We start from the raw sequence: 144,179 nt of genomic DNA on the forward strand, positions 1-144,179 counted from the left end.
TAAATTTATTTGGTGAAGTGAAAGATCCATTTGTTTTACCAAAAAAACTAACTACCTACTGTACATTGTTTAGAAGATTAAATTTTCACAGACAACTTCTTTCAAGGAGGACATATGCATATTCAAAGTGAAGTAAGAGGGAGGTTGGTTATTTATGTCTTGTTCCATCTCCCTACAAACTCACCCTGTTCATTTCCTTCACAGAACTAATCCAAGTTATTTATAATTTAACATTTTAAATAACTTAAAAAAACTATTTGATTAATATCTACAGTCCTTGTGAACATCATGAGGGAGCATGTCTTTTTTTTCTCTTATTGTATCTTCAGCAACTAGTGCAATGTCTGGCATACAGGGTTTTCAATAAATACTTGTTGATTGCATGGATGACTACTGAAGCATCAACTGAGTTTGAGGATTGATTAAGAATGGTTTCTTTTTGTTCTGCTATTTCATAGCAAATATCTTGTAATTACATTTTTAATGTCTATAATCAAGCATCTTGAACAGTCAAAGAGAAGTCCACTTAGAGATCCAAACCACTCATCTGTATGTCTACAAAATAATGGTGGACAATTGGAGTAAGCATTGGAGGACTAGTGCTCCTTTCTATCAGAAGCCTGTTATATGTGAACACATTTTGTGATGAAATGTTGTAAGTCAAAAATGCTGACCACTTTATAATATGCCTTTGGTATCATACAATTTAGCAGCCGTTTAGAGTTTATACAGCTTAGACATTTCATATTCCCAATTAGGAAAATCAAAAAATATAGTTTACCTTTTCAGTCATAATCACATAACTAGTTACCACAAAAATCTTAAATTCTTTTTGGAAAATAAACTAATTATTCACTTTGAGTAGATATAATCTAAGGCATTCCTTTGTCTCCTAATTTCTACCCTATTGCTCTGCCAAAATAATTGAAATTCTACCATGATAGAGTGGAGGCATTTAAAAATGCAATATATTTAAATATGCATCAATATCTTATTAGTTTGTTATCTTTTGCCTTGGAAAATAAAAACAGGAAACTAAGAGAATGGGTCACAGAACAGAGCAATTTTGATGGAGGACAGGAACAGAGATAGGTCCACAGCTAGAGATGCTGCTGAGGCTGGGTGGTACATAAAATAAACACACACACTTACTGGTAATGACTGAGTTGATCCCAGAAGACAAAACAGGAGAATCGCAGTCTTCATGTCTCAAATTGCTACCTATAACAACAAAACAGTGTTGGTCTTTCACTCGATTTTTTTTCTTTTGAGAGAAGATGATACTTAAACAAAAAATGGATTCTCTATTTGAAGCATGGCCAATTAATGTTACCTTTGACTCCACCAGGCAAAATGTATAGAAAGTTGATTTTTCCAGTTTACTCTGGAGAAAAATTTTACCCTTTGATGACTTATGAGTTTGTAGAAGGAATTTAAACTCAGCTCCAGGAGACTGGCAACTGAGACACCAATCAGGATTTAGCTGTCTGTGAAATCATTTGTTTTCTTTCATTTTCCAACACTTCATTAGGTGGGTTACTGGCTGCAGACATTATATTACCCAATGTCTACCATTTGAATAGAGGGTATTTCAGGGAGACATGCCTTGTGTAATTAAAAAAGTGCAGACAATAACAAAATTAAAATTCTTCTTCACCTCCATCTTCTTCCTGAATAATTTCCCAGATGTATCTGTTTTATCATCTAAGTATGAACATATAAATCTCACAGCAAAATATAGGACTCTGTGTATAGTTAAAAAAAGAAGTCTCTTGTGTGTATTACTCTGTAACTTACCTTGTTTACCTCACAAATAATGGACAACTTTATGTGTTAGTACACATAGATTTATTTCATTTATTTAATGGTTATATTATGTTACATTCTCTTTTCTTTTTGGTAGACATTAAATCCATTTCTATTTTGTAATTATAAAAGTGCTTCAGTTTATGAGCTCTCATATATGGGAGTATTTCTGTAGGTGGTATTCCTAGATATACCATATTAAAGGATGTATACATTTAAATTTCAATAAATATGGCCAAATGTTCCAGAAATGTTGAATTATTTTGCTTATTTTCAGGGCTCTGGGCTTCACCTGGAGATTCTGAGATATGCCACAGAGGGACAGAAGGAAGGTAGGATCTCTTGAACAATTTCTGAGACCAAATCAATGATGAATCTGTGTCATACCAGGATTTCACACAGAAGGCCACCTGAAGTTCAGCTTTTCTATTTATTTTTTTAACAGTAAAGTGTCTGTAAATGGAAAATTGACTGAGATGATGAAGCGTTCTCTAAAGTTTTTCTCTAACTATTCAATATCTGACAGCTATTCTGTTAGGAATGGGGAACACTGCCTAGGAGGGGAAACACAAAGGTTCACGAGCAGCCACATGTGTGGTACATGTAGCACAGGTGTGAAGGACAGCGGGGCTAATTTTGCTGGGTGGGGGGAAGGGCAGGGAAGGCTTAACAGAGGAGGCCACCCTTGAGCTGGGGTCTGAAGAATAGAAAGAAACTCACACAGAATGCAAATTATTAGGGCAGCAAACTATTCTACTCGGTACTACAATGGTGAATACATCACATTATGTACTGGTAAACCCCAGTACAGTACAGTACTGTACAGTACAAAGAGGAAACCCTAATGTGAAATTAAGTTAATAGGATATATCAATACTGTTCATAATTGTAATACAAGTACCACACTAATGTAACATGACAATAATAGGAGAAAGTGTGTATATGTGTGGGGAGGCTGTGGGAATGATCTGTACTTTCTGCTCAATTTCTCTGTAAAACTAAAACTGCTATGAAAATAAAGAGAAAAAAAAAAAAAAAAAGAATGTGAAGTGAGCTCCCAGCCAGATCACGGGTCTAGATCTGAAGGAGTGACGTTATTGTTCCCTGTCACAAGATGAGCAGTGGAAATAGGACTAGAGAGATACCTATTTTAACTACGTATGGCATTTTTTTTTTGTTTGTTTCAGTTACTCATTTTAGTATTTGGTAAGATACTATTTTATATAGCTCCTGTATTATTTTTGAATTTTTGTTTCTCTTGAACTAGATGGGGAGTTCCTGGGGAGTCTTATATTTCTTTAGTCTTCTATGTTTATAATATTTCAAAGCACCAGATGGTCACTGCATGTTGATGAATACGTAGTAGAGGTATATACTATAGCACCCAGAGCAAGGTTAAGCTGAGGAAAGAATTTAGAGAAGAGATGAGGTTTGAAGTGGATTTGGAGAATAAATGATTAATGAGACAGAGAATACCATGATAAAAGGGGTGATACTGAGAGGAACAATGGAGCGTAAATGCTGAAGGATGTCAAGAGGAAGCAACTTTATGTTCTCACAGGATTTCGTAGGCAAATTCACTCTTTCTTTTATTCATTCCATTTATTTTTCCAACCCATCATTTAATATATAGCACTCTGTCATTTAACACATATGAACTCTATCATTGTTTCAGTCTCTGTCCCATTGTTAAGACAGTGAATGGAACAGAAAAAATTTCCTGCCCTCATTCAAGTTTTAGTTTGGGGGACATTAAATATTCAAGCAAGCACATTGTATGGAAGGAAGCTCATGACACTGGGGAGTTTACTTCCCCTGGGCATTATTTTCAGTGAATGTGCAGAGTGAGGGGCTTCCTGTATTTTATTTTTTTTTCTTTTTGGTAGAGGCAGAGTTGAATTTTACACAGTGTTCTTCCTGGGCTCAGGTGAGGAGACCTGTGTTCTATTGCCAGTCTAGAGTATGGTTCTGGTGAATAGCTCATTCGGATTGAATCATTGTGACTGTCTGGGCATCAGGTGATTCAGGGACCTGACAGTGCGTTGATTGCCTGTTGCAGACATGCCTCCAACCCCAAGCTGGAATGGGACATGCCCTAGCCAGGAAACCAAACAGTCAGTGGGATTAGACCATAATAAACAAGCAAAATTAAGAAGACTGAGTAATTTCTTAGACAAGAAATTTTAAGTCTGAAAGCAGATATCTTGCAGTAATGTAATTAGGGAGTTGAGTATCAGGAAATAAATACTATAAAAGGGGGAAAATTCCCAAATCACTTCAAGTCAAGGAGGCATCAGCAAAAACAGTGAGATAATTTATGTTTCTGAAATGACTTAGGGTATCAGGATTCATTAAAGTGTTTTATGAACTACAGGTGACATCTCTTAGCCCTGAAGGTCTAGGCATTCCTTGATCTTTTTTGTTTTGGTTTTAATTTTGATTTTCTTCGGGTTATGGACCCTTTTGAGAACTTGATTGAATCTATGCACACATCTCCTCAAGAAAATGCATATATACTGATGAATACAACATTTATCAGGCAATTTCAGAGGTTTCATGAATCTCCTGAGAGCCAAACTATGAAGACCCAGGATAAGAATTTCCAGTTGATAGGAATCTTGGTGGAATTATCTAGTGATTTATATGATCCTGAATTTCTAGGATTTCTCAAGCCAAGAAATGTGCCCTCTCCCCAACTCAACCATACCCAATGGATATAGGATGATCTGTAATTACCCAGACCCAAGGCACTCTTTGTGAATCCCAGTCTAAGGGCATCTGTTTGGCCATGAAAGGATAATCCAGACTGGAAATCTTCTATCTTTCCTTTTTCCTCTTGATACTTCAATCCCAACATCAAAAGGATTTGAGACATATGATTGTAATTAATTATAGTGATAGCTTGGTTGAATAAATTAATAATTGGAAACAACATCCAGCATTTCCTGATGCATTGTAATTCCAATGATATTTATTAAACATATACTTAGGTGGCACTGGGCTAGGATTTGTACTTGGTGCTAGGTTACAAAAGTGAATAAGACAAAGTCCCTGCTTACATTCTGTGGGAAACCCAGCAAGTATCCACTCACCATATAATGTAGCACAGGTAAAATGGATGTATGCGCAAAAGGTCAGAAAAGAGCCAAAGTGCATTTTCATCTTGTTTTTCTGAGTTTGTCTATGGTATTCTCTCCACCTAAAATCCACCTTTTCATCTCTGGCTGTCAGTGTTCTACTCATTATTCAAGATCCTCCTTCCTTATGCTACAATCTTCATTAAGTATTTCTTTGTTCCTCTAATTTGAAGTCAGTCTTTTCCATCCCTGAAGCCCTTTTGGAATTTATGATTTTCTTATTTATTTTATTCTACGTTGACTGATGCTATTGTTATTTGTGTTATTGTTTTGAGATATTAGATTTCAGGGAAGATTCTCTGTGTTGCTCAACTTTTCCATTCTCTGTAAGCTCCCAGCATAGTACCTTGCATGTGACAGAGCAATAAATATGGGTTGAATTGAGTTAACATTTGTTTGTCTTTCTAAATTTACAAAAGGATTTAAAATTGTTGACCAATTTGTACTATCCCAGAGGAAACTAGGGCATATGCTTGGAGGCCTAATGCAGAGCTACTTTTCTATGGAGTAGTTTGGTAGATACCAAAGGACAGCCACTGAATTAAGTATACCTAAAATGCTACTAAATAGAATAAAACCATATAGGTTTTTACTAACCTTTCAAAGTTTTCTTTAGAAGGGGTATCAAGAAAATATGTCCAGACTTCTTGGCAGAGTGAGTTGGCCCTTGGTCATAAGTGATAAAGTTTACTATATAATGTCATCACAAATGTGCATATATTGTATAAAATTTCTGCATGCAATGGGGTTAAGCTTGATAGGGTGTTGTAACGTGTATTCTGTTTGTGTAGAAAAATTTCAACTCAACATTAAAAGTACACACATATTATGAGTTTTAAAAAAATAAGCTTGGGTGTGATTTTTCGAAATAGGGAGGAACATCCTACAAATGATCTACAAATGAGGATGCTGAAGGGAAGGGTAATAGATGCAGTACTAGTATAAGAAATTAATTCATGATTCCAGTGTTTGGATGATGGTATGACGCTTTAGATGAGTTTCTGGAATGGTGCTGAAAATATATGTAGTTTGAGTCAATATTGTCAATTGGGCAGTTACTTTCAGTTTCATAGAAGTAATCAGGAGAATAGGAAGTTTCAAAGCCAAGTGGAAGGTCAGTATGTGATTCTGTGATTTCAAAGTTGCAGTCAGTGTAAAGTTTGGTGTCATCATAGGGGGATTCTTTTGTTTCAAAGTCATTGTAGATTTCAGCTTCTGAAATGCTGTAGGATGCTGTGGTTTGTTTTATTGTTGTAGCAGATGCTAGCATGGGAATTATCGATAAAGCTAGAACTGCAAATGTGGTGCTGGTGGTGGAAGTCTCTTTAGGAATAGTAGTAGCAGGGACAGTGACAGTTATAGTAGTGATTTGGGTTTGAGGGTAAGAGCTTGGAAATAAGCATACTGGATCAGTATGTAGGTTTGTCTAAGGGACATAGGAGAAAAAAATTCATTTTGTAGATTCAGTTTGTTTAGGTCTTTTGCTGATTTGTGGATTTGGACAAAATTTGGTGTGATCAAATATTTTTAAAGGAGGTTTTGGTTAAGATTGAGATTTATGAGTTTTTTATGAATGAATAGCAGATTTTGGAAAATATTTTGATAGATGAAATTTTGATTGACTGCAGAGTTTTGTATGAGTTTTTAGAGAGCAAGCTCCTGTCTGAATAGCTGTTTTAAGAGTGGATTTGGACAGGACAATTGTTTGCTTAGTAGCTGCTCTTGGATGACCGTACAGAAAGGCAACACCTGATGAAACAACTGCTTTTGGATGCATTTTAGATGGTGTGGCTCTTTTCTTATCAGTTATTCTTGAGTGGCTGTGTGCTGATTTGGGTCTTAATTGAACATCTATTTTTGGACCAGCTTTTGGCAGAAAAGCATCTTTCTGATAAGTTAGTTTTAGCTGAGTTTGTTTAGAGGGAACTGTTTTTGGATGAGTTTTGAATGGTATAGCTCTTTGTATATTGACTTGTTTCACTGAGTTTGTTTAGAGGTGACTCCTTGCTGAATAGCGCTTTTGGACAAGAGAATTCTTTGCAGATCAGCTTGTTTTGCATGCATTTGTATAGATGTAGGTTCTGCCTGAACAGCTGCCTTTGGATGAGCTTTGAAAAAGGAAGCTCTTTTCTAATAAATTGATTTCAGATGAGTTTGTGTAGTGTTTGATCTTGAATAACAGCTGTTTTGGGATGAGTTCTGGATAGGGAAGTTCTTTGTTGATTAACTGGTCTCTGGTGATTTTGTATAGAGCCAAATATTGGCTAAACAAGTGTTCCGGATGAGTTTAGCATGGTGCTGCTCTTTGATATCAGCTGGTTTTGAAAAAAGTTGAATTTAACCAGAGTTATACTGAAATAAAATTGGCCTAACAACAGGTGAATTAGATCATACTGTTTGGTCCTGTCTTGTCTTTGCTGACTGACTGTCACTGAATTGATAAGAAGGAAGGGTAACACCAAAACCCATCACCGAATGTTAGAAGAGAATCAAGTAGGAAATCTGATGGTAGTGTCTTTGTTTGACCCTTGTTTTTCTGGGAGGTCTAAGCTAACTCTCATTTGTATATAATTTAGTTGTATGATTTTATTGATGGCAAATCCCTGGTTTAAGGGCTAAAATACTCCAAACAATTTCCAAGTTGTGTTTTAAAATAACCAGATGTCAAAGAAGTGCTCAAGTTTTTATTGTTAAGTTAATTCTTGATCAACTGTCCAGTCTAGGTAGTTTATGTTGATTGGTTTGAGAATTTGTTGATGTGGGGTGGGGAGAAATTGCTTGTCTTGGGGCTTGCTTTAGTGGCTAGTTTCACAATGTGTCCTCTTTCCCTTGCCCAATTGAGTTCTAGTCCTATAACTAATTAATTACTTAAACAAATATCTATTGACTACTGTTTTCCAGACACTACAGTATACATTGTGGATTGAACTAGGAGGCTGTCAGTTTGCTATCTTCAATGTAAAATGAGAATAGATGGGGCCCAAGGTTCAGTCCTGAGGAAGTCCAACGTTCTGAAGTGTGGAGGAAGGTGAAGTCAGTACAAGAGAGTGAGAAGGAGCAGCAACTGAGAAAAACTTAGAAAGGGTGGTTTTGCATGATGCAAAGACAGACAGTTTTTCAAGAACAACAAAGTAATCAGAGCATGGAAAGTTGCCGAGAGATCAAGTACAATAACAACTGAAGTGTACCCACTTAAATTAGCAACAAGTAGGTCCTTGGTGAACTGAAGAATGGGAATCATGGGAATGAAAGCTGGATTAGGGTGTGTAGAGTAGGAATGGGAGGTAAAGAATTGGATATAGGATGGTATAATGTCTGTAGACAGCTCAGCCTTTTGCAGACTTCAGCTGTGAGCTGGTGTGGAGAGATAGGGAGCTAACTAAAGAGGGATGTGGTAGTTTTTCCTTTTCTTTATTTCCCTTTCCTTCCACTCTCCTTCTCCTCTCCTCCCTCTCCCTTTTACTTTTCCTTCTTCTTCAAAATAAGGCTGCAGTACACATTCAAATAATTATGAGAAGCCTCCCAAAGACAAGGAGTGGCTGAAGATATAAAACAGGGGAATATCTGCAGGGATAATGGCCCTGGGAAGGAAGGATGTTTTGGATTTAGAACACAAATGGAGGGATTGGCCTTTGACTGGGCCATTGTAACAAGCATAAAGGAAATAGATGGGAACAGATGTGGGTAGATTTGTAGATATGCAGTAAATTGAAGGTCTCAATTTGATGACTTCTGTTTACTCAGAAATATTAGGCAAGTTCATTTGCTAAGAGTAGGGGGAGGGAGAAGAGAAAAAGAGATTGAGATTTTAAACTGAAGAACATATAATATACTCCTCTGGAGCGTGAGCGAGAACACTAACAAGAAACTAATCGTCTGGGACGAGCATTTTCAGTAGTTCTAGTTGTTCTGTTGTGTGATCATCTCCTGCAACCCTCAGCATGTTAGTTACAGTGATGTGGTACAGGTGGTTGTGTTTCTAGGGAAACACACTAGGGATGCACTGAGCCGTGGTGCCAAGGACAGTCATAGCTACAGGGCAAGTGTGGAACCATCTAGGGAGCCTTATTTGGGATTGTCCCTCCTCAGATCTCTTTCTCTTTCCCACTCCTTCCAGCTGATTTCCTCACCTCCCTTAACTGAAACAACACTGAGAAAATAAAAGCCATTGTAAGAGAACTTTCTTATCTTTTTAACATATCTGCTCCTGGACTCATCTTTTTCTCGTTACAATGGAAGAAATATCATTACTCTTACTGAAGTACAACTTTTCCACTTTGGTTCCCATTCTTTTCTTACTTTCTTAAGGACGTCACTTTTTCAGTTATCTTCCCATCTCCTTTTCTTGGATTATTTCCATCAGCATACCAACATATTCCACATTAGAAATGGTTCCTATATAAAATATCAATCAGATAATGTCTTGTCCTACTTAAAATCCTCAGTGGCTCTTTATTGAATTTTGAGTAAAATGCAAACTTGTTACTGTGGTCTATAAAATCTTAAAATAATTATGTTTCTATTAACCTCTTCTGGTACCAGTCTTCCTGTAGCTCACTGTGTTCTTGCCACATAGGACTCCTTTCTGTTCTCAAACATACCAGGGCCTTTGCCCTTTCTTTTCCCTCTGTCTGAAATTCTTGGCACTTAGATATTTGCCTGGCTGGTTTCTTTTCAGCTTTTAGGACTTGGCTTAAATGTCTTCTTCTCAAACAGCCTTTTCCAGAATACTCAGTGCCCAGGGATGTGCTTTCCCTCATTTTCCATTACATCACTCTGCTTATTTCCTTCGTAATACTAATCACCACCTTTAATTACCTTGTTGATGTATTATTTACTTGCATATTGTGTGACTCTCCTGGCTAGAATGAAAGTTTCATGAAAGTGGGGACAATGTCTTCTCCACTGCTCTCTTGGTGCCTGGCACATAATAGGTGTTGAGCAGATAAATATTTATTGAATAAATAAATTAATGAGGTAATTTACACAGTGGAAAGAGCACTGTCGTTAGAATCAGACACATTTGCATTTGAATCCTGACTTTGTTGCTTTCTGGCTGGATATTCTCAGGCAAAGTAAGGAACATTGCTAATCTTTAAGTTCTTCATCTGTAAATAGGCATTTTAGTCTTTACCTTATGGAGTGGAGGGTTTGTATAGCTATAAACACCTAGCACTATGCTTGGCACCTAGTAGATACTCAATATTAATTTTGTTTGGGGTCTGAGGCCCAAAGCTAAGCTGATAACAAATTGGTGTCTGTGGGAAGGACACGTTCATTGAGTCACTTTGCTTGTGGCTTGATCCTCTCCCTTTCAACCCCATCACTGCTTGGTTTCCCAGCTCTTGATTGCACGTATGTATTCTAAGCATCTGTCAGTTAAGGGTTGTCAGTGTCGTTAGTCAATTGTACAGGGGACTCCTGTATTCTCGGGGCTCAAAAATTCACTACAAAATATACACAGTTTAGATGAGGTTGGGAGCAACTCATAGCCTAAGTCTTGGCCCCCACACTCTCTCTCTCTTGGGCTATTGGCAGAAAATTCTAATGTTTCTGATATATTAATATGCAGGCGTATTTTGTCCTCTGTCTGCTCACATCACACTATCCAGATTAGCCTTTAATTCTGTCTTTGCAAATCCAAAGCAGTTAAATGAGGGAGTAGTTCTTTCCATAAATGGAATGCTACTCCTTCCAAGGCTCAAACTGTAGCCAGCAATACAAATAATATATCTTTCCCTTCTGCATGTATAATTCATCAGAGAAATAAAATTAATCATTAAATAAGGAGTACTGTTCCTAATCCTTGTATATGCTCAACGCTGATATAAAGTGAAAAATTTAGGCAAAATATCTAAGTGTTCTTTAAGCACTATTCTGGAAGTTACCTGACAAAGTTGTGGCATTTGTTCAGAGAAACTGGGTGTGAGGACTCTTCTTACTGTTCCTTGTTATCCATAGTTACATGTTAAGGTGAAGGACTATTTAACCCCTGAAAGTTCCCAGGATTGATCTGTTTGCCTTGGAAGATTAGAGGTCTGTGACCTGCTGCCTGTACTCTGGAAAAGAGACCTTTGCTGCTTCTTATGTAGTTGATCTTCAGAAATCATGTACAGATAATTTCTTTTCATTTTGCTTAAGACTCTTGCTGATGACTATGTTTTTCTATTTTAGCATGTCCACATTTTTCTGTATTCTTTTTACATGCTACTATGTATTAGTAATATAGTTAGCAAGTTAGGAAACAAGATTAAACTACATCCTGAGTTAAAGCAACATAAAATGTGAGGGAGCATGGCTTCTAAACTTCAGACTTTTAAATTTTTAAAGATTGTAACTTTTAAAGAGACTAATTCACCCCTCAAGCAAAAAAACCAAACAAATAAAATAACAAAGCAAGCACGCAAGCAAACACACCCAAACAAACTAATTACCAACCAAGATCAGAATCTGCACTTTGGCAAGGCTGCCTCCAGAGGGCACCTCTGTTAAGGCTGGGCTGTGAGACTTAACTATGGTGAGGTGGTTTTTCTGAAGTCCTAATACCCGTTCCTTTCTTGCCAAGGGTCAGAAATAAAATGCTCTATGAAAAGAGAAACAGAAACAATAGTGATAGTCATATTTATAAATTAAACAGAAGCCGAAGATACAATTTGGTCATCTTTTTTTTTTTTTTTTCCTTTTTGTCTTTTTTTCATGACGGGTAACAGGATCGCAACCCTCGGTGTTGCGCCCGCACCGTGCTCAACCAGTGAGCGGACTGGTCTCTATATGGGATCCGAACCCTCGGCGGGAGCGCCGCAGCGCTCCCAAGTGCCGCACTCTACCGAGTGCGCCACTGGGCCGGCCCAATCTTTTTAAAAATATTCTGTAATGATTTCTGACTTGCTCTAAATCAAATTTTCTGGAACTCCTTGATTAGAAACTTTACTTTTGACCAAGTGGAGGTGTGAAGGAGAAGAAAAACAGATAGGAAACATATTTCAGAGGTAGACTTGATGGTAGGTGGTGACAATTAGATTAATTAACTAACAATAAACTTATTGTGCTCTTGCTATGTGTCAGGCATTGTTTAGCCACTGGATATGCCCTAGTGAAGAAGAGAGGGGAATTTGGCATGACTTATTCTCCTTCTGGGCATGGCACTGCCATCTCCTTTAAATTTTCCCTGGGACCCCCATCCCTATGAATCTTTGTAGTGAACAGACTTGACTGTAAAAGTTTGTACCAGACAATTTACTAAAATATATGAGGGTAGGTTACTCAAATATATGTTAGGATTTCTTATTTGTTTAGGGACTTTCAAGTATAGATGGCTCTTTGTTTTGAAAGTTTACAAGCCACAAGAACAGCCTGCTTAACTTTACTTTACAATGTCCCATACAGGGAGGAGGCAGGGCAAGATATTGTACTAGAGATGCCCAACACAGGATCCTCCCACAGAAAGGGTCCAGAGCTAGGAAAGAACTGCTAAGTACATGGGAGAGCATTGGTGGGAGAGCATGGGAGGGAGCCAGGTGAGGACTCTGTGGAGCACAAAAACCAAGCAGGGTGGTGTAGAAGAGAAAGAGGCACATGGCTTCAGCTGCCGCCACATCTCACAAAACAGGACCAGCCAAGAGAAATTCTCCCTTGCATGGGAAAATATCTGCTTGGCCATGAGCACTTCCCAGTGGTACCTCTCCTCCTGTTCCTGGCCCAGCCTGTCCCCCCACCACTGGGGTTGCCTCTGCCATTGTCTAGTCCCAGAACTATGGCCCTTCTCCTTGCACAGGAGTTCATCCTGCACAGTGCACCCCACCGTGCAGTCCATGTTACTTGCATGGTGCTGGGTGCCTGTGCGGCTCCAGCCTTCCAGCTGCCTGTGTGGCCATGGCCACCCACATGACCCCAAAACCCAACCATCAGCTCAGCTCCACCCAACTTCATGGGACCATCCATTTGGCCCCCCTTGCAACCCCAACCACCTGGCTGCTGGTGTGGCTCTACCCGCCCACATGACCCCATATGCCCCACTGGTGTGGGCTCTGCCTGCACTGTCCCAGCTACCCTGACTGCCCCCACAACCCCTACCTATCTGCATGGGCCCAGCTTCTTGTGTAGCCCCAGCCACAGATGTAGCTGCCAGTGTACCGTGGAAGTACTAAGTCTATCCAGAACTGCTGAATCTACCCAGAACAAATGATTCTACCTGGAACTACTGAAACTACTGAGTCTACCCAGAACTAAATCTAAAATACCCCACCCAATGGGCAATATATAACAAATCTACAGCAGAAAGTCTTTCTCCTCAAAAGCCACCCCAGAGTAATAGAAGAAGGAACCACTAATGACTAGACATCAACATAAGGATACTAGAAATATGAAAAAACAAGGAAATATGACACCACTAAAGGAACACTCTAATTCTCAAATACCAGACTCCATATTACAGGAAACCCTTGATATGTCTGAAAGGGAATTCCAAGTAACAATCTCAAAAGTAACTCAGCGAGATACAAGAAAACTCAATTAAACAACATGATGAAATGAGAAAATCAATCCAGGACATGAAGGAGGAAATTTGCAAAAAGATACATGCCATAAAAAAGCATGTACAGAACTCCTGGAACTGACTTATTCAGTGAAATAAAAACTAAAATTGAGAGCATAAGCAGCAGGCTAGAACAAGCAGAAGAAAGAATTTCTGATCTTGAAGACAGTGTTTTTGAAATAATCCAAGCAGACAAAAAAAGAAAGAAGTATAAAAAAAGAAGAAAATCTAAGAGAGCTAGCAGACTACGTTAGCACACAAACATCCGAATCATGGGTGTTCTGGAAAGGGAGAAAAAAGGAAAAGGCATTGAAAACATATTCAATGAAATAATTGCAGAAAACTTCCCAGGTATTGGTAGAGATATGTACTTTCAGATCGAAGAGGCTCAAAGATCCCCAAAAAGACTCAGTCCAAAAAGGTCTTCTCTGAGACACAATGTCGTCAAATTGGCAACTTGAAGACAAGAGAGAATCCTAAAAACAGCAACAGAAAAGCATCAAGTCACCTTGGGTGTCCCCATCAGACTAATAGCAGACGTCTCAGCAGAAGCCCTATAGGCCAGAAAAGAATGGGATGGTATATTCAAAGTACTAAAAGAAAAAAAAACTACCAGCCAAGAATACTGCACCCGGCAAGAATATCCTTCAGAAATAAAGGGAAAATAGTGTATTTCCCAGACAAACAAAAACTGCAGGAGCTCACCACCACATGACCAGTTCTACAAGAAATCTTTAAGGGAGTCCTGCACCTGGCACCCCCCCAAAATGATAATCACTACTATGAGTACATGAGAAAGTACAAACACCACTGGTAAACAGATATGCAAATGAGAAAGAGAAAGAAACTACACCACACCACCTCAAAAAAACAATGGAAACTGAAGACAAACAATAAAATAGAAAGAAAGGAACAAAAGATATTTAAATCAGCCATACAAAAAGCAATTAAATGTCAGTAGTAATACAATACCTTTCAATAGCAACCCTAAATGTAAATGGATTAAATTCCCCACTGGCTGATTGGATTAAAAAACTAGACCCAACCATAGGCTGTCTACAAGAGACTCATCTCACCTGTAAAGGCACACAGTCTAAGAGTGAAGGGATGGAAAAAGATATACCACACAAATGGAAATGAGAAACGAACAGGAGTAACTATTCTTATATCAGATAAAATAGACTTTAAACCAAAAACCATAGAAAGAGACAAAGAAGGCCATTATATAATGCTAAAAGGATCTGAGAAGAAGACACAACAATTATAAATATATATGCATCCAACGCTAGAGCACCCAGATATGTAAAACAAACACTATAAGACCTAAAGAAAGAGATAGACCCAAATATGATAATAGTTGGGGAACTGAACCTCTCTTTCTCAACATTAGGCAGATCATCTAGGTAACAAGTCAATAGAGAAATGCAGGATTTAAACTATACTTTAGACCAATTGGAGTTGGCAGATATCTACAGTACATTTCATACAACCACCACAGAATATACATTCTTCTCATCAACACATGGAATATTCTCCAGGATAAACCACATGTTAGGTCACAAATCAAGTCTCAACAAATAAAAATATTGAAATTATTTCATGTATCTTTTCAGATCAAAATGGATTAAAACTCAAAATCAATAACAAATGAAACTCTAGAAACTATACAAACACAAGGAAATTAAACAACATGCTCCTGAATGATTATTGGGTCCAAGAAGAAATTAAATAGGAAATCAGAAAATTTCTTGAAATTAATGAAAATAAAGACAATCATACTGAAACCTGTGGGATACTGCAAAAACAGTACTATGATGGAATTTTATTGCAATAAATGCTCACATCAAAAGAATAGAAAGATTTCAAGTAACCTAACACTACACTTCAAAGAACTAGAAAAACAAGAACAATCCAAAACAAAATTAGTAGGAAAGAAATAATTATGATCAGAGCAGAACTAAATGAGATAAAGACCCCAAAATGATACAAAAAAATCGATAAAGGGCCACAAAAAATAGTAACATTGTGTAATATTGGATGTACAAATTATCCTGATTTGAGCATCATGTATTGCACATAGGTAATGATATGCAACTCTGTATCCCACAGACAGGTATAATCAATTATGTTTCAATAAAAAATAAAAAAAAGTTTCCATACAGAGCCAAATCTCCTTGGGGGTAGGAAATACATCTTAGGTGCCCATCATAATGCTAGTCTATGGGAAAGTGTGCAATGAATCTATGGTAATATCTTTCTCTTTTTAGCCATTAATTACTAATACCATGGGATGTTACCTAAAAAAATGGCTTCATAGTCAAACAAGTTTGGGAGAGGCTGCATAATGTAAGGCTTCTTGGAGATTCACAGTGCTTCTGAGCATGTTCAAGGCTCCTGGAAGTCCTAGAATAAATGAATGTGTTTCCTAAAACACACCTCAAACTTATTTGATTGGAGAACTTATTTTCATCCAACTGTTCATGTGGAAGCACAAAGCACATCATCACTTATAATTTATGTTTTTGTAAGTGTTGGGCTTAAATTGACTTTTTAGAGGGTTTTATTTTATTTTTACTTTAAATTACCTTAAATTGATAAAAATTGTACATATTTATGGTGTATCACATGATGTTTTGATATACGTATACATTGTGGAATGAGTACATCAAGCTAATTAACATATCTGTTATCTCACAGACATCATTTTTTAGTAGTGAGAATATTTGAAATCTCTCTTAGCAATTTCCTCATATACAATACATTTTATTAACTGTGGTCACCATGTTGTATAACAGATCTCCTGAAATTATTCCTCCTGTCTAACTGAATTTTTGTGTCCTTTGAGCAATATTTCTCCAATCTCTACCCTAGCCTCTAGTAACAACCATTGTACTCTCTGCTTCTATGAGTTTGACTTTTTAGATTCCATGTGTAAGTGAGATCATTCAGTATTTGTCTTTCTGTGCCTGGCTTATTTCATGTAACATAATGTCCTCCAGTTTCATCTATGTTGTTGCAAATGACAGGATTTCCTTCTTTTTAAGGCTGAATAGTATTCCATTTTGCATATATATGGTAGTCCTAATCTGCCAGAGCATAGTCTTGGAAACTGTGTCAGGGTGACTAAGCCCTGCTTCTGGCATGGGAAAGTTAAACTTATATTTAAAAATGGATGCTGACGCAACATAAAATTGTAAGCACTCACTACAATCTGCTATTATCTGGCCCATTAAACACGTAGTATCTGTTTTGTTTATCAGATCACCAGATCAAAAGTAGAAGAGGAAGGGTGAGTACAGTACAATACGATATTTTGAGAGAGTGAGTGTGAGAGAGAACACATTCATGTAACTTTTATTACAGCATATTGTTATAATTGTTCTATTTTATTATTATTTATTGTTCTTAGTCTCTTATTGTGCCTAATTTATAAACTAAACTTTGTGATAAATATGTATGTATAGAAAAAAGCATAGTACATATAGGTTTTGTACCATCTGTGATTTCAGGCATCCACTAGGGGTCTTGGAACATATCCTCCATGGATAAGGGGGGACTACTGTACCACATTTTCTGTATCCATTCATCCATTGGTGGACACTAAGGTTGATTCCATTTCTTGGCTATTGTGAAAAATGCTGCAATGAACATGGGAATGCAGGTATCTCTTCAACATACTGATTTTATTTCCTTTGGATATATATACCCAGAAGTGGAATTGTTGGATCCTATGGTAATTCTATTTTAATTTTTTGGAGGAACCTCCATATTGTTTTCCATAATGGCAGCACTAATTTACATTCCCACCAACAGTGTATAGTTTCCCTTTTCTGCACATCCTCATCAACACTTAATATTTCCTGTCTTTTTGATAATAGCCATCCTATCAGGTATAAGGATAATCAGCAGAAAGAGCAACAACTTTTGCTAAAAGTATAACCTTACCGGCCACTGTCAAAGAAAAATCGCACTGGACAGAGTTAAAGAGGCCAGAAAGACTATCATGATAAGCGAGATAGATTCAGCACAACTCCACAGAAACAAAAGGTAGGAGAGTTTTTAAGCCTTGAGGGGAGGGGAAGTTAGTCAATGTGATTAGACCATTTGTGTCTGCTAATTAGTTAGCCTCCTTAGGTAATTAGGCTTCTATGCTCCCACCGAGACTGTGAGATAGGGGTGCTGTCTTTCTTGATGATTACATTTCGAAAGGATGGCTCCTGGGCCTTCGAGCAAGACATTCCTTGAGTTGTAAGGCTGGCAAGAGGCTGGAAGAAGATTTATTTACATTTCAAAGGGGCAGAGAAAGGATTTACAAGATTCGAAAGTAAAGAAATGCTCTAAGAAAAGGGAGGTCAATGGCTGATAGGAAGAAACCTATTTAAAGTTTAGTCAAACTGAAGAGACATGTTAAGGTCATGTTGGTCACCACCCAGAGCTTCATGACAGGACCAAAATGTACAGATAATATATTGGTGAGTGAAAATCATATCTACTCTGGAAACTTAATCATCTCTCACTAGGCCCAGATTTATACACATACCTAATGTTAGAATAGTCCTACTTTTAGCTAGTGGGGATAAATGTCGGCGATCACCTTACCTAAACCAAGTATAGACCATCATACTCTAAAATATGCATGAATCAATGTGATTGCTAAAATATAATACATAGACCTTTAGAAATAACTAAACTTCTCATTTTCCTACCTCATCCTTTTCAGATTACACCACTTCATCCTAGTACATTTCTAAATTTAATTGCTATTGAATCAAAACAAGGATTCGTTTTTCTGATGTGTCCAAAAGTCATGATAACAAGCCCATTGAGTAGTTAAGGGGCTTATCCTGCAAAAGTGTAAAATAGTAAAGATCAATAATAATATTTACTGAGTTTCTTTATGATATTTTTATCATCATTATCATTATTATCCATTTCCTTTTCATCATCAAAAATATTTATTGATAATTCATACTGTCAGGCACAGAATAGATAAAAAGTTAAAGGAATCCTAGAGCTTCTGAGAGTGTGGCTCTCGGGCAGGTGTTCGTCTCTTCTCTCAGGCTGGCTCAGTTAGTTGATTTTTCAATTTGTCCTGAAAGAAGTGGTCTTTGTTAAAGGTAAGAAACAGCATTTTATCAAATTTTAATTATGAACTTACGATCTAGAAAATTGCATGGGAGGGATAAAGTGAAAGTAAAAGGTTGAATAGATTTTCTGGAAAAAGTGAAGCTTGAGACTTGGCTTTTGTGAGTCTATGTATGATTCCTTTTAGTCATAGATGAGCAAAAAAGAAGCCCCCTTTAGATGATTTTATTTTAAAATCCATTTTTATTATTAATTTTTTATTATAAAAATAGCACATGCTCATAGTTAATATTTTTAAAACAATCTAGATATTATAGCAGTACATAATGTTGTAGAAAATTAAAGTCCCCTATAAACACTTCACTTTTTCTCAGGATAATTTTTAACAATGTGGTATATATTCCTACATGTTTCAGAATTCTTTGAGAGCATTTATTATTAACATTTTAGCAAAATATAAGATTGTAGGACACATATTATTTTAAAACTTTTTTTCCCTCACTTAACATTTTGGACAATTTGAATACTTAACTATGTACCTGATTTTTTCTGAGTTACTTTCAAATTATTTTATGTGTATGACTTTTCTTTAATTTTATATTAAAGTCCATTAATAATAATAGCATTACCACTTTAATTTTATACAGCTAAAGGGAGCTAAAATTGAGTGAACATTTTCTATGTGCCTGTATGGTTCTAGGCTATTTAGATATTATTTTCCCTTTATTCTGCTAGAAAGAAACTGGTTCAAAGAAATCAAGTAATTTGTCAAAGTAATTAAATAATTAGTGGGCAATTCAAGCCCAGATCTTTGGGATCATAAAGACTTCGATTTTTCTGTTATGAAATATGTGTGGCTAGCTAATATGCAAACATGAATATTAGAAGGAAATAGCCATACAAAAAATACATGCAACTTAAGTATTAAGTATTTAAGTATTATTTTAAGTATTTAAGTGCTTATTTTAAATATGGTTTGTTTAAATAGGTATTTAAAATAGTGAATCATGATCCACTCAAATCTTTTAAAGTTTTCTCGGATAGAGACTCTACCATTTTGCAAAATCCCATCATGTTGCCTCCCATGGCTTGCTTGGACTCTCACTGGGGAGAAGAACACAGCTGATGATAGGGTCCACTACACACACTCACTAAGGGATTTTTTTTACTGGTGTTTCTTCCACCTTGTTAAAGCTTTGGGGATTAAAAGAGAACTCTTCTTTACTAAAAGTAGGAAATCCTTAATTTAATAATGTTGAGAAAAATTTTAAACCATTTCTATTTAAAGACATTACGAGTTGCTTAATCAAGGGAAAAATTCAAGATGGTATGCTGCTAATCCCTGTGTAGGTTAGATTTACAGTTACTAATTTGATTTGATGACAGTAATCTGATGTCTCTGAAATGTCTTAACTACAGGAGATCGCACAAATTACAAATTGAAAGCTGTAAAGATATATACAAATATAGATTTAATGATTGTGGGGAAAATAGGATAATTTAGTCAGGCTCCCTGGGCTCAGGTCTGGTTGGGGGTCAAGCAGCACATTCTTAATTCTTTGTAAACAAGTTGTTTGGGTGAGTTAGTGCCCATGTGAACCCATGTATCTTTCTAGTTAATTGCTATTGTCTGTTCTTCAGTTTGTGAAGCAGGCTGGCCAGCAGAGGGCTCCTATCTGAAAATAGAGCATGTTTATTCTGCTGGCAGCTGCTCAGTTTTTCTCCAGACTTTGCCTGTAGCAGTTGAGTTTCTTTTAGTTTTTGATCGGTAAGGGGATCGCAACCCTCAGCAGGGTGTGGTCTACATCACGCTCAGCCAGGGAGGGCACCAGCTATCCCTATATAGGATCCGAACCCATGGCCTCTGCACTACCAGCGCCGCACTCTTCCTAGTGAGCCACCGGGCTGGCCCAGCAGTTGAGTTTTTGAGTTTCTCTTTGGACTGCCTACGTATTAGTGTTGTGTGTGCTGAATAAAGACTATTCTTTCTTCAACCAAGGCTCTAAGGACCTTTTCCTGTTACCTAACTCATAGACCTGCGTGCGAAGGGTTTGTGAATGGGCTCGAGGGGTCTGTGAGCACCAGACCCTAGCCCTAGCTCTACACTGATGTTTAAAGCACGATCAACCTTTATCTTCAACAAAGCAGCTCTAATAGACTGGCAATGAACAATACTGGCATTTCAATCATTTTCTGTAAGTATATTAATAAAACAGTTAGACAAGCACCTTTATAGTAAATGACTCATTTATGATTTTCCATCTTTTCAGTCTATTAACCTTGCAACTGACACTAGTCTGCTTTTGTGTCAGGAAAGGAGATCTGAGTTTTATTTGCCCATGATAGGTTCTTTGGGATAAGGTGGTGAAGATCAAAGACAAAGTGTTCTTGATTTATTTTTTTTTAATTTTTAATTTTTTTTCTTTAAAAAGATCAACAAAATTTGCAGATCTTTATCTAGATTGACCAAGAAAAAAAGAGAAGACTAAAATTACTAAAATCTGAAATAAAGCAGGGGCATTATTACATTGTCATTATGGTTTTTTGTGGTGGTAAGATTTATTTTCTTTCTTATTTGCATTCTTGTTTTACCAGTGGGTTTTGTTCTTTTTTGTGCATTCATGGTAGTGATTATCTTTTTCAATTTCTAGATGCAGGACTCATTTGAGGATTTCTTGTAGGGATGGTTTTGTGGTAGTGAACTCCTGCAGTTTTTTGTTTGTCTGGAAAATACACTATTTTCCCCTTATTTCTGAAGGATAGCCTTGCTGGGTATGGTATTCATGGCTGGCAGTTTTTTTTCTTTTACTGTTTTGAATATATCATCCTATTTTCTTTGTTCTTGATATAAACCTTTAAGTGTTTCATTTTCTTTTTGCTTTTACAACAGTCTTAATTGTAAAGTAGATTCAAATATTACACTGGCAATTGAACTAGATTCAACAATAAACATGGGTCATTTGAAATATGTATTTTAATGTTCTTTAATCCTGGGAATCTGTGATTCTGTGAGGTCTGTTGATCCAAGATCACACAAACAGTCTGTCTTTAATATGAGGCTTTTGGTTTTCTGCCTTGCTTATTTGAGGTAGGTCTGTTGCTCTGGCACTGTGTCCAGAACACAGAAGGTACCAGGTTGTTGGTTTGATAACACCGAGATGGAGAAAATAGAATTGTTAGAGGAGAGAGAACCTTGACTTCAGGCAGGAAAATATAATATTTGTGGGAATAACCAAAGAAGATGGAGATTCAGATGATAGGGGAATAGAAGGAGTAACTGAGCCATTCATTCTTTTCCTACATTGGGGTCTACAATGTCCTGTCTCAATGTATCCTCATGGAAGATTTTATAAATCATCCTACCCTGGGAAGACTGAGAAGGAGGAATGGTCAGGTTAGATAGGTATTTATTTCAAAGCTGATTTTTCATTGCAAAGTTCAAAACTTAAATACTTTTTTTGAAGGGGGGATTAACCACAAAGCCTATTTTATTCATTTATCCATTCGTCTGTCCATCCCCTCATCCTTTTGTCTATCTACAAAAACTTTGTTGAGATTCTGTTGCTCCAGACTCTCTGTGTAGTCACTGAGGATATAATGGAGAGAAAAACAATCACATTCCTTGTTCTCTTAGAGGTTATAGACAGGTGAAGACAGACATGAGCAAGTAAACATACAGAAAATACCTGCTCAAATAAAACTAAAAGGCAAATTACAAGTGAAGAAAATTATTTATTATGTATGACACAAAGGCATAATGTATATAACCAGCTCTTGCAAATCAGTAAAAAAAAAAATACTGGAATGGGAAAATAACTGGAAGTTATACACTATAGTCAAAAAAGAGAGAGTCAAATAATGTATAGAAACATTTTCTTTTTCCTTTTAGTCTTTTTTCGTGTCCGGCAACGGATCGCAACCCTCAGTGTCACACCCGTACCGGACCGGGACCGGCAACGGGATCGCAACCCTCAGTGTCGCACCTGCACCTCACTCAGCCAGTGAGCGGGAACCGGTCTGTATGTGGGATCCGAACCCTCGGTGGGAGCGCCGCCGCACTCCCAAGCGGCGCACTGTAGCAGTGCGCCACCGGGCCGGCCCTAGAAACATTTTAATATCACTGGAAACCAAAGCAGTACACATTAAACTATAATGATAGAATTTACTTTTGTCATATGGTTAAAGATGAAAAAAGTGGTGATGATATAACAACAGATGTTAGTGAGAGTGTGGGGAAGGGAGTGTTCTCACTCAGGTGGGTGTGGGTATAAATTTACAATTTTCTTGGAGAGATATTTGACAATACGTGTCAAAGCTTTCGACCCAGCAATTCCACTTTTGCAACTTTATCCTGTCGCAGTAATAATGTGTTAAAAGATTTATTAAGGATATTCATAGAAGCATTGCTTCTTTTTAAAAAAATGAAAGCAAGCAACTTGATGCCTCTAAATAGGAAGCTACTTAATACATGGAATGTATACATGAATAAAATAAAATGCAACCATTACAGATTACATTGTAAAAGAAAATATAATGGCCATGGAAATTGTTGACTACATATTGATATATGGACAAAGCAAATTACAGACTCGGCTGTTGTAATCCCACTTTTATTAAAATATTTGTGTCCTCACAGAAAAAGCACTGAAAGTGCAGCCAACAAAATATTATCAGTGATTATCTCTGTGCCTCAAGATTTTCACATTTTCCTAATTTTTACAATGTCCCATGTGTTTGCTAGAACTCCCATAACAAAATGCCACAGACTGGTGGCTTAAACAGCAGAGATTTACTGTCATATAGTTCTGGAGACTGGAAGTCCAAGATGAAGGTGTGGGCAGGTTTGGCATCTGCTTTGGTTTCTTCTGAGACCACTCTGGCTTGGTCTTACCCACATTCCTAAGTGATGACTCATAAGTGAAGTTGTATTTTTGAAATTTAGCCCAATTGCTTTCCATCAGGGGACTGTATCTGGCTTTCTGGAAAGCAGTTATACAATTATGATTATAGGTGATATAGTTTTGGGTACAGAATCTATAGTAGATAAATATAGGAGCATTATTCTAAGTTCTAAGTGATTTTTGTTTTAGTAATTGTGAATTGTGATAGATAGACACTTAACTTTCATGGTTGGGTATGATAATAGTAGTAGAAATTGTAGTTTGTCCTTTGTACCTACAGATCATTTCTACTAAAATCTCAAAGCACTTTATGACTGTATATTTAACCTAGGAGTTTTAACAGTAATGCTTTAAGTTGGGAAAAAGAGTCTTGGAAACTGATATTCCACAGTTGCAGTGTGGTGCCCTTGTTCTGTACAGAGTTGCTGAAGAAGTAGTAGAGGTGATTGAAATAGTCAGAGCTTGAGATGTATTTGTTGTAGTAGAAGGAAATGTGGTTAGAGAAGTGGTTATGGCTACTTCAGTTGTGGTCGAGGTCACTGTAGTTAGAAGAATGAGTGATTCAGGTCCAGCACTGGTCAGTTTTGGTTTGACAGCAGTGGCTGGAACTGTTTTGTGTTCACTGATAGCTGTTGGAGTGACTTCAGTTACAGTGGTGTTCTCTGGGGTGATTTAAATAAGTACAGCAACGATGGCTGGGTGGTTTCAGCTCCAGCAGTTGTTAATGGGGTAGTTTTGGGTTCAGCAGAGGTTTCTTGGGTGATTTGAAGTTTGGTGGCTGTAACTGGGACGGTTTCAGATTCAGCAGTGATCTCTTCATCAAAATATCAAGTTTGATGGCAGTCTCTGAGGTGGTTTCAGATTCAGGAATAGTCTCTAGGGTGGCTTGGAGTTTGGTGGTGGTTGTTGGGGGTAGTTTCAGGTTCAGTGGTGGTCTCTGAGGGTGGTTTTGGGTTTGAGGATAGTTTTTGAGGTGGTTCCATGTTCAGAAGTTTTTCCTGGGGATTCATGTTCATCACTATTTTCGGTGGGGGGGGTGTTAAATTCATCAGCAGTTTCTGGGGTGGCTTCAAACTTGGTTGCAGTCTGTGGCTTGGTTTTGGTTTTAGTGGTGTTCTCTTGAGTAGATTCATGCTGATTAGTGGTTTCTGGGGCAATTTTGAGTTCAGCAGTGTTTGGTGGGGTGGTTTCAGTCTCTGGGGTAGCCTCCGTGGTGGTGGTTTTGGGTTCAGAAGTATTTTCCAGAGTAGTTTCATGTTCAGCACTGCTTTTTGGAATGGTTTCAGGTTTAGTGGTGGTTTCTGGGGGTAATTTCAGTTTCTAAAGTGATTTTGCATTCACTAGTGGTTCCTGGGGTATTTTGGAGTTTGGTGGTGGTCTCAAGAGTGGTTTTGTGTTCAGTAGATCTCTTTGATACTTTCATGTTCAGCAGAGCTTTCTGGTTGATCATTTCATGTTCTGCAGTGCTTTCTGGGAACTTTTGGATTCATCAGTAGTTTCTGAGGTGCTTTCAGGTTTAGTAGTGGTCTGCGGTTTGGTTACAATTTCAGGCATGGTCTCTGGGGTGTTTTGAGGCTTTCAGGTGGTGTTGGAGGGTAGTTTCATGCTCAGCAGTGCTTCAGGTGTGTTTTTAGGTTACATAGTGATTTTTGAGGTTATTTCAAGTTTAGTCGAGGTCTACTAAAACTGAGGTGGTTTTGAGCTCAGCAGTAATTTCTGAGGTGTTTTTGAGTTTAGGAACTGTATCTGGGGTGGTTTCTTGTTCACTAGTCTTTTCTGGGGTAGTTTCAGGTTCTGCAGTGTTTTCTGGGGTAGTTTCCATTTCAGCAGTGGTCTCTTAGGTGGTTTCAGGTTCAGTAGTGGTTTCTAGGGAGATTTTGTGTACAGCAGTGTGAGGAAAATGCAGTCAGTGTAGTCAGGCCCCCTCACCTCATATCCGGCTGGGTATGATCCAGCACGTCCATTGTAAACAAGTTATGTAAGAGTGGTGTAACTGCACATGCATGCCCACGTACTCCTTGGCTTGTTGCCACTGTTGTGTACTTTTGGTATAAAAGACAATGGCTCTGAACCGCTGGCTGGCAGAGCTCACATCAGAATAAAGCATGTCTATCTTGTTATCAGCCACCAGAATTGTTTTTCAACTACCTGACTGTGAGGAAAATGGAGTTAGTTTAGTCAGGCCCTCTCGCCTAATATCTGGCTGGGTATGATTCAACATATTCGTTGTAAACAAGTTATATAAGAGTGGCATAAGTGCGCATGAGTGCCCATGTATTCCTTGGTTCAGTGCCACTATTGTGTACTTTCGGTATAAAAGGCAGCGGCTCTGAACTGCTGGCAGTGGAGCTCGCATTTGAAATAAAGCATGTCAACTTTGCCAGTGGCTACCTGATTTTTCTTTCATTTACCTGACTCACGACCTGCACAGGATAGGGCAGAGGGGTCTGTGATCCAGCCCGACATGCAGTGTTTTCTAGTTCAGTAGTCATTTCATGTTTGATGGTGGTTTTAGGTATGATTTCATGCTCATCAGTGTTTTCTGGAGGTGGTTTTGGGTTGATTTGTGGTTGCTGAGGTTGTTTGGAGTTTGATGGTGGTCACTGGGGTGGTTTTGAGAAGGACGTTTTTTTTTGAGGTGGTTTTTGATCTAGAGGTGGTCTCTGGGATGGATTTGTATTCAGCAGTCCTTTCTGGGCTTCGGGTTCAGTGGTGGTTTTTGGAGTGATTTCTTGTTTGGTGCTGGATGCTATTGTGGTTTAAGTTTTGATGGTGGTCACTGGAGTGTTTTAAGCTTCAAAGGTTATTGCTGTGGTTATTTTGAATTCAGGTGTGATCTGTTCAGTGGAGGTTATTGGAATGGCTTCAGGTTCAGCAAATGTTACAAGACTGTTTTCAAGTTCAGTGGTAGCCATGGGGGTGAATTCAGGATAAAAGGTGGTTGCTTGGGTTGTGTTGTTTATTTATTTTTTATTGAAACAACTGATGATACATATTTGTGAGGTACAGAGAAGAATATCAATACCTGTGTACAATATGTAATAGTCAAATCAGGGTAATTAGTATATTCGTCTTTACAAAATGCTTCAAGTTTAGATGTGATCGTTGGTGTGGTTTCAGACACGTTAGTCATTGTTGAAGTTGTTTCGGGTTCAGATGCCATAAAATGGGTGGCTTCAGCTTCAGTGGTGATCACTGCTGATTTTAGTGTCAGTGGTTGGTGGAGTCATTTTCGGTTTTGAGGTGACTGATAAGGGTGTTAGGGGTTCAGGGATTGTTGAAAAAATGTCTATAGTAGATTCAGTAATAATGCCTTTAGGTTCATATAGAGTGCTAATAGCAACTTGGTTGGGCAGAAAAAAGGTGGTGGTTGCTTCTGAAAGGATTTTTGAAGGAATTGTTTTATACTGAATTTGAAAGACAGAGTAATCAAGACAGAGTGATCAAGACAAATTATGTGATGTAAAAATGGCATTAGAAATTGCATCTTACAAATTTTTCTACATAGATGATAATGTTTTGGTCTATATTCTTGCCTTCTTAGATTTGGTATTTTCACTTTATCTATGTGTCTGTGTGCTAAATGTGGCAATGTGTGAAGATGAACAGTGCTAGTTTTATGAACAGGATGGTATTTTGAGAAACAGGAAAAAGCAGTTGGCCCAATTTTTTGTGGGAGTATTTTTTTTTTAACTTTTACTAGGCTATAAAGAGAGAAGAGAATATTATTCACTAATAAAATAATTATTAAAATTTAGGTAAATCAAACATCATCTAAATTCAGAAGTGTCCTTTTACTATTTTATCTTTTGATGAAGTACAGCACACATACATAAAACAATATATAGTTCAATGAATTAAGAAGGCAAATACTTCTGTAACCACAACACAGATAAAGAAATAGAACATGTCATCACCCCATAAGACCACTTTGTCTCCTTCCCAACTTTATCCCTTCTTTCTCCTCAAAGTTAATGCCTCTCCTAGCTTCTAACATTTATGTAGACTTATTTTAAAATTCTTTTTTAAATTATTATTTTATTTTATTTTATTTTGTCAATATACAGTGTGGTTGATTATTGTGGTCAATTACTGCAACCTCCCTCCCTGCACCCTCTCTCCCCTCCCTCCCAACAATGTCCTTTCTGTTTGCTTGTATCAACTTCAAGGAATTGTAATTGATGTGTCTTCTTCCCTCCCCCCACTCTGGTTTTTTTTTGTGTTTACTTATTTTTAGCTCCCACAAATAAGTGAGAACGTGATATTTCTCTTTCTGTGCCTGACTTGTTTCACCTAATATAATTCTCTCTAGGTCCGTCCATGTTACTGCAAATGGCAGTATTTCATTCTTTTTATAGCTGAGTAGTATTCCATTGTGTAGATATGCCACATTTTCCATATCCACTCATCTGATGATGGACATTTGGGCTGGTTCCAACTCTTGGCTATTGTAAAGAGTGCTGCGATGAACATTGAGGAACAGGAATACCTTGGACTTGATGATTTCCATTCCTCTGGGTATATTCCCAGCAGTGGGATAGCTGGGTCATATGGCAGATCTATCTGCAACTGTTTAAGGAATCTCCATCATTTTCCATAGAGGCTGAACCATTTTGCAGTCCCACCAGCAATGTATGAGAGTTCCTTTTTCTCCGCAACCTCGCCAGCATTTATCGTTCATAGTCTTTTGGATACTAGCCATCCTAACTGGGGTGAGATGGTATCTCAGTGTGGTTTTGATTTGCATTTCCCGAATGCTGAGTAATGTTGAGCATTTTTTCATATGTCTGTTGGACATTCGTATATCTTCCTTTGAGAAATGCCTAGTTAGCTCTTTTGCCTCTTTTTTAATTGGGTTGCTTGTTTTTTTCTTGTTGTTTGAGTTCCTTGTATATTCTGGATATTAATCCTTTGTCAGATGTATATTTTGCAAATATTTTCTCCCACTCTGTTGGTTGTCTTTTAACTCTGTTAATTGTTTCTTTTGCTGTGCAGAAGCTTTTAATCTCATTTGTTTATTTTTCCTTTGGTTGCCCATGCTTTTGGTGTCATATTCACGAAGTCTGTGTCCAGTCGTACTTCCTGAAGTGTTTCTCTTATGTTTTCTTTGAGAAGTTTTATTGTTTCAGGGTGTATATTTAATTCTTTAATCCATTTTGAGTTGACTTTAGCATATGGTGAAAGGTATGGGTCTAGTTTCATTCTCCTGCATATTGATATCCATTGATATACCAACCTTCCTTCCTTCCAATTTTTTCTTTTTTTTTTTTCTGTGAAAGGCCATTGATACTTTAATTAATTAATTAATTAATTTTTTATTTTATTATCATTTTTTATTGAATCATAATTGATTATACATATTTTTTGGATTCAGTGTTGACATATGTTGATCAAATCAATATTACTAGTATGTATATTATTATAAATTGTACTTATTCTTTATGCCCTTTGTCCAATCTCTCCCTATCCCCCCTGTCGCTCCCCCTCCCACCAGTGATAACCTTAGATTTTTTCTCTCCCTCTGAAAGAGTAATGGTTACTCTGTTGATTTTTTGCGTAGATGATCTGTCCAATGCTGAAAGGTGTGTTCAGATCCCCCACTATTATCATAGAGCAGCTGCTTCTTCTGTCACTCTGGAATGGGCTTTGTGGAGAGAGAAATCCTATTCTTTTCTTTGGTCTCTGCTGGTGACTCTTCTTGTGTCAATGCACTCCAGTGGCTGGCGGAGCATCTGCGTGGTGGTTGTGATGTCTAGCCACTTTTGCAGCAGCTGTGGTTACTGTGGTGGCTGTGGTGAGCCACCCACATGGAGGTGATGTTTTTGGCATGCTGTTGGCACTGGTAGTGTGCCTGGTTGTGGGGGAAGTCTGGTCCCTAGCTCACTGCCTGGGTCTCCGGATGGGGCCTGAGGTGCTGGTGATGTGCCTTGGCTGGAACTAATTTTTTGTCCTTTGCTTACTTCTAAAATGGGGGAACTTCCTGTGGGAACCAGTATTTGAGCTGTGTTGTTGAGCTAAATTGCTGCTTTGCTGTTATTTCCCTAGGGAAGACTTTTTGTGCAGCTCATGATTGAATGGTTGACCTTACAGGTACTTGTGGCCCTCCAGATACCCGGTGCACCTGGGTTTTATAGAAACTCTGATCTTGGCCTGAATCTTTTCATCAAACTGCACCCCATGCAATTCTGCATTCCCAACCAGTCTCCTCTGAGTGATCCTGTGCTGATTGGGGGGAGGATCGGCTGTCCTTGCTGTGTCCCAGTGTTCTCCTGGTGGGCCCATCTCCCTCACTGCCTGTGCTCCGGACACTTCCCGTGGGATGGGCCCTGTGCTGGTCCCTTGTGATGACTCACCAGTCTTTGAATGGCTCTCCTTTTTCAGCTGTTCTGGCTCCTTGCTCTTGCGTGGGTCCGTGGGAATCCTATTAGTGGTCTTGCTGACTTGGGGGCTACCAAGGCCCTCTTTTCCCCTGTTGCCTCCAAGCAACTCCATCTGAAGGGCACAGTTATGGCTTCATGCTCCATGTGCTCAGCAGTTCCAGCCTTAAAGTGGCTGTGGCCCGATATGCTCAGAGCAGTTTTTTCTTTCTCTCATTGTGGCTTCTCCCCCTTCATGAATTCTGTAGGTCTCTCCTCTTCCCCTGAGCTCCAGCAGCCCTAGCTTGGCTGTTGTTACATTTTTATAGTTGTAGGTTAGCTGATTTGTGGGAAAGAGTGACACTGGGGACCATCTATTCTGCCACCTTGACTGGAACCTTCTTTCCTTCCTTCCTTCCTTCCTTCCTTCCTTCCTTCCTTCCTTCCTTCCTTCCTAAAAATGTGTTATATACGAGCACAATACATACATAAAAGGGGAAGTGTATACAAGGAAAAGTGCAATTTGTAATCACCTGTTGAGGTGGCATGAAGAAATTTTCTGAAATCCAGAATTAAAAACATAACACCTAAAAACAACTTAATGGAATACTCTTGGGAAGGTCTTACATGTTCTTCACAGCTCATGGTCAAATAGAGAGAGAAAGATGCAAAACGGAAGGGAAGAAGACCCTACTCAAAAAAGAAGACACATAGACAGCAATGATTTATTCATAATGAAAATATAAGTAATAAAGCTTCTAATAAGCCTGTTGAGCAGAAAGGAATCCTCAAATGGAATGAAAAACTAAAGGTTTAGCTGAAGTGACTTATTCCAAGCTTCAAGTTATTTACTGGAGAATTTAGCTAATGATCATTTAAAATTTATTTTTTCTTTCCTTCTCTTCCCTTCCCTCCCCTCCCCTCCCTCCCCTCCCTTCCCCTCCCCTTCTCTTCCCTTTCCTTCCCTTCCTTTCTTTTCCTTTCTTTCCTTCCTGTCTTGGCTGTTCTTAAACCTTTGCATTTCTATGTAAGTCTGATGATTGGTTCCCACAAAAAACATCTTGGGCTTTTGATTAATATTATATTTAATCTATAAATCAGTTTGGGAAGAATATTATCTTTATAATAGTGAGTCCTTCCATTCATAGACCTTATATGTTTGTGTACTTAGGTCTTTAATTCTTTCAGTGGTATTTTACAGTTTTTAATGTGGAGACCTTGCATATCTTTCATATATTTTTTTCCTTAGGTGCTTTTTTATTCTCATATCTTCTGGTAAAATCAGTAGAAAATATTTCACTATAATATAGGCAAACTGTTCATATCACCTACTCCTTAGAAATGAAGGTTTGGGTCACCCCCCCAGACAAAGAACTACCAGCTGAAGTCCTTGTTGAGTAAAGAGGAAATACAGGCTGGATATTTGAAGAAGGAATTTATATGTTTACCTCTCAGCAGTTTAATTTTTTTCTTTTTATCTTCAGTTTATGAAGTGTTTTGGTTTGGTTTCCTTTATATATACTCTGTTTACATTGTTAGGTCCTGACTTTTACAGAAAGGCCTGTTGTATCTTCCCATTGAATAAGATGCTGTCTCTGGGGTAAGTTATACATTATCATTTCAAGAAAATATTCACCAATTCCTATTTTATTTAGTGTTATTAACATAAACAGGAGTTAAACTATTTCAAAGCTATTTCTGTATTTTATCCCTGAATCTTCTCTAGTTTCTGATTTATGGAAGTTGTGATGTAAATACTAATAACTGTATGTTATGGCTTTTAGCATTTAAAGTGTTTTCTTTTGCTTCTCTAGATTGCTTTTTGGTTTCATTCTACCTCATTAGATAGAGATATTATGATTCCTTTTGTTTTATTTGCATTTATTTTGTATATCTTGGTCTATTCTTTTATATTTTAACTTTTCTGAAAGTTTTTTTTAGGCACCCATTGTTTATAGTTCTCTGATAGAGTTTGCTTTGTTAGCCAATCTAAAAATCTCTATCTTTTATAGGTTAGTTAAGCTCATTTACATTTATTGATACAATTGATATGTTTGGACTAAGTTCTGACATTTTATACACACACACACACACACACACACACACACACACACACACACCCCTCTGTGTTTATGTTCTCTCTTTTATTTGCTCTCTCTTTGCTGTATAAGTCTGTGTTTAGGAAGATTTAAATTTGATTCTAATAGTTACCTGTTACCTTTATACCAATACCTTGCATAACGACTGTCCTTATTTCTGCTTCTTTTAATTCTAAAAAGTTTTTTTTTAAAAAAAGAAACTGGACATTGTTTATTAATACACAAAAGCCCATATACTTGTGGCAGCTTGACCAAAACATTAACTTCTGTGGATATGACAAGCTGACTTACCAGTTGGTTGTTTGGTGAAAAAAGAAATGTTTTAAAAATCATATGCTTAAATGATACTGAATAACTTGATGAATTTATGTCAACAGTAAGAACACACCTACCAGAAGGACTAGATGTGAAGATGGCAGGTGCAAATGACATGTAGTTACTAACCCATTCAGTATTATAAATTGTAGACACCTTTACCAGATTCAATATAAATCAGTATAAATTATTTATAAATCTTTACTGAGAGATACATTCAGATTTGAACACCAAAGGGAAGGTTTTTGTCCAAATTATTATGACTCAAACTGTTTACTAAAATAAAGGCGAAGAAAATAAAAATTGCAACCATAATTTCATTTTAAAGAAGAATCACACTATGGGTCAGTGATTCTTTGTTGATGGCACTCAGGTAATAATCAACCCTTGATAATCTGAACCCTTGACAGAGCTCTGACCATGTCTGAGTTATGTGACTTTTTTTTTTTTTTTTTGGTCATACAGTATCATATAGAACTGGGTGCAATTTGATTCAGTAAGAGAGAAGGCATGGCATAGTGTCAAGCTGGCACCTAAGGAAGATGATTTTTTTTTTACTTGAACATCAATAGCTTTGCTTCTAAAAGAAAGAGAGTGGTCAGATGTATAAAAGTTTTACTCAAACAGCAGTATCAACTGGAAGGGTGACAAGTGAATAATTGAATGTATAGATATAATTCAGTCCTGTTAAATATGCTGCCCAAAATTATAGCACTTGGAAAGTTAAGAGAACACAAAAAAGGTTGAAAATTATCACTGTGAATTTGCAAAGATATTCTAACTAAAATAAGAAGGATGAAGGATTGTAACTGATAGGATTTACCTAGAAGCTGGAAGTCAGAACCCAAAGTCCAAGAAGCAGGAATAGTGTTTTCATCTTTTCCTGTTATGACCTGAAAATGGTCAATTGGTTATTTCTGTTAGCCACATTGATGAATATAGTGGTTATATTCAATTTATTCAATTGAGAAAAATGCAGTTTACATTTTTATATAATCTTCAAGGGAAATAGCCTTCTGGATAATGGTAATGAGAAAATGTTCAGGAGCTTTACATAGAGAAATTATCCATTTTTAAAATGATAAAGCCATGATATAAATAGCTAACTGTATTGTTTCTTTAAAAAATTGTAGTAGTGATTTTGCTAAATTTATGGTTAGGACATTTTTTATTTTTTCACATAGTGCATTTAAATCATAGTCTTTCCTAGGAACTTATGCATGAATAAAAAAAAGAAAATTATTGCCTTGCTTTCAGGTGATACAAGAACTTCTCTTTCTAAAATTTCGTGTTTATCGTCTCTTGAAAAGGCTTTTCTTATGTCATAAGAGTCTTACTAATTAAGGATTTAAAAAGCTTATACCAGTGTTAAAGCATTTTCAAGTTCTTCAGACCTCCCGTCTCTCAGAGGACAGTTACCCCTCACGTCCTCTCCTCTATGCATCAGACTGAACTCTTCACACACTAGACTATTTCTTTCGCTGCTTCTAGATGCTTTCTGTAAAACAATTAGATTGCCTCTCAAGACTTACGCAAGGAAACAGAAAAGGGGAAAGGGACATGGCCATTAAATATTATTTTTAAAAATTTGATTCTCGTATAAGTAGAGAGTAGAATAGGAGTTACCAGAAGCCAAAAAGGGAAGGAGACTGGGGGGAGGGGAAACAGATAGGTTAACAGTTACAAAGTTACAGGCAGAGGGGAAGAGTAAATTTTGGTGTTCTAGGCTGATTATAGCTTATAATGTTATACTGTAAATTTCTAAATAGCTAGAAAAGAGGATCTTGTACATCATCATCACAAAGAAAAGATAAATATTTAGGTGATAGATATGCTATCTACTGTAAGGGAATCAATGTACAATATATGCATGTACTGAAACAACATACTGTATCCCACAAATATATACAATTAAAAAAAAGTTTTGAATTGTGATTTTCAATGTTTTAAAGTATTTATTATATTCAAAAGTGGTCTCTGAAAAGTATGACCATAATAACATGCTATTCAACATGAGTGAAAGAATGTATATCCTACTAAAATAATATACAAGGTAGGTTATGCAAGATTTCATAGAAGGAAAGTGTGTTCTGAAGCTGAAGAGGACATTTTTGAAAGATCTGGTACTTTAGTTGGGAGAGCAAATATTCTCCTGGCAGCAAAAGGGAATTATCTTCTCTCACACCACTCCACTCCTCAGTGTGGGAGTCAGGTGAGGACCAAAGATGTTTCCTTGTATGTAAAAGGAAAAAATGGCATCTTTCTTGTGGAGTCACCATAAGAAGTAAATGACCTAATAATGTAAAAGCATTTTGAAAGCTGTAAAGTGATTTCCAATTGTGTGGGCCTTATGTGATTGCTGTAATTTCATATATCTCAATTCCCAAATCCTCAGCTTTTTAGATTGTTTAAGAAGTATTTGTTGCATGACTTCTCTATGCCAGGCTCTGTGCTGGGCATGGTAGAGGATACAGAAATTTCTAAAATAAGTTTCCTGTGGTGAGAAGGTCAATGTCTATAACAGGAGTCATGTGTAAGGTTATCTAATAAAAGCTGAAGGAAACATGATTATCGGAGAGGTGTAACAGAGGTTTCCATCACAGTTCTGGATCAGAGCAGCCTCAAATGTGTTCCATCTGCTGAGAGTTTAATCTTTATACAGTCTTCTTAGGTGACTAGGGTCTCTCTGAATCTCTTGAGTTTGTAGTTCTCCTTCTAGGAATCTTGTATCTCTGCAAAAAAAAAAAAAAATAGAAGAAGAAGAAAAGAAAGAAAAGTACTTTTAATCTCAGTTTCCTTACAAATGTGGTTTCTGTTCCAAATCTTTTTCCTCAGGATAAAACCTCCATATTTTCAAAATAAAATAATGAAAAGATAACATAGCGCTGCAAGATTTTTTATGCAAAAGAATCTGAGTAAAAGGAGAATTCAGAAGTTTCAAATTTAGAATTCCCAACACCTACCTTTATGGTGGGGGGAATGCTTCTCATGTATAGGTCAAAATGTTGGTGAAATTCGGTGGAGGCGAGTTGCTTTCTTATGACTCTCTGGATGGCTGCTGAATCAAATGCAAGAGCTTTTTAAGGAACATACAGTCTTCAATGTTTGTTGGTGATAGGAGAAAGTTTTGTTGGAAGGGAAGGTCACTTCTGGGTTGATAATCTTTATCCACAGAGAGAAATGGTAGTTATGATGTTTGGAAGCAGATCTTCTCATACCTATTCATTACTGAGGAACAGTGAGATTCTTTGAGTCACATTGTCCCAGTGAATGTTTTGTTCTGGGATTAAGCTATGCAAGTTCTTTTGGGCCTTTGAATTCCCACTGCCATTCGTATTAAGATGCCAAATTATTTAAGATAACTTTGTACCCATAAGATTTAATTTACTGTCTAGATAGCCTGCGACTTGGGCAAATATTTATTAAATCTTTTGAAAGTGCACAGAATAGTTCTATGCCCCACGGAAAGGAAAGATGTGAAAGACATTGGCTAGATGTTCACCAGACCCATTTTAAGTTCCTGGGAACACAGCTAAACTGAATTTCCCACGATCCTTGTATCTAGGGGCCTGTGTATGGTTGTGGTCAATGGAACATGAGCAGAAAAAAGTGTGTGAACTCCTAAGCTAGGCCATTAACATATGCCCCACTTTATCTTTCACTGTCTTTGATCGAAATATAAAGGAGGTAGAGTTGCCATCTGGCTGAAGGGAGAGAGCATAATCATGCACAGGCCTTAAGATCAGAGCTTAGTTTGAAGAACAACAGAGACCAGAAAGGCTCAGGTGAATTTTTCCTTCCTATCTTTGCTCAAATATCATCTTCTGTATGAGGCTTATCTTTACATCCTATTTAAAATTGCAGCATGTTCTCTTCAGCATTTTCTCTCCTTGCTCTTTCTTATGTGAAGGTATCACTTTTGACATACATGGTAGGCAAAATAATAGCTCCCCAAAGTGTGCACATTCTGATTTCCAGAGCCCATGAATATGTCGTTACACAACAAAAAGGGAATTAAGGTTGCAGGTGGAATTAAGATTATTAATCATCTGATTTTAAAATAGAGAACTATTCTGGATTACATGGTGGGTTTAATATAACCACAAGGGTCCTTAAAAGTGGAATGAAGTTGTAAAAAGAAGAGTGGAACAGGTAGGCAGAAGAGAATGAGGGGAGATGTGACTTTGGAGGAAAGGCATAGAAAGATGAAATATTGCTGGCTCTGAAGGTGGAGAAAGGGGCCTGTAGAAGATGGAAAAGGCAAGGGAATGATCTTCCTTAGAGGCCCCAGAAAGGATCTCAGTCCTGCCAACACCTTGATTTTAGTTCAGTGATACCCACGTAGAACTTCTAACCTACAGAACTATAAAGAATGCATTTGCTTTGTTTTAAGCCACTAAGTTTGTGGTAATTTGTTACAGCAGTAATAGAAAACTAGTACAATATACTACCTAACTTACAATATGATTTACATAGTTATTACATGTATTAGGGCTTTCCTGAGATACAGAACCAATAGCACATATATGTAAATATATGAGAGTGGATTTATTAGGGGAATTGGCTCACGTGATTGTGAAGGTTGAAGTGTCCCATGATAATCAGTCTGCAAACTGGATGCTCAAATAATTTTCTTTAATCTTAATTTTGAACTGCCTAATAAACTGTTCTTTTATATTTGTTGTTCCTTCACACTTACAATCATTTTACTATTTTTTTCTTAATTTTGTGTTTGAATGTTGTGTTCAATTTTTCTCTTCCTTGTGGTAACATTGTTTTTTTCCCTGGTGAATTTGCTTTATTCCCAAGAAATTGTGATTCTCTTTCTCTCTTTTTGTATCTCTGTAAGGATGCGCTACTTTTTTGCTAGCCATATTTTACTGATTTGGATTTTCCTGGACCACCTACTAACCAGGGTACCACATAGAGAGGATGAAAGGGATTAGGGAAGTTTTCACAGTTTATGAGTTCAAAAAGCACCTCTTCTGTTTCTACAGAGACACTTGGTTCTTTAACGATTATTGTGACTGAGCCTTTCTGCTTCTTAGATTCGTATTGTGTTTTATGAAGATGAAACACTGCTTCTTTCAGTCTCCACCTCTGCTGATGACCTTGTTCTCCAAGGTGATTCCCTTCTCACTGGAGTTGGTGGAATTTCTTTGAATGCTGAAATTTTGTGTTGTATAAAATATGATTCTGAAGAGCATTGGCATTAGGGATTTTTAATTATAAATAAAGTTCTAATAATTTTTAATAATTTAAACACATCTGCTGATTTAATTTATATTGACCAACTTTGTCAATTCTGTGACTATATCTCATGTGCTTGTGGGTGAGGTGAAATTTAAACACAACTAATCATTTATAAAATCACCTTGTCAGACATTATATATCTGGTATGCATTAAAAGAGCTGTATAACTTCCACTATCAGTGCTGTTGTTAAATTGAATGGCAAAAATCCATACCAGGTTATATCAGAATAATAAAGAATGTTTGTACATGTTATTAGTAAATGTTTGATGAGTAAATGCATTGTGGAGGACAGAATAATGGACCCTCGAAGACACCCATGTACAAATCTGTGAATATCTTACCTTACACAACAAAAAGAACTTTGAAGGTGTTATTAAATTAAGAATCTTGAGAGGGAGAGATGATCTTGTGTCATCCAGGTGGGACCAGTGTAATCACAAAGGTCCTATGAGGAAAAATAGGAGGCAAGAGAGTGAAAGTTTGAAAAAGTGATGTGCAGACAGAAGTGGAGAGAGAGATCAGAAGAGACTGTGCTGCTGGCTTTGAAAATGGAGGGTGGGGCCATGAGACAAGGAAAGCAGGTGGCTTTAAGAATCTGGAAGGAAGCAGTTTGTCCCCAGGAGCCTTGGGAAAGAATGCAGTCCTACAACACCTTGATTTTTAGGACTTCTGATGTTCAGAACTCTAAAACAATAAATGTGTGTTGCTTTAAGCCAGTACGGTTGTGGAAGTTTTTCACAGTAGCAATAGAATACTAATATATGTATTATTATTGAGTGGTCATTTTTAGCTGATTTATCTTTAAAAATCATAGGCACTATATCGATACAAACCAAAAGGAAAATTTTCTCAACATTTTTATAATCTAACTTTTTTACCACAATGTGCAAATAAATTAAATATATAAGCTGCTATGGTATGAATGTGTCCCCCAAATTCATATGTTAAAACTTAATTGCCAATGTGATAGTATTAAGAGGTGGGACTTTAGGAGGTGATTGAGTCATGAAGGCAGAGCCCTAATGGATGGAACTCGGGCCCTTACAAAAGGGCTTAAGGAAGTAGGTTTGTTCTCTTCTGCTCTTCTGCCATGTGAGGACACAGCATTCATTCCCCCACAGGATGCAGCTTTCAAAGCACCATCTTAGGAGCAGAGATAAGGACTTCACCAGACACTGAACCTGCTGGCACCTTGACCTTGGACTTCCTAGCCTCCAGAACTGTGAAAAATAAATAGCTGTTCTTTGTAAATTACCCAGTCTCAGGTATTTTGTTATAGCAGCACTAATGGACCAAGACATAAGCTCATTTCATTAACGATCATGGAAAACTAAGAAATTGTGTCCAAACTTACACTTTTCTTTCTCTGAGGCTTTTCAGTGAGTTTACTAAAAAATAATGTATGCTAGGTTCAATGTCTTCAAGACAATCTTTATGTCTTGAAGATTTTAAGCTTTAACTTTCAGGAATATCATTATGAACTTTATATTGTGTCTATCATTTTCATTAGGTTTTGCACACCTTACTTTCTTTCCTAGTGGGGCTCAACTTTTGGCTGAAGTCTGTTGATTAGAGTAAAAATTTTCCTCAAAGTTATCATCACTTATACTTCCAGATCTAGCAGGTGAACTTGGATCATGCCTCTGTATTTTTCGCTTCTTAATTCTTTCTTTTAATAAAAAAGTGAGCTATTTTAAGGGCAACTTATAAAGGTTCATTTAAAATGTTATAATTGTTACAAACTTTAAAAACGTTGATTTGTATATCCTCTTTTGCAAAAAATACCACGAAGTTTCTAGACACTTTTGTCAACAATGGATAGAATGGTCCCTCATTTTGCTTACTAACTAATCACAAGTTATGTTAGTAAAAAGAAACTGTACAACATTAATCCTCTTTTTACAGTGATGAAACAGATAATCAATCATGTGCCAGAAAAATTAGTACTAATAAGCAATAGACTAAATAACACATCTCTGATCAATGAATGGGTCGATCACTTCCCCTTCTCTGCCTTCATACTGCTTGAGGCAGTTGGGAATTGTGTTTGTTGTAACTGTGTTTGTACACAGTTCTTGCTGAGGATAATGTGATCTGTTCCATCCATCCTATTCCATTCCATTTCAGATGCTGAGCTACAATTTCAATTCATGTAAATGAAGTGTATACTGATTATGGTGAAGACTTCAGCCTCAAAAAAACATATCTTGGCCATTATAAAACCAGAAGTATCCCCAGGGAAAGGACTTGTTGTTGGATTATTTTAAAAAAACAATCCAAAAAGAAACAGAGCTGCTCCAGGATGAGCTTGGAAGGGACAGAATTAAGTGATAGGGATGAGATTTTTAATTATCAGACTGAGAGGCAAAGGGCAAGCACAGAATTTGGACTGGAAACATAGATTAATAAGATTAAGTTAATGTAAATAAATTAACCACTTTGTTTGAAGGATGAAAAAAACCTAAAAACTAAAGTGTAGAGATATCAAGTGCCCTACCCAGGTCACTTGGCTGATTAGTAACAGGACTGACAAGAATGTAAATCTTCATTTAGGCCTCTTTCACCAGTCTCAGAGTCCAAGAAAGGCAAGAAACTTCCAAATACACACTATGAAAATAGATTGCCATTTGAAGTATTTATTAGTTAGCAAAAAAACTAAATACAATCACCAGAATTATTTAGTAGTGACAGAAAAGAAATATACCTCCACATCCCAAATTAAAATCATCTTTATATACCAAGTGGATAAATTTTATTCTTCTACTAACTAAAGTCAGGGTTTTTCTTCAGTGATAATTTTGCAAACTTGACATTAGGGCAGAAGTTTGGTATGGCTTTAAAACACATTCCAATGTGTGACTAAAAGTTTTAGAAAATATTTTACTATTGAATACATTTCACATTGAATTAATGTAAATTAATTGAATTGACAGTAGAATATTATGAGTACCATGTGAACATACAAAAACATCTTCCTATGGTTCACAGAGGCTAGAATCAAGTACATTAGATGTAAAGTATCTCAGATATAATACAATGAATGTGAACCGTGAAGTTTAAACAATTACATGCTCTCAAAAATGTAGTGCCAGAGTCTTAGTTTGTGCTTGGCTGCCAGATTTTATTTTCATTCACTTCAAACCTTTACTTCCAACCAAATTTCCCCTTTCCTGGCTCACATTTTGAGAAATAGAATTTACTTTAAAGTTTAAGATGAATGTGTAAAGGATCTTGTCATTAATCAGCAGTATAATGACACGTCTATCTATAGATAGATATAGATAGATGATAGATAGATAGATAGATTATACATAGATATTCAGATGTTTTTGTTCCTCTGGAGAGACTAAATTTTATCCCTTTATGCTCATAGGATTAGATGAATCAGGTGGGTTCGTGACTGAGGGTACAATGGTGTAAACTTGTAGTTTCAAACATTTGGGAAAAAGTAAATGGTGATGACCCATACAATTCCCTCTCTTTATTTAATGATTTTCTCTCCCCTCAGTGGGCTATCTCTGTAAGTTTCAAAAAATGATTTTGAATCATGAACATGCACCTGGTTTGTGGGATAGAAGTGGTTTGTCTGGTTAATAGGTCATGTGGACTGAATAGTTTGATTCAAAGATTAGTGATAGTGCTTTGAATTTGAGTAATATAATTTTACTTTAGGATTGGTGGTAAAGATGATAGCTTTGCAGTCATAAATCACATCTTGTAAATGACAGAACACAATGTATGATGTACTATTATCTCACTATATAATCAAAAATTAGGTTCAGTAGATCTTTTAAACTTAGAAGAAGTTGGGAAATTTCTTCTTCTTCGGAAGACGAAGTCTGTTTAGTAGCTTGGGTTGTGGGTGCATCTGTTGTTTCAGGTGCAAGAGTGGTTGGGGAAGAATCAGGTGTGGTAATTGGGGCAGCTGTGGTCTCCGGTGGATCTGGAGAAGATGAAGGTAGGGCAGCTGTGGTCTCAGATGGAGCTGGGGAAGGTGCAGGTGGGGCAGCTGTGGTCTTCAGGGGAGGTACAGAAGAGCCTGTGGGGACATCGTTTCCTCTTGCAGGTGTTGTGGTAGCACTGTGAGCAAGAGCAGGTGTGGGATTCACAGATGGGGCTGGGGTGACAGCTCCTGAGGTGTTATTGCTGACCACGGTGTTATTTTTAACTGGACACTTATGTGGTCTGGGATATTGTGGGTGTTTGGGGGGTTTAATAGCTGAATGTGGAAGCTTATGTCTATAGGGTTTGCGTGGATCAACATGGAAAAACTTTTTAGCAAATGGACTTTGGTGAGGTGGTGATTCAAAACGACGTAATTTGTAGTGAAGTTGGGATTGATGGGGATAATTCCTTCTGTGCTGTAGTTCATGCTTCTTTCTTTGACCTTCACTGAACTATAGAAAAGAAAGAAAGTACAAGAAATGATAAATCCATTGATTTATCAAGTAAGGGGTCATTGCTGACCATGGGATGAACAGTATTTGTGGAGTTTTGGAATTGGAAACCAGATTGAAGTGGGCAGAGTGATTATCTTCTAATTTTACTAAATCTCAAGAAAGAATTGTTATTAGTGAGTTTTCTCTTGTCAGGTGTCTACTTTCCAGCTAGCTGGGATGGATATATTCCTGTGGGCTCTCACCTGGATGGTTAGGCAGATTTGCATTTTTGTGCCTGCAAAAAAAGTCTTTCTCTTCTTTCTCTTATAGAAAATGGTCAAGTAACTGCCTAAGGTCCCAGCAGAAGAGCTCCCTGCTTGCTACACCCTATTCATGAAACTTCAGTCAAAACCATTCAACTGAGGTCTAGAAACTCTTTCTGAATCATACCTCCCATATCTACCATTATCAATAAACAAAATAAAACAAACAACAAAAGCTCCAAAGTTTACCAAATAAACAAAATACCCCAACCCAGCTTCATACTCTTCATATATCAGGAAACAGTTTTTAACCTTTATAAGGTGGATAAAAAACTTTGGTAATTACCTTCTAACATTATTATTTAAAAATTAGAATTACAGACACTCAGAGGGTCCATGAATCATTTGATCTTGCAGAAAAAACAAAATGTGTTTTCGCATTTTGTCTGGAGAGGGCAGTCATTCTTGCATATAAAAAAAGCAGGTCAAATTATTCAAGGGAATCCTCTCCTGGAGATTCAATATGCAATCCAAATAATCACAAAACTGCTCTAATTGAAGTGGGATTGAGGCTTCATTTTCCACCAGCTCAGTCTCCACCTTTCCAGGTAGACTCTGAGGATGCTGTAAAACATGTCCAGATCTAGAGGAGTGTGTTTGAAACCTGTTGCAATAGACCAGTAGTGGAGGTTTGAATCTGCCCTACATTAAATAATTGAGTGATTTTGCGTAAGTCACTTAACATGAATGAATCTCAGATTACTTATTTATAAAGTTCTAGTTAGATTAAATTCCAGATCCAAAGTCTAATTCTATGACTTCTATGCTTCATAATAGTTATGAGGTTCATTCCCTTAATCAGATAATTAGCTTCATGAGGGCAAGGATTTTGTTTTGTTCACCTCTGTATGCCCGATACCTAGGACTATGCCTTGCACATGACAGGCACTCATTAGATATTTACTGAAGGAATGAATGCATGGAATTGATAATAACTAAGAAACAACCAATTTCTTACTGAATGAAATCTTAACATTTAAAAGTGTTTACTAGGATATAAAATAGTTTTAGCTATTTTACATTAGGTGACCAAAATAATAACTATGACATTTTTATCTGAAGGCAAATTAATTAAAATCCAATTAATTTTAATGTTAACATAGAAAATGTGTTAAATGACCACTTTGGCTGAATTACTTAATATGTATTGACTGATCATTATGATTGGCATTAGAGATGGCTATCACAGAACTTTTTGATTGAAATTGTGTTTGGGAGTCTCTAGAGCAGCGCCTTCCTCCTGCCAGTGTATGACCCAGGCAGTGCCTGTGGTGCTGCCTAAGGACACCCTGCCACAGGTGCCAGAGCCTGTGCCTTCCCACTCTGTGTGGCTGTTGCTGTTGTGGCCAGGGCCTCCTGGGAAACCCAGTGGGAAGCAGTGTGTTCTGTGCAGAGCATTAGCCCATCACCAGAACAAAAGGCAAGAGTATCTCCTGTGACAAGTGACCCAGGAGGAAGCCCCAAGCAGTCTTCCCACCACCTGAACAGAAGGCAAGAGTGTGCCATAAACACCACTTCTGCGTAGGTGGTCAAGCACAGCCACCATCACAGCTACTGACACTGCAAGGACAGCTCACTGCCACAGCAGCAACCAGGACCACCCTGCAGGCAGCTGGCTGCACACACTTGAATACCTTGACACTAGGAGAGGCACCAGTGGAGTCTGGAAAAACAAGGAAGTCTCTGTACCCAAAGCCCTCTCCAGAGTCATAGAGGAAACAACTGATCTACCAGATAACCAGACATCAACTTAGAAATACTAGAAATAAGATTAAACAAGTAAATATGACACCACCAAAGGAACACAGTAATACTCAAGTACCAGACCTCATATAGCAGGAAGCCCTTGAAATGACTGAAAAGGAATTCTGAGCAAAGATCTTAAGAAAACTCAAAGAGATAAGAAAAGACTCAATTAGAGCACACAGTGAAATGAGAAAAAAATGTCCAGTATATAAAGGAGGAAATTTACAAAGAAATTAATACCTTAAAAAAGAAATTGTGTTTAGGGAAGTTTGGGAGTGGATGAATTTGAAAGTTTATGCCCCTAAGGTTTTGAGTGTAGATAATTGAATAATGGAGGTGCTTATAATAAATACAGATACGCCAGGAAGAGCTCATTAAAGATATCAATCCTTGCCTGCCTGTCCACATCCATTATTTATTTGTATTAAAAAAGTTATTATATAGCATGTACTTTGTGTCAGGCCCTATTCCAAGTGGTTTACAAATACAAATTTATTTAATTCCTTAGAGACACCATAAGTGGGTACTATTATTATCCTTGTTATACAGAAGATAAAACTGAGTCACAGAGAAATTAAGCAACTTTTAGGAGAATGTGTCCCCATGTGCAAACCACACTTTTAAAGGGAGAGATGACATGAGGAATATGGAAAGAATGGGCTGGAGTCAAGAGAGAGGAGGGGAGAGTAAGCTGGAATTGGGGGAAGGAGGAGGTGAGACGGGTCTGGAGTCAAGGAAGGGAGAAGTGGGAGAGTGCGCTGGAGGCAAAGCGGGGGCAGAGAGGCTCATGCAAAGCAGAGCAGGGAAGGATGGGTGGGAAGAAGCAGAAGAGTCCTAAAATAACTAGAGGAATGCCAAATTCCTCTAAGGAAGGAAGAGGAGGAAAAAAAAAAGTCATGAAAGAAACAGAGAAAAAATCCAAAAGGGAGAGGAGTGGAAGAGTGCACTGTCAAAATCATACTTACTTAAAATTAGAAAGCACACTAACCTTCTGCATTTGAGGTTACTAGCCTATTTTTATGACCATTTGAAAACCTGTAACCCTTTTCTAAAGAGGAAGGAAGCAGTATGTTAAATAATGTTATGTTTAAAAGAGCTCCTTATCTGACCAGAATACATGCTCCTCAGTCTTTCTTTGAGACATCTGAAAAGAGGAACCAGACTATCTGCTTCCTGAAATCACTCCACCAAAGTAGGTTGTTGCTGGAACTCCATGGCTGGTCTCTGGCTGTGGGTTGGTGCCACTCTCTGGTCCATCCCTGTACTTTCTAAGGATCAGGTCCTTAGAAAATACAAAAAGTATTCTTGTATGTCTTCCTGAAAGTATTCCTGTGCTACCTTCTCATATTCACGTTCGTTGGAAACTCTTTCACTAGAAAGTTTTGGAGATTTGGGTGGTTTGAACAGTTTTATATATCCTGAGCATGTGGAAGAGATAATTCTTTAGGTTTCTGGATTTGTGGGAAGTACTATAAAGGGCTTCCTCAAAATAACAATCCAGATTTCATCATTCCAGGGTAGCATAATGATTTACATCAATTGGAATGTAAGTTCTATCTATTTACTAGTTAACAGTTATTATCACTGTGCACATTCAGACCTTAAAGCCTTTTCAACTGGATGTAAATAGCGTTCATAGCAGTTTTACAGTCATAATTGTTATATTTATACTGTGCTTTATAATTTATAAATGCGTGGATTCTCATTTACTCAACAGCCTTATGAAGCATACACTGTTATTACTATTTTACACATAGAGAAATTGGGGCCCTATAGATAGATTTTAAAATACTCAAAATTCATCTAGATATTCAGTGTTAGAGATGAGCTTAAGCTCACATCTTCTGAGCCCAACTTAAGTGCTCTTTCTGCTACACTCTCAGAAATCTTAGGTCCAGGGGAAAAGCCTAAGATGTCTTTTTTGGGGGGATATTATATGGTAAGTGGAAAATATGAAAATATCCAAGAGTAAATTCCATTCATTTTATCAGTTCCCCTGCCCCTCTATCTACTCTCTACAGTCATAATATTCTGAGGCTATCCAGCCTCATTCAGTAAATGCACATTCTTTTGAAAGAAGACTTTCAAATTTATTAACATAGAAATGTATAAATGTCTTACCTTAGAGACAACTATGGTTACTATTACAGCACGTATCACCTTTGATTATTATTAATTTTATTTTTGCTTTCCCAGTGCACACTAAATATCTTCAAGATCGGGTCCACTTTGTAATCTCTTGGTTTTGGAAACCTTACTTTCCTGTCCCCTTTTGTGGTTCCTCAGTTTTCTCTATCCATAACCAAACTTTTTACATCTTCTCCCAGATGATCTTGTAGGGTCTCATGGCTTCAAATATGTTCTAATTATAGACTTCATGCCTTTACTTCTTTCTAAACTCAAGACAATGTGTATCCAACTGCCTTCTTGACATCTCCACGTAGAACTCAAATAGTCATTTCAAACTGAACATGTCTAAAACAGAACTTTCTTGTTCATTTCTTTCTTTTACCACACAACAAATCCAGCAGAAGGTGTAGTAGATGCAATCACCAAAATATATCCTAAATCCACCCTCCTCTTTTGTTTTAACTGCTGACATTTAGTGCAGGTCACCATCATCTTTCATCTGGACCACTGTCAAAGCTTCCTGACTGGTTTCTTCATGTCAACTTTTGTCTCCTGCCATTGTTTTCTCCCCAGAATCCAGAGTCATGTATGACTCCGCTAGGTGCATGTATGACTCCCCTAGGTGCATCTTAAGGCTTCCTTACTTATAATTGAATTTATATTCCACATCAAAGACTAAAGGCCCTACAGGATCTGTTTTCTGCCTCTCCATTAGATCTCATTGGACTCCTTATAAGGTTGATGTTCTGTAGTTACTGACTAATTGAAATTAATCATTTCCTTGTGCTTCATCTATTTTCTTATGTTTTACAGAAAACAAAAGACATCAAGCTTCTTGGGAATAGGAATGGTCTGTTATACTTTGAAGTATCAATTAGCTTTATGCAATAAATGTCTGTTATTGATACATAAGGATAAAACTTACTGGGTGGATACTTACTGAGAAGCAAGCACTCAGTGCATAGATGCACACAAGCAGTGGCAGAGTTTTCATCTTTTAGCTGGCTCCTGGGAAAAGCAAAAAAATGGCTTATTGTTTGTTATGATATTGTGGGAGAGGGGTTCGTTTTGGTAAATGTCTTATTTTTGTTAGAAAGTACAGTTTAAAAGAGGCCAGTGGTTTCAGAAAATTATATATATATGTGTATATATATGTGTGTGTGTGTGTGTGTGTGTGTGTTTGTGTGTATGTATATATGTGTGTGTGTGTGTATTACTCCATAGCAGTGAGGCAAAAATGCTTTAAACCTAAAACATATTCTTTCAGAGAGGAAGCAATGGAGGAGAGTCCAGAATTATTCTTGTTATAATTTGTTTGCAATATGAATTTTCTATTGATACTAAAGATTGCCTAGGAAAGGCAGATCTTAGGAAGTTTAGCAATGAGAGAAAGAAATAATTTTCTTCTTATTTCTATTCTAATTCAAGAAGCCTCCCTGTTTGTTGACCTATCATGTAGACTACCTGGTACTTACCGAACATGGTTTTGTAAATGTTCCTTGAGATTCTTTTAGGCAAAGATGTTCCTTGTCTTTGTTATGAGGCTATTAGGACAAAGAACCATATCAAATGGACTCTTCCCCAAATTACTTTTACTGAAGATTTTGCCATTTGATGCCCTTTTTCTAAATCCCTAAATGGCAGGAATTATGTTTTATTCATTTTTATATCATCATGCCTGGTATATAGTACAGGCTTAAATGTTTTTTTGAATGGCTACTTCCAAAGGATAATTGCACTTTTTTTTTTTTTTCCTTTTTTGTCTTTTTTCGTGACTGGCAACGGATCGCAACCCTCAGTGTCGCGCCCGTACCGGACCAGGACCGGCTACGGGATCGCAACCCTCAGCGTTGCTCCCGCACCTCACTCAGCCAGTGAGCTGCCGGTCTGTATGTGGGATCCGAACCCTCGGCGGGAGCGCCACCGCACTTCCCAAGCGGCGCACTGTAGCAGTGCGCCACCAGGCCGGCCCGATAATTGCACTTTTGGCTACAAGTTGTAGGAGGGGAGAGTAAGGGAAGGATGTGGCCTTTTATTTTTCTTATTTTGATTATTTATAAAATATGTGCATGTCAGCTTATCAGCTTTAGGAAACAAAATAAAGGTTAAATCATTATATAGACAGATTTCATATCAGGGCAAGTAAGTTAGTGTGCATGTCAATGTGATGTGTTGTTACAACAGACACACTTCACAATACAGACCTGTGGTTTACCGAACTGGTGCTAGAGGCAGTCAAACTTGTTTTAAATCCCAGCTCTGCCACTTACTATGTGACTTTGAGTGCGTTGCAATCTTACATCGTGAAATTGTCTGAGGATTGACTGGAATAATATGTATTACTAGTGATCATGCCTGATCCATGATAAAGATTCAGTGGTAATTATCATTATAGTGCCCTAAGAAGAAAATAATCTGGCTCAACTGGAGAAAGGAATTGTTACTTATTATTTTATCAGGTTCCTAATATACTGTCAGATTTTCTTTATTTTCAAGATAAAAAAATATTCCAACTGATCATACTTTCTTCTAATAACATACGAGTTCAGTTGAGTCTGTTAATACATAGTTTAGCAGTTTGCAAGAAGAGAGGTGAATAACTATATTAGAACAACTACTGCTATTACTTAATATATGTATATATCTTGAAAACTGGTTTACAAGAGAATGTATCTAAAGTATCCACATACCTGGCGTGGTGTGAATCTTTTTAGGATGTTTAACCCAACTGCTTGCCTTCAGCCGATCCTTTCAGGATGGTAACTGGACGCAAAGGATGAGAAAGCACAAGAGAATTTTCAGGTTTTATAACTCTCCAGGTGAGCTTTTTGGAAGTAGGAAATGTATTGATGTGTTTGTCACTGTCACATGTGGCGACTATAAATAAGGCCTTTTGGAAACCTCTTATGTTAAGTGAATGTAAGGTCACTTCTGTTGAGGAATTTACTTTCAAAGACAAAGAAAGGATAGTTGTAGTTCACTGAGGTTGACAGCAGTCTTTTGTGCATCAATTTCTTCCAGATGAACACGGTGACAATCAGGGGTTCTCAATGAGTAATTTACTTGATTGATAAGAAAAGCGTGACCGTGCTTGTTGACACTTATGGAGATGTGAACAATCATGGCTCAGGTCCTCCAAACAGGAACAGATTTTCCACCCCTTCCTGTTGGCCTCTCAAAGAAAGCAGAGAGATTTCTCTCTGACAATTAATGTGATGGATTGCCTATTTTCCTCTGTCAATAAGTAAAATTTAGCAAAGAACAGGGGATTAAAAAAAAATAACATAATGCCAAATACTGGTGAAGGACAAATGCTGTACAGCTGAAAAATAAACACTGGATTTTTAAATATGAATAATTAAAAATTTTTGACTTTTTATTTTGAAAAAAATCAAACATCCAGAAAAGTAAGGAGAGTAGTATAATGTACAACTATGGATGCATTCCCTAGATTTCACAATTGTTAACATTTTGCTATATGTTTAATTGATTTTTTTTTGCTGAAATATTTTAAGGTAAATTACAGGAATCATGAGAGCTAATTTCTAAGTATTTCAGCGTTTATCTTCAAAAAACTTTTCTTTTATAACACACCTTCAATCTCAATGTTAATTCACGTATATAATCTAAAACTTAGTTCATATTCAAACTTTCCCATTTTTGCCAAAAGTATTTTGTCATTTTGTTCTAACCAGGACCCACTGACCGTGTGTTACATTTACTTGTTTTATTATTATTATTATTATTAATTTTGCAGCTGGCTAGTACAGGGAACTGAACCCTTGACCTTGGTGTTCCAACACTGCACTGTAATCAGCCAGCTCTTAAATTTACTTGTTAAAGTCTCTAGTTCCTTTTATTCTAGAAATTTCCTTCCCTTTCCCCCCCATGTTATTTTTGGGGAAAAACATAATAATAAAAAATAGCACAACAGTAAAAATAGTGCAAATAAAAAATACAGTATAACAACTATTTTCATAACATTTACATTGTATTAAGTATTATAAGTAATCAAGAGATGATTTAAATTATACAGGAGGATGTGCATAAGTTATATGCAAATACTATGCCATTTTGCGCAAGAGACTTGAGCATCCAAGGATTTTTTGATGTCCACAAGGTTGGGATGGGAGCCTGTAACCGATCCCCCGTGGATATGGAGGGACAACAGTGTGAAAAATTTGGAAATAATATGTGAAAATGACTAACATGTAGACTATAAGCCACCATTATGCCATATTTTAAATTAGCATTGGGTGTTGTGACATGGGACATGACATAATAGCCTCATAATATACTGCCCATTGAGTTCTGCTCTTCTGGAACAGAAAAGCTATAACTGTTTTTTTGGTCCTCACTCACCTCTACACCAAAAAGCTTCATAGTTGGGGCGGGGGGTAGGGAGGGGCAGGGAAAAAAAAGCAGCAGCAGCAGCTTCTTATTTGATTCAGTCACTACCAGACCTTGGTTGGTTACTCAGAAAGTTCACTAAAGTAGAATTTATAGTAGAAGGCTTTTGCTAAGCTGCTTTCTACCCTGATTCCCAGCCCTATAGATTTTTAAAGACTATTTTATGCTTTTTAGTTTTTCTGTAAAACATAAAGAGAATATGGAGAACATCAATTATTTCAATCAGTTAATCATAACAGCCTTTACTGTATCAATATTATTTTAGGATTTGTTTCTGTAGTTTGACATGTATTTTCTGTTGTTACTAAAGTTATGAGTTGACTTCCACTGGAGTTTAGACAAGGTCTTTGCAGGATGGAAGAGTCTATGGAATCCACTTCCTGGTTTAGAGAAATAATCTGAAGTTAAGAGCAAGAGAATTTGGCAGTGGTACCAACAGAAAATTGGCCTGGAAAAGTCATAGAGAACAATATCTCAGCTTTGACTAGTCTTGTCAGGGACTATACAAATATAATCTAAATTATGTCTATATATGCAAGAAAAAAGAAAAGGAATGATATTCATCTTCTTTGGCTTTTGATTTCCTTCTATGATGTTTTATCTACATTATCAGTCCTAATGTCTTAAATGTGCTTAATTCATTTTCATTTTCAAAATATTTTTATATTCAGATGTTTTCTTTCTTTTTTTAAAAAAATCGAATTATAACTGATTATACATATTTTTTGGGTTCAATGTTGACGTATGTTGGTCAAATCAATATTATTAGTATATACATTATTACAAATCATACTTACTCTTTATGCCCCTTATCCAATTTCTCCCCACCCCTCTGTCCCTCCCTTCTCCCCCGTCTGGTAACCCTAGATTTCTTCTCTCCTTCTGAAAGAGTAATGGTTTCTCTGTTGTTTTGTTGCCTAGATGATCTCTCCAGTGCTGAGAGAGGTGTGTTCAGGTCTCCCACTATTATCATAGAGCAGATGCTTCTTCTGTCACTCTGGAATGGGCTTTGTGAAGAGAGACATCTTCTTCTTTTCTTTATCTCTGCTGGTGACTCTCCTTGTGTCAATACACTCAAGTGCCTGGAAGGCCATCTGCATAGTGGTTGTGGTGTCTAGCCACTTTTGCAGCAGCTGTGGCTATTGTGGTGGCTGTGCTGGGCCACCCACATGGAACTGGTGTTTTTGGCATGCTCCTTGCCTGGATGTGGGAGGAGGGATCAACCCCAGATTCATGCCTCAGGACCCTGGGTGGGCCCCATGGCAGCAGCGGCATGTCTGGAGACAGGAGGAGGGGTCAGTCCCTAGCTCCATCTGTTTATACATTCTAAGATGCTGTTACAGAGCAGTTGGGTGAGAGGGGGAGAGAGAAAGGGGGAGGGAAATAGGGTGGGAAAAGGAGGAAGGAGGAGGGGCATGGTTGAGGCCTACGGCACCCCCCTCATTCCTGAAGGGCAGACCATGGGGCTTCCAGTGGTGTCTTGGTCATTGTTGGGCTGAATGCAGTTGTCAGGAGGGTGTGGCTAGAGCCCTCGGCTCTCCACTGCCCTGGCTTGGGAGACTAGGGGGCTTTCAGCAGTGGTTTGGTGGTCATGGCTGGGCTGGGTGCCAGTGCTGGGGGGGGTTGGCCAAGGCCCCCGGCCCTTCCCACTCCCTGGCTTGGCAGTCCAGGGGGCTTCTGATCCTTCTAAGTTTTATAGGTGTTCTTTGGTGAAGTGAGACCTTTACTAGTTAATATCAAACTTTGTCTCTGGTCTGTGGGTATTTTGTTTTTTCTTTTAGTTCTGTGTTGGATTATTTGCTATTCCCACCACTTAAACTCTACATTGAAACTAATTTTTTGTCCTTTGCTTACTTCTAAGATAGGGGAACTTCCTGTGGGGACCAGCACTTGAGCTCTGTGGTTGAGCTAAATTGTTGCTTTGCTGCTGATTCCCTGGGGAAGGCTTTTTGTGCAGCTCAGGTTTTAATGCTTGTTTTTGTAGGTACTTCCAGGTCTTGTGAGATCCAGTACACCTGGGTTGTGTAGAAACTCTGGTCTGGGCCTGAGTCTTTTCAGCAAACTGCATCCCCTGCAGTTCCTGGTCAGAGTGGTCCTGTTCTGATTGGAGGGCAGATCAGGTCTGTCCTTGCTGTGCCCCAGTGTTCCCCTGGTGGCCCGTCTCCCCCACCATCCGTGTTCCAAACACTTCCCATGGGGCGGGCTGTGTGCCGGTCCCTTGAGATGACACACCAGCTTCTGAGTGGCTCCTTTTTTCAGTTGTTGTGGCTGCTCATTCCTATGTGGGTCCATGGGAACCTTATTAGTGGTCTTGCTGGCCCGGGGGACATAAAGGCCCTCTTCTACCTTGCTGCCTCCAAGCAACTTCATACAAAGGGCACAGCTGTGGCTTTTGCCAGCTCTTGTTCTGTGCACTCACCAGCTCCAGCCTTGAAGCATCTGGGACTCGAGATGGTAGGAGTAATCCTTTCTTCCTCTCATTGTGACTTCTGCCTTCATGGACTCCATAGATCTCTCCTTCTTTTCCCCTGAGCTCTAGCAGCCTCATCTTGGCTGTCATTGCTTCTTAATAGTTGTAAATTAATGGGAGAGAGTGACACTGGGGACTGCCTATTCTGCCATATTGACCGGAAGCCCCTACAGATGTTTTCTGACTTATGATTTTTTGACTTTACAAAGATACAAAACCTTCGCCCTTTTTTCCTTCCTTCCTTCCTTCCTTCCTTCCTTCCTTCCTTCCTTCCTTCCTTCCTTCCCTCCTACCTCCCTCCCTCCCTCCTTTCACTTACATTCCCCTCCCCTCCCTTTTCTTCCCCCCTCCTTCCCTCTCTCCCTTCTTTCTTTCTTTTTTTTTTGGCAGCTGGTTGATACAGGGATTGAACTCTGGACCTTGATGTTATCAGTGACACACTCTAACCAACTGAGGCAACAGACAAGGCTCAAACCATCACAATTTCAATGAAATATATAGTATTTGATAAATTACAGAGATATTCAACTCTTTGTTATAAAATAGGACTTGTGTTAGATGATTTTGCCCAACTGTAGACTAATGTAAATGTTCTGAGCCCATTTAAGGTAGGCTAGGCTAAGCTGTGATCTTTGGTAGGTTAGGTGTATTACATGATTTTTTGACTTATGATATTTTCAGCTTACGATGAGTTTATTGGTACGTAACACCATTGGAAGTCAAGAAACACCTGTATTCATAGTTATCAATGATCTAGAACAATTATTAGATGGAAGTATAGCATTCTGGCAATTTGTCGGGGCACACACTTTGCTTAACATAACAGAGCCATTGGACTAACAATGGATAAAGGTGACATTGAAATCCTCTTAATAATGCTTTCCTAGTATGTTTAGTAGGTGAAGGTTAAATAAATAGTTTGTACACTCTGGTAAAATTGTTCATTTGAGATTTTCCATTTCTCTCACTTAAGTTGTCAATCTTTCTTTGTCATGATAACACCTTTTGTATCAGCTGTGACCTTTGGCTTCAGTTTTCTAACGCTGACACTGGAGATCTTTTCTTTTTTCTTTTTTTGATTTCACAATTTCACCTTTATCATTATCTTTCAGCTTGGGTTCAGCAGAGTCTAAGCTAATTTATAAATATGAAAGAGTAAGCAGAGAGCCCCATGTCTTTCCATTGAGTAAGGCTCTTCCTTGTGGAGAGAGATGATGACTATTTTTTTAAATTGTTGTGTCTGCCTCTGAAGGTTTAGGTCTACCTTAAAGATGACATTTTGTATTGGAATAGAACACGATGAAACAAGATAGAAAGGTCTTGGACTTAAAGGGCAGAGAAAGAGACATGCCATTCTGCAGGGGATAGTGGGATTAGTGAACACCTGCAAAGAATCAGTCAAGTTGAGTTGTGAAGTGAATAAACATCATTTGTATTCATGATCTCATCACATTAGTGAAGATATTGTGTAAATAGGACAGTGGTTGAGGAGGAAATTACTTTTCAGGCATATTCTTAAATCCCGTCAGTTTTTGTAAAGGGTAGAATCTCTTTTTCTGAACACAAGAGGAAGGTCAATTGATGTCTGTAATGGAAAAGTTTTTTAAAATGTGGCATTGTCATCTAAAAAAGCTTGCTTGGAAACTTTTTTTCTCTTCAAACGTCATTTTTTTCCAGGAAGAGATAATAAACTTAAAAAAAATGCTATGAGATATATTAACATGCTTGTAATTTCAACTTCTATGTAAAAAAAAAAACCTTTTAAAAAAATCATACTTTGTCTAAGCAATTGCTGAGAAAAAGATGTGTTTAAATTCCACCTGATCTAAGAAACAGATTATAAAAGATTGGAAAGGAAGGGGGTACTTTTCATAACTGTTTTCCAGTTAAAACAAAACAAAGACAGCTAATTAAAGAGATAGTAACCGGACAAATGAAATGGAACTTTCTTTTATTTTGTGCTAAAAATGGGAAAGGAAGCAAGAGAAGAGCCCTGAATGTGAAAAAAATCTTTTCTTTGATTAGCTGAGCACAATCAAAAGGGAAATGGAAAGATATTGACAAAGTCAAAGTTAACCTGCAATGATTTTGAGACTGTTTCCCTGCAGTCATGGAAATATGGACCCTAATATGTATCTGGAAAGCATTTGTACTCTAAAGAAAAATCTGATCAAATCTATGAGAAAATTACACAATGAAGTGTTTATACTTTAAGTTTGATATAAAAGGTAACAAATTTATTGTTAGAGCAAGTTCTAGCAAATGATGGCATGTGGGCCTAATTTGGCCTGCAGCCTGGTACCAAGTAAACGAGGAATGAATTTTACGTTTTTCAAGCGTTGTAAAAACAAAACAAACAGAAAAACAGAAACATCCACAAAGCCTAAAATATTTATCAGGCCCTTTACAGAAAAAGTCTGCTGATCCTTGTTTTAACTAAAGAAACTTTTTAAAGAAAATGATCTATCTAACCATTTAATGTTTGGGTTTGTCTATTTTTAAACTCCTTTAAAAAATAAAACAGGGATATTCTCTGGAAAAGCTTGGTGTATTTCTGCAGTGATTGGTGCACTATTGGGCTCTGTGGTCACTTGTCTGGGCTCTGCTCTCTTCCTTACTAGCTATGTGACTTTATACAAGTTACTCAACTCTTCTGAGAGTCTTTTCCTTGCTAGCAGTATATGTATATGATTATGAAATCTACTTTGCAGGGTTTTTGCAAAGATTTTTTAAAAAGCGTAATACCTTTTATTTTATTTTATTTTTATTTAATTGAAATGTATTGATCGTACATATTTATGGAGTATTGGGTTATATTTCAATACATGTACACAGTGCGTAGTCATCAAATCAAGGTGGTTAGCTAATTCATCATTGCAAAAATTTATCATTTGTGATGAGAACTTTTAAGCCCCTCACATTTTAGCTATTTGAGAACATGCAATAAATTGTTGTTAATTATAGGTGTCTAGCAATACTGTACACCACTAGAACTTATTTTTCCTGTCTAGCTGTAACTTTGTGTCCATTAACCAACCTCTCACTATCCGCCTTCATTTCCCTTCCCACCTCTAGTGACCACAGTTCTACTCTCTACTTTGTAAAGATTAAATGGGATCATAAGTGTTAATGCTTAGCAGCATATGACACAAAACAAATGCCCAATAAGTGTTAGCAATTATTTGTGAAACTGTTAGATGCAGGCATTGGGAATTATGGCAACAAGGAAGCAAATTTATGGTGTCACACAGGTAGTATTTATTAGTTATTATATCTGCCAAAAGACAAAATTAAAATAAATTTAGTTTAAACTTCAGGTTGGCTTTTATCTGTGAGTCTAGAATCAGGCAATACCTCATTCTATAAAATTGAATGAATGCTTCGATGAGCTAAGCAGAGGGGCTTGGCTTTATAGACAGAAAAGGGCTGAAGAAAGCAGAAATAGAACAAAAAGCAGATTGTTTCAAAATTACTTTCTCTGCAACAGTTAAAGCAGAGTGTTCTCATTGGGTTGGGCTCTGTGGAAGGTGTACTGCTATCTGCGTTACTGAAAAAGCTTTCACAAGTGTGGAAAGAAAGGGCTTGCCACCAGCTTGGGCTTCTAGGATGCTTTCTCTCAGCTGGGAAGGATTTTGATGTTAATTGGAAATATCTCCAGAAGCTTTAAGAAGCTGTAGAGGTGAAGTAAGTCGGTAAAAGACCAGCATGGAAATCCTATACTCTGAGCCCATCTGCCAGGCTGCCTATCAGAATGACTTTGGTCAAGTGTGGTGCTGGGTGAAAGAAGACAACAACTATGTCAATGTTCAAGATGGCTTTAATGCAGACACTCCCCTGATCTGTGCTTGCAGGTGAGGACATGTGAGAATCGTTTCCTTCTTTTAAAAAATGCTGATGTCGACCTCAAAAACCAGAAAGAAAGAACCTGCTATTATTATGTTGTGAAGAAAAAATTTACCTTCTTTGATTATCTATTCATTATCATCTTGATGTCTGTCCTGCTTATTGGGTATCTCCTCATGGTATCAAAGACAAAGCAGAATGAGGTTCTTATACAAATGCTACTTGATGCTAGCATTGAAGTTAATGCTACAGACTGTTATGGCTGCACTGTGTTCCATTTTGCCTGTGAAATGAAAAACTGGTCTCTTATCCCTCTGCTTTTGGAAGCCCTACAGACCCAACAATAAAGAATAAGCATGGTGAGAGCTCACCAGATATTGCCTGGAGATTAAAATTTTTCTAGATTGAATTAATGCTAAGGAAAGCTTCTTAATTCTATGACTTCACAGGTGGAGACATAGACAAAATTAATGGACTAGATGCTATCTCACAGCTTGGTCTGTGGGTCACTCAATCTGAATGTCACTGTTTTATGGGGGTGATTGCTGTGGTTAATGTTTTTAAAGGGAATTGTATTTATAATATTTTTTACTCAGTGAAGTTCACCGTGGACATAATATTTCTAGGGGAAATATTAAAGTTGTTGAAATCTCTACTTTAGTTAAAAAAAAAGTGACGTTTCGCATTCAGTATCCTCTGGAAAAGAGGACCAGAGTTACCCAAGATAGTGTTCTCTCTTCCCAGTTCTGTCACTCTTATAAAGATGCTGTCCTGTCTATGTCATGTCCTAGGAAACAAACCGTTCTTCTCATGCTCCTTTGAGAGGTAGGAGGAGGATAGAATGGTGTGTGGGTTTAGAGATTCACATGTAAATATTCTTTTGATGAAACAACTTATCAAAAACATCTATCAGTTGCCAGTGCTGGGAATGTTTACACCACATAAATTGGCAAATCCTATAAATCAGAGATTTTTTTCCTTGCCAGGGAACCAGATTACCAGCATATCAGCATGCTGCTAGACATTTTGGTATCAGTTTACAAACAAAAGCCATCTGGGTTTTGAGCAAGACTATATCACTGTGAATCAAAATGTTGGTTAAAAGTATCTTGACTTCCTATCAAGATGGTGGAAGAGATGGTCCCCACCCTCATACTCTCCCACAAATCAACCAATTTACAACTACTAAAAAGCAAGCACAGCCAAGCTGGTGCCACTAGAGCTTAGGGGAAGAGGAGGAGAGACCTACAGAGTGCATGAAGGCTGGAGAAGCCATAATGGGAGAAAGAAAGGACCGATCTGACTGTTTTGAGCCCCTGCCATTCAAGCCTGGCCCTGGTGAGCGCATGGAGCAAGAGCTGGCAAAAGCCACAGCAGTGCCCTTCATATGAAGTTGCTTGGGGGCTGCAAGGGAGAAGAGGGCTTGGTGGTCCTCTTCTTTTTCATTCACCACCTTTTTGGTTCACCACCAAAGAACACCTATAAAGCGCTAACAGGGTTCCCATGGACCCACATAGGAGCAGGGGGCCATAGACAACTGAAAAAGGGAGCCACTCAGAGGCTGGTGGGCCATCGCAAGGGACCTGCACATGGCCTGTCCCATGGGAAGTGTTTGGAGTGTGGGTGGTTGGGGAGATGGACCACCAGGGGAACACTGGGGCACAGCATGGACAGCTGATCTGCCCTCCAATCAACATAGGACCACTCAGAGAATATAGAACTGCTGGGGGTGCAGTTTGCTGAAAAGTCTCAGGCCCAGACCAGAGTTTTCACACCCAGGTGTACCAGATCTCACAAGACCTGGAAGTACATACAAGGTCAACCATTAAAACCTGAGCTGCACAAAAAGCCTTCCCTAGGGAATCAGCAGCAAAGCAGCAATTTAGCTCAAGCACAGGGCTCAAGTGCTGGTCCCCACAGGAAGTTCCCTCATTTTAGAAGTAACCAAAGGACAAAAAATTAGTTCCAGTGCAGAGTTTAAGTATTGGGGTAGCTAATAATCCAACACAGAAGTGAAAGAAAACACAAAACACCCACAGATCAGAGACAAAGTTCTGATATTAACCAGTAAAGATCTAACACCACCAAAGAGCACCTATAAAACCTCGAAGGACCAGAAGCCCCCCTGGCTCACAAGCTGGTGGGGGCCTGCTGAGGGCCTCAGCTATGTCCCCCTGTTGTCTGCATCCAGCGCAGCAATGACCAAGCTGCAGCCACAAACCCCATGGGCTCCTGAGCTGGGATGGGGAGGGCTGAGGGCCTCAGCCACACCACCACAACATCTGCATCCAGGCCAGCAATGAACACCAGGCTGCTTCCAGAAGCACCCCAGGTTCCCAAACCAGGGTGGTGGGGGGCTAAGGGCCTCAGCCATGACACCCCAACATCCACATCTAGTCCAGCAACAACTACCAGGCTTCCTCCAGAAGTACCCCAGGCTCCTGAGATGGGGTGGTGGGGGCCCAGGGCCTCAGCCACTCCCTCCCAACATCTGCATCCAGCCCAGTGCTGATAACTGAGCTGCCGGCGGAAGTGCCCCAGCCTCCTGAGCCATAGTGGGGGGTGCCAAGGGCCTCAGCCATGCCCTCCAGCATCAGCATCCAGCCCAGTGACAACCTCCAGGCTGCCACTGGAAGCACCCTAGGCTCCTGAGCCAGGGTGGGGGGTGCCAAGGGCCTCAGCCATGCCCTCCAACATCTGCATCCAGCCTTGTGACAACCACTGAGCTGCTTCTAGAAGCACCCTGGGCTCCCGGGGTGGGGGAGCCAAGGGCTTCAGCCACACCGCTCCAAAGTACGCATCCAGCCCAGCTATGATTGAGCCACTGCCTGAAGCCCCCTGGGTTCCCCTGCCAGAATGAGGGGCGTGCCATGGTTCTCGACCATGCCCCCTCCTTCTTCCCGTTTCCACTCTCTCCCCCTCCCCCTTCCTTTATCCCTTCACCCCAACTGCTCTTCAACAGCATCTTAGAATGTAAAATAATAAAAAAAAAATTAAAAAAGATAAAAAATAATCTCTATGATCTTGCTGTAAATACAAGGTGGCTACTAAGCTTGTTAGTTTTGTTTATTTTTTTCAATGAAATTTAAAATATTATTGTAACTTATTTGGACAAAGGACTTCACAAGAAATATGATGAGGTGGGATGTAGGTTATATTTCTAAGTGAGAGATTGTGGGTATTAAAATACATGTCTCACTTCCTTTATGAATGAGATAGTAGAAATAAATACACTTAAATGACTGAGTTTTGCAGATTAAGATCGAATCACGCATAGCTGTGGACATGGACTGCTTGTGGTAATGAATACAGTCTAAGAATGAAAGATTTGCCATCCTTGAACAGAGAAAAGTCTAATAAAAACCAAATCCAAGAATATTTATTTAGTTAACTGTGTACAGGCCCTTAAGGTACATATTTCGTGAAGGAAGTAGTAGTGAGTGGATATAGATTCTGAAGCCTTTTAATGACTTGTAATAAATTGTTTAATCATTGAAGTGAGTAGTTCCTATTTCACCCTCAAAATCTGTACAAGTTCAATGACTTAAGTCAGGTATAAGCAAGGTTGAATATGTTTTCTTGAGAATAGCAGACAGCTTTATTTATTTATTTCAAGCTTACATAACTTATTTTTTTCCTCAAGAAAGATGCCTTCTAGCCAGGAGACTCACTAGTGTACAAAACCCCAGACACTAGGAGACAATAGTGTTCAAAACCGCAAGACAATAAAGTCATTGAAGTAATCCTATCAATTACAGCCAACTCCTAAGGCTGGACTCTTCTATTTCCTCTGTTTTGCAGAAGTCCCTTCCTTGTTTTAATACCACTATGTTTAGCTTTCAATCACAGAGACTGACAGTGTGATACTAATTTGTGCTTAAGTTAGCAATGGAAAAAAAGCTAGTTAGGCTCTCTATCCTGTACAGAAAGCTTTGGAAATAGTGGATGTGCCTAGGATTTGCCATTGTCCCATAGTATGTGACCCCAGAAGGGAGAAAAGTCTCCTTAGAACCCTTCTGATTTGCACTGTGGAGACAAGGGAAGATTTCACAGAGTGGTCCTGGGAGCTTCACCATGGTTGGTGTTTTGATGCTTTAGAAAAACCTTCACTCCGGCCGGCCCGGTGGCGCACTGCTGCAGTGCGCCGCTTGAGAAGCATGGCGGCGCTCCCGCCAAGGGTTCGGATCCCACATACAGACCGGCTGCTCACTGGCTGAGCGAGGTGCGAGAGCAACACTGAGGGTTGCGATCCGTTGCCGGACACGAAAAAAGACAAAAAGGAAAAAAAAAAAAAAAAAAAAGAAAAACCTTCACATTGGTGGGTAGTTAGGCAACATACCTCCCCGCTGCCTGCAAGGCTGTTCTCTACAAATGTTACCTGGCTCCTGCTACTCAATTCAGAGTTCAGCCTAAACATACTTCTTAGAGCGGCCTTCTCTGATAGCTCCACACTAGGTTAGGTATCCTCTTCGCCTGCTTTCGTAGACTATTGAACTGTAATTCAGCTTTGTATACTTTGCTTCCTGGCTGGGTTCCTGACTGGATCACAAGCTACAAAGGGGCAGAACAACATCTTTCTCATTCATCTGTGTCTTTGGCACCTAGCATAGTTCTTAGCAAGCAGTAAGTGAGCAGCCATCTATTTATTGACTCGACTGCGGGGGCTCCAGCCTGGCTCATTCTAGTCTGAGTCTGGAGGACTCACACTTAGAAAAGAGCTAGGATTTTATGTCTTGTATGTTTACCACATTCCTCTTATCAGATTTTGTTACCGATGTTGTCACAGTTGTCTGTCACCTAAGTAAAAGTTCAGAGGCTGTGGTTAAAATGCAAATATTGTAGATTTTCCAGAGAGGTAATCCTTTATGGAAAATATACAGAAAATGGATTGAAAGAGGGCACATTGAGCTATTAAAAGTCATTAACAATTTGACTAGAATTAACTAATTAATAGTAATTCACTCTCTCCCCTCATAATAATCATATACATTGTATATTGACAAAATAAAAATTTAACGAAAAAAAAAATTAAAAAAAAAATAGTAATTCACGATTGCACCATGAAACGTCCCGTAGGATAAGTTCTGGGCAGGACATTTTAGCATGATAATGAAAAGAACTTGCTTAACAATTTGAGATGTCTAATAACAATGTGAACTTTATAATTAAGTAGCATATTCCTATCTGTTTGGGAGTATTTTAAGTAGATATTGCAAGACCACTTCACATTAACATAACAATAGGAATTCTTGGGAAGGTGTTTTGGGTGGCCTATAACAGGCCCATTCACAGTAAGATTTTATGATTTCATGATATATTTTCAAACTGAGCTCAGGGTGCCTGCCTTCCCCTTACTTCCTACATTGTGAATTTGTTTCTTTGTGTGAATTTTTAATACTTGGTTTCTTTGTTATGTAGTCTGTCTCATTATGTGGTATCAGCTCTCTTTTTAACTTGCCTGCTGTGCCTTATTTACGTAGATAGGTTTAAAAAATGGTTTTAAATGTAATAAATGTTCATTGTAGCAAATCAAATAATACAGAGATGTTTTAATATGAAGCTAATCATCTCTCCTCATAATTCCTTTGTCCACCTCTGACATAAACAATGTTAACAGTTTGATGTTTAACCACCCATATTTTCCATTATATGCATACATGTATAGGCTTTTCAAAAAATTTATTGAGACATAATTGATTGTACATATCTGTAGGGTACAACGTTGAATATCCATACCTGTGATGCTTTAAAATTTTAGTATAAATGGGATGACACAGTTGTTTATTCTGCAACTTAATTTGTAACAATTTTTGAAACAATCTCAAAGTACGGAAAAGTTGCAAATACAGTCAAATGACTTTTTTCCCCCTTGAACCATTAGAGAGTAAGTTGCTAACCTAATACCACTGCTGAATATATGAGTGTTTATTTCCTACCAGCAAGGTAGGAAATGTATAACCATCAAAACCAGGAAATTAACATTGAAACATTGCTATCATCTAATCCTCAGACACTATACACATTTCTCAAATTGTCCTAAAAATGTCCCTTTGTAGCAAAAGGGTCATGGGTCCCATTTAGTTGACATGTCTCTTTGATCTCCAGCAGTCAGGTTCAGTTCCTCAGGCCTTCATGACCTTGACATTTTCAAAGATTACAGGCTAGTTATTTTGTAGAACGCCCCTCAATTTGAGGTGTCTGAGTTTCCACATGGTTCGATCCAAGCTATTCATCTTCGGCAGGACTGTCTCATAAGTGATGCTGTGTTATTCTCACTACGTTGTACCAGGTGACACATGGTTTGATTTGTTCTTTGCTAGTGATGTTCACTTTGATTATTTGATTAGGATAGTGTGTGCCAGGCATCTTCACTGTAAAGTTATACTCTTTCCTTTTGTAATTAATGAATATTTTATGGGGAAGTACTTCAAAACTATGTAATTATCTCACCAAACTCTCTCTGTATACATATTAACATGGACTCATGGTTTCCTGTACTATTTAATGGGTTATAATCCTTTAGTATCAGAATTTATTTTTGCGCTCATACTGCACCCAGATTTGCCCTTTAAGCTGGCTTCTGTTCTATGCCAACATGTACTCATCTCTGTTTGAACACCCATTTCCTTGCTTTCTGGCATGACAGGATGTTCCAGGAACTTGTTTTACTTTCCCTGTCTCACTCCTGGAATAAACCATTTCTCCAAGAAGCCCTCATTCCTTTTAGTGAAGAATTTAGAAACTGAGATCTGGGCTTTACACGTGATCACTGCTTTGGGGGCTTGTCGCTCCCAGGCCCTCTCCATGAACAGACTTGGGGGATACCTGCTTGTATACGCACACATATGCTCAACATTTACTTCTACATCTATCTCTGTGTACTGAACACACACTAATATCACCAATTCCAATCCCAACCCAAAGGGCTCATTCTAGTTTTCACCTTTTCTCTGTTTTGAATTCCCTTCTCAATATTCTTATTTGATCAATTTCCCTGAGCATTATCAATGTCCCCTTGTCATCCACTGTTCCCTTCCCCTTGTGGAAGCCCTTCTCACCTTACACATGCTCCGTTGAGCCACCATTCTCTCTGCTCCCCATGGAAACCCTCTTTACTCTACTAGGGGCTTCATCACTCCACACTAGACCAACTCCCCCTATGGATGCCCCCCTTGCTGTGCTCGGACTCCAGCAACCTGTGTGGGGCTAACCACAGTGTGGACGTTCTCCTGACCCCTTTTGGGTTCCAACACCCCACACCAGGCAGCCTTCCCATGGGGACCACCTGTGCTGGGTTGGACCCCCTTCACTGCCACCCACCCCAATGTGGATGCCCTTCTCACCCTGCTTAGGCAATGACTCCCCAACAGACTGCTGCTTCTCATCCCGCATGGACTCTGACACACTGTGTTGCACCGTCCCAGTCCTGCATGCTGTCCTCATCCAGCCCGGGCTCTGACTCCCAATGCCTGGCTGACCTCCCATGTGGATACCCTCTTTACCTCCTTCAGACTCTGTCACCCCTCCCTTTCCTCATCCTGTTTGCGTTTTAGCATTCTTCTCTAGGTCACCACAGTTCTGCCCAGTGCAGAGTTGTCTGGTTCTAAACCAAACAAAACAATCCCAGTGCATCTTCACTGGAATTCATCCTCACTGGGATTCATTGGGACTGGAATCATACAAGGATTCCAATCATTGCACTGATTTTATATATTTATTTGGGAAGAAAATTTTGATAATTATATATTTTCCAATTTGCAAATATGGTTGGCCTCTCTATGTTTTCAGTTATGGTTCTTTGTATTCAGAAGCTTAAACTTAAAATTACTTGGATCCGATGCTTTTTAAAACTGTAGATTTTTAGTTACCCTCAATACACTTTTCAATTACTCTTAGTTTTTATAGTTTTAATTTTTCTAGAAAATCATCTGTTGCCATTGATTTATTACACTGAGTGTTACAGACACACACATAATTTTCGCTAATATTTCCTCCCATTTCTTTTCTATTTCTGGTGAAAGCTCATGTTGCAATCCTGATGTTGCATATTTGTTTTCTACTTTGTTCCTTAATCAGGCTTGTCAGTAATTCATTTCTTTTTCTTCCTTCCTTCCTTCCTTCCTTCCTTCCTTCCTTCCTTCCTTCCTTCCTTCCTTCCTTCCTTCCTTCCTTCCTTCCTCCCTCCCTCCCTCCCTTCCTTCCTTCCTTCCTTCCACTCTCTCTCTTTCTTTCTTTTATTCTCTCTCTCTCTCTTTCTCTCCCCCCCCTCCTCCCACTTATGAGAGAGGAAATGTGGTATTTCTCTTTCTGTACCTGGCTTATTTCACTTAACATAATTTTCTCTAAGTTCATCCATGTTGCTTGGGATGGAAGAATTTCATTTTATTCTATGGCAGAGTAGTAGTCCATTGTGTAAATATACCACATTTTCCTTATCCAGTCCACCGACGATGGATATTTAGGTTGATTCCAACTCTCGGCTATTGTAAATACATCTGCAATAAATATGGGAGTACAGGTGTCCCTTTGACATGATGATTTCCATTCCTTTGGGTATATACCTAGAAGTGGTATTGCTGGATCATATGGCAGATCTGTCTGTAGTAGTTTGAGAAACCTCCATACTGTTTTCCATAATGGCTGCAATAATTTACACTCCCACCAACAGTGTAGGAGGGTTCCCCTTTCTCCATATCCTCACCAGCATTTGTTGTTTTCTATCTTTTTGGTAATAGCCATTCTAACCAGAGTGAGATGATATCTCACTGTGATTTTGATTTGCATTTCTCTGATGATTAGTGATGTTGAGCGTTTTTTCATGTACCTGTTGGCCATTTGTATGTCTTCTTCTGAGAAATGCCTATTCAGTTCATTAGCCCATTTTTTGATCAAATTATTTGTTTTCTTGCTATTGAGTTGTTTGAATCCCTTGTGTATTCTGGATATTAACCCCTTGTCAGATGCATAGTTTGCAGATGTTTTCTCCCATTTTGAAGGTTGTCTTTTACTCTGTTGATCATTTTCTTTGCTGTGCAGAAGCTATTTAGTTTTATATAATTCCATTTGTCTGTTTTTTCTTTTGTTGCCTGTGCTTTTGAGATTCTCTTCATGAAGTCTGTGCCTAGCGTGATGATCTGAGGTGTTTCCTCTATGTTTTCTTTTGGTAGTTTCATGGTTTTAGGTCTTACATTTAAGTTTTTAATACATTTTGAGTTGATTTTTATATATGGTGAGAAAGAGTTCTATTTTTATTTATTTGTTTTTATATATTTATTTTTACATAAGTGGTATTTACTGCAGATTTATATTGATACATTAGCACTTAATAAATATTCATGTACATGTAGACTCTTTTTTTTTTAACCAGGAAAGTATCCAACCTCTTATAATGAATATTCTTGGCATTTGCAGCTTTGCTGCTGTTGTTCACACAAATTACCTAGAGCTTTAATGCCATTCTACTGTCTTTCTTTTTTTCTTTCTTCCTTTCTTTTTTTTTTTTTTTTTTTAACTCAGATGAGATTGTCTTAGATATGTATCTGTAGTTTGTCTTGACTATTGAGAAAGTTCTGTTCTTCCCTTAGTGGCTAGGGGAAACCTAACACTAACTCTAGGTAGATAGTGTCCAGAGTTAATTGAACTATAGAACACCCATTGGTGTCTGCAGAGAACTGGAGAATTGGTTGTTGGTACTGAAAACACCCCAGTAAAGGGGGGTCTATTTTTAATCATCTGTATGTGGATATTCAGTTCTCCCAGAACCATTTACGGAAGAGATTGTCCTTTCCCTACTGTATATTCTTAGCTCCTTTGTTGAAAAATCAGTTTTCTTTAAGTGTGTGTTTATTTTGGGGCTCTCTATTCTGTTCCATAGATCTATTTGTTTTTATGCCAGTACCATGCTCTTTTGATTACTATAGCTTTATAGTACATTTTGAAGCCAGGTAGTGTGAAAATTCCAACTTTGTTCTTTTTGTTCAAGATTGCCTAACTATATGGGGTCTTTTTTGGTTCCATATAAATTTTAAGATTTTTTTTCTGTTTCTGTGAAGAATGTCATTGCTTTTTTGATAGTGATTGAGTTGAATCTGTAGATTGTTTTGAGTAGTATGGAGATTTTGATGATATCAGTTCTTCTAAATGATGAACATGGGCTTTCTTTCCATTAATTTGTGTTGTCTTCAATTTATTTATCAATGTTCTATAGTTTTCATTGTGGAGATATTTGGTTAAATTATTCCTAGGTATTTATTTTTTTGGTAGCTATTGTAAATGGGATTACTTTCTTGATATATTTTTCAGATAGCTTGCTATTGGTGTATAGAAATATTGATTTTTGTATGTTTCTTTTGTATCTTGCAAATTTACTGAATTTATTTATTAGTTCTAGCAGTTTTTTGGGTGGATTTTCTATATATATATATATATATATATATATATATATGTATATATATGATTATGTCATCTGCAAGTAGAGATAGTTCGACTTATTCCTTTCCAATTTAGATGCCCTTTATTTCCTTCTCTTACTTACTGCTCTGGCTAGAATTTCCAGTACTATTTTGAATAAGAGTGGGGAAAGTAGATTTGCTTGTCTTGTTTCAGGTCTTAGAGAAAGGCTTTCAATATTTGTCCATGCAGTATGATATAAGCTGTTGGTTTGTCATATATAGGCTTTATTGTGTTAAGGTACATTTCTTCTATACCTGATTTTTTTTTATCATGAAGGGATGTTATATTTTATCAAATGATTTTTCTGCATCTATTGAAATGATAACATGGTTTTGTCCTTCCTTCTGTTAATGTGATGTTTCATGTTTATTGATTTGCATTTATTAAACCATCCTTGCATCCCTGGAATGAATCCCACTTGATCATGGTGAGTGATCTTTTTAATGTGTCATTGGATTCAGTTTGCTAGTATTTTGTTGATAATTTTTGTATCTATGTTCATCAGGGATATTTGTCTGTATTTTTTTTTTATTGTTGTTGTTGCTTCTGCTGTTGTGTCCTTTTCTTATTTAGGTATGAGGATAATGCTGACCTCACAGAGTGAGTATGGAAGTATTCTCTTCTCTTCAATTTTTTGGGAGAGTTTTCAAAGAATTGATATTAGTTCTGTTCTTTAAATGATTAGTAGAATTCAGCAGTAAAGGTCTGGCCTTGGGCTTTTCTTGAGAGTTTTTTGTATTATTGCTTCAATCTCAGTACTTGCTATTGGTTTTATTAGGTTTTCTAATTTTTCATGATTCAACTTGGGAAAGTTGTATTTATTCAGGAATTTATCTGTTTCTTCTAGGTCTTCCAGTTTGTTTGTGTATAGTTGTTCATAATAGTCTCTTATGATCATTTATATTTCTGTGATATCCTTTGTAATGTTTCCTTTTTCATTTCTTATTTTATTTGGGTCTTCTTTCTTTTTCTCTTTGTTAGTCTAGCTAAAGTTTTATTGATTTTGTATATCTTTCCAAAAAACTAATTTTTTGTTTTATTGATCTTTTGTACTTTAAAAAAAATTCTAATTAATTTATTTCTGCTCTGATATTGTTATTTCTGTCCTTCTACTAATTATGAATTTGTTTGGTTCTTTCTTTTCTAGTTCCTTGAGGAACGATGGTAGGTTGTTTATTTGAAGTCTTCCCATTTTTTCTATGTAGACATTTATTGCTATAAACTTCCCTCTTAGTGCTGTTTTTGCTATATCTCATAGGTTCTTGAATGTGTGTTTTCATTTTCATTTGTTCTCCAGGAATTTTTAAATTTCCTTTTTAATTTTTTCTTTGACCAATTTGTTATTTTGGAGCATTTTGTTTAACTTCCATGTATTTGTATGGTTTTCAATGTTTCTTCTGTTATTAATTTCTAGTTTTATTCTGTTATATTTGGACAAGATAGTTGATATTATTTCCATTTTTTTGAGTTTGTTAAGACTTACTTTGTAACGTAACATATGATCTATTCTAGTGAATGTCCCATGTGCAGCTGAAAAGAATGTATATTGTGCAGCTGTTGGATGGAACGTTCTATAAATGAATGTCACATCCAATTGGTCTATGGTAGAGATTAACTCTGATGTTTCTTATTTGATTTTCCGTCTGGAAAATCTGCTGATTGCTGAAAATGGGATGTTTAAGATCTCACCTATTGTTGTATTGGAGTCTATCCCTCCCAATATGTCTAATAATATTTGCTTTATTAATCTCAGTGTCTGAGGTTGTATGAATATATATTTAGATTGCTATATCTTCTTGTTGAATTGATCTCTTTATCATTATATAATGACCTTTTAAAAATCTTTCATTACTGTTCTTGACTTGAAAATTATTTTATCTGATATAGGTATAGCTACTCCTCCTCTCTTTTGATTTCTATTTGCATGTAATATCTTTTCCCATGCCTTCACTTTTAGTCAACGATTGTTTGTATAGGTAAAGTGGGTTTTTATAAGTAGCATATTGTTGGTTTTTCTTTTATGATTCATTCTGCCACTTTGTGTCTTTTATTTGGGGAATTTAATTCATTTAAATTTAGAGTTATTATTGATAATAGGAACTTGTTACTGCCACTTTGTTACTTTTTTTCTGGTTGTTTTGTAGTTCCTTTTTACTGTCTTCCTTTGTGATTAAGTGATTTTCTGTAGTTACATATTTTTGTTTCATGGTATTTATTTTTAGTATATCTATTATAGATTTTTGCATTGTGGTTATTATGAGACTTAGAAAAAACATGTTGTACCTAAGAGAGATTATTTAAAACTAATTACAAGTTAACTTTAATCACTAAGAAAAGAGGAAAAAAAACAAAGCAGTATGTACATGTTGACATCATTATCCCCACCTTTTGACATTTTGTTTCAAGTTACATCTTTTAATATTGCCTATCTTTTATACAGTTGTATTTGTTTTTGTCTTTAATAGGTTTGTCTTTTAGTCTTCAAAACAAATATATAAATGGTTTATTCGCCACATTTACAGTGTTAGAGTATTCTGAATTTGTGTGCTACCTTTTTACTAGGGAGTTTTATACCTTTAAATGTTTCCTTCTTAAACTTTAGAGTCTTCTTCTTTTAGGTTAAAGAACTCCCTTTAGCATTTCTTGTAAGGCAGGTCCAGTGTTGATTAATTCCCTTAGTTTTTTTTTTTCTTTGTCTAAAAAGTCTTTATTTCTCCTTCATATCTGAAGGTTAGTTTTGCAGGATACAGAATTCTCGTTTGACAGTCTTTTTACGTCAGTGCTTTGAACATATTATCCCATTTTCTTCTGGCCTGCAGCATTTCTGCTGAGAATTCTACTGAAAGCCAAGCTGGGGCTCTGTTGAATGTCATTTTTTTCTTTTCTCTTGCTGCTTTCAACATTCTTTCTTTATCTTTGGTTTTTGACAATTTGATTATAGCAGACCTTGCGGAATTCCTCTTTGGTTTGAATTTGTTTGGTGACCTATGAGCTTCCTGTAGGTGGAGACTGTCATCTTTCTTAACAACTGGGAAATATTTCATCATTATTTTCTTACACATGCTTTCTAGGTCTTTTCCACTTTTGTCTCCTTTGGGTACTCCAATTATGCACAGGTAATTTTGCTTGATGTTGTTCCATAGATATTGCAGGTGTTTCATTTTTTTCTTATTCTTTTTTCTTTTTGCTCCTCTGGGTAATTTTGTATGTTCTGTCTTTGAGCTCACTGATTCTTTTCTCTGTTGGATCAAGTCTGCTGTTGGAATTTTCTATTGAGTTTTTCAGTTCAGATAACATATCCTTTATTTCTAGAATTTCTATTTTTAAAAAATCGATTCTATTTCTTTGTCTAGTTTTTCATTCTGTTCCTGGATTGTTTTGCAAATATTTGATGTTTTATCTGTATTTTCTTGTGACTACTTGAACTTCTCTAAGAGGATTATTCTTAATTTTCTATCAGACATTTCTTAAATCTGTCATTCCTCTGGGTTCATTCCTGGATATTTGTTGGTTTCTCTTTGTGGTGTCATATTTCTCTCTTATTTTATAATCCTTGTGTCTTTACATTGATTTCTATGCATTTGAGGAGATAGCCTCCTCTTCCAGCTTTTTCAGGTGCTCTTTGGTGGTGTTAGGCCTTTACTTTTTAATATCAAAACTTTACCTCTGTCCTGCAGTTATTTCTTGTGCTGGTATTTATAGTGAATACCACTAGTTAAATACTGCACTGGAACTAACTTGTCCTGCCACTGTTTCCCAGCCTGGGAAAGACTTACTATGAGGACTGACACTTGAACACTAGGCCAGAACAAAATTTCTGCTTTGTTTTTGTTTCCCCATCTGGAAAAGGCTTATTGTAAGCACCAGAATTTAATTGTTGTTGTCCTTTTACTCACTTCTGGGTCAAGGAAAGACTTCACAAGTGCACCTCAAGTATGTGGAAAACCAACCCTGGGACTGAGTGTTTCATGGTGGTTGTGCCTCCTGCACCACAATGGCACTGGCCAGTCTCCTCTGTGTGGCATACATACTGATGGAAAAGCAGAGCACCTGCCTAGATTGTGCCTCAGTGCACCCCTGATGGTTCAGCCCTCCTGACACTTAGCTGTTTCCCATGGAACAGGCACTGGGTGGGACCTCAGATTCCCTCTTTTCATCTCAAAAACCGTGGTCAAGTGAACTTCTTCCTGTGTGGCACTATGCTGGCTATAGAGACAGGATGGAGTAGACTGTAGTGATTTTTTCCCCCACTCGTCGTGGCTTTTCTTACTTCTGCAGGCTCAGAGGTTCTCCTCTGTGAGCAGCTGCTATGCTGACTCGGGGGAGGGGATCGAGTGGTCTAAAGTGATTTTCCCTCTCACTGTCCACAGCTTTTCTCACTTCTGCAGGCTCGATGAAACTTCTCTGTAAGCACTGCTATGCTGGCTTGGGGGAGGGGGTGAGCAGTCTGAAGTGAGATCTTTTTCCCCACCGGTTGTGGCTTTTATCACTCTCATGGGCTCAGACGGCCTCTCGCCCTCACCTCCCACATTCTGGTGAATTCAGAATGGCAATTTTGTGCTTCACCTGTTACTAGTTGTTTTCTTTCTGGGGGGAAGTGATGCCAGGAATCATCTATTTTGCCATCTTGGTTGGTAATTCTCCAGGGCTTCTTATTTCTAAGGGTTATTCCTGTAACAGCATGTCTGGACAGGCGGTGCTAGCCCCCATTTGTCTAAGTGTGAGAGTTTAATTCTATACCTTTACCACTTTTTATCAACTCCCACCTTCAGAAATATTTTAAAAATTCATGAGACTGAAGAGAAGACATTTTACAATCATACCAGTTATCACATCATTTTTCATTGTAACATCTTGATACCATTAGGCATTTTATTTTATGAAGTGTCTCACGGTGTCGTTAAACATTGTTAAGGCCTACTTCAATATCTGTAATGACACCAATGGAACAGACAATCACTAGTGGAACCTTGTAAATCATTTAGGCACAAATAATTTAAAAGTTAAATACAAAATTATGAAAATGCAAAGTCCAAAACTTTTTTGAGAACATGAAGACTAAAATCAGAGCCTCTGGTGGGTAAGTCTACTTAGATTTACAGAAGGGCAACTTCATATATGTAAGCAACTATGTGATGTAATTGGTGAGGATTTAAAATCAGACGGGGAGGTGAAGTGACTGATCTCAATGTGTACTAAGAAGCAGGTCATAAGAGCCAACAGGCCCTGGAGCAGGGACAGTGACTCCATTTTTCACTGTTCCCTGAGAGCAGGCACAAAGACGGTCCCTTATCGTGGACTCTTTAAAGCATATGTCCAATAATAAAAGTTTTTTAGTTATTAAAGTATAAAAGTAATGACTCAGAATGATTTTTTCATGAAGTGGTATTATTTAGACTGTGGCAGAGGAGAATACATAGTGAATCAAAAGAACATTTGAACTGATAGAATTTTTGAGAAAGTTACAACTACCAAGAAATATCATAATAATAAAAGCACATTTAAATCCAGATTCAGAGTTAGTTCTTTAGCATTTTTAGAAAATACTTGCTTTTATCCAAAATGAGAAGATTGTGCTAAGCACATGAAGAAAAAATAGACATAATATTAATCACCTTAAATTCTGGTATCTATCATCATCATTCAAATTTCAAATACACTGCATTACAGAATGGAACGGATTCAACTTTAAGTATTACATTTTAAAAATGACTCAACTACCTCTAACCATGAATTGTCAAGAGTGATCATCAAAATAGACAATTAGAGATTTCCCATTACACTGAAATTTCTTCATTTCATAAACTCAGAATGCTAGAGATACAGGGAATGTTACAAACGACCCTTTCTGTTCCGTGTTCCCACTAGCTTTTAAGGAGACTCCTCTCTGGAACAGTCTTAATTTTGTCTTATGTTTGGTCAACTGCTCTTTGGGTCCTCTCTCCTGCCAGCCAAGTGCACATAAATGCAGGCTACACAGACCTATATACACTTGCATGCTACATTTGACAGTGGCCTGATGTAGTTTCTGACAAAATTGTTAAGACATTCTTAGTCATCTTTCTATGACTCGATGGCATGGCCATTTTTCCCAGGACTTGTGAGCTTTATGATGGCAGTGGTATCTAACAGGTACACTCCTCTGTACAAAGAGAAATTGGGAAAGTAAGAATGTGTGTTTATTTAATTTTCTTTAAATGAAAATGAATATGTATGCAAAAATTTCAAGCCTTCCTGGAGGCTTATAACTTAGTTTCAGAATCATAGGTAGCTATGATTCAAAAAGACTTTGTGTTCTGTCTTTTGGGGAAGTCTGGTTTATTCAGTTCAGTATTCAAGGGAAATCCCAGGATCTAGGGAAATTATTTTCTAATAGAACAAGAACTCCAAATGGCATGGTTGAAGTGTCTGATACATTATGAAGAGGAACAACAATGTGGGGAAAAGTTGGGCAGACCAGCTGGGCATGGTGGAGCTGGTGGGAGGTACCCCTCCTAGAGTCATACTGTATATAACCTGCACAACGTTAGGGGTAGCTCAGAGAAGCCTGAATCATGGGGATGGCTCTGAGTCTTGGGTGGAAGTTGTTTTTAACAGGGATGAGGGGTGTAGAAGGTTAACAAAAAGTTAATAGGGAAAAGGTGTGCTGAATGTGAGATGAAGTCAATGGAGGATGTCACAAAAACCAGTGAGCCCCTATGCTCCAATGGGGCTCCATCACAGTGATGTGAGTCAACAAACTCATTTTACTCATGGGGAAGAGAAGAGAAATAAGCAGGTATATTTCCTTATAAAAGTTGTCCCCCCAGGTTGCCAGGCTAGCCTGGCAGCTGAAATGAGGCTCATTGCAGAGACAGCAAACATTGTTCTCATTAAAAATTTTGTGGGGAGCATGTGGGGAGACAGTTGCCCAAACTGGAAAGGATGAATAGCTCTTTGATGGCAGGAAATGTATTTTTTTACTATTGGCTTCTGTTGACTTTGTTTGCACATGTCTAGAAAAGTGCTTCATGGTAGAAAGCATCCATTATATATTTACTAAAGGAAGTTCAAATTGGGAATTAAACTAGAGCTGGCATAAATCTGTCCAGTTTTTTCTAGCAGGAACAGCAGAGGCAGGAGAGAACTACAGGGCAGAGACTAATGGCTCTATGCAGGACAACTAGTGTGCGCTGGTTTACTTGTAATGTCTAAGATGTGTAGAGATTTAGAAGTCAGATTATGATAATGACAACTGATGAGGAGATTTGTTAGTTACATCCCTGCACTGAACAGTTCCTGTTGAGTGGCCTTTTCTCTACTGTCCCAACTCTCATTCAGGCTCCCTTCGCCCCATCAAGCCTAGGCTCATTACCAGCTCCACTGTGGCTAGACCCTGAATGCTTCAATATCCCTTATTGGTTCTTTTAATCTTGCCCACTCTCTTTAAACAGAACTTTTATTAACTTTTTTTTTTTTCCTATAAAGTCTCTGTTTCCTTCTGGGAACCTTACGTAGCTGTTGGTAGGTGATAAGACATAGGCTAGAGTGGTAGTCATCATGACAGCAATAGGTGCATACTATTGCCCGAATACTTTGTTTGGTGTATGATGGTTAGATCAGGGTTGGTTCCTCCAAAATCATTGAAGTTTATTTCTCCTAAGAGCTCAGAGCAGTTTGGAAAATATCATTTCTCACATCTTCAAAATCTTTCCAAAAATGGAAAGGATTTTCTGATAAAAATTCTTAAATGCTGTGCTGCTTGATGTAGTTTGATTGGGGGTTGTAACTTGAGTAGTGGCACTGAGCAATATGGTGGAGAGAGGGCTGGTGATACTTTCAGTAGTATCCTTAGTAGATGTTGTAGTGTTGGTTGCTGCTGATGTGGGGGTGGTGGACGCTGTTGTTGAAGAGGTAGATACTGTTGAGGAGGCAGTGGTTTCTGTTGTGGTGGCGGATTCTGTGGAAGTGCTGTTGATTGTTGCTGTGGTGGGTTCTGTGAAAGTGATGCTGGCGGTGGTGGTGGTGGGTTCTGTGGAAGTGCTAGTGGTTGTTGTGGTGGTGGGTTCTGTGGAAGTTCTGGTGGTAGTCGTGCTGGGTCCTGTGGAAGTGCTGGTGGTTGTGGTGGTGGTAGGTTCTGTGGAAGTGCTGGTGGTTGTTGTGGTGATGGGTTCTGTGGAAGTGATGATGGTTGTGTTTGTGGGTTCTGTGGAAGTTCTGGTGGTGGTTGTGTTGGTGGGTTCTGTGGAAGTGCTGGTGGTTGTGGTGGTGGGTTCTGTGGCAGTGATGGTTGTGGTTGTGGTGATGGGTTCTGTGGAAGTGATGATGGTTGTGGTTGTGGGTTCTGTGGAAGTGCTGGTGGTTGTTGTGGTGGTAGGTTCTATGGAAGTGCTGGTGGTGGTTGTGGTGGTAGGTTCTGTAGAAGTGATGGTGGTGGTTGTGGTGGTGGGTTCTGTGGAAGTGATGGTGGTTGTTGTGGTGGTGGGTTCTGTGGAAGTGATGGTGGTTGCTAATGTGGTGGTGAGTTCTTTGGAGAATGTGGTTGTAGCTGTGGTGGTTGGGTTTATCTGAGATTTAGGGTTAAAGAAGGGAGGGTAAATAGGATAATATGCAAAAATAAAGGGAGGTTGGCGTCTTGGCACCCTAATAGGTTCTGGAAGGTAAGGTCTTGGTTGGAAAGGTGGAATTAGATAACCTGGAAAGGGTCGATGTTGTCTAATAGGTCTCAATGAAAGGGGTTTATATGGAGTGAGCACTGGGTCAAAGCGAGGAGGAGGATATGGTGGAACTCGTCCTGGGACAAGGTGAAGGGGAGGTGATGGAATAAGTCTCAGGCTGTGGAAAAGAGGAAAGCCTGGTGGAACCCGTAAAGGCCTGTAAGGTAGGGGAGGTGGTGGCAGCTGGCCTGGTAGATATGGTTTCCTGAAGACTCTTTGGCTCTCACTGGGCTGTGGAGATAAAAACAAAAACAAAAACAAGGTTTCTAAATTTGATCATATAAAGTTCAGACATTAGGATATATAATTTTTAAGGTTATACAGTCATATATTTCCCTTCTGGAAGCTTGGGCACTCAAAGAAAAATATGATACTATTAAATGCAAAAAAAAAAAAAAAAAAAAAGACCACCTTGCTATCTGACCTACAGGTTTTAGAGGGGGCCAAATCACCTTAATTGCCTTTAAAAGAGACCACCTTTGGAAGTAGTTTCAAATGGAGGTAAATTCTCCAGTGAGACTACCTGGGAAAATTCTTTCTTAATCCATTCCAATAATTCAGTGAGACCAGGCTCTGAACCATTAATTAATTGTGTAACTGTTTATTAAGAAACTATTATATACCGTACATCTTTCTAGAGACTAAAAGAAACTGACTTAAGACAGGAACTCTTCCTTACATGAGTCTGAAATCTAGTAGAAGGTATAACCCCCAAACTACATTATAAGGAAATAAAAAGCCTATGGGAGGCAGCAGTATGTTGGTTGAGATGAAGATGCTGGGGTCTGATTGCTAGAGCCAGTCCTTCCACTGCTGCATGTTAGCTAGGTGAGTTGCTTACACTCTCTCTGCCTCTGTTTCCTCATTTCCAAAATGGTTCTAGAAATAGTTCCTACTTTATATAGTGTTTGATAGGATTATATGTAGTCTATGTAAAGTGCTTATACATAGTAAGGCGCGATAAGAACTCAATATAAATTTCAACTATTTTGTACCCCATGATTAACAAACTAGTGGCTTATAGATGGCAGCAGTTCAAGAAAGACTTGGTAAATAGTGCAAAAATTCTAGATGTGATAGCAATTTAGAGGGAAAGTTTAATTTTGATAAAATAGAGAATTAAAGATTGCCTTATAGAGAAGATAGCATTTGAAACGATGCTAAAATAATACAGTTGAAATGTGATGGAAAAAGCCAAATTAAAAGAATATCATAGCAAATGGACAGGGTCAGGAAAGTATAAGTCCTACTCGAAGGAAAGTAAGAAGACCAGTTTGCTTGGAACAGAAGCTTTAGGAAGGTGCAAGACTCTGGTCTCCACATTTATCTCCTTGCTTCTGGGTCTTTGTGACATATTGCCATTGGAAACACCAAACCTCTGGATCAGCTCTGTACAAACTTCTCTCCCTACTCCTACTTCTAGAGTGATGAACATTGCTGGAGAATGTTACATTCCCTGAGTATTAGGAACACTAGAGATTCATAGTGCTTGTCTTCCTCTGGTGCCTCAGCATGGTTAAACTATTTCCCCTTCCCATTTTTACCAAAAGTATATCTTCTCACTATCTATACCTCACTTCTATCCTTCTCTCTCCCCCACACATCCAACAGAAGATGATGTTGCCATCTATTTCACAAAATTGAGGCTATCACATGTGAGAATTCTCTTTCCTGCCTACACCCCTGTAAAACTCGGGATGTAGCTGTTCCTTTCTTCCTGTGTAAGATCATCCTCTCCCTCATGTAACTTAAACCTCTTTCTAATCCCAGCTCTGTTTTTTCAGTCTGTTATGCTGATTCACATCTCATATAGGATCCCTTTCTCAATCTAGTGTACACTGTAGCTATCGACATCAGCTTATCTCTTTCCATTCTTACCAGATATTGGAGAAGTTCAGACTATATTTTCTGCTCCCACTTTCTCATTTCCTTCTGGCTATTTATCCTGGTTTCTGTCACCAACACACAACTGAATGTCTTTTACAAAGATCAGTGATGACTCAAACATCCTAGGTCATTGCAGAGGGAGCCACAGCTGTGCTCTGGTCTCATGACTGATTTTTCTCTGGCTACATTTATTAGTGCTCTTTTTTGACAACTGATGCGAGGATTCCCAAACCAGAATCCTAGGACAAACGGCCAGATGAAGAAATATAAGCCAGGTTTATGAAATTATCTCTTTCTTTGTAATTTGAACTAGGAAAGATTGAGATTTCCCAGTTAGAAGTTGGAAACAAAATGTGAAAATTAAAGGAAACAGACAGAGGCTGGGACATTTATAAGGGCCACATGCAAACTAAGCTACGAGGACACAGAAACTATGTAAACAGAGCATGTTTCCTCAGAGAGGGAACAGTGCAGAGAAGCAGGGATGCCATGAGAAGTAGGTACTGGTTTTTAGGGCTGCCTGGGTTTCCAGTGCTAGTTCTACCTTACATTTATTCTTGTATTGACTGCCCTTTTTCCTGAGATATCTCAAATGGGGCCTTGTTCTTGGCAGCCAACCAAAAAAGGCCTGTAAGCTTGTAAAAAAAAGCATTCAGCCTCATCTTCTGCCACTCATCTATGCATCCTTTGCTTTGACCATGTAGAACTACTACTAGTTCTTTCAGCCTAAGGAGCTCTTTCCCCTCCCTGTGCCTTTGTACAAGTTCTTCCACCAGCTGAGAATGCTTCACTGCCTCCCTAATTTCCACCCACCTGGCAAGCTCATCGTCTTCCTTCAAAATGTTTCAGTGGCTTCTTTTTTCCCCTCATTAATTTAATTTGAAAATTAAAAGAATTGTACAGAAAGTATCTTTATTTATTTATTTATTTTAACTTCTCAATATACATTGTAGTTGATTTTCATGACCCTTTACCCATTCCTCTTCAGAAAGTATCTTTACACAATATACAGTCAACCAAAATTTTACCTGTGTAAGGCTTTCACTGGAGCCAAAAGAAAACTTTATCACTTTTCCTCATAGTGATAATAATTATTTGTTTTGATATTTTTCTCCTCTTTTAGACCATGTGCTGTTTTATTATTGTTGAAGGAAGAGATTATATCTTTTTTCCTGCTGTTTCATTATCTTATATACTTTTTCACAAAATGATACTTGCATAATTTATTTTTTACAGTACTTCAGGTTTCAGTTTTCAAGGGCTCTATTCCTGATTGCTGTGGTTTTAATGCTGGATTAGTTAGTCAACATGTTATGCCTGGGATTGGTAATCCAAAATAGAACTCTCCACCCTGATGTCAGCCTCCAGTGTGCAGAGTAACACATGGAAGACTGAGGGGAGTGGGTGGAATGGTGGGGAGGAAGGAGCGGGGAAGGCACAAACCAGTAGCCGCTCCAGCCCTGCTGAAGTTTCACGTTTTGTCTGTGAGTTTGTTCCTGGGCAATGTGGGAGCTTTTCCAGGATAGGTAGCTTTAGCAAGTGGGGACAGCCAGGGGCTGGAAGGATTTAATGTTATAACTTGTGAGGCAGGGAGAATGCAGGATAGCTGACTAGAGAGATTTGGTGCTAGCTTCCCCACCATTCCCTCTTCCCAGAAAGACACCAAAACAACAAAAAAATATATTTTGACTGGAATGACTAAAGAAATACACTGCAGAGCACCAGGAGAATGACAAAATCTGTGTGAAGCATGGAAGAATGGGAATAGCACCATAGAGAGCAGAACAAAGCAGCCAGCCTCTGCCCTGCCACAGGGATCAGCTTGGAGTCAGTGGAGAGAAGGCTTGCTATAGGCTCCACAGCTGATCCGCTGGCCCTCTACAGAGCTGCCAGGACCTGCTGCAACCAGTATACACCTGCTCACTAAATGACAGCAGATCAGGCAAGTGCTTTGATCCTCCAAAGTAGGCCTCTACATGTCTGCCAGGCTTACAACCACAACAACCCTGTCTGGTGTCACACACCCCAAGTAATTGCCAAAGGCCTCACTGTCTAGGCCACAAAGGCATCCACAGACAACTCCAAGACTGTATACAGCTGAAGAAGACACACTGAGACTGCACTAATGCATTCACCCAGAATCAAGCCTAAAATGCCCAACACAACTGTCAATATAGAACGCTTCTACAGGAAAGAGATTCTCTCTTCAAAGACTACTCCCAAAATTAAAAGAAGTGACTACAGAGTTTTGGTCAAGATGGTGGAATAGACAGTCCCCAGCATCATTCTCTCCCACAAACCAACCAATTTACAAATATAAAAATGTAACATCAGTCAAGCTGGCACCACTGGAGCTCAGGGGAAGAGGAAGAGAGACCTATGGAGTTCATGAAGGCAGGAAAAACCACAATGAGAGAATGAAAAAACTGCTCAGAGTGTTTTGGGCTGCAGCTGCTTTAAGGCTGGAGCTGCTGAGCACATGGAGCAGTAGCTGGCAGAGGGCACAGCTGTGCCCTTTAGATGGAGTTACTTGTAGGCAGCAGGGGAGAAGAGGGCGTTGGTGGCCCCTAGGACAGCAAGACCATTAACAGGGCTCCCATGGACCCACACAGGAGTGAGGAGCCAGAACAGCTGAAAAAGGGGAGCCATTTAGGGGCCAGTGAGTCATCACAATGGACCGGTGCAGGGCCCAACCCATGGGAAGTGTTTGGAGCTTGGGTGGTGGGGGAGATGGGCCCACCAGAGGAACACTGGAACACAGCAAGGACTGCCAATTCATCCCCGAATCAGTGCAGGACAAAGCTGAGGAGACTGGTCAGGAATATAGAATTGCATGGGGTGCAGTTTGATGAAAAAACTCAGGCCCAGATGAGAGTTTCTACACAACCCTGGTGCACCAGGTCTCTGGAGAGCTGGAAGTACCTATAAGGTCAACCATTAAACCCTGAGCTGCACAAAAAGCTTTTCCTAGAGAAAAAGCAGCAAAGCAGCAATTTAGCTCAACCACACAGCTCAAGTAGTTGTTCCCACAGGAAGTTCCCCCATTTTAGAAGTAAGCAAAGGACAAAAAATTAGTTCTGGCCTAGGCACACCACCAGTGCCTTGGGGCCCACCAGGGGACATAAGGCATGGAGCCAGAGACTGGAACCCTATCCACAACCACTCACACCACCAGCATCTCAGGGCCCACCTGGGGACCCAAGGCTTGGAGCCAGGGACTGCACCCCCCTCCCACAACCTGGCACACCATGCCAGTGCCTCTGGGCCTGCCCAGGGACCTGGGGCATGAAGCCAGGGACAAGACACTCCCACAACCAGGCACACGGCCAGCACCAAGGAGCATGCCAAAAACATCACCTCCATGTGGGTGGCCCACCACAGCCTCCACAATAACCGCAGCTGCCGCAGAAGTGGCTAGATGCTACAACCACTATGCAGATGATCTGCCAACCACTGGAGTGCATCAACACAATGAGAGTCAACAGCAGAGATAAAGAAGAAGAGGATGTCTCTCTCCACAAAACCCATTTCAGAGTGACAGAAGAAGCATCTGCTATATGATAATATTGGGGTACCTGATCACACCTCTTAGCATTGGACATATCATCTAGGCAACAAATCAATGGAGTAACTGTTATTCTTTCAGATGGAGAGAAGAAATCTAGGGCAATTAGAAGGGTAGGGAGAGGGAGGGGGGGTTGGGAGAGATTGGACAAAGGCCATAAATAATAATTATGATTTGTAACAATATATATGCTAGTAATATTGATTTGATGAACATATCTCAGTGTTGAACCCCCAAAATATGTATAAACAATTTTGATTCAATAAAAAAATAAATAAAATAAAAGAAGTGATGACACCACTAGACATCAAGGCAGAGATAAAAGAACCATGAAAAAACAGGGAAACATGACATCCTGGACAGAAGACAATAATTCTCCAATATCAGACCCCAAACAATAGGAAACCAGTTAAATGCCTGAGAGGAATTCCAAATGAGAATCTTAAGGAAACTCAACATGATGTAAGAAAAAATAGAAATTACAGTGAAGTCAGAAAAATAAACCAGGTCATGAATGAGAAATTCAACAGAAAGATAGAACAAAAAACATAGAATCATATCAATAGATGCAGAAAAATCATTTGATAAAATTCAACATTGCTTCATGTTTAAAACTCTCAACAAATTAGGTATAGAAGGAAAGTATCTCAACATAATAAAAGCCATATGTGACATATCCACAGCTAATATTACCCCAAATGGGGAAAAGTTGAAAACTTTTTCTCTAAGAACAGGAACACGACAAGGATGCCCAGTCTCACTTCTTTTTTTTTCCTTTTTGTCTTTTTTACTGACCGGCAATGGGATCGCAACCCTCGGTGTTGCGCCCGCACCACGCTCAGCCAGTGAGCAGGAACCAGTCTCCACATGGGATCCAAACCCTCGGCGGGAGCGCCGCCACACTCCCAAGTGGCGCACTCTCCAGTGCACCACTGGGCCGGCCCTCACTACTTCTATTTAACATAACACTGGAAGTTCCAGCCAGAGAAATTATGCAAAAGAAGGGAATAAGGGCATCTAAATTGGAAAAGAGGAAGTCAAATTGTCCCTGTTTGAAGATGACATGATCTTATATATAGAAAAACCTAAAGACTCCACCAAAAACCCTGAGAGTTGATAAATAAATTCAATAAAGTTGCAAGATACAAAATCAATCTATAGAAGTCAGTAGTGTTTATACACATCAACAATGAACCAGCAGAAAAAGAAATCAAGAAAGCAATCCCTTTTACAATAGTTACCAAAAACGAAAACAAAAACAAAAAACTTTAAGAATAAATCTAACCAAGGAAGTGAAAAATCTCTACAATGAAAACTATGAAACACTGATGAAAGAAGTTAAAGAGACACACAAAATATGGAAAGGCATCCCATGCTTATGGATTGGTAGAATTAATATGTGAAAATGTTCATACTACCCCAAAGCAATCTACAGATTCAACACAATTCCTATCCAAATACCAATGACATTCTTCACAGAAATAGAAAAATCAATCCTAACATTCACATGGAATGACAAAAGACCTTGAATAGCCAAACCAATCCTCAGCAAAAGGAATACAGTGGGAGGCATTATACTACTTGACTACAGTAACCAGAACAGCATAGAAACAGTAACAAGAACAGCATAAAAACTGGCATCAAAACAGACACTTGGACCAATGGGACAGAATAGAAAGCCCAGAAATAAACCCAATACTTGCAGTCAACTGATCTTTGACAAAGGTGCTTTAAAACATATACTGAGGAGAGAACAGCCTCTTTAATAAATGGTGCTGTGCTGGGAAATTTGGATATCCACGTGTAGAAGAATGAAACTAGACCCCTATTTCTCACCATATACAAAAATCAACTCAAAATGGATTAAAGAGTTAAATGTGAGACCTGAAAATATAAAACTTTTAGGAGAAAACACAGGGGAAATGTTCCAGCACATAGGACTAGGCAAAGACTTTACGAATGAGACTTCAAAAGAACAGGCAAAAGAAGCAAAACTAAGCAAATGGGATCTTATCAAACTAAAAACCTTCTGCACAGCAGAGGAAACAATCAACAGAGTAAAAAGACAGCCCATGGAATGGGAGAAAATATTGCAAACTTTGCATCTGATAAGGGACTAATATCCAGAATATACAAGGAACTTAAACAGCTCAATAATGAAAAAACAAATAACTCAATGAAAAAACTGGGCAAATTAGCCAAATAGACATTTCTTAAAAGAATACATACAAATGGGCAACGGGTATATGAAAGAAATGCTCAACATCACTAATCATCAGGGAAATGCACATCAAAACAATGAGATATCACTCCAGTATGAATGGCTGTTATCAAAAAGACAAAATAACAAATGCTGGCAAGGATGTGGAGAAAGGGGAACTCTTAAACATTGTTGGTGGGAATGTAAATTAGTATAGCCATCATGGAAACCAGTATGGCGTTTTCTCAAACAACTACAGATAGAATTGTCATATGACCTAGCAATCCCTCTGGTTATATACCCAAGGGGTTGGAAATCATCATGTCAAAGAGATACCTGCACTCCCATGTTTATCGCAGTTCTGTTCACAATAGCCACGATATGGAACCTATCTAAATGTCCATCGGCAGATGAATGGATAAAGAAAATGTATTGTACATACACAATGGAATACTACTCAGTCATGAAAAAGAATGAAATTCTGCCATTCACAGCGATATGGATGAGCTTGGAGAAAATTATGTTAAGTGAAATAAGCCAGGCACAGAAAGAAAAATATTGCATGTTCTCACTCATATGTGGGAGCTAAAAAGAGAACAAAACAAAAAAATGAAACAAACAAACAAATAATAATAAGTTGAACTGTTAAAAGGAGAAAGAACTGGTTGCTACAGTTAGGAAAAGGGAGGCAGGAGGGGATATAGTGAGAGGCTGGTCAATGGACACAAAGTTACAGCTAGACAGGAAAAATAAGTGCTTTTGGTGTACAGCCGACCCAGGAATCTATAATTAACAGCGATTTACTGTGTATTACCAAATGACTAGAAGAGAGGAGATCAAATGTGCATATCACAAAGAAATGATCAAGTTTTACAATGATGAATATGCTAATAACCTTGAATACATCATCACACATTGTGTACATGTATTGAAATATAACTCTGTACCTCGTAAATATGCACACTCAGTGTCTTTCAACAACAACAAATAGAGCTATTTTTGTTTTGTGAACATTATCTTTCTTTGGTTGTATGAGACCAATCGTTAAAAGTCACGCATTTTGAGGAGAGAGTATTTCAGAGTGGTTATGAACTTAATTGCAGGAATTTGAGAAACCTGGAGTCCTTCTCCTGCCTGCCTCCCTCCCTCCTTTCCTTCCCTCTTTCCTTCAAGGAAACATTCGTTGGACATCTATTATGAACATTGGGCATACACTTGTCAACTAAACAAGGTCCTTACCATCATGGAGATTTTACTATAATGAGGGGAAAAACAATAAAAAGTTATGGGTAGTATGTACATAAACTGATGTGTGATATCAAGCAGTGACAAATGCTATAAAAATGAAGTGAGGTAAGAGATGGAGGATGAATAGTGACAAAGTGGTCAAGCCAAGGATTTTCTGAGGCGGGAATGTTTGAGAAGAGACAACTGAAATTCAGGAGTAAATGTGTAGATATCAAAGAGGAGAGCATGACAAGAAGAGGACACAGCAAAAACCCTAAAATAAGAGTGAGATTGGCAAATTCACGGAACCCTGAGGCTTCCACTGTGGGTGAAACTGAAGGAGTCGGAGTCAGGTTGGAACCAGGGAGTTAAGAGTCGTGGGAGGACCACACAGCATTTTGTGGGCAGAGTAAGGACTTTGTTTTTTATCCTAAGTATTATGGAAAACCACTGGAAGGTTTTGAAGAGAGGAGCGATATGGTAACATTTACTTTGTAGGAAGATCTTCCAGCTTGTTGTGTAGAGAATAGACTGTAGGGGCAAGAGTGAAAGCAGGGAGACAAGTTATTGTTGCAGAACAGGTGAGAAATGACAGTGGCTCGGCCTAGAGTGGTGGTAGAAGGATGGTAAGCAACGGTCCGATTCAGGTTATGGTCTGAAGGCAGAACTGGCAAGATTTGGTGAAGGACTGGATCTGGAAAGTGATAGAAAGAGTCAAAGATGATTTCAAGTCTTTCAGCCTGAGCAACTGGAATTGTGGATACAGATAAAGAATAGAAGAGCATGAGGACTGTATCCTGGGATACCGTGACATTTAGAAGTCAGGAAGATGAGGTGTGTCCAGAAATGGAGACCAACAAGAAGTGGCCAGTGCAGTGGGAGAAAAATCAAGAGAGTGGGGTGGAAGAAAAATAAAGAATTTGTTTTAAGTAGCAGACAATGGTCATGTCAAATACCATTTAGATAACACTAAGAGGAGGACTGAAATTTGACTATTATGCCAAGCCATTGGGAGTGCAATTGAACAAGAGTGGTTTAATTCAAATGATCTGGGCACAATCTGCTTGGAGTAGGTTTAAGAGAGAACTGGAGAAGAAGTGAAGGGGCAACTTTTCCAAAATGGTTTTTAGTAATTGGTGGGAGACATAAGACCAATGGAAATTTTTTTTCTTTTTGTGGCTGGCCAACAGTAGAGAATTAAAACAAACAAACATATAGATGACGTTACTACATGTTTATATGCTAGTAGGAATAACCAACAGAGAAAAGAAAGAGGGAAAGAAAGAAAGAAGAGAGAAAGAAGGAAGGAAAGAAAGACCACAGTGGTGTGTTGGACTTGCAGAAGGAGGCAGCGTACCGAGGGTTGCTGGGTGGGTGGAGGAGGGGGGAGAGGAATGGAGGTCGAGGATTAATTGAGTGGGGGACACAGGGAATAATTGCAATTTGTGGTGATGTGCATGCTGATTGCATTGATCTGGACATCACATCTTGGGCACAAGTGGTGACGGTCTGTTTTGTACCCCATGAATATCCATAACCAATAAAATAAAATAAAATAAATAAAAAAACCAGAAAACCAAAAACCAAAAATCAAAACAAAACAAACTAACAAGAGATTGCTGGTGAAGGATATTTAGAGTAGATAATTGCAGGAAACTTGCACAGGGGAGAGGGGTGAGAACTAGTCTACCAGTTGAGGGGTTGGGGTTGGTCTTAGAATAGGGGCGATTTCAGTTCATCCCATGTAATAGAGGAAAAGGCAGAGCATATGCGCACAGATCAAGGAAGTTTAAAAATCTGGTTTCTCGATTCACAAGTTGTGTGAATTTGGGTAAATTTTTTAACCTCTCTCTGTTAGTTTCCTTGTTTATAAAACAGAAAGTAACAGTATGTACCTCATAGAGTTCTTTAGAGGAAAAAATAAAAATGACACAAAGAAATTAGCATAATATTTGGCATGTACAAATCCTCAATGAAATGTAAAGATTATTTTTTTGCAAACTTCTTAATAATGATGAGTTAACTTTATGATTGTTTTATAAATGACATATGAGGCTTTTACATGCCATATTGCCTTGTTAAGGGACTCTGTAGTCCAGGAGTTGGTAAACTAGGGCTGTGGGCCAAATACGGCATGCCTTTTTTGGTGAATAAAGTTTTATTAGAACATAGCCACACTCGTTTCTTTATTATGGCTGCTTCTGAACTACACCAGCTGTTGACCAGTTGCTACAGAGACCATATGGCCCATGAAAGCCTGCAATATTTATTATCTGGCCCTTTTCAGAAAAAGTTTGTCAATTTCTGCTCTGGCTATTATTACCAATCCTATATTCTCAGACAGACTGTTAGCCTCTTCAAGTTAGAGGTCATATTTATCAATTGTTTGTAAAAGTCCTTATTACACTATCGATAGGCAGCATTAAGTAAATATTTACGGGTGCTGTTCGTATATTTCAGAAGTTTCATTTTTTCACAAACCATTATGGATGATGGAATGCAAGAGTGTGTTGGAAGAGAATATTTGTTTGAAGTGACTTTACGTACTAAAGTTCTTCATATTTCTCAGTGTAAATTAAGTATCTGTGAAGGCCTATGAAACTTTATGCAATCTAACCCTCCTCCACCTCTCTGGTTTCACCTCCAATTCCTCTCATCCCCTCTCCCCTGTACCTGCCGTACTAGCCTCCTTGTTCCTCACATGTGCAGGCATATACCTTACTCCAGACTTTGGACTTCGTCTTTCCTCTGCTTGCATGATTGGCATTTCCATCTTTTGGGTTTCTAATAAAATGTCGTTTTCTATTAGGCTACCCTATCTAAAGTTGTAGCCCTGTTCCACTCCCCACCCCCCAAGCAATCTTTCTTCCCTTGCTTGCATTACAGTTATTTATTTTGTTTATGGCTTGCCTTCCCCAAGAGTATAAGTTCCATGAGATTAGTAACTTTTTTCTTTTTTTTCCCCACTGCTATTTACCCAACATCTAGAATAGCGTCTGGTATACAGAAGGTGCTCAATAAATATTTTGGGGTGAATGAATTACATAAGTTGGTGATAAGCAGAAATTTCCCTTACCTGATTTCATTCTGCCAGTTCTTCCCATGCACAAGGCAAGGAGCATAAGTCTCTTCCCATGAAGACATTTGAGGTGAACTCCAGCATTTGTACAAACCCTAAATAAGTTCTCAATTTTACTCTTTTTGGTGTTATGGCTTCAGTTGCCCAGGGCCTTGCTATCCAAAATGTTACTTGCTGACCGGCAGCATCAGCACCAGCATCACCTGATAGCCTGTTAGAAATGTGGAGTCTTGGGGCCCATGCAGACTATACTGGATCGGAATCTGCAGTTCTGTGAAATCCCCAGGTGATTTGTGTGCCTGTTAGAGTTTTTGGAGTTTGTAGAGTTTTGAAAAATACTGGCTGGCCTAGGTTATTTGATAACTTCTTATCAGTTTAGCTCCAATTAAGGGTTTTGCTTTTGGTAATTTGGTAATTCTTTTGCTATAGTTCTTTTTATATGCTATTTTATTTGTTCTTTTTAAAAAAAACTTCTTTTACTCTTCTTACTTTTTTTTTTTAAAACTTCTACTTCTTATTCTTAAGGGTTAGAAACTGCCAGACTTACAGCTTAACCAGAGCAGTGGTCAGATTGTGGACAGATTGTGCTGTAAGAAAGGATTCTTTGTGTTAAGGATGACAGATGTTGACAAAAATGCTGCCCTTATCTATCCTGTGAGCATAGCAAAGACCCTTTATTTTTGAACTTTTTCTTGGTCCATAATCCATCCCCATGTCGTACTTCAGACACTCTATAAAATGGCATGAGTTAACAGGCAAGAATATGAAACCTATTTGTTATTCCTGGAAGTCAGCCACACAGAAGCCCAATTACTCATTTTTCATTCTACTAGTACTTATTGAGGGCATACCTCATGTCCAGCTTTGTGCTATCTATTGGAGCATCCCAAATAGTTGTCTGGCCTTCCAGGGTTTTCGTGAAGTTGAGAGGTGAGACTATACTCCATGATACATTGTAATACGAGTATATAAATAAGAGATTTTACTTTCTATTTAAATCTTAGATAGCCCCAATCTCATAAAACATAATCTTCTCTGATATACTGAAAGTTCTAGATGCTAAGTCAAATAAAATTCCTTTAATTAGGCTAACAACTAAGACTGCTGTTAAGATTTAGGCTAATGACTTCTGTACATGAGGCAAAAAACATATGAAGAAATTGATTCTAGAGTAATTTTAATAATTATCAATAATTATTTTAGGGTTGCTGTTTTCTTACATCCAAGAATATTTAATTCTGATATGAGAAAAACTTGTGTACTAAGTTAATGTCTTTTAGGACATGGAATTCTCTTCTCATATAAATGGGATTCCATAATCTTTCACATTAGAAAAGAATTTGTTTTAAGATGCATTTGTCTTGCAGTTCAACCTTCTGAAATAAAAATGTACTATTAATTCATAAGAATTCTCGAGACAGATGCTTTGTATAAGGCTCCTCAAAAATTGTCTATCCTTAGTGTGAAACAGAGGGTTGTAGGCAGAGGAACAAAGATAGCATTTTCTCTATTATTGTCTCTGAAAAATACTCTAGTAAACAAAGCTGTATTCCATTTACCCAGCTTTCCCAAGTTTAATTGTCCATGGGACTCTCTTTATCTTCTAATCTATTAAGATTTTTGTAAAGTCTGAACCAACGTTTATTAATGTGGTCAGAGAAGTCACATTTGTCATAATGTTTGGGGGAACGGTACAAAAAGTGGTTTATTCTAGCATGGTATATTTGATAATTAATTGTAATCATTGACTTAGACTTTTTCATTTGATGCATTGATTTCAGTTCAATATACCTTAAAACCTCTCTTTATATAGCTCATGCAATTATTATTCAATAGTACAAGAAGTTAATTTCAAGAAAATCTATTCAAGTGGTCTCAGACTTTAACATGCATAAGAATCCCCTAAAATTCAGCTTCCCAGGCCCCAAGACCAGATTTCCTGCCCCCTCCCCCCCCCCCCGATCTGGAATAGGGTCTGGAAATGTACATTCTTAATAAGTGGACCAGATATTTTTGCTGTAAATATTTTATGGAATGAAACACTTCTACTTCAGAGAAAATAAACAATTTGTCCAAACATATTCATATAAATCTTATTAAATGCCTCAGAACAATAATGCTACTTATCTGCTTATGTTATTGCTAATGTCTATTGGTATATATTCATTCATTGAGTAATGTAGACTGATTCTGAAATAGGTTCTCTTAGGCAGGTGCTATGAAATGAAGACCCAATTTATGAAGAGCCCAGTTTTGAATTCAATGTTGGTGTTTCTGTGTCATCCAGCATTAGGCCTAGCACAAAGTGGATTGTCAATAATTATTAAGAAGTGAAACAAATTGTGAGTCCTCTCTCTCCCCTCTAACCCCCGCCCCAATACCAACATACACTACGGACACTATTCTTTCTTTAAGGTTCATATTATTCTGTTGATGTTTTTGGTGGTGGTGTTTATCATTTATTACTTTGCATTATATTTTTTGGATCTCCTTAATCAAATCCTTATCAAAAGGTTAAATTAACATGAATGTTTCTTGAGTGAATGACCTTTTCCTGTTTTTATTTTCTCTCAAGTGGATAGGACTTTACTTTTCAGTCAATTAATAGAAACATTTTAACTATAACCAATGTATTTTCAGGAGTCAGAAAGGCTTTCTAACTTTAAAGCCTTCACAAATATTTTCAGTGAAAACTGTTACACAATCAGTAATCCCTATATCATGTTTTCCTTTTAGAAAATTTATCATGAAGTTCCAAATTTATATTATTTCAAGTAGCCTTAAAACCTGTAGTAAGCTTAAATTATATGTATTTTTTTCTGAAAGTTTGATTGTAGTTCTTTTGAAAAAGAAAAAGAGATGTTCCTGGATTAGAGAAAGCTTTCCAGATGCTACCTGCCCTCTGTCCTCATACCAGTCCAGTGTCCCTTCATGCCCATAACTGCTGACAAGATGGTTAGTCATATACACATGAAAAGGAAAAAGAAAGGTAAGAACAAGTTTGTAATGATCAACAGCTTGGCACTTTGTATAATGGAAGGCATCATCACTGATATCAAAACTTTCTTCAAAGTTGTGATTAATAAGAAACATATCAATGACATTTAGGATTGAGGGAACTTACCGTGAAAAGAGAAATAAGAGCCAATAAGCCCAAGATGAAAGTTATTTTTTTCATTTTTTAATGTTGCTCCTGAAAGCGGGCCAATAATAATCCATGGTTAGTCAAATAGATCAGTGGTATTTTTTAAAACTTAAAATAAAAATTCATAAAGGATTCTAATATTTGTTATATAATATAATGAAGAAATAGCACTACAATCTTTTAAAGGTGGGTTTGACATTTTTGGGAAAGGAAGCAGCATATTTGTATAGCAATATCGTTATGTTTGATATTTTATAACAAAATGACGGTATTTGTTTTATTTTATAAAAGATAATCTCCAGATAATTTTTCAAAAGTTCATTTAAAAAATAAAAGCATTTTTGGAAAGTCCTCATTAAATCTGGTGGTGACTACTTTGGAGGAACAGAACTCACTTAGGGATACTTTTGGTACGTTTGCTTAAAATTGGTCAAACTTACAGATTTCTGTAGTATCCAGATTTGTGACCTGGATATTGTCAATGTAACTGGACTATTTAAAAAAATAGCTCGTTAATACAATTATTATATTGTTATTATTATTGTTACACTTATCTGAGGAAAAATAGTTGTGCAATGTGTATCCTTTCTTTAACATCATTCTACTGAAGCATTACTGCCTTAATATATTTTTTTTCCAAGTGAGTCCCCCAAATCAATTATTGTCCATCAGTGTGTGAATTAGGAAAAAGAGGTTTTGCCCTTAATTTGATTATAATTTTTAGCAGTGTATCACAGGTACATGGCGATCTGTGTTCTAGGAAGGCAAAGTTCATGCACCATCATGCTGACAGGTTGTCTTGGGGGCAGTGTGGTGTCTGTCATCTGTACTAGCCTTGAAAGTGACACAGGAAGAGAGGTCCATGGATTCTATAGTTGTAAATGCATGCAGCTATCCCCTTAAAATTGCTTGTTCTGACATGCTCTCTTAAAGGCAGCTTTAAAATACATAAAAATACCAACTCATATGAGAACAACATGAATGCAAATCTATCTGTATGTACATCTTTAAGGCTCTTCTACTCATGACTGACTTCAGAGACCATTCAAATATATCAGCAGAAAAGTCAATAGATTTTGAAATTGCATATAAATTGTGCAACTAATTAACATAATGCTCTTGACACAGTTTTTCAGAAATTTAAAATATTTGGCAAGCTTAACCACTTACATTACTTTTAAAAAAGACATCTGAGATTTTTAGGTAGCATGACTATTTTTATTAAAATTCATGAGAATGGTATGCTTGATAATATGAGCAAAAGTTAGAACTCCAAAGACAAAATCTTTACATTTATACTTCTAAATACTTACCTTTGTAGAAGATTCTTCTTTGGAAAAAGCTATTGCTTAATCTTACTCTTGTCAGATACTCAATTTAGGTAGCCACACTTTGAAAATCCAAGAAGAAAAAGGACTTTCACAGAAAAATCTTCCTTCTTAAATACCTCTGTCTGGATTTCTATTGGAGTTAAGAGAAAGGTTGAGAGAATGTAATCTTCTGTATTGATATTCTTTACTGAAACCAAAAAAATAACAGTTATAGTTGCCAATTTGGCAGCTTCATTCATAGAACAGTGATTGCACTGTCTATCAGGCGTTGGGAGAACATGCAGAATGCTGGGGTACAGTGGTTTTCAAGCTTGACTACATATTATAATGACCTGGCGAACTTTTAAAAATCCCAGTTCTCAAACCTTACTCCAGATCAATTTACAGAAGTTATGCGGCAGAAAGATAGGCAAAAGAATTTAAAAACTCCACAAGTTATTACAAAGTTAAACATTGTTTGAGAACCACGGCTATAAAATGGTGTAGGTTATAGAGTTTCCTAGACATATGTATCAGAACTGATGTATACAGTAAGAGGTGGCTTATAAGGGAAGAAGCTTATTAGGAAAGAAGGAATTTGAAGAATGGAAAAAGGAGGAAGTTGAAATAAATGCTTTGGCTCAATTTTGGAAATGACAGGAAAGATCTAGTGGTGGGAAAGAAAGAATTAGGAAATAGAGCCCTTATGGTTTTTTAATCTTAATTCGCTATTTCTTTCCTAGATGTGTAATTTTATTTAAAGGTAACATACACAGGCATTTGAGCTACTTAAATATATGGAAATGACTAATACATTTTTCTGAAGCTAATGAATAGTTGGGCTACTTAAAGGACAACAAAACACTCCAATATATTTTGGGTTCTGTAAATATGTGGTGTTACCACCGTTATCTGAACAAGGTAAATGCATACAATGTACGTTAGCCTAGCAAAGATGGTAGCTATGGGAAAATCACACAATCTATTTTAAATTTATGGCAAAAGAATATAATAAATTAGACTATTTTTTGTTTAAGATGAATCCAGGTACTGAGAGATTTACCCATATTAGATAAAATTTATTCAGTTGAGAGAAAATTGCCCCATGCTGGAAGATGTTATGCTTTATTCTCTTATGGTTACAATTTGTTTAGTTTTTACCATGTCCTAAAATTTGTACTAACCACTTCACGTAGATTGTTAGTTCACTTAATCCTTACAACAGTCCTTTGCAATTCATGATATTATTGCCAGTTTGCTGATTAGATAATAAATCATAGAGGAGTCAAGTAACTAGGAATTGATCTTAAATTTGTCATATTTCAGAGCTTGATTTTTTTCCCCATTGTGCTATTTTGTCTCCCAAATCCAACTGATTTCCAACCACTTAACTAATCAATATACTTTTCTTATAATAGTGCTTATCGAAGTTTAGATGCAACTCATCAGTAATCTGTGAAATCAATTTAGTGAGTAGAAAACACAATTTAAAGGATAGAGCAAAATAGAAAAAAATCAGATTTTATTACATGTAAGCATTTTTTCAGGAAATATTTTATGGTTATACATATGCATATGCTGGGTTATTATGTAAAATACATGTCTTCTGTGAGTTTCAGTCAATAAAATGTAAGTCTTTTGTTACAGGGTAGTTTAGTCATTGTGTATGGGATTCACGTCAGGTAGCTGTAGTTTAATCCCTTCTTAATAGCTGTGCTTTGTATGGCCAGATACTTAATCACAATGTGCTTCAACAGTGTCATTTACAAAATAAGAGTAATAATTCTGGTTCTTAAAATTATTAGTAGGATTAAATGAAATAGGACATATAAGTCTGACCCATGTTATTAGCAAATGCTAGTCTTTCAATGGGAATTCCTTTCTTCATTCAATTTTTAAAATATTCTGATATGATTAATCTCTAGTAATTAAGAGGTAAAACATATTTAAATTTAAAAGGTGAATTTAAAAGCTTTTGGTGGTGATGGGAGAGTTAAGTTGGAATTGATATTAAACAACCAAGTTTTCTTTGCCTTGTATCTTTGCAAATGACAACAAATTGACCACTCCAACTCATGTACAGTTTGCTGGTTTGCTAATTATGTTTCACGCAATTCTGTTGCTATATGTCACCAAGGAAATTTTTTTTCCCCCCAGGAGCTGGCTAGTACAGGGATCAAAGCCTGGACCTTGGGCCCAGGAAATCTTTTAAGTTAATACTGGACACTTCCTGAATTGTCATTTTCTCTGGTAACATGTTCATTTTGTGAAAAAGATAAACAAGTTTTCTTCCTTGTAAATTGTGTAAATTGTTGTAAATTGTTTTGATTCCCAGGTATAATTTCAGTCAAGTGTGTTAAGTACAAGGCGTGATTTACAGTTGCAATGGATCATTGGCTGTGAAGGGCTTAAGGATGAACATTGTCAAAAGTAAAATAATTTCTGTGTTGATCAAGACAACAAAGGATTAGAATGTCAGAAGCATACTTCTTTCAAAACCAAAACCCATTACTCGAGAGAAATTTTAATGAAAACACAGCTTTACAAGATCTTGACTAGATACTTTCTAGAGTAATACTTAAAGTAACAATTGCTGTTTGTTACAGAAAATTCAAGTTGCTGGTGTAGTTTCACTGTGGTTGGTGAATGAAATTATCCAGCAGATAAAAATAGTTTTTCTAATAAATCTGTGTCTAGCAGCACTGAAGGCAGTGATTTATGTTTTCTCACCTGTTTTAGTATCCCTTTTCTCTCTTTAGTGTGTCAGTTCTTGCATTATATACTTAGAGGCTATGTTTTAAAACAAGTTTAAAATTGTAAGATTACTGTCGATTCTCTTGTATTATAATATGTGCGTTATCTCAAGCAGTACTTTTTGTCTTTAAATCTATTTTGTCTATTAATATTATAACTATCTCAGCTTCCTTTTGGATACTGTTTTCATGGTTTACTTTTTTTCCATTCTTTTTTTCCAATCACTCTGTGTCTTTATGTTTAAGGCGAATCTCTGGTAGGAAGTATAAAATTTTTAAAAATAGTTGTACAATCTTTGTTTTTTATTAGAAAATCCAGTCTTCTTAAACTTAATGTAAAGTACTGATGTCTTTCTATTTAGATTTACTATTTGTTTTCTATGTATCTTATCTGTTATATTTTCTTTTTTTTTCTTATTTAGGATTAAACAAATAGCTTATTCATATTTAATTTCCTTCCCTTAGCTTAAAATACATTTTAATTATTATTTTAGTGATTATCCTAGAGATCAAAACATGAATTCTTGATTTATTAAAATCTATCTTAAATTAGTACTTTAATTATTTTCCAGACAGTACAAGCAAGGCCCTTATGACAATTAACTCAATTTACTTACTTTTACCTTTTATGCTGTTATTGTAATGAATTCTGGTTCTACATATATATTAAACTGCATGTCATTAATATTTTAAAAATAATCATTATATTTTTAGATTTACCCACGTGATTATCCTTTCCAGTTCTTTTCATTTCTTTCTGCATTTTATGTTTCCATCTGAGAACACATTCTTCTTGACTATCTCTGTTTTGTATTTCTTTCATTGTGGGTCAACTCAAGACAAATTTTCTCAGTTTTTGCATCTGAATATATGTTTATTTTTTTTCCTTTTTGAGGGATATTTTCACTGGGTATGTAATTGTAGATTCTAGATTTCCAGTTACTTTCTTTTGATGTTTTAATAATGTCATTCCATGTTTTCTGGTACAAATGTTATTGGGGCTTTTTGGATTTTGGAGAGAACATTTGAGTGAGGTTCCCCAATCTCAGTTTACTGAGTAACACATACAGCTGCCAGTTTTGAGTGGGGATCAATGCAAAAGGAGATTCTACAACAAGTCCAGGTGCAGTCCCTGCAGTACTTTAATTTGGGCTTTGTGACTGAACAGATATGGTGATAATCAAAGTACCTATGGTAAACAGGAAAATTGTATGAATCCTCTGGCAAGTAAAAATAGGAGAATTACAGTGAGACCTAGAGTTTTGAAGTAAATCTATTCTCTCTTTTGCAAATAACAAATGACTTTTTGAAAAACATCTACTGGACATCTAATGTCAAGTTGACGAAATTTTACTCCATCCATCATAGAGGAGAAAGAAACTTGCCTGTAATGAAATAGACACATTCCCCTGGATGTGAATTTGTCTTTCTCTCCTCGATAATTCTGCTATAACCACAATCCATGGGCTTATGGAATGCTATATTCACTAACAGTGTTCTATCATGACATTTTTCTGATCAAGAAATTCAGTTCACGGCAAAGGATATGGTGATGAGCTCATGCAAGTGGAGTTCACTCTTCTTACCACATATTTTAACACATTGAAGCAGCCAGCTTAATACAACAGTGGAGTGGCCTGCTGGAGACTTTGTGATGACAGTTGAGAGTATACACCCCTCAAGAATGGGATTCTATTTTACAGGATGCAGTATGTGCTTTTACTCAGTGACCGACATATGCGTCCAGCTTTCTCATGGGATCAGGGATCAAGGATCTTCTCACTATTACAGTTACTAGCTTACCTACAGGATTTTTGCTTCTTGTACCTGCAACTTTGAGCTATGCTGGTTTGGAGGTCTTGGTTAACAAGGAATGAATGTATCTATTAGGACATTTTGGTCTTTTCATGTTAGAACAAAGGGGGTTTCGCTACTGGTTAGGATGATTGATCCTGATTACTCCAGGGGAAATTGGGTTGATGCTAAAAAATGAAAACAGAGAATACTATATCTGGAATCCAGAGGATTCTTTCGGACATCACTTAATATGCCCATGTCCAGTAGTAAAAGTTAAGGGGAAACCACAACAACCAAGATAATGTAGGACTTCTGAGGATTTAGATACTTCTGGAATGAGGGATTGAGTCAACTGATTAGATGAAGAACGCTGGTCACTATCAAGCTCAGTTTGTGATTTTTCCTAACACTTGCAGAAACAGCCTTATTAAATCCTCTCAGAGATGCTAGGAGCAGCATTTCCCACTACTGGATTAAGTCTTGGAACAAAAGGACCCTTTTTCTACACCCAGAGAGACCAGCACCAGCCAAGATGTTCTGCTTTTTTTATAGAGTTCATACTGTGGGACCCTTACTGCAACTTTCTAAATTTTTAAAATTCCAGTACTTACCTTTCTTCCCTCAGCCCTAGGAGCGTTAGCCTTTTCCTGCGTTTGCTACCTCTTTGATGCCTTAGTGTTCTCATTTTGCCTTTTAAGTTACCAAGTTAACAATTCTTAATGCCTAGGTGATGACAGTTGATATTAAATGCTCTCTATTAAAAATAACTGGCATTATCTCTGTCTCCTAACAAGACCATGACTGATGCAGGGACTCATTGGCTGCAACACCAGCTCTGCTCTTGTAGTACCAATGGGCTTGGGTTCAGGATGATGTTTAAACTCATAAGACAAAATATTTTTCATCAAACACCAAGCTTACTTAGCATTTACTTAGATAGCATACAGAACAGATAACAATACAGCATACTTGGCAATAGCTTGGTGGAGATTTGGTGAACTCCAGGCACAGCTTCCTATGTCCTGGTTATTCTGAGCCTGGGATGTGTATGGTCATGAGGAACAGTTCTGAGTGGGTTTGGAAAACCTCAGTTCAGAGAAAACTTAATCATATATGGATTGCAGGGAAACCTGATGTAGTTAATGAGCCATGACAGGCTATTTTAGATGCTCAGACTAGAGGAATGTTTTTACAGGACTACTATGGTCAGCCTAAACTACAGCAATATAACACTTATAAGTGTGGTATCTTTTGTTAGTTCCTCAAAGCCAGGGTGCTGCTAATCAAAGCTAAGAAATGGTGGTGGGCAAATATTTCTCCTCATCCCTTCATGTAGCACATGCTCCTTTGAGGCTAATCCATTCAGTTTCTACTTTCTACTTGTGCAGTCACCCTTCCTTATTTCATTTGTCAGTGATACTGTTAGTTGCCTAAAGTTATCCTGGGTGAGTTAAATATTCAATTGGGTGTTCCATCCCATGCCAATGTCTGCTTATTTGTGATCTTCTCATCTCTAATGACCTTTTCTTCTCTACTTCAGCTATTCATTGCCACAGTCACATGTTTGATTGCTATTACTCTAATATATTCCATTTCTAAATCACTTGTTCACACATCTCACTCTGGGACCCAAACTGCCTCTCTTTCAGGCTTACATATTCAGCTGTTTCTACCAGGAACACCAGTTCATTGACCTTTTGACTTTCCCCAAATCCGTCAGCTCTCTGTTTGTTCCTCCTCTTTTCAGTCAGCATAGTCAATGGAAGAGTATTAAAGAAACATTCTTTCTAATATCCTAAATAAGTATTTAAAAATTTATGATTGTTAATAACAGTAAAAAATACATTGAATAGCATGGCCCAATATGCATACACATGAACCTATTTTATCAGAGCAAGGGTCTATGAAGTGCAATGCACTCAGTTTTGTTCCATTCCATTAGTATCATCTCATTCCATACCACTCCATTCCATTCTATTCTATCCAATCCTGCACTATCTAATTTTACTCAATTATATGTCATCAGAACTCTTTCCTGCCCTGGGGGGAAAACAAATTCCCTGATATGAGAAGTAAGGCCCCTTCATAATCTTCAGTATGCAGAAAGTAATCGATTATTAATATTTTTTTGTTATGATTACCCACTAAACAACCAAGAGGATTCTGAAAATTATGTATGCATTGTAGGATCTATTCACTTATCTATGTAACTATGTATTAAGCTATCATCAATCTATACGCTTGCAATGTATTTAGAAAAGACTTTATAGAAAACTACAAAATATGAGGAAAACATATGTGAAAAATAAATTGTCTGGCTCTCTCTATAAATGTTTCCAAGGAGGCAGGGAAAGAAAACTCTGTCTTTTTCCAACCACTTCCTTTACAGGCTCAGGAGACACACTGTCTTCCAAATTAATGAAGGTCAAAATTTTTCCTAAACACTGTTGCTGTGTAATATGCTCTTATTCTTTTCCTCCTATTATTTCCATATTTATAACAATCCACCAGTTGGTTGCTGAACTGTTGCTTAGTTTCTCTCTCTCTCCATCTCTTTTTCTGTCTCCTTCTTTGTTAATGTAGTATCCTACTTTAAAGTAGGGCACCAATTTATTTTTTAGACTAGGCAAGGCTGCAGAAAAAAATATACCCAAAATGTAATAGCTCAAACCAACAGAACTCAATTTCTTGCTCAGGTAATGTTCTATTGAAATCATAGGTTGTCAGTATTAAGTTTAGGGAGGCCTCTTTACACCCAGTCACTTAGAATACAAGGATGGTGGTAGCTCTCTTATCATTAACATGTCATGTTAAAGGTTGCCCTGGGGATCCTCGTTCTAACAGCAGGAAGGGGGACAGATCATGAAGGAACATGTTAGAGGGTTTTATGGCTGAGTTTAGAAGTGGCACATATCACTATCTGCTCCCATTCATTGACTGAAATTCAGCACATGGCTACACCTAATTGTAATTCAGGCTGGGAAATGTATTCTAGTTGTGTGTCCAGAAAAAGAAGGAAATGGATTTTCCCCTGACACCCTAGGGTTCCTGCTATAATCTGAATTTTTTTGACAGTTAAACTCCTTTCCTCACTTTAGGAATTCTCCAAGAGATTTGAGATTCTTTCAAAATGATTCTTTAGAATAAATATTCTATGAGTGTTCCTTTGGTTTATATTCATATAGGATTTCCTGAATATTTGTGGATTTCTTAAGCCCACTATCAAAGGACAAGATTCCTAAACTTCTACTTGGCCCTCATGGGCACATGGTAAATATTCTGAAGTCCCATTCATCTCGGTGTTGCTACATCCATATTGTCTGGAACTGGTGGTGATGGATGACATCGCAGTAAGACATTTACCCTCAGAAGGCTGCCATTATGAAGTAAACACTACAAAGCAGCACTATAAGTAAATAAAATTAGGAGCACCTAACAGGGATCTAGGTGAGATCACTTTATCCTTGTGAATAGACTTAGACAAATCCTGTGTACTTAACTGACATGTGGTGATGGAGTAAGAGGAATGGTGTATGTGGTGTCTTCTTTACATTGTTATTTCATCCTGGCTCAGGGAGTCAGTTTATTTTCATTTGCAAAATATCTGACCCTTAATTTGCACATTTATAAAGATGAGCAATCTATACTTTTGTTCTCAGGCTGCTCACAGTATAGAGGAGAGGGAGTGATAAAGTGAGCTTATTGTAGTAAATGGCAGGAATGTGTAACCTGTCCAGAGAGCATAGATTCATGATTTTCCTCAGCAGTGTTTGTTGACATGGGAGTGAGAGCAGAGAAAGTAGATAGTGGGATTTGTCTGTGACATAAAAATCTATGTGGGAATGTTAGAAATTGGAGGCATTGTGCAGTGAATATGGGTATCAGATTTGGATCTGCTTGAGTTGAAAACCTGGCTCTGCCACTAATTAGATGCTTATTCTCAGTGAAGTTGCTTTAGTTCTCTGAGCCTCATCTTATAAATGGAAAATGCTAATAAATGTATTGTAGAATAGTTGACATATCTATATCTAATCTACATCTGTCTATCATATATCCATCTATTCATCCATCCATATTTTGCCTTGTCAGTTTCAAGCATGTAGTTGGCTTACAATAGTTGATAGTTATTGTTATTAAATGTTTTATATCAATATATTCATTTATTATTATTATTATTATTATTAACTGAAAAATATTTACCGAGTAAGATCTATAACAATGTAACTTTTTCAACATTAGAATCCAGGCAGAAAATGGAAGCAAGTGAACTTCAGATGGTAATTACAGACCAGGAAACCAGTAGAATATTATACTCCTGCTGAGGTTGTAGAGGTTATTTAATAGATGGCGGGCGGTGGGGAGAAATTGGAAAGATAGGAATATTGGTCAGAGAAGATGGTTCTAGAGTCTCAGATTTGAGATGAAGGAATGGGATGTTTGTAACTAAGGAAAAAGTCTTCTGGTGATTGGCTTAAGTGATATTGGGGGGTTATGGAAGGTTACATGAACAGAAACTCTGAAACTAGAACTCAGGAGGGATGAAAACTTGGTGGTGGGGAATGTGACTGAAGCAGGTGTAGGAAGAAGACAATGGGTCAGGGTTTAACACTGGCTGAGAAAGATGGGAACATGTCCTAGAGTTTGGTTTGTGACTTAGGTGAGAAAACGTAGGTGATAAGTGACTGTGAAAAGAGAATAAATTATTAAATGAAGACATTAGTGGAAGGATCTGGATGTGGTTAGGGTAGCAGGCAAAATGTCCTGGAGATATATAATTATAGTGAGTGGAATAAATGGTAGTTTTTAAAGGAGAGGTTGTGTGTGCTATCGTCAAGAAGAAGCCAGGTGTAGTTAGTTTATGACTTGAGGGAAAAACTCAAGACAGAGGGAGACTTGCTCATAGAACACATGGTAGAAGGGGCTGATACAGTATTAGGTAGACAGACGGTTGTCTGGGGAACAACAGGAGGGAAGCATGAGAGTGACGAGGCACACTGTGAAGGGAGAGCTCTGTCGCTGAGTGGAGATTGTGGCTAACAAGAATTAGGAAACAGAAGACTGGGAGGAAAGTTAGTAGCAGGGACTCAGAATCCTAAGTAGGCAAATGTAATTAAGGGAGTGACTTGCAAATCACTTGATCCCCAAGATTAGTTTCATTTTCCTATAGGACATGTGGGAGAGAGATGTGTATTCATTTATTTTTTGTTAAAGTTGTCTCCTTATTTGAGCAAAAAGTAAGAAAACTTGAAGACATGTTGCCAGACCTGGAAGAATCAATATAAAATTTGAGGGTAGGGATTGTGTCTGTTTAACTTTATACACACAGTTTACTGTAAACTTCTGATACATAGTGCATTCTTAATGCATATTTACTGAATGAAAGATTAAAATGGACTTGACAAAATTGTTTAGCTACTGTAAAGGGACTTGGAGCAGCAGCAGAGATATGTTGGTGCAGGCACTTTCTAAGACAAACACTTTAAAAAGAGGTGATTTTTGGGCCGGCCCAGTGGCGCACTGGATAGTGCGCCGCTTGGGAAGCGCGGCGGCGCTCCCGTCCGAGGGTTCGGATCCCACATACAGACCGGTTCCCGCTCACTGGCTGAGCGAGGCGCGGGAGCAACACCGAGGCTTGCGATCCCGTTGCCGGTCCCCGGTCCGGTACGGGGGCAACACTGAGGGTTGCGATCCGTTGCCGGACACGGAAAAAAGACAAAAGACAAAAAAAAAATAAAAATAAAAATAAAAAAAATAAAAATAAAAAAATAAAAAGAGGTGATTTTTGATGAGGGAGCTTTCTTGTCAGTACACCTGCTTACAATGAGATGGGGATAATGTTACATCTAGTGGTTAAAATGGCTGCAAATGAGAAGATGGTGGTTGCAGATGTGTGTGTATATGTGTATGATAAAAAAATAAAAAAACAATCAAAATGTTAGTATCTGGAGACAGAGCATTTGAGAAAGCAGCAAATTACAGATACTGGTTCTGTATGGCCTGTAAATTCTGAATTTCAGACAGTGAACCCTCTGCCACCCTAGTTTTACTTTTCCAGCTCACTCTAATAATTCTCCCCTTCCAATAAACCTGTTATCTAGTGACCCTTCTCACTATTAGTGTTTCCTGTCCTCCTCTTATGCCAGTGAGTGGTTGAAAGTGCTTGAGGCATGCATTTGCCTGATGTTAAAGGAACTCGGCTCCCATTGTCTTGGCATGTCCATGACCTACATGGAACTTGTGATACTTTCTAAGAGAAATGCAGAAACTGAGAATTATGAATTATTAAAATATAATATTTTCCCAGCTACATATAGATCGGAATTTCTTGTATCTTCCTTTTTTTGGTGATATTACAATTTTAATCAAATGAATTTTTAATGAATTCCAAGATGCCTTTGATAAGTGGGTTTGTTTAAAGATGTTGTAATAATCCACAGGTATTTCCCTCTTTGTAGTCACCAAAACTTGTAAAGCAATAGGATTTGCTAACCAAATAATATCAAGGAGAAATTGAGTTAATAACAATTGTTCATGATATTGACAGAAAAAAAAAAGAAATAAACAATCTTCTCCTTGCCATTCTCTAAGACTCAGGAGGGCAAAGATCTCAGTCTTTTTTGATCTGTTATTTGTTCCGGGTAATATAACAGTTCTTGGCACATGAAGGTCAGTTAATAATATTGAATGAATTAAGAAAACATTGAAGTGAAGTCTTCCTGAGTTTTGGGTGCTTTTGTTAAGAGCTCCTCACCCTGACAGAACAATTCTGAATAGGAAGATATAATTACAACGGATAGACCTCCCTTGCCTAAGAGACCATAAGGACTCATCTTGTCCTGTCTTACATTTGTTTGTCTTACTCCTCCAGCATCCCAAGCCTTTAGATATCCACCTATACCCAGACTCTCGTTGCCAGAAGGGTATGTCATTGTCTAGTCTGCTCCAATCTTTCATCTTTCCCCTATTTCACAAACATCAACTGTGCTTTCTAGAACTCATGAAAATTCGTCAGTATGATTCTCTACATTGTCAGTTTCTTTTCCAAGTCTTTGTGGTAATAGATTACAAAACTCAAAACCTGTCTTTATCACAAAAACACTGCTTCTACAGAGTACTCAGCTGAGGTGGCTGCATTTTCCCCAGACACTGTTCCACAGGGCTTTGGATTCAGGTCGATGACCTTGCCTTCTTTGCTATTTCCAGGTGTATCTCTTCTCCTCTCCATCACCCCAGCTTTGAAGAGGCTTCCAGAACACCATACACCCTCACTACACTTCATTGCAGTAATTTTCTTGTCACACAGTCACTGCTTGTCATTCATAAAAGAGTTTACCACTTCAGTCACTGTCTTCTTCTCCACTGCCCCTTCATTATCACTTTTGGTGACTTCAACATCCCTGTAAATGATTGTCCTATGCCATGGCCTCTCAATTCCTTCACCTCCTTATTGCCAACGTTTGGATTTCAAAGGTCAGCGTTGTTTTCTTTTATCTCAAACACTCTCATGGTAATCCCTTAGACATTGCATTACCAACAACTGCATTGCTTTGAATTCCCAATCGAAGCACTAAACTCTCTGTCTACTCTATACTGCCTTTTATTAAATAACCAGTAGGTGGAAATTTATCTTAAAAACTGATAAATTTCTCTGACTGGAGTCAGAGAGATGTGGCAGAAGAGGAATCAAGAAGATATGCATAGGAGAGATGAATGAGCCTCAAAACAGATTCCCTCCAAAGCTTTCAAAAAAGGTACACAGTCCCACTTATACCTTATTTCAACCTTGTCAGACTATAAGCAGAGGAACTAGATGAGCCATACCAATACCCGGATTTCTGATCTATAGAATTGTGAGATAATAAATTTGGGCTGTTTTAAGCTGCTAAATTTGTGGTAATATGGTATGATAGCAACACAGAAATTATACAGAAGTTAAATAGATACCTGAATCTTAACATGTCCAGAGCAGAATTTACGATACTCCAAATCCTTACACCTTGATCTTTTCTCAGTCTTTTCTTTCTCACTAAATAACACATTATTCACACAGTTGCTTAAGCCAACATTATCAGAGTTATTTTTAGATTCAGTCATGCACCACATAATGGCGTTTTGGTCAACAATGGACCACATATATGATGGTGGTCAGAGGAATAGGCTATATCCTGAAGCCTAGGAATGTGGCAGGCTATACCATCTAGGTTTGTGTAAGAACACTCTATGATGTTCCCACAAGGATGGAATCGCCGAAGGACGCATTTCTCAGAACATATCCCTGTCGTTCAGTGACGTATGACCATATTTCTTTTCCTCAATCCCAAGATCCAACACATCATCAAATACTTTTGAATATACTTTTAGGCTGTATCCTACGTCGGATTACGTCTTCCCATCGTTATTAATCTGACCCTAGTCTAAGTAACCACCTCTCTCACCGACTCCTGAAATAGCCTCCACTCTTGCTCTCCTAACAGACTGGTATCCCTAGAGCAGCCATGGTGATGAACTTTTGAAAATATTAATCATGTAATGTGATCCCCTCATTTAAACCTGCTACATCTTTTGGTAACATGTAGAATAAAGTTCAGAATCCAAAGTCCTTTATGATGTGTTCTGTCTCTGCCTTCTTGATATTATCTCCTTTCACTCTCCTTCTTTCTCACTGAGTGTGAGCCACATTAACATTCTTCAGATCCTCCTGCACACAAAATCCATTGCTGCTTCAGATTTTTATGTGTTTGATCCCTTCTGCCTTGAATACTCTGTCTAGATAATTTGTTTCTTAACATTCTTCAGGTCTTTCCTAAAAAATCACTTATCAGAGATGTTATCCCTGAATATCCTATGTAAATAAGCAATCATCACTATTTGGCATCTCCCTACACCTTCTTTATTATTTTTCAAAGCCTTCCCATGTCTTAAATTTTATTTATGTGTGTGCTTTTTTTTATGTCTCACTCACTAGAATGTGAGTTTCATGAGGACAGCAACTTGATTGCCTTCTTTATTGCTGTTTGCTCAGCTACTAGAGGAAACAGAACAGTTCCTGTGTCATGGTAGATTCTCAAAAAGTTATCTGTGGAATGAAAGAGAGCATTAAGCACATATAAATTTAGGTTCACTATAAATGTCTTTGGGAAGTGTTAATTTATAAGTGTTTGGTTTGATGGAAATGTGGGAAGTTAAGTGTCCTGAAGGAAAAATGCAATTTTATATGGCAACAGTTAAAAATAGAAATATACAGCTCTCATCACAAAATTAGGCCATTTTCTAAGTAGTCATATTGTAATACTTTTGATTAAAACTTTAACTAATAGTTAGAAATCTAACCATCAGCCTCTTGTTGAAATCTGAAACCATCTCCTGTCTCTTCCTTAGCTTGCAAAATTATTTTCCATATCAAATTCCAAGACTTGTGTCTCCTGTATCAGTTACATACATAGATTTGCTAGAAAGATGTTTCTTCTCTAGAATTTAACAGTTTACATTAAAGCCTATATGTGAGTAATGATTAGATAGCACTTAGGAATTTTCAGGGGGCATGCTGTGGGTCTGGCTAAGATTACTTAGATTTAATAACTATTAACATGTTATTTGTGCTTTGTAATTGTGTGACATGTTGCAGTATTTAAGAGGATATCTTCTTGCCTACTTTTCTACTTCATCACCCTAAGCTGCAAGTCCAGCTATCTCATTGCATTTTTCCCTAATTACCTCTTTGGTTTCTGGTGACACTAATCTTCATTTGAGTGACATAATTGCAGACAAACTGATGGCTCTCATGACAATAGTGGAGGCTTCATATTGTTGCTCAGCTCTTTATTTTAAACTTCTTGGTATATAATGATTGGGGGTTGTCTCACATTTTCTCTCTAAGATTATTTCTCTCAGAAGCTCAGAACTTTTGAAATATTTCACTCTTATTCAAAAATGGAAATGATTTTATCCTGGAGGTTCTAAGAAGTATTGGAAATCACATTTTGGGTAATAGAAGCAGTTGTGGTGGTGGTGGCACCTGTCCCGGTGGCACTGGCACCTGTTGTATTTGTTTGTATTGGGGATGAAGGAATTGTGTCAGGAGCATAAACTGGAGGAAGCACAGGGAACCATGGAGCTACAGATAGACGGGGTCTTGGTTGGAAAGGTGGCTGTGCATAACCTGGGCCATAAGGGGAAGGAAGAAAGGGTGGTGGAATTCTTCCTGGACCACGGGATGAAGGAGGATGTAGTGGAACAAGTCCCGGGCCAAAAGGAGGAGGTAGTAGAGGAGCAGGAGGAAGTGGTCCAGGTATATATGGTCCCCTGGGGCCTCTTTGACTCTCACCAGGCTGTGGGAAAAAAGTAGTAAATAATTACATTGGATATTTCAAAGTCAAGCATAATAGTGTATTCTTTTTACGGTATACAGAATCCTAAGATAGCCCCAAGATTCCTACCCTCTCCTGACATAAGCTGGTCTGAGCTTATCAGGTGAGCCCTTTTAAACAGGTTCTACAATGTCAGAGACAAAAGAAGTCAGAACAATTTGAAGCTGCAGCAAACAATCAAGGTGCTGTGTTGTGGAGAGGACCACATGGAAGTAAAGGATAGATGGGTTGTAGGAGCTGAGAATAGCCCCTGGCTCATAGCCCACAAGAAAGTAGGGACTTCAGTCCTATAACCATGGGACTGAATTATGCCAACAGCCACGCAAGGTGAAAAGAGAACCCTGAGCTGCAGAGTGGAACAGAGCCTTTGCAGCACATTTTCTGCCTTACTCTGAACAGAGAATACAACAAAGGCAAGCTCAGAGTTATGTACAAAGAAACTGTGAAATAATAATTTTTTTAAAGTATTAATTAGTAATTAGTTATGCAGCAAAACTGTTACATGTGTCTGTATCACAAAGCCTGAAAGTCTATGTCAAAGAAAAGGAAGAGTTTCTCACTTGTCCTCTGAATACCTAGGCTCTCAGTGAAAGCAGGGATAGCATTGAACGGGAAAAAAAGCTATCATGGACAAAAATCATATCCTTTGCTTACAGTAGAGTAGGTCATTGAAATCCATTTCAAATGAAAGCAAATGCCCTTTCAGGATGGACAAATGTCTCTTTACATCTTATTCAAGATTTCAGGGTTGTTCCATGCCTTGAGCACTAATAAATTGTGAAACTCCTTATTGAGCACCTGCTTTATGCAATATGCTAATGTAGAAACTGGAGGGAGCAAAAACAAGTCTTGTGTGAGTTTATAGACTGAGCAACTGCAATACCGGGCAGTACAAACATGGTCCAAAGGGAGGCAGAATGATAGTCTATGGAGTTTCATGCCAGGGTTTGAGTTCTGCCTTTGTTACTTAGAGGTCCTGGGTTAGTTGTCAAATTACTTGTAAAATATTACCCATAAAGTGCTTGGGGCATTGCTTGGCTCAGATATAGTGCTCAATAAATGTTTCATACTAATATTTATGTTAACACCTGGTCCAGTGATTTACATAGAGTGCAATTTTTGGAAATAAAAATAACTGAAAGGCAGTGCAATAAACAAATACATTAGGGATTTAGAGTGATTAGTTTTGAATAGAGGAAAAATTAAAGATTTTCTCACTGAGAAGGCATTTGAAATGAGACTTAAGGAATATAAAATAAGGAGGGGGCATGTGAATAGAAAATGTGCAAATGCTCTGGGGTCGGAAAGAACAAGTCCTAGTCTACTGATAATAAGAAGTTGCTTGGAGAAGACAGTTTGTGTAAGACACACAACTACAGACACTTCTTGTTGTCTTCAGTCCCTTCACCTATTTTTTTGTCTGGCCCATTGCCTCCAATACAAAGGCTGGGCAGGGTGTATGAAACTTCAGGACTTGATTTTTAATTGTCAAGAAAACAAATCTTTAGTGAAACAAAAAATATTTTACATCATTTCATTGTTGAGACAACAATAGAATTAGCTGGAAGTACTCATGCCTCCCTAAGGATGTCCTGATATTGATGTAAATATTATTTAACAAAAAATATTCATTTTAAATATTTGTTTTTGTCTTAATCTCTTAATCCAATCACAGTGATTAGCTCTTTCTCCAAAGGTAATAAGCTCAGTAAAAATGATGACAATACTATATTAGAAAGAAAAACTACCTTCTCAAAGGGATGTAATAGGAGCTGCTCTCTTACAACAATTGGTTTAGGAACAATCCAGCAAAGACATAAATACTTTGACTCTAAATTTATTTACATTTTAATGATGTTATTAATAGACCCTTAAGTGTCAGTGCTGCTTTGAAGATTAAATGAGATAATAATTCATGTAAAACATTTGGAAAATTATCTATAACAGAGAAAACACTTAAAAAGTGGCAGACTGAATATTACTACTTACCCCACCCAAATGTAAAGAACTTTCTACCCTTTCCATTTCCAACACTTAGTAATTATTAATCATCATGAATCTCATGTAGTTATGTAATGTAGGGAAAGGCTTATTTCGATTTAAACTGCTTATGTTAAACTGCTTATATTATTGGATAGCTCTCCTTTTCAAATTTATTTTGTAAAAAATAAATCATTGTTTAGTTAATCAAAGCCTGATACTTTAAATTAATAAAGTGTTTTTTCTTGTATTCTGAAGACATTAAAATATTGAAAATCAGTATTATAGGGTCAGGAAGACAATATGACCTTACAAATATGTTGATATGTTTTATTGGCTTATCCAAAATTGTGTCATGTATATGATGCACTCAGTAATATGGCCAAAGTCATACTCCCTCAGTCACCTTTGAAAGGCCTACTTTTATTCAAGTTTCTGAAAGTAGATGAAAGAGGCATTATTTTGTGTTTTATGTTTCAGAATGATGTAACTTTATGTTGCTTGCTTTGTGGAAGTCCTAGTCTTCTGAGAAAAAAAAGTTACCGTGTTTTTCCACTTAATATAGTAGATTTTACAGTTCTTAGTTAGAAATGACTTTAGAATTAATCTCCTTTTTGTCACACTGGAATTAATCTAGCCCTACTCTGAAATCGAATATCATTCTACTGCTTTAAGAAAATTTTTGTTTTTATTTATTTATCTTCAATGGTGCTCAAGCTACATCCTTTATACACCTGATAGGTGTTAATATAAATGTTAGTTGTTTCTCAAAATTTAGTATGCAAATATTCTCCCGTATCTTTGGCAAAATGCATCTTCGCAGGTTCCTCTCTCAAACTCTCTTATTCAGTCTGGGATGAGGTCTAAAATACTATATTTTTAATAAGTGAGTGAGGTGACTCTGATGTAAAGGATCATGAACTACACGTTGAGAACAACTATTCTATTTTAACTATCTCATTTTAAAGAGTTTAACCTACTTGTGTAATTGCTAGAGTATGGGGACTCACATTTATATATATATCTGTACAATGCAGTCTGATATTATAAATCTGAGCTGTTCAATATGGTAGCCATCAGCTGTGTGTGGCCATTTAAATAAGTTAGATTTTAAATTTAATTTAAAGCACTTGAACAGTGTTTCATAAATGATTGATAGCTATTAATATATAAGAAAGGGTAACATCATTCATGTAAAAATAAATCTGAAGTAATAGTTAATGAGAAAAATACAAAAATGTGTGATAGTGATTAATGTACTTACCGAGAAACATGCTATGAGAGCCCAAAGGCCCAAGATAAAAGACAGTGGTTTCATCCTCATAGTTGCCCTTGAAAGTAAGCACAATGACTGTTCATCACTCCTTTCTGTTTTTTTTTTTTAATTAAAAAGTACTATTTGTCTCAACACTGGTATATGATGTAGGTATAGGACTGTACCATTTTAAAGGAATTTGCCTACTATTATTTTGGACTCAGTATTTTTGTGAAGCAATGTTGGTAGGTTTATAAAATTTGACTATAAAATGATGAAACTCATTTCCATTTTTGACTTATAAACCAACACCAGAGATAATGCCAAAGAGTTGTTCATAAAGTGTTCAAAGCACTAGAAGCTTTTATAGGTAAGGGTTTTGCTTTTACAATTAACTACTTATTTGCATTTGAACATTTTGCTATTTTTAAAAATAGCAGTTACATTACTGTATAGATTTCTGTAGACTTGTGTTTGAGATATTAACATTTTAATTAGATCATATGTTATAAATTTAATTTCTTGGGGCACCTCAAAAATAAGGAAAACAAACAAATCCCCCTGCTAGACACAGTCTAAGGGAAAAGAATCATATATGTACATCCTAGTTTTAACAACATTCTACTAGATTATTTTAGTCCATAAAGAGTATTTTCAAACTGTTTCCAAAAATCTATGTATGGTATATTAAAATCCATGGCAGAGAAAATGGAGGTGTCTCTCAATTGGTTTAAAATTTACAATATATTTCAAGTATGTGATAGCCCAAGTTCTGGAAAAGCAGCTCCACACACCACTGAGAAAATTGGTTTCCTGACAGTCAACTCTGCTCATAGGTTGAGTGTGTTGGTTGAAAAATGAAAGTCTTGAAAGAAGCCTAGGGACAAAATTTCACCAGATACTCAGTCATATGGCTATTTCTTAATGTATTACTTTTCCTATGAACCATTCTTATAAGAAGTTTGAAAAACAACAGCAAAACTACCAATAAAAATATACTGTAGAACAATTCTCTCTTTCAGAGTACACCTGAGAGTATTCTGTCGTTATAAAGCTTAATGAACTTTAAGGTACACCAGGAAGAAAAGTCAGTTGTGTACTTGGATTGACTAATGGTCCCAAGTGTCCAACATGGAAGCTCTAGTCTAACACATAAAATTTTCCAAAATTTAATACATTTTACAACTTACCAAATTTTGCGATTCACATATTCTTTTGGTGAAAATGAATGGTCTATATATAATCCCATAGAAACGCTATCTTTGAAAGTCTGAGAAAAATTTAGTATTCAAAGTAAAAATTTTTCAGTTTACATTTCTAAGTACCTACCTTTGTATGAGGATCCTTCTTAGGGCTGCTTAATGTGCTGGTCAAAATAACTCTTGCCAGTTAACTTTTGAAAGATAGCAAGTAAAGGTTAGAAAGGACAAGAAAGCCCAGCTCTTATATGTGTTACAATGGATTCTATTCGCGTTAAGAGAAAGGTTGGTTGGAAAATAAAATAACTTCTGGGTCAATGCTCTTTAAACAAACATAGAAAAGTAATTCTTGCCAATTTGGCAGTCCTTTTCCACATTTTTTTTTCATTTCTGAGGAGGTTTGACCCACTCAATTATTTGGTGTTTTCTAAGGAAACAACAATGAATCATAATATCCTCTATTTCCTCAGTAAAACGATCTGGGCCTTCTGGTTCACCATTTCTTATTTCTTTTAAAGAAAAAGCACAGCTGTTCTATTCTAAGAAATTTTAATGGATCGTATTTGTTATGTGTTATTATTGCCATATTTCTTATTTTATCTCAAAATTTACTACATTATCTGGGAAACAAAAAAAATTGTTTTTAAATTGAACTTTAACATGATCTAGAAAGAATTTGGGAACAAAAATGAAAATTGAAAGTATAAGTCACTATTAAATAGATATTGCTATTAATATCACACAGACTATACCATGGCAGTAAAGTACAGAGTATCTTAAATACATATTGACTATTTGCACCACTGTGCTTATATCTTGTGGGTTTTGTGTATTCTTTTTCCAGTTAAAATAATAAAATTATATTACTGTTTTGTACTTGGAAGTTTCTCTATATATATCATTCTATATATTAATTCTCACATTTATGTAACATCAGCCTAATTGCCTAAATACTTTTGAAGGATGAGAAAAGTGAGTGATTGGATTAAGATTTTAATCTAAGTTTTGGAAATAGGAAAAATATCTAGTGGTGGGAGATGGGGAACAGTCAAACGGTTCATTCGGTTTCTCAGTTTTAACTATATTTTCTTTCTCTGTGCCTGTGTTATTTTAAAATTTTAAATTATTTAAAAGAGCCTCAAATGTACATTTTTTAGGAAGTTCCCTTTTACCAGTGAGGAACTACACTTGATCTTAGCCAAAAGGCCGAGAAGCAACGCCAGTGAGAACTAATGAGATCAATTGAGTTTTAAAATATTATGGGGTCTTTGCCATTATTAAGTTGAGATACTTAATTAAACAAAAATATGATGACACACAAAGTTCTTGATTATGGGGAACTTATACGGAGGCATTTTTAATTTGGAGTGGATGTTTACTTGAAAGTCACAGCCTTGTATTTTTGATAAATTCAGGCTTTGAGATAAATTTTTCCTATGCTAGATGGTCCTACACTCTCTAGTTTTTACAAGTTATTATATAATAATGATAATAGATATTGTTTATTAAACCTTTACCATATTCCATGGGGCAGGATGAAATGAGTTCTATTATAATCTGTTTTACACACAGGTACTAATTAGCTGAGTGCGACTTGGCCCTATGTCTGCCCACTTCAAGGCCTCAGTCCTTAACCACTATTTCTTCTTTCCTCCCAAATCTAAATAATCTCCGTAGAGTTAACTAACCTTATGATATAGCACACCACAGAGATTAATCAAGTGGACTTATTGTCAGGTCATTCTACTTCAAAGCCCTGTACCAACATTTACGAGCTGGGTGATACTGAACACGCTATTTTACCTCATTGTGCCTCAGGTTTTTCATTTGAAAAATGTGGATATTTATAATTTCTATGTCATGGAGTTTAGTCATTCCTCAGCTCATTCATTTATTCATTCATGTATTCACTCATTCAACATTTATTGACCAGTTATTGTGTGTCAGACATAGTGCAAGTTGTTGAATACACCCTATTTAAATGCTTAGTGTTTTAAAAGTCCTTTGAGAGTCATAGGTAGTGCAGGAATAAAGCCACACTTCCAGAGTTGGTCTTAGTTTTAAATTGCTCTACTTAATTTCATTTGCTTTTTCAGAGTTTTGCTGCCTTTTAAAAAAATCTAACTACAAAATCAAGTGTAATAATTTGTAATTACCGGTTTGCTAATCTTAGCCCCCAATCTGTTGTTGAACAATTGTACACTGAAACACCAGTGAGGATTCTATTTCTGAGTTAACACGGAAGGTTCAATAAACCCTTTTCTTCTCTGACAATAATTTAGTTTGTGAAAAGATGAATGTCTCTTTCTTGTTTTGATGCCAACATATTTATCAGCCTATTATTTCAATCAAGGTGTGATTGGAACAAATCATTGGCTCTGAGGGAGTTAGGATGAACATTGGCAAAGCTGAAGGACACTTTCTGAGCGTCTTGTGACCAACAGAAGGAGATCAACACAAGCAAACGGAAGCACATGTCTGTTAAGAAACAGCAGCAGTCACTCAAGTTAATCTTGAATTAACTCATGGCTTTAAAAGATCCTGACTGAATACTATCTAGAACAATACCTTATGTTAGAGCTAATGTCTCAGGTCACAGGAAATTCAAGGTGACAGTAGAGTCATATTATTGTTCCTGCAGAGACATGTGATAGAGGGAAAATATTTTCCTGATATAATTAGATTAGCAGAATAAAGCTCAGTCATGCAGCAGCGTGTTTGAAGTCGGCCGCCCTGTTGGACTACACTTACTTCTGCTGAAATACAGAAATAACAACTGTCTTTTTGGACCTATAGAAAGTATATAAATGTGCTTCCAGATTGTTGAGGAGGAGGTGATTTGGCTTCTGGGTTAATAAACCTTAAATATTTATCATGTTTTGAAATTTACCTATTGCTTAAAAAAAACTTCCGTGAAATAACAGAGGTGGCTGCAGCGCGGTGGGAGGCTCAGCCGCGTGGGGTGGGGGCGTGCGGTCTGGGGACGTGAGGTCTAGGGACATGAGGTCTGGAGTGAGTTGGCGGTGGCGGTGACGAGCGGAGCTCCAGCGGAGGGGCTCGCCCGCTCTCTCCTGTGGCTCTTTGGCCTCCACCTGCAGTCCCTTGGCCTCCGCGCCGCGGGGATGGGAGGGCGATGGCAGGGGCCTGTGTCGCTGGGTCTGGCAGCAGCTGGGCTTTGACCCACCACATCAAAGTGACACAAGAACTATTTACACAGCCGGAAGGTTTCCTCAGCATGGCCTTTACACACCTCGGAAATTTATAGATAACCGGATCATTTCATCTAAGTATACTGTGTAAAATTTAGTCCCCCCAAATTTATTTGAACAATTCAGAGGAGTGGCAAATTTTTATTTTCATATATTTCTGTTTCAGCTTATGATTGATACATCTCCCAATCCTATTACCAGTGGACTTCCATTATTCTTTGTAATAATAGTAACTGCCATAAAGCAGGGACGTGAAGATTGGTTATGACATAATGCAGATAATGAAGTAAATGGAGCTACTGTTTATGTTTTTTGAAGTGGTGGCCTTGTAAAAACTAGATAAAAAACATTTGGGTGGGTGACATTGTCCGAGTAGCCAAGGATGAAATTTTCCCAGCAGATTTGGTGTTTCTGTCCTCAGATTGGCTTCAGAACTCAGACGGTTCATGTCACTTTACAACTGCTAGTTTGGATGGAGAAACTAACCTGAAGACATGTGGCAGTTCCAGAAACAGCAGTATTACAGACAGTTGACAATTTGGATATGCTTGTAGCTGTGACAGAATGCCAGCAACCAGAAGCAGACTTGTACAGATTCATGGAAAAAATAATAACTCAACAGATGGAAGAAATTGTAAGAACTCTGGGCCAGAGAGCCTCTTGCTTCATGGAGTCAAATTAAAAAACACAAAAGAAATTTTTGGTGTTGCTATATACAACCAAATGGAAACTAAGATGGCATTAAATTACATGAGCAAGTCACAGAACCGATCTATTGTAGAAGAGTAAATGAATTCATTTCTATAATTTATCTAATAATCCTTATTTTGGAAGCCATCATCAGTACTATTTAGAAATGTCCATGGCAAATTTGAGAAAAATGGGATGAACCTTGGTGTAACCAAAAAATAGAACATCAAAGAAATAATAGTCAGATTCTAATATTTATTTCAGACTTCCTTGATTTTTTGGTATTTTACAATTTCATCATTCCGATCTCCTTATATTTGACAGTTGAAATGCAGAAATTTCTTGAATCATTTTTTATTGGCTGGGATCTTGATCTCTGTCATGAAGAATAAGATCAAAAGATCAAGTCAACACTTCTGATTTGAATGAAGAGCTTGGACAGGTGGAGTAATGTGTTTACAGATAAAACTGGTACAGTGACAGAAAATGAGATGCAGTTTGGGAATGTTCAATTAATGGCATGAAATACGAAGAAATTAATGGTAGGTAGACTTCTACGCAAAAGACCGACACCAGACTCTTCAGAAGGGGATGCATCTCAGTAGTTTCTTATCTTAACAACTTAACTCATCTTCCATCCAGTTCCTGTTTTAGGGCCAGTCCTGAAAATGAACCTGAACCAATTAAAGCACACGATCTTTCCTTTAAAGAAGTCTCTGTCACACTGTACAGGTTAGCAGTGTTCAGACTGATGTCTTTGGTGATGGTCCCTGGAGATCCAACCTGGCACCTTCCTGATTGGAGTTCTATGCATCTTTACCAGATGAAAAGGCTCTAGTAGAAGCTGCTGTTGGTATTGGATTTACTGGCAATTCTGAAGAAACTATGGAAGTTAAAACACTTGGAAAACTGGAATGGTATAGACTACTTCATATTTTGGAATCTGATTCAGATCATAGGAGAATGAATGCAATTGTTCAGGCACCGTCAGGGAAAGATATATCTGCTTGCAAATGGCCAGATGTTTGAAAACTGCACATTTGGTACTTTGGTCTTCACAGCCATGGTTATTACAATCACAGTAAAGATGGCTTTGGAAACACATTTTTGGACTTGAGTCAACCATCTTGTTACGTGGGGATCTATTATATTTCATTTTGTATCTTCTTTGTCTTATGGAGGGATTCTCTGGCCATTTTTGGGCTCCCAGAATATGTATTTTGTGTTTATTCAACTCCTATCAAGTGGTTCTGTTTGGTTTGCCATAATCCTCATGGTTGTTACGTGTCTATTTCTTGATATGTAAAGAAGGTATTTGACCGACAGCTCTATCCTACAAGTGCTGAAAAGACACAGCTTACTGAAACAAATTCAGATACCATGTGCTTGGACTCCCTGTGCTGTTTCCCAGAGGGGGAAACAGCATGACTGTCTGTTGTAAGAATTCTGGAATGAATTATTGGAAGATGTAGTCTGACCCATGTCAGCAGATCATGGAGTGTACTGGATCCTTTCTACACCAACAGGAGCATCTTGACTTTCTCCACAATGGATTCATCTACTTGTTAAAGGGGCAGTAGTACTTTGTGGGAGTCATTTCACCTCCTGTCCAAAAATTCAGTGTGATTGTCCTGTTAATGACCACCGTAGCTCTGAAATTACTTTCTGAAATCTCTGGATAGTTTATACACCCACTTAGAGTTATATGACAAATAAACCAGAAGCATTAACAGGAACTCTTCCTATCCCCCTTACTTTGAATCTGAACATGTTAAAATCTGTGAGTAAAGAGGCATTTAAGAAAAAAAATTTTGGTGGACATATCTGTCATTGTGGGATTAGTCAATGATGCCATGGGCCCTGAGAGAAAATTTAACACTTTTGCATTAAAGAAGTCTGGCATGATGAGATGTGATTAATGAGAGGACTTGTAGACTGAAGAAAAGCTATAGCTCTGACTTGTACAGTATAGATGCCGCAGGAGACCCACATCACGAAGATCTGTAAAATTTCTGGAAATTGGCTACAAATTTTGTCCTGGAGCTTCCAAGTAGCCAACATTAAAAGAAAGATAAAATGAGATTAAAAACTCACAATATTCATAAAATAAAATTGTGGTAATTGCTTAAGAGAAGTAGCTTTCCTTTATGCTGAGAGCCATGAGAAAATTTCCCATTTATTTTCAAGCAAGAAGTGTGTTATTCCATAGTAAAAGTGAAAGTGTTCTTTGTAAAGTAATCTGTGTCCCTAGCCTGTGAATGTAAGCAAGTGTGCAATTACCCTTTAATCAGAATTTTGCCACACCGATAACCTCACCATGTAACCAAAAAAATTCAGTTTCTCTTGGGAAATATTTCTGCTTCATCTTAATTTCCAAAATATATTTTCTTTGTCACAACTTTGTTTTCTTAAAAAAGATCTGACTCTATACACATTTTCTCCCTAAACTACATTAAATATTTTAAAACATTTTAATTACTGGTGGGACATTTCTTGTTGAATAGATCATGTTATGTTTATTTTCTCATTTAATATGCAAAATAACTCTTAGACATAGTCAGGAAGATATTAACATCCTAGTTTTTTAAATGAAGAAAGTGCCTCAGAGAGGGGCAGAATTAGTACAAAGACTACTTTAAACTTATTTAATAAGATTTATTCCTAAAATAATTATTCATAGTCTAGTAGTAAGAATTTGTTACCTCAAAATAATGAAAGACTCTAAAAGTAAATTCTATTAAAATAATGAAAGATGCCCATATCATCACCTAAAAGTTCAGACAAATGACTTAAATAGCAGCTTTATATTTTGGGGAAACAGTGTATTATTCCCTTAAGTAGGACTGGTAAAGGGACATGAAAATCAACTACAATGTATTTTAAGAAGTTAAAATAAAAAAAAAAAAAAACGAAATAAAAAAGATCTCAGTTCCAGAGTTGACTTCCACGCCTATGAACAGTGTGGCCTCGAGAATGCACATAAATCTTTCAGGGCTTTATTTTCTTCTTTGTGAAATGATAAAGCTAAATTGAATAGCTCCCCATAGTCCCCATTATAAGCAGATCTAGGTTCTGAGGGGCATGAAGTTTGTACAATTTTGGGAGCTGACTATAAGAAAAAGAATACAAGTTTATGATTACAAAATGCCACTTGAAGACCATATGAGAGCAGAAGTTATGAATGCACAATGGTCAGAATGAATCTGAAGTTCACCTGATGTAAGGGAGCTGTGTCCAAGGAGAAGTTGAAATAGTAAGAGAAAGCAATGTTAACCAATGGTAGTTAAAATATCATACTTCTTCAGATTTTATTAATACATGACCTTTTGAACATGTTGCAGTAGCCTTTTAGAGGGCCTTTGAATCTCAACAACGAAGACCTGAAGCTTTAGTTTCATTGTCATTAATCTCCTACTGGGCCCCTTTGAGCTCTCATACATTTATTCTAAACCTTGACGTGTGTACTAACCACCTGGAGATTGGTGAAAACTAAAATTCAGAGTCCCAGTGTCTGAGGTTCTGATTTATTAGGTTTGCGAAAATTATACAGAAGGGCTATCAAAGGCTGAGTGTGAAGGCCAGAAAGTGTTCCTCACAGTATGTAAATAAATTCCAATGTCCTGCAGGCAAAGGGCAGAAGAGTCTGAAGACCAGACCCAGCCCTCAGTTATAAAAACAGCAGAGGTCTGTAGAAGCCTGAACTCTCATTGTAGGCAGATCCACAATACCAGGTTTTGGGCCTCAACCAGGAAAGAATGGGACTCTCTGTTCAGCTGGTGAGTTGTCCAGGGGCTGGTTGGTATAGTATGATCTTGGCTGGGACAGCTCCCCTGTCTTCCACATGTCTCTTAGATTCCTCAAGCTAGACTGGGTAAGCTCTCATGGTGATGTAAGAAGTTCAGAAGGAAAAACAGAAATATGCAGATGATTTTTTCAAACCTCTGCTTTTTTCAAGTTTGATTAATGCAGTATTGTCCCTTGGCCAAAAAATACTAATGGTCAAGCCCAGAGACAGTGCAAGAGTATACAACCAAAGGACTTGCATAAAGAGAAGTGTGAAAAATTGGGCCATTAAATCAAAAACATGCCACACTTGATGTCCCCAGTGCCTATTTTTGAGGAATCCAAATTGGGCATAGTCTTGATCAGGGTTTCTCAACCTTGGTACTATTGACATTTTGAGTCAGAATATTCTTTGTTGTGCAGACTGTATTGTACATCTCTGGCCTCTAGCCACCAGATGCCAGTAGCACTCGCACAGCTGTGATGGCCAGAAATGTTCCAGACGTTGCCAAATGTTCCCAGGTCACAATATCACCCCAGCTGAGAACAACTAGTCTACATGAAGCAATAACTCTTTATTTGAGCTCCTAATTAACTTGCTCATATTTTATTCTCAAAAGGGTGGTTTTTGATTTTGACCACCCTGAACACTAGAGCAGTATGGAGAGTGGATTGTAGGGAGTGAAATTGGAGGAAGCCAGGCCTATTAAGAGGTTTTTATAGTTGTCCAGGTGAACTTGGGTAGCCACAATGGGACTACGAAGAAGTGGACAGAATAAAGATATTTTCAAGGGTTGTAATCAACAGTTCTTTTCGATGAACTGAATATGGTGGTGGAAGGAGAGTGATGTTGAGGATAATGCTCATGAGTCAGGTAAGAGTTCAGGATGAAGTTGGTAACTGAGCCAAGAGGGCTGAATTTTTCTGGGGCGTATGGAGATAATTAGAAGGCTATTTCAGGATGATAGAGACTTGTGAGCCAAAGGAATGAAGTGGAAGATGGGATGTACATAGTTAACACTGAACCTAGGCTGGAGGACTTAACAGTGTAAAAGGGTTTCTAGGGAAACCTGGCAAGAGAGATAGCAAATAGATGGAGCTTTCTTCTGCCATAGAAAAATGAAGTAGGTATACACTCAGGAGAAGTAATAATTTCTATTAACCAAAGATTGAGATTTTACCAAGTCGATAGGGTATTAGGAGAAAAAATGAAAAGAAAGTTAAAAGTATTGGCAAGATAATGTTTGAATTGATGGACCATAAAATCTAAGCTGAGTAGGAAAGAAAGTTGGCAGGATCAAGGAAATAGGAGATGGTAAAAAAACAGGAGCCTGTGAGTTAAAGAATTGCCATAGTAAGAATAAAGTGATAGGCCTGGCAGTATGAGAAGAGTGGTGTCTTGACATATGAGTTTATAGATGGAGTATACCTGTGTGATGACAAGTATGGGTTATTTCAGTAACTGACAGGAAATAAAGATCATTCGGGATGAAGAGATCAAGGAATAGAGAAATCTGGGTTTCACTGGATTGTCTATGTGGACCACGAAGTTTCTCAGAACCATGGTCACACTTGGGATAGAGAAACACTGTTGATCCAAAGTTCTTCAAAGAGTGAGAGTGGGGACTGAAAGACAGCAGTAATAAAATGTAGAAGGAGGGAGAACTCAATGGCACAGGCTTCATTTAAGCAGGAATTGGCTTCTGTGTTAGTTGGCTTTGCTGTAGTAACAACAATAAAACCTTGGTGACTAACAAAAATATTTATTTCTCTCATGTCACGTATTGGCAGTTGTTGGCAGCATGTTTCTGCAGCTCCATTGTCTTCTCAGTCCAAGACTCAGGTTGAAGAAACAGTCCCTATTCAGGGCAGTCAGCTCCTGAGGGCAAGAGTAATGGAATCCCTGCTTTCAGTTTGACTACTATGACTTGAACTCACATTTCAATGACCAAAGCAAGTCACATCTCCAAGCCTGATGATGAGGTGGGGAAGTATACACTGCCTGGGGGGAGGCCCTGAAAGCTGTATGGCAAGGATTGAAAATGTAAAATCTTTTCATAAGAGAGGTGGAAGTAAATGATTGGGAGCACTGGTACCATCTACTGCAGTTGAGAAGCAATAGACGAGAAGATGATAATCCACCTCACCTCCTTGAGATTGAGGGTTGAGGAAGAACCACTAGCCTCCACTTGCAAGGGTCCATTTATTTCTCCTAAAGAAGCAATCTTCTTTTTTTTTTTCCCATGAGAATATATTTCACGTTACTCAATAGGCAAAACCCAAAAGCAAATTGACCAATGTTTTTGTTTTTTTGTTTTTTGGATTTCTTTTAGTTTTGTTTTAATTAATTTGGCCACCAAATTGTTTACTTTTTAAAAATTTATACATATTTATGAGGTACAGAGTTGACTGTCAGTATTCATGTACAATATATGATGATCTAATCAATATTATCAGCATGTTCATTATTACAAATGGTAATTACTTTCCGTGTCTCTTACCCAAATATTCCCTATCCCCTCTCCGCTCCCTCTCCTTCTCACCTCTAGTAACTATATGTCTGTTCTCTGCTTCTGAAAGTTTAGCATTTAATTGTGGTCTGTCTCTCTTTGTTTCTTAGCTTCCACTTATGAGTGAGGACATGCAGTATTTCTCTTTCTGTGCCTGGCTTATTTCATTTAACATGATTTTCTCTAAGCTCATCCATGTTGCTGCAAATGGCAGGATTACATTATTTTTTATGGCTGAGTAGTATTCTGTTGTGTATGTATACCACATTTTCCTTATCCAGTCACCCACTGATGGACATTTAAGTTGGTTCTGTATCTTGGCTGTTGTAAATAGAACCGTGATGAACATGGGAATGCAGGTATCCCTTTGACATGACGATTTCTATTCCTTTGATATATACCCAGAAGTGGGATTGCTGGATTGTATGGTAGGTTTATCTGTAGTTGAGAAAAGTTCATACTGTTTTCTGTAAAGGCTATGCTAATTTACAGTCCAACCAGCAATGTAGAAGAGTTCCCTTTTCTCCACATTCTAGCCAGCACTTGTTATTCTTAGTCTTTTGGATATTAGCCGGTCTAGCTGGGGTGCAATAATATCTCAACGTGGTTTTGATTTATATTTCTTTGGTGATTAGTGATGTTGAGCATTTTTTCATGTACCTGTTGGCCATTTGTATGTCTTCCTTTGAAAAATGTTTATTCAGCTCCTTTGCCCATTTTTAAATTGGGTTATTTGTGTTTTTACTGTGAAGTTGTTTGAGTTCCTTGTATATTCCAGATATTAATCCTTTGTCAGATGTATGGTTTGCAAATATTTTCTCCTGTTCAGTGGGTTTTCTTTTCACTCTGTTGATTGTTTCCATTGCTGTGCAGAAGCCTTTTCATTTGGTATAATCCCATTTTTTTTCTTTTGTTACTTGTGCTTTGAGGGTCCTATTCATAAAATCTTTTCCCAGTCCTACATTCTGAACTATTTTCCTTATGTTTTCTTCTGTGAGTTTTATGGTTTCAGGTCTTATACTCAACTTAGGTCTTTAATCCATTTTGAGTTGATTTTAGTGAGAGCTATGGGTCTAATTTCATTCTTCTACATGTGGATATCCAGGTTTCCCAGCACCATTTACTGAAGAGGCTGTCTTTTCCCCAGTGTATGTTCTTGGCGCCTTTTTCAAAGATCAGTTGGTTGTAAGTACCTGAGTTGATTTCCACATTCTCTATTCTGTTCCATCGGTCCATTTTTGTTTTTATGGCAGTACCATGCTGTTTGGATACTATAGCTTTATAGTACAATTTGAAGTCAGCTAGTGTAATGCCTCCAGTTTTATTTCTTTTGCTCAGGAATGCTTTGGCTACTTGGGGTCTTTTATTTTATTCCATATGAATTTTAAGATTGTATTTTCTATTTCTGTGAAGAATATCATTGGTATCTTGATGGGGATTGCATTGAATCTGTAGATCACTTTGGGTGGTATGGACATCTTTATGATGTTAATTCTTCCAATCCATGAACAAGGAATATTTTTCCATCTTTTGATGTCTTCTTTAATTTCTAATAGCAGAATTTTGTAGTTCTCATTGTAGAAATCTTTCATCTCTTTGGTTAAATTTATTCTTACGCATTTTATTCCTTTGGTACTATTGTAAATGGGCTTGCTTTCTCAATTTCTTTTTCTGTTTGTTCATTGTTGGCGTATAAGAATGCTACTGATTTTTGCATGTTGATTTTGTATCCTACAACTTTACTGAAAATGTTTATCAACTCTAAGAGTTTTTTTTTGGTAGAGTCTTTAGGTTTTTCTACATATAGGGTCATGTCATCTGTGAACAGTGACAATTTGACTTCATCATTTCCAATTTGGATGCCCTTTCTTTCTTTCTCTTGCCTGATTGCTCTGGCTAATACATCCAATACTATGTTGAATAGGAGTGGTGAGAATGGGCATTTTTGTCTTGTTCCTGTTCTTAAAGGAAATACTTTCAGTTTTTCCCCATTCAGGATGATATTGTTGGTGTGTTTGTCATATATGGCTTTTATTGTTTTGAGATATTTTCCTTCTGTTGAGGGTCTTTATGATGAAGAGATGCTAAATTTTTTCAAGTACTTTTTCTGTGTCTATTGGGATAATCATATGGTTTTTGTCCTTGCTTTTGTTGAAGTGGTGTATCACATTTCTTGATTTGTGTATGTTGAACCATCTTTGCATGCCTGGAATGAATCCCACAGGGTCATGGTTCTAGTTTGAAGATTCTTTCTTCTGCTTGTTCTAGCCTTCTGTTTATGCTCTTGGTTCTATTGTTTTATTTCTTTGAATAAATTCTTTGGTTCTAGAATTTCTGCTTGATTTTTAAAAAATTGTTTGTATCTTTTAATTGAATTGCTCATACATGTCCTTGAATTTCTTTTTGACTTTATTGTGATTACTATCTACTTTTCATCCATCATTTTGAGTTTCCTTAGTATAGCCCTTTGTGATTCCTTCCCAGGCAATTAATCTATTTCCTGCTGTATGGGATCTGATAATGGAGAATTGTAGTCTTCTTCTGGGGGAGTCAAGTTTCCTTGTTTTTTCATGCTTCTCATATCCCTGCATTGACGTTTGAGCATCTGGTGGTTTAGCTGCTGCTTTTAACTCTAGGAGTAGCTTTTGAAGGGGCATATTCTTTCCTGTACAAGTATTCTAGATTGGCAGTCAGGCTGCGTGTTTTAGGTTTGGATATGGTTGAGTGTGGCAGTACAGCCATTGTGTGAATTTTTCAACTGTGTTCAATCTTAAATGTGTCAGTGGGTGCCTTTGTGGCCTAGGCAGAGAAGCCCTTGGCAGCTTCTTGTTGAGGCACATTTCTTTTTGGGTTGGGTGATCTGCTATCAGTCAGTGGGTAGGTGTATACTGTTGCAGCAGTTCCTGGTAGATCTGTAGAGGGCCACTAGCTCAGCTGTTGAGCCTGGAGCAAGCCTGTGTGGATGCTGCAGAATCTGGAGGCTTTCTAGAGGGGTGCTATAGGGAGGAAAAGCTGCTACCTAATCAGTCATTGGTTTGGGAATGGGTGTATACAGCTGTCTCATGGCCTGGCAGCTCTGACGGTGGCTGCCTGATCAGTTGTTGAGCTTGATTTAAGCATGTAAGGGTGGAGCCAAGGCCAGCAGCTCTGCAGAGGCCTGCCTTGGAGTGTTAGAAACCCTGTCTGTTCCACTGTTGGTCTGCGAGAAGATATACGCTGAGGCAAAAGGTCCTGGGAGCTCTGTAGAGGGACCCTGGCTCATCTGTTGAGCCTGGAGCAAGCCCGTGTGAAGGATGCAGGACCCAGCAGCTCTCTGGAGGCATGCGTAGGTAGGAAAAGCTGCTACCCAATTGCTGTTGAGCCCAATGTGAGCCTGCAAGGGTGCAGACAAGCCCATCAGCACTATAGAGGCCTGCCTTGGGGAGAGGGTGATTTGTACATTCAGACATTCTAATCTCGGTCTTTCTGTCTACCCTAGGCTCCAGGCAAACTGTACTTTGGTCCCAACTGTGCTGCTTGAGTGAGCATGGCAGAATGTAGGCAGGGCCTCCAGACAAGAACACTCAGGCTCACTGGATCTGGCGCTGCGGTCTAGGCTCCAGATAGCTGGGATACTGGCACCTAGGCGAGCATGTGGATGGTCCTGGTGGGAGGCAAGGCCTCTGCTGGTGTTGTTGTTGGCTGTATGGGCACCTGTTGGCTCAGCCCCCACCAGCTGTGCAAGGCAGACCGCAAATGTGGGAAACCACTGCACTTCAGCAAATTTTCTGCTCAGTCAGTATGCCTGCTTGCCTGGGCGGGAGGGGTGCTGAGTGAGTTCAGACAAGGGGGTTTTAGTCACTCTGTCCCAGGCTCCATGCAGCCTGTGCCCCAACCCCACTGATGCCCAAGTACACACCACAGAATGCAGGCAGGGCCTCCAGACAAAGGGACCCAGGCTGACTTTGTCATATTTGGAAAGTCGCATAAATTCTCATAGATTCAATTTCTTCATCTTGAAAATGGAGTCAATGACATCTGCTTCACAGGGCTGCTAAAAGAATTAAATTAGATTCAGTACAAGGAGTATTTAGTGCATCAACTATCTGAACTATTGCAAATGTTCAACAATTGGCATCTATGATTGTGATTTTTATATCATATAATTGGGATAATTATTTCCATTTATATTCACAATTAGGAGCTCATATATTCAGAAATAGGAGCAATATATGATATTATTTTACTTCAATATTCTTTCTGAAGGATTATGTTATATCACGATGTGCGTGTTTCAGTCAATATTTATAGCAAGAGAACTCTTCTATGGGTTCTGATTTTGTTTATGTTTCTATTTTCAAGGATAATTGTAATATTTCCTAAAATCTTTCATCCTTTTTTAGAGCTGGTAGGTGCTGAAAGAGTGAGTGGAACCTTCCTCTTATGTGAAATGCACACTTTGTGAAATTTAGTAAACTTTGAAGAATAAACTAACTTTAATTTACTAAGACCCTACTTTAAAGGAAGCTTTTCAGGAAAATAAAACATATTTTAGTATTGGGAATAAAAAGCCATTTATTTACCTTAGTTTGTCTTTGTCTTCTTGTGGTTTGGTATATTTGTAATATCAGGCAGTTATAGAGTTTACTAAAGCTGTTGTTGTTGGTTGTCAGGGGTAACGTCAGCCTCAGCAGCTGGGGTAGGGTCAGCCTCAGCAGCTAGGGTAGTGACAGCCACAGCAGCTGGGGTGGACTCAGCTACCGCAGCACTGTTGGTGGTCTCAGGTTGGCGGGTGCTGGGAACCCTGGTGTTGGAAGCAGCACCTGTAGTTTTGCTGATAGGGGCAGTAGAAGTGGCCGTGGCGGCAGCAGCAGCTGCAGGAGCAAGAGAAGTGGCTAGTGGTGCTTGAAAATTAGCGTTTACAACATTCTCAGGCAATGGTATGGGTCTGGATGATGGACAATGCGGGCGTCGGGGACAGTAGGGGCAGCGGAGACGGCAGGGACCACAGGGACCGTGAGTACCAGTAGGAGCTCGTTCAGATTTTGCAGAATGTTTCCAGTTTAGTTGATGCTGGATAATACTTGGCTTTCCCGGACATCTTCGTTTAAGTGAATTAAAATTCTCTTCAGAACTGTGGCTAGACTTCAGAGAGAATACAAATAACAAAAAAAGTGATTTTACACAGATGGGAGCCATAAATTGAAATCAGGCTTTATATATGTATCTGTAGTATCATTTAAATTTGTGTAGTTATTCTAACTTCATCCCATCAGTAATTTGATAGAGATATGTCCATCTTGTACAAGGTTTTGAATTTTGACTTTTGGTGAAATGTAAGGGAAGTAAACATGTATCTGCTGTTCTCAAAGCCTAATAGTTTTATTACAAATTTTTTCCAAAATGTGTTCCATAATAAGCTCTACGTTGAAAAGATTTTGGTGATCAAATAACTGTTGGAAGGTTTTGGATAACATAAAACTTTATTTTTATTTTTTATTTTTTTACTTCAGGACTTATTGGAGTTGTTAATATAATATGTCAATGAATATTTAGCACATCCAAGGGATATGCAATATTTTCCAAATTTACATCACCATGGAAATTGTATGTATATGCGTGTGTAGCATTTCTTCATACTAAGTGTTTTATTGCTTTATGAAACACCTTTTGGACAACGCCATATTACTTCCCATCCCATGAAAGAGCATAAAGCATTTTACTGCTCTGAATAAAGAGTATAAAAGGACTGTGGAAACTTTGCATTGTCCTCTTTTTGTAGACCTGCAAATACAAAGAGGTTGATAGAGTGTTCCATGAATCCATGTGGCTGACTCATTGCATGGAATCATAGATGCTAAAAGCTGGAAGCGCCTTAGATCAGCCGTTTCTATACTGTGAAAGCCTCATTTCAGTAATGCCATGGGCACTAGACTTTTAACATGACATTCTCTTGCGATTTACATTTAGGCCTGGTCTCTCATTTTGTCTTCACTGAGAAAGGCTAGTCCTATCTCTCCACAAAGTATCCGTTCTTGTCTACTTTTGTGTCATATATCGCCCTCACACTAATATCTTTCTAGGGTGCAATATTGGGGGAAGAAACTTTCAATTCCGGGGTCCTGTGTTCCCATGCCAATGGCTCTAAGACAGTGTTGTGTTTGTCCATCGAATAGAAGATCTCAAACTCCAGTAAATATTAACTGGAAGACCCAGGAGTCACTCTCAATTTTTAGGGTAAGTTAATTTTGTTAGAGGGCTTCTTTTACCTTCTATCAATTTTGTTTTCTATTCTCTAGACCCTTTTTGGGATATTTATTATCCTGTAGTTGTGAGATCCCAAATACATTTTCCAAACTGAGGCCTTGGTATATGTGGTTACATTTATTTTGGGGTAAACAAAAGAAAACATGGTCTAGCAATGTAAACCAGTGATCAGTACTGAGGAAAACATTTTCCTCTGCCACTGCTCTCCTCCCTACTCCCAATCCCAACACTTAGGGGAATGTTGGTAGGAAAGCTGACTCTTGGAATTTTGTGGAAAAATCAGAATTTGGAACAAATTGAATAGGAACAGATTGGTCTGGGTTTTATTGAATGAGAGTTCTTTGTTAAGTCAGTGACATTATTGGGAAGCTATTTGCCTTAAGCCATATTATTTATTACTGGAAAAATGAGGCCCATATTAAAAGCAGGTAACTACCATTATCAGAATTATTAAAATCAAGCAACTGACGATTATCAGAATTATTGATCAGAATTCATTCACTTTGAGAATTATAAGGTGATGAGGTTGAAGAAGTGGTGGAAAAAACAGAATAGAAAAAAAGCAAGTTTCAAAAATTGCCATACACTTTGAAGACAAGTATGAATTTGCTTTTTTTTTACATACTAGAATAATTTGAGTGATTAAAATTGGGAACGTCTATTCCACAGTATTGGAAACAATAATTTTTTTATTTTTAAAGATTCATTTAGAATACTTGTCTGTGCGGAGGGAGAGAGGGGGGGTGTAACGGGATGTGATGACAAGTACCTTCAGGTAACACCTCCTACCGTGTACCCCACCACCTACCATGTACTTCACCTCCTTTTTGACATGGGGTGGGGGTTATGAGAATTAGAAATGGCAGAGAATAGAAACAGGGATTTGCAACTTTGAAAGTCTTTCCTGATGATTTTGAGCTTGTTTTTTTTTTTTAATTGAACACCATTGATTTTAAGAAAATAAACTAAATTTTGCTTTTTGTATGATCATAGGAAAAAGGTGTCTACATTGAACAAAGAAATATAGATAGATTTTGGTAGTGAAGTCTGGGCAAACTTTGTATTTTGTAAGCTAAACTGTCCTATTTCTATTGCAGCTTAATAAATACTTAAAGAGGCAGGCCACTGGAGGCTAGCTTTTGGTGCTTACAGAGCTATTCCCATTTGGTCCCTAAACTGATATTTAGGTGACACTCTGGCTGTCTCTCTTAATATTTTCTTATATTAGGAATAAAAGAAAATATTTGTACCTTATCAACTCCTCAGACATAACTGGTTTTTGACTATAATTGAAAATGTAAAAAGATAACCAGAAATGCATAAAAGTTCCTTGAGTTATTTTTGCCTATTTATACCAGTGGACTAAAATAAAGTAGAAAACACAAAGAAAAAAAAAATTAGACCCAGAGCATGTATAACATTTTATGAATACTGATTGTAAGTTATGTATGAGAGTAAAATGTTTTTGGGTTAGGATGAATTTTAGAAATTTTAGAATTTCTGGAGTTATCATTCACACAGTTCATGGGATAAGGATGATCTATTTTTCTGGAGTCCTTTAAGTAGAAGGGTTCTTCTTCTTCCCCATTCACATGAGTGTGTTGGCCACTGGTCTCCAGTTTCCAGGTAGTTGTAGATCTGGCTCCCTTTATCATTATAACTATCATTATTCACTCAGGTGCCAACTCTAGAGACCATTATGGAACCAACATCCTTACGAACTTGCTGTGAGATGAAACCAGCCCATCGTTTGTGCACGAAAAAATAAGGGTGGTCTAAAGGTGCTGGAGACCAGCTCCAGTCAAGTTGTGGGTACCCAAAAAGGGAGAGGGTGGGTCGGCGAAAATAACAAACACAGATGGAGACCTCAATGCATCAGTATGCACGTTCTCTCTCTGCGGGCTGTCAGCGTGTTGCAGCTGGAGCCCAGTAGAGCATGAGACAATGCCTTTTATTTAGATTTTTCTCTGCAGGGGGGTTTTGGGGTACTAATTTTATTGTATCAGCAAGCTTAAATCAATAGTCCAAAAAGCAGGGAGGAAACTTTTTTAGAGGTCAGCACGTCTTAGGTGATGAACTCCTGCTTCTTTTTCCAGGAATCAGGTTTATCAGATCGGCCATCCCTTCATTGTCTTGAAGTTATCTTGTGACCTTTTTCTGTTAGCAAGCTGTGGTTAATATTCACCCTGTTAACAGGGTGGGAGCCCAATGTAAAAAGAACAGTGGTTATTTGAGCAGCATTATCATGCACATTTTAAGGTTATGCATTTGCTGTGGCCGTATAATCTTGATCTAAATGTTAAAGTGTCCTTGTGCACAGCACCATCCCTCACAAAACCAGTTACACTCTCTTCTTTTTCTAAGATCTAATTTTGTAGGTTTAATAATTTTACAGCATATATTTTTATCCCTACACCTGATTCTTAATGATTTATTTAAACTGGACACCACCAAGTAAAGGGGGTTCTACAGTTTCATTCCCATATACTTAATTGGTCCCACATATAATTTCTCATTAATGCCAACTATTCTCTTACCATTAATATAACCTCCAGTAAATGATGTTTGCCAACTTACATTAGGCTGCAGCTCATATTTAGTCATGAGCGGTGCTTTTGGAACATATGTTGGTGCGGTCAATTTATCATAAGGGGATAATTTTAAACCATCCAATTTACTCGGATCCTCTGTGGGAATGTTTAGTTCAATGACTGCAAAGTCATTTGTGTTATTTTTATAATCTTTTGGGAATTCAGAGAACTGCCACACTAACCAAAATATCAAAAGAGAGAAGGCAAAAGCCATGAAGCCGAGGCAGGAACCCTTATGGTTGTAGCAAGTGCTCGTAGCTGCGGCCTTGCCAGCAGCTCTCCCTCCAGTGGCCTTGCCAACTCGGAGAGGGCAGCCCAAGCTGACTCCTTTAGGATCCTGCCATGGCGTGGACCACGCCATAAAGGAGTTCTGGAATAGGGTTTTTCACAGGGAGGAAAATCATCCTTGCTGCATTTTAGCATGGGCAACAGAGGAAAGGGCAGTTCCCACTGTAAGCAGTGCCCATATGGCACTTGTTCATGAAATGATACTAGATTATGTCTGCAGCATTGTCCTATACAATCTCCCTTTCACTCTAGATAATGTAACTTAGATGTTGGTATTAGGTAAACAAATCTAAAAATATTACAGGGTACCAAACACATATTCTGGGTTGGAAGTTAATATCCTGTCTATATTTTCTTAATTTATTTGATTCGTTTGAAATTCTTCATATGGTTGCAAATTTATTTTACAGTGTTCCTTATAACCAGCTTTCTTTTTCACACATTTTTCTTTTTGGAGAGCCTACCAAGACTAAACTTTAGGACTACTACTGCAGAGATAGAATCAGAGAACCAAACTTAAAAATCACAGTACTGCAATGTCCTACGTACACTTGGAATTCTAGAGACTACCAATATGTGATGAAAAAAAGAAAAATATAAAATTGTATCCTGAAGTCAACAAAAGATCATAGAGAAAGTTAAGATATTAGGATATTAAGATATTAGGCAGAAATAAAATTAAAACAGGGTTTGTGTAGTATGAATCTACATTGGCATCAAACAACGAACTGAACTGTACACTCTATGATTAAAAACTGAATAAGAAATAAATATTTGTAATATATTTATATTTACTGAGAAGCAAGCAGTAAAGGTCATGATGACAGCAAACAAAATCAAAACCTTCATCTTGTCTTAGGGTTGTCTAGGAACAGGCAGCAAGAGATGCTTAATTGGCAGTGAGACAATAGGAAAAATACAATTTTGTTTTTGCTAAATTTTAACCAAAGAAAAACCATTTATGGCTATTGTGGCATATTTATGGCATAAAAAGAAGTTATCAAATTTATAAGAAAAATATCAAAATTCCGCAGATATGAGTAAAGTTTAAGAATAATGAATTCCAGTAATAATACATAAAGCAGGTAAGAAATGTAGACAAGTTAGTCCTTGTTTCATTGTTAAGAAAACACATATTGAACTCACCTTTAGAGCTGCTACTCTTTTATAATTACTAAAGAGTTATTTAAGAAGGCAAATCCAAAATATGATCAAGAATGTGGTGCAATTGATATCCTTGTACACAACCATTAGTTTTATTTTTTTTTTGACATAATTTTTTGAAAAGCCATTTGACAATATGCAAAAGTAACATGAAAATGTTCAGACCTTTAACTTAAAAAGAACTGTCTCAGAAATCATCTTTGATAAATTAACCAATGGGCCAGTACCTCTGGCCATACAAAATGAACTCAAAATGTATTAAAGACTTATATATAAGACCTGAAACTATAAAACTACTGAAAGAAATAGGGGAAACACTTCAGGAAGTAGGTCTGGGCAAAAACTTTATGATCCCTCAAGCACAGGCAACAAAAGAAAAAATAAACAGATGGGATTATATCAAACTAAAAAGCTTCTGCACAGCAAAAGAAAGATTTAACAAAGTGAAAACAACCGAGGAATGGGATAAAATGTTCGGAACTATGCATCTAACATGGGATTAATATTCAGAATATACAAGGAACTCAACTTCACAGTAAAAAAAAAGTAACCCAGTTAAAAAATGGGCAAAGGAACTGAATAGGTATTTTTCAAAGGAAGACATACAAATGGCCAACAGACACATGAAAAAATGCTCAACATTACTCAACATCGGGGAAATGCAAATCAAATCCACGTCGAGATATCATCTCACCCCAGTTAGACTGGCTGATATAAAAAAAGACAGAATAATAAATTATGGTGAGGGTGCAGAAAAAAGGGAACCCTTCTATACTGTTGGTGAGACTATAAATCAGCACAGCCGTTATGGAAAACAGTATGGAGTTTCCTCAAACAACTACAGACAGAACTGCCATATGATCCAACAATGCATTGTTGGGTATATACCCAAAGGAATTGACATCATTATTTCTTTTTTTTTAAAAAAATTTTATTTTGTCGATACACAATGTGGTTGATTATTGTGGCCCATTACCGAAGCCCCCCTCCCTCCTCCCTCATTTCAAAGGATACCTGCACTCCTATGTTTTTTGCAGCTCTATTTACAATAGTGAAGAGTTGGAACCAACCTAGATGTCCTTTGTTGGATGACTGGATAAAGCAAATGTGTTATGGAACACAATGGAATACTGTTCTGTCATAAAAAAGAACGAAATTCTGAGTTCGTAGCAACGTGGATGAACTTAGAGAAAATTATGTCAAGTGAAATAAGCCAGGCACAGAAAGAGAAATGCTGCATGTCCTCACTCATAAGTGAGAGCTAAAAAAATAAATAAAGAAGGAAAGATACAACAATCACAATAATTCATTGAACTTTCAAAAGAAGAGAACAAAACAGAGGCAACTAGAGGTTGGAAAGGGGGAGGGGTTAGCAAGAAATTGGTAAAGGGCCACAAAAATTATTACATTCTGCAATGTTGAATATACTAATTATCCTGATTTGAGCATCACACATTGCACACAGGTATTGATATTCAGTGCTGCATCCCACAGGTATGTATAATCAATTACGTTTCAATAAATTAAAAAAAATAAAAAATAAAAATATCCCTATGTCAAGTAAAAAATAAATTAATCAATAGAAAAACAAAACAGTAATATTTAGTTCAGTCTTACTTATAATTTAAAAATATAGGTACTGATAATCATGAAGACAGTAGAAATTTGAAAAATGCTTATGTTGTAATAACTGAAATATTTAAATATCATACTGTATGTAAATTGTACAAATACATGACAGAAAAGTGTAAGCAAAAATGAAAATAGATCTGTTATGATGGTATAATTTTTGTGTGGATTTTCTGTCATAAAAAAATTATGGTGTTTTGTTGATTTTATAGTTTAAACACATAAAAGAAATCAAAAAATATTCTTTAAAATGGTCTTTTAGCTCCGATTTTTACCTTATATACTTAAAACACTAGATAAAAAATTTTAAATATGAACATATAACTTAAAAATATATAGACTTATAAATATGAAATACTTATGCTAATTTTACATTAGTATTTTTTATTACCTACAAATAACTTAAAAATTAGTTTCTGCTAAACTTTTATTTTCTTTTGATATGCTCACTATTGCTAGATTATTTTATCCACAAAAAATAATAAAAAACCATCTCCATTTATAAATTATTTGAAGAATATTATAAAAATATCATTTCTTTCTAATCTTGCAATCATTATAATACTTCAGTAATGACTCAATTCTTTTGTTTGCATTTTGCTAACTTTCATTTACCTAATTTCTTTCCCAAATAAGTGACTAAGAGGTATTTCTAACCTTTAAATAAAAACATTAAAAGCATAATAGAAACAACATAATTGATGGAGAATTATTGTCTGTTGACAATGATTTTATTTCATAGGGTATCTCCTTGTGACTCTCAGGAAAAGGCCACTCGATCAATAAATAGTCACAAAAGTTGAACTTCAGTTGTCAGATCAAAGTTACATTACCTAGTCTACCAGAGGCCCACTTTTCTGATATTTAAAATGAAGGGATTAGTTTATTTGATTGATGAAGTTCAGATTTCAATACTCTGAGAATATGAATAGAAAACCAAATTAATAAGATTATCTCCATCATGTGAAACAGTCATCATGCGAAAATGTGAGACACATTTTGCTGTTTATATGCCTTTCCCTTTGTAATAAAAGAGATAAAGAGTGGAAACAATCAAGTAATAAGAAATATCAGGTAGAGAGAACCTGTGAAAGCATTCTCTATTTTTTTCTGTCTGTTAAAACTCTATGAAAAGCAGAGTTTGAGATTTCATAGTAGTTCCACTAGTTAGAAACTAGATAGGATTACAGACTAATGAAATTTGATTTTAAACCTTTGGAATTCAAAAAATGACACCTTAACAAGGGAATCCTCTTTCTGCCCTTCCAACAATGTCAGCCTTTCCTCAGCTTCTGAAGTCTGAAAGCTCAGAGAAAGATTCAAGCCTTATAAAAGATCTTTTTCTCCTTTACCCTGCTATTTTACTATGCAAAATATTATTATTATTATTATTTTAGCATTTGCTTCTGGGTTAATCCAGACTATTTCCTGAAATAAAAAAAAGGAGTGGTGTAATCTTCAAAAGTTAACATTTGTCTCTATCATTTTCTCAGGAACATCATCGCTAATTATGTGTGCATCAGAAGTGAAGGTTTGTTGTTTATAATTTCAACGTGATACTTTGAGTCAATTTCTTTTCTTCATTTTGGATGTTTTCTTAACATTTTACTGCAAAGCAATAATTATTGAAATTTGACTCCAAACCCTTAACCTAAGGCTTATTTTCATAATTAACTATGCTCTGCTTTTTACAATGTGATGCTTTACTGTTATTAATATGGACTCTGAGCTGACAGAAAGTATTTGAAGATAATAGCTACTTTTGTGTTCTTTAGTTTTTTAAAGTAAAATGCTTCACTTCTGAAAGTTAATTTTTAGAGATTATAAAATGAGCTCAACTTAGACATTAGTGGTTCTAGAGCATTGCATTCTTTTCTGACATTTTCTTGACGTAGAAATGAGAAAAGGGTGACTAATGAACCATTCTGACACCCCTTAATTCTTTAATTAGTACAGAAGATTTTTGCACAATAATTATCTTATTTAGAAGAAATGTGCCAATTATTGAACAAAATGTGAACATTGCAGTTTGACATTGGCTTTGATGTTGGTAAGCTTTACTTTCTGTGAAAATATCATTTATCACCAGAAGGAGAGGAAAATATCACAGGGAAGGCCTACTGGTTGGTAATTGGATTTGCAATGCTTTTCTTTCAAGTTAGCTGTTAACAATGGTATATCTGCTTGGCATTAATTTGCACTTTTAATTATTTCATGGTGAATTAAAGAACAGATATGGACCTCCAGACTTTTTGTCCTAAAGGGGAATTGGTGGAAGATACATCTCCTTGGATACTGGCTTTTCAACTTATTCATTCTTTAAAAAAAATTTTTTAGGATAATTAATTAAAATGAGAGCAACCTAAAATTGAAATCAAGATGAGGATCTAAATCTGTGTGCTTTTACATAGATCGTGATTTTGTATATGAAGAGACTGGGACTTGAGAAAATAAGTTTCAAGAGCCAGTATTTGAACCCAGGTTTGTCTGTCTCCACAGATTTTTCTTTTCTCTGCTCCAAGATGTTCTTAAGTGTGTTTAACTTCCACTGAGAGAATTTCTGATTAATTATTACAGTGAATAAGTTGTAAACAGAGAGACTGTGTCTTAAAGCATTTTTGTGTCTCTAACAACTGGTAGATTTTCAGGCATAATTTTACAGGAAACATAATTCTTTGACTAAGTAAACATATATAAATTTCCTTTCCTTTTCTGACTTTGTCACAAATGATATCAAGTCCAAAATTCTGTAGATTGAGAAATGAGGATTTCAACTCACAAGGTGCTTGCTTTCATTAAAGTGGGGCAGCTAACTTGTCTAAGAACACCTTCCCATTAGGTCTGGTCTGAGCTTCCAGATTTCTACATAAAATGTTCACGTCAAGGAGTGTAGTTAAGCTTTTTCTGATGTTGTTATCATTCTGGTTAACAGTGTGATTGGAATATCTCTATAAGTATTGGAATATATTGATAATTATTTTTCTTATTGATCCTTGCTCTTCTTTAGGGCTTCCTTATCTCTTTCTTCTATAAGTGCCATAGTTTCCTGTATCTTTGCTTCTTGCTTCCTCCGCAGTCCCCAATTTAACTTTTACTTTTTCACCAAAATAATCTTTCTAAAACACAATTGACATATTAACTATCTGCTTAAAATTTTTGATGCTTCCTGTCGGCATTTCCCAAACATTGTTTGTTACACAGACCATTAGTCTGAGAGGTGTTCACTGGAGCTCTGCTGTCATGAAGCTCCAGGAACACTTCTTATACATGTTCTCATTTAATGACTGCAAGAAATTCATTCCAATATTTTGTAAATGCATTTTTCCTGGAACTCTTTATAACTTCTATAAAAAAATCTAATTCCAGTGAAGCTAACTTAGGGAATATGTGCTATTAGTTTACGAAGTTTAAAACCTAAATTGCTACACTCGTAGTGATGATTATGTGTTAACTTGGTTAGGCTATGATGCCCCGTTTTTTGGTCCAACACTAGTTGTTACTAGTGAAGGTATTTATTTAGATGTGATTAAGATTTACAATCAGTTGACTTTAAGTACAGCAGATAATCCTCTATAACGTGGGTTGGCCTCGTCTAACTAGTTGAAGGCATTAAGAGCAAAAACAGGTTTCCTGGAAAAGAAGGACTTGTGTCACGAAGCAGCAACATAGAACTTTGAGTTTCCAGAATGCAGGCTTGCCCATGTGAAATTCTTCATATGGTTGCAAATTTATTTTATAGTGTTCCTTATAATCAGTTTTCTTCTTCTTGTATTTTTCTTTTTGGATAGCCTATCAAGGAATAAATTTTATCTAGGATTGCTACTGCAGAGATAGAGAGCCTGATTTAAAATCACAACACTACCATGTTCTGTTTACACATATTTGGAACTCTAGAGACTATCAATATGTGGAGGTTGTGGGGGAAGAAAAGTATTGTTTTTGGACTTAAGAGTGCAACATCAACTCTTTCCTGAGTTTCCAGCCTGCCTCTATTCTCTTTTCTTTCTATATAGTATATTCCATTTGGTCCTGTTTCTCTGTAGAACTCTGATCATTACACATGGTCTGATACAGTTTGTTTTTTTCTGATTTTCTTTTAAGGCTATTATATCACTCACAATTTGGTATATCTGGTACCACTTTTACTCAGACCCATGTGCTCTATTAATCTTACTTCAGAATTACTGAGCACATCATGTACTCTTATGCTTCCGGATCTTTGCTCTTCCCCCGCCTTCACTTGCAACCAGTGATCTCCTTCTTGTCCTGGTGAACTCCTGTCCATAACTAAGTATCCAGTTAATACCATCTTTTCTCTGACAGCGTTCATAGTTAATAAATGGAAACATCATTCATTGACTTATTTTCATTCATCCAAAAAAATACGCTGGAGGTCACCAGAACCTGTGAATGTGACCCTGTATTTGGAAATATGATCTTTGTAGATGTAATCAAGTTAAGATGAGGTCATACTAAATTAGAGTGATGTCCTTATACACAGAGAGAAATTTGGACAAAGAGACACACAAGAGAACATCATGTGACAAGGGAGGCAGAGATCTGAGTGATATTTTACAAGACAAGGAATGCCAGTGGTTTTTTTATTTTAATTTTTAAAATTTATTATTAGCATATTCATTCTTACAAATCGTGATATTTCTTTATGCCCTTTACCTGACCTATCACTTCCCAAACCCCCTCCCTCCTTCCCTCCCATCTCTAGCATCCTTAGGTTTGTTCTCCCCTTCTGAAAGTTCAACATATTGTTGTGGTCTCTTCTTTCTTTTCTTTATTCCTTCCTTCTTCCTGCCTTCCCTCCCCGCTTCCTTCCTAGAAGCCAGTTGCAAGGGAGAACATGCGATGTTTCTGTTTCTTTGTCTGGCTTATTTCACTTAACATTATCTTCTCTAGACTCATGATTGCCATCAACCATCAGAAGCTAGAACAAGGCAGGGAAAGATCATCTGCTTAGAACCATAGGAGAGAGCATGGCCCTGCTGACACCTTGATTTCAGACTTATGTCCTCTAGAACTATGAGAGAAAAAATTTCTGTTGGTTTAAGCCACCCAGTTTGTGGTATTCTGTTACAGCAGTCTAAGATAACTAATACCACAGGCAATTGAAAAAAATATGTGTGTAACATAAAACAAGATGTAGTGTACCATGAGCAATGTGACGGGAGAGTACAATAGCCTATATGGATGGAGGGTGCAGGGAAAATATAACTGAAGAAGTGACATTTAGTTGAGCTTTAAAGGGTGAGTTCAAGAATGTTTGAAGGTATGCTGCATGTCAGTGATCCTGAGACAAGACATAGCTTGATGCTCTAAAGTAACCAAAAGATGATCTGTATTATTGGGATTTAAGAGTAAAAACTGATAGGAATATATCGTGAGGCTGTAGACAAGCAGGGTTGCAGCTGTGGAGAACCTGACAAATATGAGAAAGATTTTGGACTTTATCCTAAAGTTGGTGGAAAGTCACTGGAGCATTTTGAGCATGAGGTTCAAGTGATATGATCAATTAGTGTTATAAAATGTTACTATTGCTTGATAAATCTTGGGATTAAGAAGTAGTAAAGGGAATGAAGGCAAAGGTATTCCTGTGATATTTAGGATGCAAAGATATTTAAGATAACAAGAGCTTTTACTGGTTGGGTGTGAGGATATGACAGAGAGAACAACAAAAGGTGAATCCCCAGTTTTTGTCCTGGACAACTGTGCAAATGGTGTCTTTTAGTGGGATGAAGAATACTGTAAGATGAGAAATTTGAGGGAAGGAGAATGCCAATTTCAATTTAGACTTCTGTTATGCTTATGGTGTACCTTAGAAATAACAAAGAAATGCTAGTAATGCTGTGCAGAAAATAGAGTACAGACTCAAAATTTAATTCATGTATCTTTTGTTTACTTCTAATCTGCAATAGGTAGAATTGAGGGAAGCACACATACCATAGACATACTGGTTCAATTCCCCTGTCTTCTTGGTATGTTGAAGTTGCAAATATTAATGCATCCACATGTAGAGCTAGCTTACTAACTTAAACAGGTACCAGGGAATCTCTTTTGGAGAATTTTCTTTCTTTCTGGTCAGTAGTCTTTTCCTCTTAAACTGTTTTTTTTTTTTTTTTCTCTCTTATTGTGGTTAGGAATGCCCTATGACATGGAGGAGAATTTTATGCCACCAGGTAGGAGTATCTGTGGGGAACGGATACAGTGGGGATTATCAACAGTGGTTACATTGGTACAGATGGGAAACTTTAGACAGTGATAACTCATGTGAGAACGAACTTTGAATAGAATTGTCTTGTGATGCGGGAGTATCTTTTATCAAATAAATACAATAAAGGATTATAGGTGGTGTGGTTGGAGAATGTATGTAGTGGGATACCCAACATATCATCAGACCTAGGGGTGGTTAGAGAAGATAGCACTTGAAGTGAGTCTTGGAAGGATAATTCAATGTTTACTACATGAAACAGCAAGGGATTCTAGGGATAGGAAACACGATGAAGAAAGACGGAAGGACTCGGCAGTTTGTGTTCTTAGTTATTAGGACATTTTGGTTTCAAACAACAGAAATCTCAATCCAAACTTGTTTAACTAGAGTAGAAAAAGTATTGTCTCAGGCAGATAAGCAGACCAGGTAAAACTTGATATATGATGTGACTAGAACTCACAATATTTATTATTTTTTATTTATATTTTTGGCTTGAATTTCCTGTGTTGGCTTTATTCTCAGGCAACCTGCCCCCTTTTGATCCCAACATGGCTCCAGCACCTCCTGGCACTAAATGTTTTCAGTCTGCAGTTTCTTTCAGAAGCTTATTTCCCAGAAAGCCCCACAATCCATCTTCTATGTCCCCTGTGCTCTGACTGGTTTATGTGCTTCTTCCTGAATGCCTGTGCTTATTGCTAGTTGGTAGTGGGGTCTATCTCACCTAAATCACACACGTGTGAAAGGTTGTATGACAAAGAAAATCTGATGTACAATTTTGTAAGCTAGCAGGGGTTGGAAGCTAGGTCAAAAAGAGTAGATGTCAACTGCACCTACTCTTTTAATTGTTATTTTAATGTCAACGTTAAGGAAATGATAATTCCTCTTGTTTTTCACTTGTAACTATTTACTGACTACCGACTATGTACCAGGTATTCTTTGGCTCAATAGTTTGGGTTCCAGCTCTCAGCCAGCGTACATTAGTACGTCCTGTAAACAGTGTGGAAGGGGAGAACAGGAGGGGTACAAGTGGGCTGTGGGCAGAGGAAGACCAGGTAGGAGCTTGTGTGCCTGGCTGAGTTTGGACTTTATTATGAAGACAGCTGGGAGTGAATAAAAAGGCTTTAGAGGCAAGACGAGTGCTGAGCATAACTAATTGATAGGATGCAAAACCGGAGGTGGGATGACCAGTTCCAAGTCAGCAGGCAGGCGGAACTAGGGGAGCGATGTGGAAATGGAGAAATGCGGAGGGTTATGATAAGGAGGTGGAATGATTCACTGTTTAACAGTTCACACAAAGCACTGTGACTTTGAACTTGGCCTTTGGAGTTTTGCAGGTCTCTGGAGCTGAACTTTGCTACTTACTATCTTGGTTATCTTGGGCCAATGACCTTCCTCATTTTCACTTTGGTCACCTGCAAAATGTGGCATTCACTGCATGCCCATCATTCCTTTCTAGGGTCATCATTATTTAGTATATTTGGGAATAAAGACTCTGACTTATAGCCATTTAAAAAAAAAATTGAAACATAATTGACTGTACATATCTGTGGGCTACAGTGTCGAATATCTATACCTGTGTGCAATAAGTGACGCTCAAATCAGGATAATTAGTATATTCTACATTACACAATATAATATTTTTTTGTGGCCCTTCACCAATTTCTCGCTATTCCCTCCTCCTTTCCCACCTGTAGTAGCCTCAGTTCTGTTCTATCTTTTTGGAAGTTCAATGAATTATTGTGAGTGTTGTAACTTTCTTTCTTTTTAAAAATTTATTTTGTTTTTAATTTTTTTTTAGCTCTCACTTATGAGTGAGGACATGCAGTATTTGTCTATCTGTACCTGGCTTATTTCACTTAATTTTCTCTAATACATCCATTCTTTAATCCACATCTTATCTGTTTCTCTTTTGGTTTACTTAGTCCTTTATTTCCTCAAGAATTGCATATTCAAAACCTTGCATTTTACAGACATTTAATAAAATTTCAGGGCAAAGAGAAACTTTACTTCGAAGTTGCACAATTTAAAATTATTAGGCACCCTTTCTTTGAAACATCTGATGTTCACTGGCTACCAGGGATCTCAGTGGCCACCATCTGGGCTCTAGGCAGTTGCCAGCGTCCTCTGTTCTTCCTGTCTTGGCCTAGCCCCAGCTCCAAATTCCCATTTCCTTCTGTTGTAGAGCATGTTATTTTTTTTTTACTGTTTAACTGTTCCAGTCCAGTTTATACCTCAGGGTCTCATCTCCCCAGTCAAAGGGGCCTATCAAGCTATTTTCCTAAACAAAGTCCCTGAAAGAAAGTATGGTTTAAGTTTATAAAATAGTGATGCTTTTCATCTTGACAGCGTTCTCAGTACTAAGATTATTTCGAGGATAAAAACCTTTAATAGTATCCAAATGGATAAGATCCAGAATGTTCAGCAAGGACCATATGATTTGTCTTCTGCCTACCTTTCCAGCTTCATCTTGAGTCATTTTCCAGCTGATGACATGTCTCTTTATTTCCTTGAAAAACCTCGGTCATTGCTAGCCTCAGGATTGGGGCATGTTGTTTTCTCAACTGTCCACATTTTAGCTTACATCTTACTTCCTCAGAGACAACTCCCTGGCCTTAAATTTGTATGAAATCTGCAACTATACTCTTATTATTTTTCTTTGTAACACCCCTTATAATCTGCAGTTATGCAGATTATTTGAGAGTATTTGTTTAATATTTGTCTTTACCAGTAGATTAGTTTCTATAAAGGCAGGGACTGTGTTACCTGATTCACTACAATGTCCCAAGAGACTTTCATGGTGCTTGGAACATAATAGGTGTACAAAGAACGTTTTAGGAATGGAAAATGAATAAAATACTTAGTGTCTAACACATAGGAAATACTCAAAAATACTAGCTAATATTTTATTGCAAGAATGGGAGATGTAGGTTGGTTTCCACGTTTTCTGGCTGATGATGTTGACAAATACTTATCCTCCCCTGTATACACTTTGTATTCTGGATAGTTACAGAACATTTAGAAAATGCATGAAAGCACAAAGAATGAGACAAAATCACCTGCAGTCCTTCCTAGAGATAATAACTGTTAAGATATTGTGGTATATATAGTCTAAACATTCTCTCTCACTCTGCACGTGCATGTGCGTGTGTGTTTGTGTGTATTGCATACATACTACTGTGTAAACTTTGTTGAGGAGTCGTGTGAACATTTTTTCCAATTTGATTAAATATTCTTCCATAGAATTGTTTTTTTCCCCATAGAATTGTTTTAAAAGATGCATACTAAGGAGTCATACGGATATATAGAAATGTAGCCAATTCCATGTTATTAGAATTTTATGTTGTCTTCAGTTTTTCATCTTTATGAACATATGCAATCACATCCTGGAGTGTAAATCTTTTCCAGCATCCTTGTACTTAAATTTGAGACATAGTACAGTGTAGTGATTAAGCGAGAATGGGCTCTGGAGTAAGACTGACTGAGTTTGGAGCCTTATTTAATATGTATTAACTAGGGGCTTGAGGCATATAGAATAGCTTTTCTGACTCAATTTTTTTTTATCATTAAATTGGGTTTAATAATGTTCCTCCTTCTGGGCTTTTTATGAAGATCAAATGTTATTCCAAATGTAAGCACAACAGTGCCTAACCTCTAGTGAGAGCTCAATAAATAACTTTTAGTTCTTTTGTGATCTCTGATTCTTAAAATTCTTAGAACTAAAATATCAAAAATAGCTAGGCCAAAAATTTTAAATGTTTTTAATGCTTGTTACATATATTGCCAAATTGCCTTTAGCCTTCTAGAAAGGTTGGAGATATTTGGAGAAAGTCTGGCAAATTAGTTAATAATGAATATTTAAAATGATTTTGCCCATGTCAAATAGCTAAAATTGGTGTATAAATTTATATAAATTATATTTAATTTTTAAAATACAACTATTGAATATTTCTACGTGTTTACTGACAATTTGTGTTCCATGAATTATCTGTTTATTTCAACTGCCCATTTAAGATGCTTTCTTTGTAGGAACTCTTTATAGAATGAGGATAGTAATTTTTTCACTACCATGTACAGCACAATTATTTTCTCTCAGTTATTTGCTTTTTAATTTTATATCAATTTTCTTTTGTACAGAATTTTAACCATTCG

The 144,179-nt window shown here is 37.4% G+C and overlaps 3 protein-coding genes and 3 pseudogenes across 3 annotated transcripts in view; 3 read left to right on the top strand and 3 right to left on the bottom strand.

Annotated features, from left to right (window-relative positions):
- Positions 1-1,206, bottom strand: part of AMTN (amelotin) — a gene marked incomplete at its 3' end in the record, with an annotated part of 15,762 nt that extends 14,556 nt beyond the window's left edge. Inside the window, exon 1 of the mRNA XM_008587091.1 lies at positions 1,153-1,206. Coding sequence (XP_008585313.1) covers positions 1,153-1,206 — 54 coding nt within the window. The remainder of the gene's footprint in view (positions 1-1,152) is intronic.
- Positions 1,207-24,386: 23,180 nt separating this feature from the next.
- MUC7 (mucin 7, secreted) lies at positions 24,387-50,448 on the bottom strand. The gene is made up of 3 exons (XM_008587092.1): positions 50,428-50,448; positions 41,246-41,884; positions 24,387-24,782 (listed from the first exon to the last, which is right to left on the bottom strand). Exons 1-3 carry the CDS (start codon positions 50,446-50,448, stop codon positions 24,387-24,389), a joined length of 1,056 nt encoding a protein of 351 aa, XP_008585314.1.
- A 6,202-nt stretch (positions 50,449-56,650) lies between these two features.
- Positions 56,651-57,221, top strand: LOC103602664 (annotated as a pseudogene).
- Positions 57,222-74,913: 17,692 nt separating this feature from the next.
- PROL1 (proline rich, lacrimal 1) lies at positions 74,914-105,002 on the bottom strand. The gene is made up of 2 exons (XM_008587093.1): positions 104,844-105,002; positions 74,914-76,167 (listed from the first exon to the last, which is right to left on the bottom strand). Exons 1-2 carry the CDS (start codon positions 105,000-105,002, stop codon positions 74,914-74,916), a joined length of 1,413 nt encoding a protein of 470 aa, XP_008585315.1.
- Positions 105,003-106,959: 1,957 nt separating this feature from the next.
- Positions 106,960-115,698, top strand: LOC103602670 (annotated as a pseudogene).
- LOC103602671 lies at positions 115,698-117,168 on the top strand (annotated as a pseudogene).
- The last annotated feature ends 27,011 nt before the right edge of the window (positions 117,169-144,179 follow it).

Source organism: Galeopterus variegatus, unplaced genomic scaffold (assembly GCF_000696425.1).
Source record: "Galeopterus variegatus unplaced genomic scaffold, G_variegatus-3.0.2 Scaffold4248, whole genome shotgun sequence".
In the NCBI taxonomy this organism is placed as follows: Eukaryota; Metazoa; Chordata; class Mammalia; order Dermoptera; family Cynocephalidae; genus Galeopterus; species Galeopterus variegatus.

Excerpts from the sequence above, each read along its gene's own strand:
- PROL1 (XM_008587093.1), bottom strand. The coding sequence starts at position 105,002 with ATGTGGTGCATGACTGAATCTAAAAATAACTCTGATAATGTTGGCTTA. Across the intron at positions 76,168-104,843 it reads CTGGACATGTTAAGATTCAG|CCCAGTGAGAGCCAAAGAGT; the intron begins GTATCTATTTAA and ends TTATCTCCACAG.
- MUC7 (XM_008587092.1), bottom strand. The coding sequence starts at position 50,448 with ATGAAGCTTTTTGGTGTAGAG. Across the intron at positions 41,885-50,427 it reads TGAAGCTTTTTGGTGTAGAG|TTCAGTGAAGGTCAAAGAAA; the intron begins GTGAGTGAGGAC and ends TCTTTTCTATAG. Across the intron at positions 24,783-41,245 it reads ACCTAATTTTTGATTATATA|AAACTGAAATTACCCCCAGA; the intron begins GTGAGATAATAG and ends AAATCACTTTAG.